At 35.5% G+C, this 124441-nt stretch overlaps 5 protein-coding genes and 1 pseudogene across 7 annotated transcripts; 3 read left to right on the top strand and 3 right to left on the bottom strand.

The window, feature by feature from the left end:
* Window positions 1–5446: 5446 nt before the first annotated feature.
* LOC104893153 (heat shock cognate 70 kDa protein-like) lies at window positions 5447–7195 on the bottom strand (annotated as a pseudogene).
* Window positions 7196–11734: 4539 nt separating this feature from the next.
* Window positions 11735–21532, bottom strand: LOC104893161 (auxilin-related protein 1). The gene is made up of 8 exons (XM_010679250.4): window positions 20501–21532; window positions 19816–20086; window positions 19578–19686; window positions 19383–19480; window positions 18321–18386; window positions 18153–18242; window positions 16062–16238; window positions 11735–12047 (listed from the first exon to the last, which is right to left on the bottom strand). Exons 1-8 carry the CDS (start codon window positions 21139–21141, stop codon window positions 12009–12011), a joined length of 1491 nt encoding a protein of 496 aa, XP_010677552.1. The 5' UTR covers window positions 21142–21532; the 3' UTR covers window positions 11735–12008.
* An 18989-nt stretch (window positions 21533–40521) lies between these two features.
* Window positions 40522–41055, top strand: LOC125492442 (uncharacterized mitochondrial protein AtMg00810-like). The gene has a single exon (XM_048634924.1). It carries the CDS (start codon window positions 40522–40524, stop codon window positions 41053–41055), a length of 534 nt encoding a protein of 177 aa, XP_048490881.1.
* A 2396-nt stretch (window positions 41056–43451) lies between these two features.
* On the bottom strand, window positions 43452–44044 carry LOC125499642 (uncharacterized). The gene has a single exon (XM_048648689.2). It carries the CDS (start codon window positions 44008–44010, stop codon window positions 43786–43788), a length of 225 nt encoding a protein of 74 aa, XP_048504646.1. The 5' UTR covers window positions 44011–44044; the 3' UTR covers window positions 43452–43785.
* A 15261-nt stretch (window positions 44045–59305) lies between these two features.
* LOC104893173 (protein translocase subunit SECA2, chloroplastic) lies at window positions 59306–77783 on the top strand. 2 transcript variants are annotated; one of them, XM_010679268.4, is made up of 32 exons: window positions 59306–59726; window positions 59826–59960; window positions 60527–60596; window positions 60691–60755; window positions 60863–60983; window positions 61291–61382; window positions 61540–61605; window positions 61798–61862; window positions 61944–62031; window positions 62146–62211; window positions 62299–62414; window positions 62981–63071; window positions 64403–64486; window positions 64564–64656; window positions 64751–64846; window positions 64955–65040; window positions 67280–67358; window positions 67475–67588; window positions 68763–68858; window positions 68934–68997; window positions 69097–69386; window positions 71621–71676; window positions 72678–72795; window positions 72879–72959; window positions 73462–73541; window positions 74604–74658; window positions 74955–75024; window positions 75128–75317; window positions 75411–75534; window positions 76661–76735; window positions 76813–76985; window positions 77183–77783. In XM_010679268.4, the coding sequence occupies exons 1-31, from the start codon at window positions 59529–59531 to the stop codon at window positions 76975–76977; spliced, it is 3189 nt and encodes a 1062-aa protein (XP_010677570.1). In that variant the 5' UTR covers window positions 59306–59528; the 3' UTR covers window positions 76978–76985; window positions 77183–77783. The 2 variants fall into 2 exon arrangements, with proteins under 2 accessions (XP_010677570.1, XP_010677562.1); XM_010679260.3 differs by having other exon boundaries at window positions 59307–59726; window positions 76813–76998.
* Window positions 77784–104190: 26407 nt separating this feature from the next.
* On the top strand, window positions 104191–111457 carry LOC104893186 (putative inactive cadmium/zinc-transporting ATPase HMA3). Of its 2 annotated transcripts, XM_010679281.4 has the most exons (10): window positions 104191–104545; window positions 104852–105029; window positions 107131–107388; window positions 107789–107886; window positions 108003–108258; window positions 108538–108675; window positions 108774–109101; window positions 109197–109390; window positions 109483–109685; window positions 110443–111457. In XM_010679281.4, exons 1-10 carry the CDS (start codon window positions 104465–104467, stop codon window positions 111205–111207), a joined length of 2499 nt encoding a protein of 832 aa, XP_010677583.1. In that variant the 5' UTR covers window positions 104191–104464; the 3' UTR covers window positions 111208–111457. The 2 variants fall into 2 exon arrangements, with proteins under 2 accessions (XP_010677583.1, XP_048498932.1); XM_048642975.2 differs by lacking the exon at window positions 104852–105029 and having other exon boundaries at window positions 104192–104545.
* Window positions 111458–124441: the final 12984 nt, after the last annotated feature.

The raw sequence follows: 124441 nt of genomic DNA, 5'->3' as shown, positions 1-124441 counted from the left end.
AAATATGCGCGTTATTTTGCCCAATAGTAACAAAATCTAATTTAATTATATGGAGAAAAAACTAAGATGCATCATCTGAAAGAAATAAAGACAAAAATGTAAGAGCTTCTAACAGATGAAGCAAGTCTCAATCAAAAGTTAAACACTTTGATCAAGCACTAGCAACATTAAAAAATTGAAATCATTTGATATAAATACCTCGCTTTTTTTGTTTGGATAGCATAATTACAACATAATTAAACATTTTTTTTATCCCTTGTGGAGTATATATAAAAAATGTAAAATTCACTTTTTCATTTGTTTTCTCTTTCCTATAATGATCTCTTGCACAGAAAAAATAAGCATGAACTCTTCCTCAATAAATTTTATAATACTTTTTCATGTTTTCTCTCTTAAATGACATTTTCATTCATATGAATTTTACTATTATTATCTTTAATAAAGTACATATTAAAAGAAGAGTATAAGAAAGTAAATAAAAAAAAATAGTTTGATATCCACAAATTCACTTTTTGCAAAAATTGGGTGATGTTTTTGCCAGAAAAATTACATTGATTTGAGTGCGATCTTTTACATGCATTTTAGAGGAAGATAGTAAATAAAAGCAGAAAATTAGTGTGGATTCTGTAATTCTGGTGACTCGTATATCAATTGTATGTCGTATTCGCTTTTTTGAATCCATATTTAGGGTCTGTTCTCCCCAACTTATTTTCAGTTTAGTTCAGTTCAACTCCATTCTTTTATAACCATTTTGTTAAATATTATTATTATGTTGGTATAATTTATTTTACTAGCTAATTACTCTTATTATTATTATTATTATTATTATTATTGTTATTATTATTATTTATTTATTTTTATATCATTACTATTAAGTATTATTAAGTATTATTATTTTTCTAGTTGACAATTGCATTTAAAATGTCAATTTCTCGGATTTAAATTTAGGAGATAAGTAGACTACTCCTCATACATATTTTTGCCAATTAGTAGTGTTCAATAGCTCTACTGTCACATGGTACAAAAAATATATAAGTGTAATGTAAACATCACACCTTTTTCATTTTTCTCTCTCCTAACATTAACTCAAGCCAAAAAAAATTACACACCATTTATTATTTGAAAAGTTTGTCCTCCCAATTTCACCAATATTGCAATTTAAGTCCACTTATTTCTAATTAATTTCGTCGACTCCTTATATTTTGTTCAATTTTCAATATTATCCTCCCCCTAATATTTTATGACTTTTCAAAAGTATTTATATTTTTTTGTTATATTATAAAAAGTAATTTGTTTCGGTTATATAATTGTAATACATTTTAAAACTTCTTTTTTACTAGTGTGTGTATATATACATATATATATATATATACATATATATATATATACATATATATATATATACACATATATATATATATATATATATATACATATATATATATATATATATATACATATATATATATATATATATATAATGTGCACAATCCATTTTATTGATGTTTCTACTAATAATCCAAAATAGTATTTTCTTGATTTATAATTTTATTACTTCACCATCCTAAATGTAAAAAGATTTGATGAAGAAAACGTATATTTCAAAGGATATTGATGATAATAAAAAAATCTTAAGAACCCACTTCAAACCCATATTTGACTCAAGACCTGCTGGAGAATTAGTTGATGTCTTGAACTACTCCCTCTGTTTCATTTTATAGTTCATGTTTTACTTTGGGCACGAGAATTAAGGAAACAATCATTATTATGTACTTGCATGGTAGTTGTTGTATTTTCTGGAATTATTGTATTAAAAAATGAAAAAGAATTAAAACATTAAATGGGCGGGCATGTGAAAAGAGGAGAGAGAAAGTAAGAAAAAATTATATCCAACCAATGAGATTGAATGAATATTAAATAAGGGTGTCAAAAACCCTTGTGAAAAGGTGGAGAGAGAGTAAAAAGTAATGTTAAAAAATGAAAATAATAGAAATGCGAAAAATATTTTAGAACACTCAAAATAGAATATGAGAATATAAAATGGGATGGAGGGAGTAATAAACCATTACACTGGTAAAATAACATGGGGACACCTAGGGATGGGAATGAGCCAAGCCTACTCTTGAACTATTCGAGTTCGTCTCGGTCAAAGCTCGTCTCGAGTGGGCTCGACTCGAGTTCGGGTTCGGCTCAAGACCTAACGATACGATCCACGAGCTAGGCTAAGCTCAGCTCGAAAAGCTTGCGAATGGCTCGGGTTGTTTTTTTTATTAGAAAAGTATAAAAATTAGTATTATTATTCATTAGTAAAGAAAAGGCAAAACATTTAAAACGTATATTGAAAAAAAAAAGAAAAAACACAAAAAAAAAAAAAAGTGAATATTGGTTCCTACTTCCTAGTTCATACATCCACTTCCCACGCACATTCCTTATTCAGCTTCAAAAAACTCATTTGTCAAAATTCAAAAACTCGCAAAACCCCAAGTCCCTAACTCGTAAAGCTACTCATGCGGGCCTGCGGCAGGCCTCAGATATCACGCCTCACCGCCACTCCTACCTTGCCTCACCGCCGCTACATTGTCGCCTCACTGTCGCTCGTAGCATCTCTCGAATCTCACATAGTCCATCTCTCGCTAGTCACTCACCATCGTCGCATATCTGGCTTTCACTCACCACCATCACCACCTGCTAGAACAACCATGGCCGGCGACCCACCAATAGGTATTCAGTCCCCTGTCCTCCCTACCTCTTAGGTGTTAGCTTTCCTCCCTTGTAGCTTTTCTAATGTCATCCCTTGCCTTTTATCCCTCGTATGAATTTGATCAGTTGTAAGTACATCTATCGAGTAAAGTATTGTTCTTTTGATTAGTAATGAATGTATGAATCGGGCCACTTGAACTAAAGCAACACCAAAACATATTTTGGTTTTTAAATACCAATTCAATGAAACTAGTATGCCAATTCAATGATTTTTTTTGTTTTTGAGATTTCGAACCATTTTTTTTGAGCTTATGCCTCAAGCCTGAAACGAGCTCAAGCCTCGAGCCTCAAACGAGCCCGAACCTAAAACAAGCCCGAGCCGCGAGCCTGAAACGAGCCTGAGCCCCGAGCCTCAAATGAGCTCGAGCCGAGCCTCATATTCCATGACACGAGCTCGAGCCGAGCTCCATTTTTGAGGCTCGACGAGCCTAGTTTTTGAAACTCGAGCTCAAGCCGAGCCTGGCACTATTCCGGCTCGGCTCGGCTCATTCCCACCCCTAGGGACACCATAAAGTAAAGTAAAAATAAACCATTACACTGGTAAAATAACATGGGTTATAATCCATGACAAACTTTTGTAAGATGAGAGAGAAAGTTGATGAGAGAAAGGGATGATATGTTTTTTCTAGAGCATGAATGGTCATGCTTAGACCTTCAAAATAATTATTTTTTAAAAAATGGATGCCATCGAGCTTCTTTTTATGGCCACAAATTTCGACAAGCCGGTCAAAATGACTATGTTTATGATAATTTTTGAACATGACTTTCCATGCCATATCACATGGGCAATGTTGACTTTTGAAACGACTTTTTTTAGAAAAAACAGACGCTAACAAAATGTCTATTTTTCCAAAAAAAAAAAAAGATATTTTGAAGAACAAAATTGTTTGAAAAAATACCATATTGATAGTCGTTTTGACTGGCTTATCGAAATTCATGTCTAGTAAGGCGCTCCGTGGCGTCAATTTTTTAAAGTTATTTTACGGTCAAAATCGGTCGTTTAATATCGTCTTAAAACTCGTGCAAAAAATTAACTAACATAGGATACACAACTGACAGATATTTAACGGAATACACTAACTAAGACATCGGAATTAACATATATAATAATTAGGGCTAACAAAGAAAAAAAATTAAAAAAAATACCAAAGAGAAAGTTAAAAGTTGGAATTAATTTTTTTTCATTTCAAAAAAACCAAAGAAAATCGTTTATGAATTGAGTTCAATCTCCTAGAGCAATACAATTCATTACAAATTTGTTTGTTCATTTTTTCAAATTAAAACAATTTAAATACTATGATTAAAGTATTGAAAGTAATACTGATTTTAAACCCTAAATCTAATTTTTCTCTCTAGCCGTCTTCCTTTTTCCCCTTTTCTTTCATCAGTTAGGGGCTACCATGGATGATCTCATCCATGATAAGCCCCTTTTCCTTTCTTGTTTTCACTTTCTAATTTGTCCATTTGTTTTATTGAATAAGTTAGTCTCTCTTTATGAGAGTTTCACGTGTCCTGATATGGGAAGACTAGTCTTCTCTGTTGTAGAGGTCTCCTTCTCCCTTATGGGAGTTGTGAGTCTAGTTTTTTTATTTGTAGGTATGAGAAATTGTTCTCATTGGTTGAAGTTCAAAACTATCAACATGAAGGTATTGGAAGCTCGGATGCAGTCAATATGGATAGATCAAGAATGTTCTTCTCCAAACTATGTCAAAATGATAGACGGTTCCATTAATAGTTGCTTGGGACAACAAATACAAGGGACTTGCGCCACAATATTCGATCTGGTTCATTGTAGTTTCATCGAAGACGAAATTGATCTGATCTTGTTTAATTGTATCATGTTTTTCTTTATGACTTATTATAGATGTCGTTTGGCCTTCAATTAATGAAATTTTTCTTCCAAAAAAAATATTGAAAGTACTGAAATTAAGATTCTAAAGCTTGTTGCCAATTCAATTAGATTTATTGGCAGGTTTTATTTAAAAATTAAAGATAGAAAAGGCAAAAGAATATATTATTTAATGTTGGAGTTTACTGCAAGCAAGAGCTTCAGCTTGATCGTAATATAACGACATTTTTAGTACATAAGGTCAGTATCAAACTATTAGTAAAAAACTATTTGTTGCAATATAAATACCCCAAACTAGTTTAATATCTATATCAGTAACCATTTACAATCAAAATTTTGTAATTTTGACCAGAGTTCGCAAAGTTAAAGTATCTATATAAATATATTAAAATGCGTGTGAAAACAAGAAATTGTGCCACATGGCGCTCTCCCTATGTAGTTTTAGTTCATGTAATCCATGTACAATAAAAAATTAAGAAATTACATGATATAGGGTTTGATCCCAAGAACTCAAGTACATATACTATCATAAAGTATTATATTAATAAATGCACTAGGCCAAGTTGTATTTAGTGTTATTATCATAAAGTATTATATTAATATATGCAATTTTTTCTTATCCGGGGCATAGCCCGGACCTAATAATTAGTTACTATATAAAGATAGGGAGGTAGTAGTTAGTACCCTAAAAAAAAGAGATAGGGAGGTAGTGTACGTGGAATAACTTGACCACCGCTTCAATACCAAAGTGTGTAGTGCTTACCTATTACCTTGGCTATTTTTTCCCATAGGCACCAACAAACATGGACAATACTTAAAAGTCTAGAATATAATGAACCAAATGAGCATAACTTAAAAATATGGAAATTTAAAGACATGAATGAACCTATTTGTAAACACACGAAGCTAAGGCCTAAAGGTAAATTTAAAGTCTAGTATCAATGAACTTATTAGCACATCTTAAAAGAATTATGTTGATAAACGCTTTGCAACTCTTTCAACTTTTCTTCAAACTAAGAAGTTTCGGCAACATGAGAATTCTCTTCTTCAAGCCATTGAAATGTTTGCTCGATACCTCATTTACCTTCTTCTCATTACCATTACCATTACCATTCACTGCTTCCCGCTTGTTGTTGGCATAATTCTCAAGTGCATTCTTGGCTTCTATCATCTTCCTAATTTTCTCATCTTCAGCCTTATATATTTCAGCCTCTTTTATCATCCTATCTATGTCTGCCTCTCGAAGCCGACCTTGGTGATTAAGAATGCTGATTGCATTCTTTTTTCCGGTGCTTGTTTCCACTGCCGATACATTAAGAATTCCATCATCATCAATACTGAAACACACATCAAATTTGATCTCACCTTTCGGTGCTGGAGGAAATCCTGAAACTCTAAACTCTCCCAAAAAATTGTTTTCTTTAGTCATAACTCTCTCACCCTCAAACACTCTGAAAGGTGCGGTCACCTGATTATCTACTGCAGTAACAAACCTCTCATGCATCTTCGCTGGAATACTTGTATTCCTTGGAATCACAATACACATACTACCATCAAATACCTTAATACCAAGAGATAAAGGTGTTACATCCACAAGAACAATATCCTTAGTATTATTACTGACACCACTTAAGACGGCAGCATGGACAGCTGCACCATAAGCAACAGCTTCATCAGGATTCATACTTTTGCACAGCTCCTTACCATCAAAGAAGGTCTGCAGCAACTGCTGGACCTTTGGTATTCGGATGAACCCCACAAGAACTACATCATCAACATCATGCTTTTCTACCTTGGCATCTTTTAAGCACTTTTCAACATTGTCAATACAATTTCTGAACAAATCAATGTTCAGCTTCTCAAAACGTGCACGAGTTATGGTTGAAGTGAAATCAATGCCCTCAAAAAGACATTCCAACTCAACACTAGTTTGGGAAGTTGACGAAAGTACCCGTTTTGCTCTCTCAGTAGCAGCCCTCAATCTTCCAAGAGCCTTGGGACTCTTACTAATGTCTTTCTTGTGCTTCCTCTTGAATTCCTCAACAAGATCACTTACCAATCTGTTGTCAAAGTCCCCTCCGCCAAGGTGAGTGTCCCCACTTACAGCTTTGACTTCAAATTTACCCTTTGTGATAGCAACCAAGGAAACGTCGAATGTCCCACCACCTAGATCAAATACTAGAATATTTTGTGCAGGCCAATGAACACAAGCAGCGTTCGTGTCAAGACCATAAGCCATGGCAGCAGCTGTTGGCTCGTTGATGATACGAACAACATTAAGCCCCGCAATGGTGCCAGCATCTTTAGTTGCCTGACGCTGGGAATCATTGAAATATGCTGGAACTGTGACAACTGCATTCTTCACTGACATGCTAAGGAAAGCTTCAGCAGTTTCTTTCATCTTCATGAGGACCATTGAAGATATTTCCTCGGGAGTAAATCTCTTTTCCTCACCCTTATACGTGACTATAATCATTGGCTTAGCTTCACTTCCTGAGCTGGTACCAGCTGTAACCTTAAATGGCCACAATTTCATGTCTTCTTGTACTGCTTCATCACTGAATTTCCTACCAATTAGCCTCTTTGCATCTGCGATTGATCAGCATGCATAGAATATTATTGAGTGGGAGTAAAAGACCAGGGCGAAAAAAATTTAATAGAATTCAAACAAGAAAATTCAAACAAATATCCAATATTGTTACCTCTTACCAGCAATATTATCGATTTTCCAAACACTATTACAAATCAAAATTATCGATATGATTTCTCTTGTCAATTAACAAAGATGAAGGTTCATAAAAATCTAATTCTCTAAGCTTCTCGAGTGCGTTATGAATGTCGAAATTGACAGGCTTCTGTTATCTTTGAGAAGTTGAACATTTTAAATAGTTTCCTTCAAACTTTTGAAAATTACAGTAGGTGAAAATATGTACACAAACAAATCAATCAATCTTAAAGTTTCAGTTGCAAGTATCTTAGCCACTAATTAAGTTCTTAATGCATATCAAGCTTTCAATTATCTGTCACGAAATCGATCAGCCACAACTCACAAGGCAGCAAGTGACATTGAAACAGCAATACTATTAATAAAAACCCAATTGAACAGAAGGTGGAACTATCAACTATGTACACAAACGGCAAAAAGCACAAAAACTTGAAGCATGAAACTTATTCTCTTATTCTTTCCTTTACTTGAGTCTTGAAGTATATTTGTATATAGCCCCTAAAAAAAACTTGAACTACATATACTTCCCTAGACTTATTGACTTTTAAGCATAATTATATATCTTATAAACTATCAACTATGCGGCTATGCTTAAACAATAAAAATCATGAAAGATGTCCATCGAAACTAATCTAATAAGATCTCATGGACCATATTATATATCTTATAGTTTAGCGGGAATTGATGATTAAAGGTTTAAACTTTGGCACCATCGAAACTAATCTAATAAGATCTCATGGTCCATATCATATATCTTATAGCTTAGCGGGAATTGATGATCAAAGGTTTAAACTTTGGTAGTAAATAATAAATACAATGAGACAACCTTTTAAGAGACGAAAGGAGTTAGTACTTAGCACAGGAGAACAAAGCAAATAAAAAATATAAGGTCTAGTACTAGTAGAGAGAAGCAAGGAAGAAACCGAAGATAGTATTGGTGGAGTTGAAGGAAGCTTGATTCTTGGCGGCTTCACCAATAAGCCGCTCGGAGTCGGTGAAAGCTACCCAAGACGGTGTTGTCCGATTACCCTGATCGTTGGTTATGATTTCAACACGACCATTACGCCAAACTGCAACACAAGAGTAGGTTGTTCCGAGATCGATTCCGATCACCGGCCATTCAGAGCATCCTACATTACCTCCCATGTTTTCTGCTTCTCAAAGAGTCCAACTGTGTTCAAGATCGCAGGATTTGTACTTTATATATAGAGAGAACTACCAGAAAAAGCCGCCGAAATGAAATATTGGATGGTCGTTATAATGAGCAAAAATAGGCCCCTGATTGTGATAAAAGTTTTAGCATTAGATGTGATGTGAAATATTTTTATCATTGTAGTTCAATTACGCTGTACTTAATATATACTTCATCCGTTCTTTTTCTTTTGCAACAATTGAGATTTTACAAATGCAATATACAACTTTAACTATTAATATCTTTCATTACCTTTTTGATCAAAATTATAAAAATTTATATTTTAAAGTATATATTGAGACGAAACTAACAAAACTACACATGATTATTTTTCTTTACGTCATACTCCCTCCGTTTCATATTAATTTACTCACTTCACTTTGGGGAGAACCAAGTAGGAAGTACAAAAGTATGAGAGAGAAACTGAAAAGGTGGAGAGAGAAACAAAAAAGTGGGTTAAAATATTTAAAAATAAATGACATGGGTGGAAAAAGAGGAGAGAGTAGATGTGATATGTTACCAAATATAGAAAATGCAACATTGTGTAGCTTAAAAAGAAACGGACTAAAAAAGAAAGTGTGTAGATTAGAAAGAAACGGAGGGAGTAATAGATAGTGAAATGATGGTAGGTGAATAATGTAAAAATTCAATTGTTGCAATGGTAAAAGAACAGAGAACGTATCATGCATGAATGTCAAATTTAATTCACAATCCACAAGACAAATAATATACCGATCTTTGCAACAGATTTGTTGCTTGACAAGTAGAAAATGGAGCTTTAATGTTATGACATAACGAAACACTTTCCCTTTCTCTCTCTAAATATTTGCTCTGCCCTCTCTCCTCAAAACCAACTTCCAAAACCCCCTAATCCTAGGAACTTGCCGGAGTTACGGCGTTGCGCAGGTCTCCGGCGAGTTCCTCTTGTTTTTCGCAACTTTTATTTTGTTTTCTCTTAGTGTTATTCCTTAGTTTCCCTAGTCTCCGACGGGTTCGTTCTCCTTCACGTTGTCGTCCACTTTTCCGTTAAAGTCATAGGTCTGTTCTTCTTTTGTCGAGTCTTCTTCTCTCCCTTCCCTTGTTGGTCTTGGGTCTTATTTCCCCATCCCCCCACCTCTAGTCGTGTCGCACTAGCGCTCCGTCGCTGCGGAATTTCCTAGTGTTTTCGTCAATCGTCCCCTATGTTTGAAGTAGTCGGCGAGTTAGTCGCCTGGTTGCGTGCTTGGGCTTCCCCCACCCCTATTTCATGGTCAGTTAGTGTAGGTTTGGGTGTCCCTTCCCCCTTCCCCTGGTTGTCAGTTTGGGCTTCCCCTCCCCTCTCCTCCAATTTTCGTCGATCATAGTTGAAGGGCATCCCCTCCCCCCTCCCCTTTTTATAGTGCTGAATCGGTCAAATTTGTAGGGCATCTCCTCACCCCTCCCCCAAACCCCCCTCTTAGTGTTATGTCAGTCAAAGTTGTAGGGCATCCCCTCCCCCTAGAGCTGGCAAAATATTACCCAACCCTCCAACCCGAACCCAACCCATTAATAACGGGTTGGGTAAAAAATTTGAACCTGTTTAATTAAATGGGTCGACCTGACCCAACCCGTTTAATTAAATGAGTTGGGTCAGGTTGAAAATTCCAACCTGATTTTGACCCACCTAACCATTTATGAAAAAACAAGCTAGAAGAATCCCTAAAAAAATTTGGAGTCCTCTACTACTCTTGCTTATTATGACTTAGTCATTACACTTAAAGTTGAACAATTGCTTACGAAGTTGTAATGATGTTAATTTTGAACATTTGTGTTGATTTTGAACAAAAGTTATGTTGATTTTGAACAATATTATCATATGGTTATGTAATGACTTAATTTTAATTTGCTGTCTACTGTTATTTGCAAATAAATTATGTTGTTTTTATTTTTTTTCTAGAAAAAACACGAAAAAAAATTAAAAGGGTCGACCTTAAGGTTGACCCGTTTATCATAAGGTTGGGTTGGGTTGTAAATTTCAACCCGTTTAAGTTAACAAGTCAGGTTGGGTCAAGGGGCTCTCAACCCGCCAACCCGCCAAACCAATCTCATCTTGACCCAACCCGACCTATTGCCAGCCCTACCTTCCCCACCCCCCCCCCCCTCTTAGGGTTGTGGTAGTGCGTCCTTCTTTTCCCCCTTTTTAGTTTTAGTTATCCGCCTCTCGTTGTTTAGTTCTAGTTGTGCTAGTATCGTTTTTGTCGTTTGTTAGCCTAACTGGCTTGATCATTTTGTTAATTTTTTTGTGGTTAGTTAGGGTTTGCGTGGCAAGTGATTTCATGGATGGGGTTTGTTTTATCCGATTTTGAAAATCGGATAGTTCTTCAAGATCTAATAATGGTTATTTCAATCTCACTTGGTAGTGATTTTCTCGGTCATTGCCTTGACGAAACGATATATGAATACAGTTCTCCAATTTGTCAATTGGGTTTATAGCACGTCAACTCAATTGAGCTTCTCATCAAAAGAGAAGCGTAAAATACCCTTCCAAAAGGGTATTGATTCACAAAGGAATGTGACTCTTACAGGACCCCATGTCATAGAATCACATGTGATAGAAGGTCACGGGGATTGGCCCTATTGCGAGTTCATAATTTCGATGCTACTTTGGTGCCCCGCTTGTGAAATCAACCCTCTCCTCCCATTCCTTTAGTCAAGGTTATGGCGATCGTCATCCACCAGCAAAAGCATTTCACTCCAATTCGCTATCAACCACACCTTCGGATCGGGCAGTTTTATCCTAGTTTAAGTTATTTATGTTTTAGTAATTGTTATATAAGAGTGAGTACCACTCAATTTAATTTATGTCTGTTTGTTTGGTTGTATTAATGTTACAATGTACTTCTAGTTTTAATTAATGCACAATTTCTCCATTGTCAAAACAAACAAAAAAAAATTAGAGACAGCAGAAAACGCTTGAAACAGGATCAACGTGAATAATGCTCAGAAATTAAAATTCCTACTCTGTATCCGCTTGAAACTTATTTACAAGAATAATGTCCACATAAGACTTGGATGAAGCTCTCAATTTAATATTTTCTGGTTCGTAGATAGGTAGCTGTTCGGATTTTCTTTCAGGTAGTGGTTTTATGACTAAGATTGCTCATCTTGAAGCCTACATGGACCGCAAAAATTTAATTTTACAGCATCGCTCAAGAACTAAACAGATTTTAATGAATTAACTATCAAAGAATGGTAAGCAATCAAGCAATTTAAAGACAAATTCATTAACTTACACTTAGATTCATTAACATATGGTTTAAGCTTATGCAACTATTGACAAATGCTACATTGATTCGACACAGATAAACTAGCAACTTCTAAATACAAATAAAATTAGAAAAGGGAAACCTTTACATGCAAAAGGAAAAAGAATAACTCCTCTACATAGTGCATACGAAATTCTCCAGCGATTACGAAGCTCGGTGGGAAAGACCAACAAAAGAAGGAAAGATGTGATAAAAGTTCTATCGAAGCTCCTCAGTATTGAACTTGTTCCAAGCTTCCTGCATAGGGCCAATAACTGGAGGTTCAGAAAGAATCAAAACGAAAAGGGGGAGGGAAGGGGGAGAGATTTTAAAAGCAAGGTATGGAAACTTCAACTGTACAAAAATGCAACCTACAATTTACAAATGCAATACAAAGAATCTTTCTGTCACATAACTTGTGTTGGGACTTGGAATACTCGGCCTAACAAAACTGAATCCGGATTTTTGGAACTTTTCTGAACTCCAAAAGAAATCAACAGTCCATGCCCAATGTACATCCTGAACAATGTCAGTCGAGACCTTACCCCTAATAGTCGTACACCACATAGTCTAACTCGAGATCCACCTATGTGGCTGTGAACTTGAAGTCTGAAGGGTGATGTGATGTATATTTGATTGGAGTCTTTATTAATGATGAATCAATTAGTCAGCACAAGATATAGGAGCTAGTCCTAAAGAAAGCTTTTCAACAGAGTGCATCTTTGAATATGAGCACAGATACGGGTTCGTCCTAGAGGCAAACTTTATCCAGAAATGACAACAGAGCTATGTCAAGGTGAAAATGCCTTATTAGCAGCCATACAGAAGTGTGGTTTGGCTATCTGTCCAGTATGAACATTTCCCTCGTCCAAAGTTGTGTACCATTCCCTTGTATGTTATATCTTCATCTTATGCATCTAATTCCTTTCAAAGCAAATACATGAGGCTTGTCTTAAAGGGAACTGGAAGAGATTTTCCTCAGGAAAAAGGGATTTTCCATCTCATGTTTGCTTATAACAGGAAATAAATTTTTGAAAGCTGATCATGAAACCCTGAAGACTGAATCTGAGACCCTCGACTCTTTTTTTCAAGTGTCTAGGCATAGACTTATCACAGAAAGTCTACATCCCTTTTTCCACCAACTCTGATCCAGATCTCATTAATGATTTGGAGCAATAAATCATATGGATCCAGAGCTTATGACCAGGAAGACTATTTAGGTTACCCCCTCTCCTGGAAGAAGCCTTCAAAAGTAAGTTTGATCTCATCATAAATAATATATATCTTCTAAGCTTGCCTACTGCAAGTTGAATTTCCTATCCAAAGCTGGCAGACTCAATCTCATCAACTCAACGTTGCATAAATGCAGTCCCCGTGTTTTTACACAATGGATCTGTATTCCAAAAAAGATTCTCATTAACCTGCACAACATATCTGCAAAACGAGGAATTTTCAGGAAGAGAAAGGGATTGGCTGTATTTCTTGGGACAGAATGCAGACCGATGAGCCAAGGGGGTTTGAGCATATATATCAAACTAGCATGAATCTAATAGCATGGCCAATCTTCGATAGAAATGGAACATCTCTAATAAGGCCTCCAAATTCATGTTTGAGAGAAACAATAGAAACAAATTGAACATAAAAGGATCTTACATATGCAAGAAATGGATAAGGATTGGAAGCTTTGCAAAGAGAGCCTTCAATGGATAGGTTCTCTTAGAATTGTAATCTAGAAGGCAGTGAACAGCAGTGAGGATGAATCAAGGGTGCAGGACAATTGTTGGAGACAGGTTCTCTTAGAACTTGTCATTAACCTCCCTCTGTACAGAGTCTCTTATTCAGACTAAATCGTTTATTCCTTAATGTTGTTTACTTCTACATGAACCAAAATGGATAAGTTTGACCCAAAGTTGACTAAACCTCACCTTGAAAGAAAACATAAGGCTAGCACTAGCAGTGATGATTTCGACCTAAGATAAGATAGTTTCCTCTCAGATATTTGGTGGGGTGAAATCCTACCCTCCACTTAAAACAGTCTAAAAGAAGTTTCTCTCTTTAATACTCCTCATTCTTTCATCCCAATGACGATAGCGAATTAGCAACAGGCTCTGTGCCAGACCCATGAAATCCAATATCATTTAGGAATCTCTGATACCTCCCCCACCCTCTTGAGGCATGGACTCATAGCAGACCTCACATGTATTTACAACAACCTCGTCACAAAAATGTTTTCTTTGCCTTTAGCCAATGCTTAAATTGGGAAAAGAAAAGTGTCAATCTTGAGGCTGCAAAGCTAGAAACTTAAAAAAAAAAAAAAGCCTTCTTAATCCACAACTAAACCTTACCAGAAAGCTGGCCACGCCACTGCTTTCCCTACCTTATGGAATACTGATGCAAAGTGGTTTGGGACCCAGTGCAAGTATGCAATACACTTCTTGTCAATCGACTAATGGAGAGACTCTAGAAAATGGTATAGTAGATATTTGCAGGAATGAAAAGGTCAGTGGCTGCAAGCATTTGTGATGAAAAGATTCTGGCAAGACTTTTCTGAAGTCCTAAGAATCAGAGAAGCACTCAGAAGTCAGTACGCAAGTCGAGCAAAAGAACACCTCCAAATTGTCTCTGCCTTAATCATGGTAAATCACAAGCTACGAACATAAAGCTTGAATGCAGGAGGCTCTACACCATTTACAAGAATACAAGATCTTAGTTTCACAAAAATTTACCCACTTCAGTTTTTCTATCTTGAGACATGAGCTCCACATCCTTTTACTTTAATACTCACATCAACCTTATAATTCTTTCTAACCCTCTTCCATTTTTCTCACCAATTTTCCCCCATTTCCCTAGTTTTCATGAAAATCAAAGTGGGTAATTAGGATGAAGTATCTAGATACCCCATGTCACCATTAAATCCCCCTTTTTATGTACGTCATGACATTCCCCAACCCTTGCATGACTAACACATAACTGAATTATAAGAACTACCCTGTATACTCTTCCTTGAATTAATACCAAGCTTACCAACACTTGTGGAGCCTTGTCTTACTTGGACTCTTCATTTCCCCATAAGTACCTATGTCAGATCCTCCGCGACTCGAACAGATATTACAGTACTTCATCATAGAAATTTTCGTAAAATACAGGAGTTGGACACTTAACCATATACACGTGTCTGACATCAGTACCCGAGCCCGAGTGAGATAGGTGGGACCTTGCATAAGTAAACTTCATAGGTGGGTTAGGTTATAAGTATATATGCGGCCTTAACCTCCGGTGTGTATGAAAATACTTGATTCTGATGCTTCCGCTGGAAACTCTAGAATATAATCACTCCTATTATGTCATTCACAAACTTAACAACTACCATCCCATATGATATGCATCAACTCACCCGATGCAAAATACTATAGTTGAGATGCAAGGAAAATTACACACAAAAAAATGACACTGAAGATAATCTTTCTTTCACCCACCTGGATAGTTATATCATTTCACAGAACATGTCATACCATGATATAGTAGAATAATTTCGCAAATCAGAAGAGAAGGTACTTAGTAGAAAGATGAAACTAACCTCAAAAAATTGAAACAGAACCAAGGAATGAGCCTACGTTACGGAAAAAGAATATCACACACATACATTCCCTACCTTCCTGGATAATTATCTAATTTCGTAGCAGAGCTCATGCCACGGTACTATAGCAGCAAATTATCAAAAAACAGAATACAGTACATCTAATGCAAGGATGAATCCAAAACCCCCAACGTGGAGAAGACCCCCCTCAAATACCTATATTACAGGATACAGTCGCATACCCCCACGAAAACACATGCACAGTTTCCCCCTCACCCAAACAAGACACACACACAAACAGAGAAAAGGAACAAAGAAAAGTCATTTCCTGGTTACAAATGACTATGTAAAGTTCCATGCGAAAATATGCAAATAATTTAAAGTTGTAATCTCGCAACATGATACTTCATTTGAATCCACAAGTTTCACAAGATACGTGTAAAATACATGCAAGTTGCAAGGGTGTCATAATCTCCAAATCTAATAGTCTTAAGAGATCAACTTCATTTAAATAACGAGCAACATTCATCAAAATATAGATTGAGAATGCACCACAGGCTGGTCCACAGCTGCACAAGAGAATCAGTCCACAGGATGGAAATACAAGCATTATTGCCCTTTTAGGTGTCATGGCAGTAATTAGTGCATGAAAAGACAACTAATATAACTAAAAGAGTAAGTCAAAAAATTTATACCTTCAGCAGATCAAAAACTTTCTCTGCAACATACTTTTGCTGAAGACTAGCACCTTTCTGCTGCACTTTATCTGGGTGGACACACAGTGCAGCCTTTTTGTATACGACTTTAACTTGAGAGGATGTAATCAAGTCTGTTAAAGTAACTTGCCGCCAACCAAGGGCAGGGGGAAGCACCTGCTTATCAGAAAATATACGCACATAGGAGAAGGTATAATTAACAAACATATAATCCTCAGTTCAGAGAAGATACAAAGAAAACCAAAGGGGGGGGCTTAAGAGACCAAAAAGAAGGAAAGATACAACCTTGTCTATGTGATACATGAGAATTGAGAAGCACCTTTAAACCACAAAACAATAAACAATGACAATACCGATGGATCAAGGACATTGACCTGATCCAGGAGCTATATATGATATTCTCTAATCCAGTTAGAGACAAGTAGACACTGCCACATTACAAAATTACAACTAAGTTTATATTATGAAGTCTTAACAGAAGAAATACACACAAGTCAAAATGCTTTTGACCTAAAAGGGGTGCGAGATTCAAGTCCTCTTCTCAAGTCAATTGTCATGCCTACATTTGATGCCATTATTGAAGGTCTACTGAAGAAAGACAAAAGCAATTTGAGGTATCTGCTGCACAGCTAATTAGGTAGGTCAAGTGAAGCATGATTTTACCTTTATAGAATTTGTAAAAATGATGACGAATGTAGTTACAAAACAACGATTTTAGGTGGCAGCAGTCATGATAGAAGGATACAGAAATGCTGCGGTACTACTGCACTACTAGTGTACAAATGGTGAGCTCAACTAAACACACAGATTCTAAAAGTTTGGCCTGTATGATTAAAGAATCTAACCACTTGAGATTTAATGACGATGAAGTATCGATAATGTTTATCTTCTACCCATGAGATTTGATGAAGTAAATAGGTAAGCAATTAGGTAACATATGTTGCTGATGTAAATAGAAAAGATCTAACAGGAGGAGTTGTTAAAGGTCATGAAGCACAGAGTCAATAAGAGGCTAAGAGCCATCTTCAACAAACACATCATTTAATCATGCCAGAAATGGGTACCCTAACTCCTAACATGCAAATCTCATGCATCCATGTCTAGGGTTGATAATAAGCTAGGCCTGCTCGTGAACACTTCAGGCTCGGCTCGGCTCGGTCAAAGCTTGTCAAAGCTTGACTCATGGTAGCTCGGCTCGGATTTGGACTCGCTCGAGAACTTAATGAGCCAAGCCCAACTACGCTATGCTCGGCTCGAAAAACTCGTGAACAACCTCAATCATTATTTTATATAAAAAAAATAACTATTTATAACCAAAAGCACTTAAAAAGTTATTATAGGTTAAGACACTTAAAAGAAGTTATTATAATTTATATGTATCCTTTTATACAATTTTTTACATTGAAAATTTTTGATGTCTTCTCTTTTCGTATCCTTTTAGATCTAGTTTGTCGATTTTTTATGTATATTTGTAAGTAGTTCATTTGGTTAGCAGGTAAAAATGAAGTAAATTATGTTTATTCATGTTACTTTTTGAATTTAGTCTATAGTTCTACATGATCTGTCAACAATTCTTTTAAATATAAATTTTTTGTTTGGTTTAATGTTGTGTTGGTTTATTTTTTAACTTGTCTCATATCGAGCTCAAGCTCAGCTCGAGCCTTGAGAGAAGCTCACGAGCTTGAGCCGAGCTTCACTTATCGAGCTCACGAGCCGAGTTCACTTATCGAGCTCACGAGCCGAGCCCTCTACAGTTCAGGCTCGGTCGTGCGATAAGCACCCCTATCCATGTCCCACTGTTCCTAACCAACATGAGATCAGGTTTCTTCAATGAGGAATAGCCAGAATCCAGGGTTTAATCCTTATAGCAGCATTAGGCACACATTGTAGGTGATATAAGGAACATTACATCCACATGTATGCATACAAGTCAAAGCCCAAAAAATAATGTCCAACAGTCCAAGAATTATCAACTTTACCAAATTGATATGATTTTGAGAATTCAAATAGTGAAGGGTATATGAAAGTTACCTCAAAGCAATAAGATTCACTAATGGGATCAGAAAATACCTGTTGCAAAGATGACAGTAGTGCTCGCAAGTTCCCCTCTTTCCCAGCAGCCCATTGCTTCATCTCCAGATCCATAGCTTCGGCAATCCTCTAAAACGCAAGCATACAAGAATGCATTAGGCACAGCACCAATCTATCTATGACAGTACATTGCAAAGAAATACCCACATATCTCTCTTCCTGCTCCTGTTGAGCCTCATATTCACGTTGATTCAACTGTGCCAATGCTTGTTCCTACACATTAAGCAGAATCGCAGCTAAGTGATGTGCCCAACAACTATGAGCAAAAGCATGTAACCTCAGCACCATAAATATCAGCACAGCAATACATTAATAAAGCATTTGCACAGGGACATCAACCATACAAGATCCAACTTAGATTATTACCTACCGTGTAAACAAACCATGTACAGTACTACCTAGACTATCAACTAAATAAATGCACCAACCACCAATATCTTAGGGGCCTAGGGCTTGTTCTGTTATAATGAACATGAAGTTGGTCACACTTATACTGATTGTGTTTATTTTTGAAAATTAACTAATACTCGAAAATATTTTTCCAGTCCATATTTTGTTTTAAATTATGAAAAACTGAAAACACAAAACCTAAAATGAGAACGGATAGGCCCTTAGTCTAGGGGAGAACCCAAATTTTTCAAAATTCATACTTCCACTCTCCCTTAATATTTTTCACATTTCCTTAATATGGATTTCTGAAGCTGAAGGTCACAGATTCAGATCTTGTCTTCACCAAACTAAATCTTGTCAAAATAATTTGAACTATATTAAGAAGTTTCTTAAGCTAAAAAAAAGCTCTTCTTGTCCCCCAAGATACCTCTATAGACACTGAAGAAATGGAAGGATTAGCCTTAAGCTTTTACAAAGGGATAAAAGAGCAGTCCTTTTCCCTTCTCCCCCTCCCCTCCAGATATTTTTCCTTCATTTTCATAAAATATAACATAAAACATTTAAAACAAGATAACAATCCATTACAAAAAATTGAAATTTAACTAACATGTACTCTCACCCCTCACTGATCAGAGGAGGAGGGATAGATAGCTTAAATATAAACTGTTATTCATCCAAAAAAAGTTCCACTCATAGCCAAATTAGACATATAAAGAGAATGCAAAACCAATCATCATTTACATCACAGAGTGACTTCACTAGCAACCCAAGAAAAGAACTGCTACTGGCAAAGAAAACCAAAAACTCTGCACCACATACCATACGACCCATAGCTTTTTGGTGACGTTCTAATCTTAATCTTCGTCTTTCATCACTTTCTCCTTCAATTTCCTCAAACACTCCAGATGTCGGGACAGCTATCATAAGGTGAAATATATTTGAAATCATCATAAATGATTAACAGAAGATCTGAAGAAAGCTACAAATCAACAAAACTCAGAACAACTGATATACCTCCAAATATCGACGAAAAATCATCAGGAAAATCTCTCGATGACACTTTCTTCTCCATTCCAAATGCGGATTCAGAAAACAGATCTGATACTTCAGTGGATTTTCCATTCTGAAATATGTCAACATGAATTTAGCATCTCAAAAAAAAAAAAAACGAACTAAGGGTAAAATCCTAAATAACAAAAACCCAAACCGCATATCTCCCATTTTCTTTGAGGGGGAGGGAGCGGTATCTTACCATGGATGTGTCTTCAGCTACAGGTACACTCTTTTTAGTGTGTGCACCAAAAAAAGAATCCAAATCAGGTGCTTCTTCTGGAAACATTGGTTCACTGTAACCATTAAAGCTGCCATCTATATCAATGAAGTTCGTCTCCCGTGATTTTTGGTTGGCTGTCTTCTTCTCTTCCTTCTTGACTGAACTTACATTGGTCCTTCCCATTGCAAATTCTTCAAGTTCTTCAAGTGAAGAAGAACCTGAACTCTTCTCTGCTGCAGAAGCCTGAGCTCTTTCAACAGTTTCAGAGCAAACAAGTCCATATTCAGCTAAATACTCTCAGACATAGCAAGGGAATGAAATACTCTGTTCATACAATAATGCATTTCATTGTTCACCCAAATTAAAGAATAATATTTCTTTCAACATGTGAACTCATCAATTTAGAACCCACCATGTTCTCTAGAGTGCTCAGAGTTCAACCATTCCATAAAGTAGGGAAGACCATTAACCCCCATAGTGCTATCAATGTCAAACACTCATATACCTCCTAATACATTAAAATCAAGCTAGTGAGATATACTCTCATTATTCATACCAAATAAACTACCAAAGATACAAATATAGCTCACTAATATTGCAAGAAATACAATATACATTAACATAAACATAGATATTTAGCTGTACAAGAAGCAAAGTTACATACCTATCATTAGAAGCACTGCTTGTCCCGAACCCCGGTATCAAATCATCAGCTATAAACTTATTCCTCTTCAATTCAACCGATTTTGTACCTTTGGAAACTCTTTGATCAGAACCCAAATTTCCCAATTTACCCAAGAAATCATCCACAGGATCAGATGACAACAAGTCATCAGTTTCAACCACCACATTAGTGCTCCCATTCCCAGAAAACCCCCAAATAAGATCATCATCAACATTCGAAGGCGGCTTCGAGTTCGAGTTCGAGTTCAAATTCATTGAACCTTTGAGCATAGATTCAATATCAAAGTCAACCCCACCACCTCCTCCACTAGAGAAACTAGGATTTTTCATTGGCATTTGAAATACATCATCAAAAACATCTGAACTTGAATAATTATTAGAACACTTAACTGAGTTGAACCCGAAAATATCATCATTGTGATCATTGAAAAAAGACCCAGTTCCTGAATTTGAATTATGGGTGTGGGTACCAAAAGATGGATCTAGATTTACAGATTTGTAATTGTGGGTGGTTGTTGTTGTTGTTGTTGTTCTTGGTGCTGTTTTCGATGCAGCCATTGGAGCTGATTTGCCTTGGGGTTTGATACCATAATTTTTCACTAAAACACCAAAATCATCCATTATTTGATGATTTTTCAACTCGGTTATTGCCAAATTTGAATTTAATTCAGCTAAAAGTATAGTAATTTCAAGTGCAAAACTAAAAACTTTTTTTTGTCGGTGCAAAAATTGATGGACCAAAAAAGGAAATGGGGTATGAAATAAGAACGTGCAAAAGAAAAACGCAAGGAAAAAAACAATAAAGTTGCAGAAGAGAAGGAGAATCGGCGCAAATTAGAGGTTGAATTAGGTTATGGCTGCTCAAACCCAAATTCTGGGAAGGAGAACAGTTCTCTCTCCCCTCTCTTTCTGGGTTCTCGGTCGCTCGCTCTGAAATATGGCTGTCGGCTTCGTCGGTCATTCAAAACATATATATTTTTTGTTTTCTGACGAAGGAGATAAATACGACATGGTGAGAATTTTCGAAGAAATTGCAAATTTATTATGGAAATGCATAAACTTTTGTTTTTCTTTCTTTTGTTATGAACAAGCTGTTATGCGTAAATCGTAATAGTGTAGACGAGATTCAATTTGAAGAATTGATTATCATATAGAATAAGATGTCAAAATTTTCGTATTGTACTTAAGAAATACGGCTACTCAGAGTAGTGGTTAATCACAATAAGTCAGCAAACGCAATTAGCGATTCAGGAAAAACAAAACCCCTACACATAGTACCGTTTGACTAAACCTAATCGCTATTCTTAGTAGCAGTTTAAAGTGCTTTCCCAAGACAAGTTGAAGCAGTTCGTGTAGGTAAACCGCTACTGAGAGTAACGGTTCTTTAAACAAGACCGCTACAGAAAGTAGTGGTTTACTTGCAGCCCCAAATTGCACGTAGGCCACCAAATTCTCATTTCACGACATTTCTCTCCAAATTTTTTCCTCCCTCCCTCTCTATCTTACATTGCATTCTCTCTTGCATATCTCACGGCTACCCATCTCCGACCACCGATGCCGCTTGCCCAGCGCCTGCCGTCGATCGTCGCTCGCCGTCCACTACCCGCTGTCAACAATTGCAGCCTACCACTTGTGCAACATCAGTTTCAATCCCCATCTCAATTTTTGTGGTAGTTTATTTTTTTTCATTGAAATTCTTTATTTGAATTTGCTTTGCATATCATATTTGTTACGTATTTAAGTTGGTTAATTTTGTTAGTTGGCAATTGTTTTGTTTGATTAGTTGTTTCAACCATTTTGTGTGCATATAGTTCATGATTAGTTGTTTTTAGTTGCTTTTGCATGAATTAGCATTTTGTGATGGTTGATTTTGCTTGAATTGGAAGTCTAATTATAATAAATGGATAATGCTTGTTGAGCTTATATATTGACTTGATATTGGTTGGTTAATTTGGTTAATAGTTTAATGAATTTAGTTATTTTAGGGAAGTTGCAAAAGCGATTAGTATAGTTGAAGAATGGTGAGTTGATATTGTTTTGATGTGTGGAATAAAAATAACTTGAATATTGTGTTTTTGTATGTAGAATATGGTACAACCAAAAATATCCTTTATACCTTATTTGGGTGGCATGGTGAGCTATCTCAAAATGATGACATTGATATTGTGTATAGAGGTGGACGGAAAAATTGTTCATCAATTCTGGTATGAGGTTTCAAGAGATTTTGTATAGGGTTATGACGTAGTTGGTTGTGATCGTATGTTCGTGGAATTAAAAGTATTTATGAGATATCCAATGTCGGGTAAATATGTGCCAATTGCACTTGAGGATGACGAGTCACTAAGTGTTGTGTGGCTTTCAGTGACATAAATGTCAGTCATGGCAATGGAGGTGTACATTGAACAAGTTCATAAGGAGAGATAAATCTCCAAAGTATTGTGGGTTATGTCCCTCGAATAGAGTGTAGGAGTAGCATGGAAGTACTGACATCAGCTCGTAGTATGGAATTTAGATCATTTACTATCATGTTATCAAATCCAAATTATGTCAACGAGCATATGAATGAGTTTAGTTATCGTGGTTCGTCTCCCCGGCCACATACCATCCACATTACATATGAATACTCTATATCGAAATGATGTGGAATTTTTGGAAAATGAGGAGCAACATGTGGAATCTGATAAAGAGGAGGAGGATGGTGTAAGAGAAGCAGTTGATAAGGCAATAAAGGAGGGTATTCCTTCACAAGATTGACTTAAGATTGACGAAGTTAATCAAAGGTTAATAGATGCATAAATGACTTGAAATGTAATAGCTCATTGATAGTGGCTTATGAATTTGAGATTGGGCAAGAGTTAGCCTCATTGCAACAATTTAAGAATTTTGTGAAAGCATGGTCGATCTCTAGAATTTTGTGCGGGAGTGTACTGGAGGCTGATGAGTCGTTGCCTCCAAATATGGGATGTCAGCTAAATGTGTTGACATTGCGTAACATGAGGGGTGTAATTCCCCGTAAATTTATGAATTTTATAAATATATATTTTTTAATGTATATTTATATATATTTTAGTATACTTTAACATTTATATCATTTATTTCTTAAAAGGTTGACTATTTGAAAGTCAAAAGAATTAATTAATGATTTTAAATAATCAAATATTTTATTTAGTCATGCTTTGAAAAATCATTTTATAAATAAACTAGTAGAGTTGAAGTAAAAGAATTTTAATATTGGGTTAGAGGAGTCTGAACCTTATAAATTTTCCTATCAATATTCTCTTTTAGCTATCCCACCAAAGGCCAACTCATGATTGGATCCCTAGTGGGAGAAACTATAAATACCCTTGTTTACACAAATTCCCACACATTAAACACATTTATTTTCTCTCTTCCTCCCCCTTATTTTCGGCTGTAATCCCTCGTAAATTTATGAATTTTATAAATATATTTTAGTATATATAAATTTATATGTAAATATAATTTAGTTTAAAATAATTTATTTATTAAAAGGTTGACTATTTTGAAAGTAAAAGGAATTATTTTAAGGATTTAAGAAAGTTAAATTATTTTGTTAAGGCATGCTTTGAAAAATATTTAAAATACTATTTGGATTTGAAAAAGGAATTTAAATGGGTTTGAGAAATCCAAATACTAATTGGACTAGGAAAATGGATTTCTAGTGGTGTTAGGAGTTTTACTCATCAATCCTTTTCATCATTCAACTTTACTTAAAACCTAATTGTCTTTTCCTAAGCCCAAAAGGAAAACATACTTATAAATACCTTTAAATCCAAATATTTTACCCACACAAATTTTCTCTCTCTTCCCTCTCTCACCCAAAGAATCGGCCACCCTTTCTTTTCCTCTCCTTCATGTTTTTTCCTCTTTCTTTTCTTTTCTTCTCTTCCAAGAAATACTTTCTTCCTCAACAAGAAATCCCCCAGCTTCATAACACCACCACCGCCGACCACTGGGCTATTGCCGCCGCCGCTGTTTTCACGCCTGCACCTCTTCACTTGTTCTTCTTTCTTGTGTTGGTTTGATTTCTTTTCTTCTTCCTCATATTTTGCTTAAAGATTATGTTTTTATGATTTGTTTTAGTACTAATTATGTTTAGAAGCTTCAATTTACTGTTTTAATGATGAATCTATGATTATATAAATTACGTATTGAAAGAAGAAAAATTCAAATTTAATTATTATGTTTAAATTGGAATTTAATTATCAAAGCATGGATTTTTAGGGAGTTAAAGATTGAAAAATCATAGTAGCATGTTATAAACTATGAAATTGATTGAATTTATGAAGTTAAGCATGTTTAAGTATATTTAAAGGGAGTTTTAATAAATTATAAGCTGTTGGAATTTTAGAAAGGTTGTTATTAATGAAGTTTTATGGATTTCAATGACTAACATAGTAGTACTATGCTAGGGAATATAAGTAATTGAAGTTTTAATGTTGAAAACAACTTTTAAATTAAATATTGTTAAAGGAGATTTAAAGTATTTTAAAGTTGCTGGAATTTATTTGGAGTATTGATTATGAATTTTATTGGTTGTTTTAGGCGGAGATTATTTCTTTCTAGGGGACTTCTAAAGTTGTTAAAGTGGGCTATCAATTTGTCTATACAAGGTACGTACATACCTATGTGTTGTTTGATGTAGTATCATGATTTTAGGAAGCAAAGTTATGTAGTATCATGTATAGGAACTTTAAGAGTTCATATATGATTGTATTATGTTGAATTCTACATGTTTTATATGCTTGTGTGAGAACATGCTAAGTATGATATTTAATTATGAGATTTATCTCATGTTTGTATGGAACATTGATGCAAGCATGTTGGTTGAGAACTTTATGAGTTCATATATGATTGTTATTATGTTGAATTCTACATGTTTTATATGCTTGTGTGAGAACATGCTAAGTATGATAGTTAATTATGAGATTTATCTCATGTTTGTATGGAACATTGATGCAAGCATGTTGGTTGAGAACTTTATTTATTAATTCACATGGGGGAATTAATATATTTATTAGTTGGATCATGATTGAATCATGTGTTCCCTTATATTATTATTTTCACTATTGTATGAGGACTGTGGGCCTTATTTGATAAGTTGATAATTTATACCTTTGAAAGACAAGTTGGTTGTTGGCTAGGTTCAACAAATAAGAAAGATTGAATTAAGGAAGGAATTAATCTTGTGTTGTAGGTTGTATAATCACTTATATAATCCTAAGATAAAAGAAATAAAGTTGTGGATATTTGATTATATATTATTTGTATTGCTTGTGTGTCATAACAAGTAATAATTGATAAATCATGTAAAGTGAAACTTGGATAGTGATAAAATTTAGATTGGTGCATGTCTGAAGTTAGACAATCAGGAGTTGGGGTACATGGTGAGCGTGCCATGACTTTTTCTGGGAATTGGATTGATCACCGTTCCCATTTATATTTAAAAGGTTCCTCGATATCGCAGGTCATTTGGAATACGGAGTCGCACCCGTATTTCGTCTTCCTAGGTGAAGACTGGTTTTTTGTTAGACAACTCGGTCCAATGACAATTCTATTAAAGTAATAAAAAGGTTGTTAAAGTTTAGTTCAGTAAAAGTTATCTGCATATTGTTATGCTGCTATTTATCCCTGCTTAATATTTATTAGTATCATGTTACAAATATTTATTTACTGTTATGTAGTACTCAGCTTTGCTGACTACGTGCTTTGTTTGTATGTGTTGAGCATGGCTTTGCCTTATTGATCATGTGATAACCCATTGGTGATCAGTTTCCTTAGTGCATTGACATCTACAGGGTGTGCAGATGATGCATCATGGGATGTCGGGAATGGAGAGCTTATGTAGCATGTTGATTATTTATTGTTTTATAGTAGATACATTATATTTAAGTTTGGTTTGGGGTTAACGTTAACATTGTTGTTTGGTTTTACAGTTACTTTGTTATTTATTATATTTCAATTATAAAATTAGTTATATGTTTTCCGCTGCAAAATTTTGAATAAGCCGATACACTATCACACGGGCGATAATACTTTGATGATTCTCTAATTTTTTTTTTGAAAAGTATTTTTGGAAAAGAGAGAATTATCGGGGTGTTACATCGACACTCTCCTCTTCTTCTCCCTCGCTCACCCGACTTCTTCCTCCTCCTTCGGTTTCTGGCCAGTCACGACAGCATCCCACCGGCTAGGGGTGTTCACAAAAAACCGAAATACCGTACCAAAAAATCGAGAAATCGGTCAAAATGAGTGGTTACCGGCCCGGAAAATTTGGGATTAAACAGTTCGGTTGCCTAACCGGTAAAAATTGCGGTTAAACGGTATGGTTACGGTTATGATTTTTTATAAAACGTTTAGCCGAAAAACCGGATAAATTTATTTTATGTTATTATTATTTAATTCTTTATGGCGGGAGACTAATAAATGCCTCTGTGCACTCACTGTGAAGTTCATTATCTACTGGAGAACTTATACAAAATAGGATTTGCATGTGCACTTCAGAGGAGGGGGCCTATTAGGATTCAGTGGGGTTTGGTTTGTTCCTTGAAGTAGAAATTTGATATTATTTGTTTTCAAATCTGAATACTAACAGTTTTGGTCGACTGTGTAAGTTTGTGCATTTGCTGCTGCTTTTCTGTTTCGAAGATGACTGTAAGGATGAACTACTCTCTGCCATAGTTTAGAGATGATTGTGAACTACTCTCTGCCATAGTTTAGAGATGATTGTGAACTACTTTCATTATGAACAACTCACTGTGAACTACTAACTTGTAATAGTTTAGAATTTTGTGCTTGTTTTTTCTTGGAACTTTGAGATATGTATTCATTGTATTGTATGGTGTGGAATGTTTTTAAAGATGATTGTCTTTTATAGAGAATCTTGGTATTAATGGTATATAATTTATGTTGAGAAAAATTTGAAATCTAATATATAAAATTAGTAAAATAATTTGATAAAACTCGAGTAATGGTTAACCAGAAAACCGTACCGAAAAACCGATTAACCATTTATGCGGTTACCAGTTTGAACGGTTACAATTACAGTTCGCAAATATGCCAAATCGGTACTTTCGATTACCGTCCCAAAATTTTATTTCGCTATAGTTAACCACCAATGAACACCCCTACCACCGGCAGCAATAGCTGGCGCGCCGCCTCCCTCCTCCCTTGTTGCCGCCGATTCTCGCTCCCCTTCTCTTGTTGGTTATTTCTTCCTCCTCAAGTTATTTTCATACAAAGTTTATATTTTTAAGATTTGTATTAATATGTTTATGTTTAATAGTTATAGTTTGATGATTTAATTATAAATCTAAGATTATATACTTTGTGTATTGAAGAAATCAAAATTCAGATTTACTTATTATGTTTGAATTGGATTTTTAATTATCAAAGCATGGATTTTTAGGGTTTTATAAGTTGGAAAACCATAGTAGTATATTATAGTTTATGAAATTGAGTATTCTTATAATTTTAAGCATGTTTAAGTATGTTTAAAAGAAGTTTTATTATATAATATGTTGCTGGAAATTTAAAAAGAGTATTGGTGATGAATTAGTTATGATTTAAACATGGGTTTTGAGAGTTTTTAACAACTAGTGTAGTAGTACTATACTAGAAGGTTTTACTAATTAAGTTTTAATGATGGGAAAGATTTTTAAACACTTTTCAGAAGGGTTTAAAGTATTTCATTATTGTTGTAAGTTTATGAGGTAATCATTATGGATTTATATTGGTTATTTTAGGCGGAGAATTCTCTTTACGCGACTTTTAAGGTTGTGAAAGTGGCATCTCGATTTATCTACACAAGGTACGTACATACCTGTGTGTTGAATGGATTAGTATCATGTCCTAAGGATGAGATTCATGTAGTACATGTATAGGGAGCTATTTTTAGTTTATATGTGATTTCTATCAAGTTGGATTTGCGTGTTTATGCCGTTGTGTAAAACATGTTGGTTATGATTTTATATTATGTTTAATTTGTATGGAAGATTGATGCAAGCATATGGGATTTGGAACTTTATTTTATTAATTAATATGAGACATTTAATATATATATTGATTTGGATCATGATTGAATCATGTTATTTCCTTTTGATATTTAATTACTTTATGAGGACCGAGAGTCTCATTTGGTAAGTGGATTATTATACCTATGAAAGGTTGGTTGGTTGTTGACTTGGTTCAACAAATTAAGGAAGGTTATGGACTAAAGATGGAATTAATCTTAGGTTGTTAAGTTGTTATTGACCACCTTATCTAATCCTAAGATAAAAATGAAAGTTTATGATTGTTTGATGATTATATTATTTGTACTACTTGTGACTCATAACAAGTGAATAAATTATTAATCATGTAAAGTGAAACGTGAATAGCAATAGCTTTAGACTTGTGCACGTCTGAAGTGTTGGACAAGTATGAGGTGGAGTACATGATGGTATATAGCCCATGGCTTTTCTTGGGACCGGATTGATCACCTTGTCCTATTCTTTATTTTAAAGGTTCGTCGATATCGTAGGTCAAGGGAATACGGACTCTCGCTCGTATTTTGTCTATTAAATTGAAGAATGGTTTTGGTTTGGACAACTAGTTCCGTTGACTATTCCATCTAAAGTAATTAAATTATTGGTTGTAAAGTTTAGTTCAGTAAAAGTAGTCTGCAAGGTTATTGTGTTATTATTTATTAGTATCATGTTAGGATTGTTTATGGCTATGTAGTACTTAGTTTTGCTGGTTACGTGCTTTGTGTCTGTGTGTATGTGTTGATCATGGCTATGCCTTATTGATCCTGTGATGACCCTTTTGGTGAGCAGTCTTTAGGGATCAATAGTGCATTGTCATTTACAGGTTTGAAGATGATGCATCATGTGTTCGATATTGGAGAGCTTGTGTTGACTATTTATTATATTTGATTTTATACTTTTCATAGTTGACTTTGACTTTTAAGTTTGATTTTGACTTTTGTTTGTTTGACTTTTAGAGTTGACTTTCTGATTGACTAAGTTTATTTTATATGCTTTCCGTTGCAAAATTCTGAATAAGTCGATACGTTATCACACGGGCGATAATACTTTATAATTCTCTAAGTTTAATATTAAAAGGTGTTTTGGAAAATAGATAATTGTCGGGGTGTTACAAGGGGGCTCTGTGTTAACGTTGTTAGCCGAGTTAGACATAACCACATCTTACAACTCGTGCCAAATTGTGCAGCTCATACATCGACTTTTATATCTTCTACGCCCGCTGACCATACATCTACCACGACTCATTTGCTTTCGCCTCTAGTATGTGAGAGAACTTATCGACGACGTTCGGACACAGCTCCCATCTTGCTTATTTTAACGTCATTGCGAAGTTTGATGAGTCAATGCCTAGTTCCTCTAGATCTATACTGAACAAGAAAAGGGGGTTTAGCATTTTGTACTTTCTATTTGTATAGTTAGTTAGTAACACAATGTTATATTTCATACTATGTTATTTGGACTATTACTAAGTTATTTGAAATGTTTATGTCATTTTCTTAATTTTGCTTTATCATTAGGTTAGATGAGAATTTGGGTAAATTTGGTGTTGGCTGATTGGAGTTTGTGTTGGAATCCAAGGGAACACTCAAGAAGGGGGAGGGGGGTTGAATTGAGTGGTGAAATCTAATTGATTTTCACAAAAATCCTTTTGTGGCTCAGTGCCTGGCACTGATCCGAACACTCGTAAATCGCTGATTTGACTTTTTGCGAATAATGAACTTAAGAGATATTAGATTTGACACAAGATATAACGTGGTTCAATCTCACCTCTGAGATCTACGTCCACAAGAAACAAAAACTCTTTTATTTCTTTGAATCCTAAAATATCAAACTCTTGATACAATAAGATTCCCCTCACTACTAACCCTAGTAATGACTCCCAACACTTAACTCTAAGTGTTGACACTCTCTATAATATGAAAGTTACAAGAAAAGAACGATCCTTAATGATGTGCTTCGTAGTCAAGCAAATAGAGGACAATTACAATTGTGAAATAGTAACTTAAATCTGACTCGCTCAGTGCTATGCTCATTGCCGGAGGAAATAGTTTTCAGCTTTTGATAAACTCGATTTTTCTCTCTGAAAACGTGAGATTTAAAAGTGAATTCTGATTCCCTTTTATAGACTTGGTTAGGACGAAAATTACTTAAAAATATCTTTATCTTTTAATCCTTGATTTAAGGGATAAAACTTTATCTTTTTCTATCTTTATCTTTTAAACTAAAAAAAGATAAGTTTTTCATATTAGATTTTCTTTTTCAACTCAAATTCTATTTTCTTTTATCAAAAAGATATTTTCCAAAATAAAATCTGATTTTATATTTTCTCAAAACACGTTTTACTAAAACACGTTTTTTCGAAAATTTCTTTTTCTAAAATTCTTTAAAACTCGTTTTTATCAAAATCTGATTTTTGTTAAAATCTTTTCAAAAACTCGTTTTTATCAAAATCTTATTTTTATTAAAATCTTTTCAAAAACTCATTTTTATTAAAATCTTTTAGAAACTCGGTATAATTTTAATATAATTATTTACTTTCTTAACTCAAAGAAAATAATAATTATACTAACTTTATATTTCTATATTTAGCACATAGCATATCACCAAGTTAGAGCATATTACATTTTCATCTAAAGTAACTATTCTAAGAAATTATAAACTAGGACTTCATTCTTGATTCTTCTTTTCTTCAAAGTCTTCGTTTATCAATTTCTTTCTTCATGCATCTGTTGCAGCTGTTACATACTTTCATACTACAACATATTATATTAATTTTCATCATCAAAACATAACATGTGCATAAAACATAACATGTACATGCATGCACAACAAATTCCCCCTTTTTGATGATGACAAACCATGAATATAATATTCTTTTGTTCCCCCTTAAAGTATGCATGTATTCTTTTGTTCCCCCTCAAAGTATGCATGGATTGAATTATCACCCTTTTTAGAATCTATCCGTACATCAAATTAATAGCATTCAATTATTCACTACTTGTCCCCATATGCTCATTTAATTATTTTATTCACATTATCTCAACCTAGGATATCATCAAGATTCTAGTCAATATTATATGCTTTCTTTTCCCCCTTTTGTCATTCTCAAAAAGTAGCATAAAGACAAAAAACATGCACATAGTCAGAATATATCCAAAATAACCCAATAGCTCAACTAAGCGAGCTAGGGATGCTGGTGCTACAACTAGACACCAATTCACAATCAGCCGAAATATCCAAAGAAAACATCCAAAAGTATCAAAACATTTTAACCAGAAACTACAAGTTTATCCAAAAAACTACAAGTCATCGTCAAAAGTACATAGTGGACTAGGATAAAAAGAAGGTGGTTAGGGTTTAGACATAAGCTGGCGGTGACGTTGAGCAGCAAGAGTGTCACTAGCCCGTTGTCTGGCCATTAGCTGCTGCATCTGTTTTTGCATGTCGCGCATATACTCCATCATCTTCAAACATCCTTCACATGCCTCCCTAGGTTGAAACCCCAAAAAATCTTTCTTGAACAACTCACCCTTTAGCACACACAAATCCATACGACTCAGGATACCACCACTCATTACATCACGACACGTTATCCCCTTAGAAGTAGGTAGCAACACATCAAAAGCATGAAAGATCTTGGTGAGCCATAGTCCATACGGATAATAAAGAGGAGTGATGGACAGGTTTTTCATATGGTGAAACATAAGATGAGGGAGGCTAATTGGGGTGCCTTGTGTTAACAACCACATCAACACCTGATCCATAATTAGGCATTCTTCCCTGTTTTCGACCCTGGGAAGAACATTTTTTGTGATGAAATTTCGAAGCAATTTATTTTTGGCAGAAAGCATCGTGGTGGGAAAGATCTGGGCATGGGGCAAAGGCTGATCAGATAATGTGCGACTGATAGTCGCGTTATCTATCCCAGAGATAAAAGGCCAATTTTGGTGAGGTAAATCTGAAAAACCAGCAGTAGGAATGCCAAGAATTTCGGCTAGATTGTCCACAGATAAAGTAATAGAAATTTCATTGACTGTGGTGGATAAAATCATATCATCGGAGATGGAAAGATTTTTATAAAATTGAACAACTTCAGCCTCATACACAACATCATTGAAAGAAACTAAAGAAACCCACCCCTGAGATTGAAGAGATTCCAAGAGAAACTTAAAAGCAGAATTAGCTAACCACTTTGTAGGAAAGATCCGACCAGATAATACTCAGGAGATTTGTCAAACGCCAAAACCCGTGGTCTTTTAGAGGAGGAGGGAGGTCGTCGCAGCAGGGGAAACGCGCCGTTTTCGAGACGGCGGTGTGTCTGAGGTAGTGGCAGCGGAATGGGTCGGAGTTTTGCGAGTGGATCTGCGAGTGGTGGGTTGTGGTACAGAATTTTCCGAGACCGGAGGGTTGTTTTGTGGCGGTTTCGTGGGTGGTCTTTTTGAGGCGAATGTTTTGAACCGGTGTTTGGTGTAAGTAGGTGGTGGAGGGTCATGTTGTGGTGGAGGAGAAGGGGTAGGATTCTTGGAAGGTGAGGGCGGTGGAGACGGCGGGGGTGAAGGTTGTGGTGAAGGGGTCGGAATTTTCATAGGAGAAGTCGGGGGTGTTGGGGTCGGTGAGGGAGTAAGGGGAGGGGCGTTTTTCTTGAGAAACCGCCGCCTAGCCACCATCTTTCTTCCCATGTTCAGAGCTTGAAGGTTAAAGGAGAGAGAAGGTGGAAATTTTTAGGGTTTATGAGTATTTTAGGGAACCGGTTATGAGGAGGTGTTGGTGGTTTGGGTATTTTGAAATGGTGGGGAAGGTGTTTAAGGTTAGGTGTGTTTAGGTTGGAGTCCACTAAGCTCTTTTACTTCAAATGCCTTGCATTATTTTTTCGAAAAAATTTTGTAAAACAATTTTTTAAAATCATTTTAGTTTTATCAAAGCAACATTAATTGAAATTTTCGAAAATGTGATACTTTTGTTGGAGTTTCTCATAGAATGATTTCGGAAGCAACTTAGGTGTCAGTTATCAGGACAACATCAATAGCCTTTTTAGGAGTCTTGAATTAAATCAAACATCTGACTTAGTGTAGGTATAATCTTTCGAACTCTTAAGTTTGCAAAGGGATCAAGGAGCACATAAATTAAATCAACTAGGCACTAGAAATCAACCCCAAGGCTAATCTAAGTTTTTCAAATCTTTCACGAGCAAGGGGTTTAGTAAAAATATCAGCTATTTGGTCTTCAGTACAAATAAATTCAAGGGCTATATTACCTTTTTCTACATGATCACGTAAAAATGATATCTATTTCTATATGCTTTGTACGTGAATGTTGAACAAGATTTTTGAGATGTTTATGGCACTTGTATTATCACACATAATGGGCACATTATCAATCAAAACACCAAAATCTCTAAGTTGTTGTCTTACCCATAATACCTGTGCACAACAAGATGCGGCTGCAACATATTCAGCTTCTGCAGTGGAAAGAGCCACGGAATTTTGCTTTTTGGAAGCCCATGAGATTAAGCAAGGACCTAAGAAGGTGGCTGTTCCAGAGGTACTTTTTCTATCTACTAAAAATCCTGCATAATCTGCGTCAGAAAAACCAATCAAGTCAAAGTTGCCTCCTTTAGGATACCATAGATATAAGTTGTTAGTGCCTCTTAAGTATCTAAGGATTCGTTTGACAGCTTTGAAGTGAGATCCTTTGGACATGATTGAAATCTGGCGCAGAGACATACACTGTGAAGAATATCTGGTCGACTGGAAGTTAAATAAAGAAGAGAACCTATCATACCTCGGTAGATTGTTTCATCTACTTTCTTACCATTTTCGTCCAGATCTAACTTAAGTGCAGTAGGTACAGGTGTAGGATAAGTCTTTAAGTCTTCCATACCATACTTCTTCAATAGTTCCTTCACATATTTCTGTTGATGTATCATGATGCCATTATCCAGTTGCTTGATTTGTAAACCTAGGAAGAAACTTAATTCTCCCATCATAGACATTTCAAATTCACTTTTCATTAGTTCAGCAAAATAATGACATAATAATTCTGTAGTTGCTCCAAAAATAATATCATCAACATAAATTTGAACAACTAGCAATTCTTCCCCCTTACTTTTCAGAAACAATGTCCTATCTACTGAACCTCGTTTAAACCATTTTCCATTAAAAAGATAGATAGGCGTTCATACCAAGCTCTAGGAGCTTGCTTTAAACCATAAAGTGCCTTATCTAGTTTATAAACATGTTTAGGAAAATTTTGATCAATAAAGCCAGGAGGTTGTTCAACATACACTGTTTCTTTTAAGTACCCGTTTAAGAATGCAGTTTTGACATCCATTTGAAAAAGTTTAATATTTTTAAAAGCTGCAAAGGATATCAAAATTCGAATAGCTTCTAAACGGGCTACGGGGCAAAGTCTCATCATAATCAATTCCCTCTTGTTGGTTAAACCTTGGCACACTAGTCTGGCTTTATTTCGAACAATCATCCCACTATCATCCAGTTTGTTTCTAAAAACCCATTTTGTTCCAATTACTGATTGATGAGTGGGACGAGGTTCTAGATGCCAAACTTCATTTCTTTTGAATTGATTTAACTCATCCTGCATAGCCAAAATCCAATCAGGGTCAGTCAATGCAATTTTATAATTAGATGGTTCAATTTCAAATAAAAGCATTGAAAGCACAAAATTATGAAGAGATGAACGAGTTTGGACTCCCTTTGATATGTCTGTGAGTATTAGGTCATAGGATGTGATCCTTGGTGTTTCCACTTCTTCGGAGTGAAAATTTCGTTCTGTGGCTCAGTGCCATGCTCTGAGCGTTCATATGTTGTTTTCGCTTTCTTCAGCTTCTGTTGGTTCTGCCGACACTTCTTCTTCGACAGTTTCAGTTACTCTTCTGCATCTTTTTCATCTCGTCGCATTGTTGTTTGTTCTTCAGACTGTGCCATGCTCTGAGCCTCAGAACTGTTTCAGGTTGATTCTCATTGCTGGTTGTCTCGTGACTCTCTAATCAGTCCAATAGAGAAGTCTTCGTCATCATCTACCTGCACATCTTGTAAGCTTTTATCAGATTCATCAAATATGACATGGACACTCTCCTCCATACGCATTGTTCTTTTTTGTATACTTTATATGCTTTGCTATGAGGAGAGTAACCAATGAACACTGCTTCATCACTTCTTGGATCAAACTTACCCAAATTATCCTTGCCATTGTTGTGAACATAACAAGTACATCCAAAACATCTTAAGTGAGAATATTTGGTTTCCTACCTTTGATAGTTCATATGGAGTTTTATTCAAGATGGATCGTACTTTAGTTCTGTTATATATATAGCATGCAGTACTTACTGCCTCGGCCCAGAAGTTTCTAGGTAAGCCACTATATAGTAGCATGGTTCGAGACATGTCTTCTAAGGTACGATTCATCCTTTCTACAACTCCATTATGTTGAGGTGTTCTTGGTGCAGAAAAGTTATGATCAATTCCATAGTCATTGCAAAATTTTCGAAATCTGTATTTTCAAACTCAGTGCCATGATCAGTACGAACAGACACAATTTACAATTTGTTTGATTTTGAACTTTTCGAATATGAACAAGAAAAACATCAAATGTTTCATCTTTCCCACCAATGAATAATGTCCAAACAAATCTAGAGAAATCATCAACAAGTACCAACACATATTTGCTACCACCTCTACTCCTTACACGCATTGGGCCACAAAGATCCATGTGAATTAGTTCCAAGGGTTTAGAGGTGCTAACAAATGTCTTTGACTTAAAAGATGATCGAACATGTTTGCATCTAGCACATGCATTACAAATTGTTTCCCAATCAAAGTTTATGGATGGTAAACCATCTACTAAATCCATTTTTCTCAATTTGTTAAGCAGTCTAGACTAACATGTCCAAGTCTTTTATGCCAAAGTAGTGGATTATCTTGTAGGCACTCATGCATGAAATTTTCTCATTAGGTAAGGTATCTAGAAGATTATATAGACATTTTTAATCTTTTACCTTCCAAATTACTTCCCTAGTTTTCATATTCAAGATTTGGCACAAATTTGCCTGAAATTCAACAACATTACCTTTATCACACAGTTGTGATATACTTAACAAGTTGTGTTTCAGTCCATTTACCAACATAACATTCTCGATGGAGTGTGTTGAGATTGCCGACTTCCTATTCCAATGATCTCTCCCTTTTTGTTGTCGCCAAATGTAACACACCCTCCATTGTGGGCTACTAGTGAGAGGAATTGTGTTTGTCACCAGTCATATGTCTTGAGCAACCACTGTCGAGATACCATAGGTTGCTTCCTCTCACGTTTACCTGCACAAGAATCACTTGTTAGTTTTAGGAACCCATTTGTTTGGGTCCCTTTTTCTTACGTTGAGCATCTAGAATGTCTTTTCTAACCCAGATTTGAGTAACATGTTTGACATTCTTTGCAATTCGATTTTTCTTTTTGTTACAGTCCTCAATTAGGTGTCCATTATTTCCACAAAATTGCAAATAAGATATTCAGGAAGGCCAACTATTTTCTTTTTCGAAAGTCTCTTTCGAAGGGTCTGGCACTGAGTTGCTGGGCTCAGAATATCCTAATCCGTTTTGTTCTGTTGTTTGTGGTGCAAGTTAGGTAATTTAGAGCATTCTTCCCATTGGTCCATTTTTCGTGCATCTTTCGAGCAATAGAAAGTTGTGATTCCAAATATTCAACTGAGGTTTCAAATCACTACTTCTTTTTCGGGAAATCTCTAAGTCCTTTTTAACCTTATCCAGTTCTTCTTTTTTTTCATCACTAGGTAGCGTAGTGGGACAATTTCAGATTGTTGTCTTGATTTTTAAGTTCATTCAACTCGTGATTTAAATTTTCAATTTGTTCCTCAAGACTAGACTTTTCAGCTTGGAACTCAGTGACTGGCACTGAGTTTTTACGAGATTATCAACTAGAGTCTTTTCTTGTTTTAGTGTGTTTATCTCTAAGTCTTTCTCGTCAATCCTTTTTATTAGAGTTTTGTTTTCTTTCAGCAATTCCTTATATTCTGTTTCTAATCCAATTTTTAGCCTGGTCAAATTTTTTATTTCCTTTTTCATGTTATCAAAATTATCATTCATGTTTTGACAATCATCAATTACGTTTTCAAGCAATATGACAAGCTTATTTTTGGAAAGAAGATGAATTGAAGGTTTTAAAGAAGTTAGACTTACCTCACTGTCTTCTTCCTCTTCAAGAGGGTTCGAACTTTTAGCCATCAAGCATAGATGTGAGTCGTCAGGGCTCAGTGCCGTCTTCAGAGTGGTCTGTACAGCATTCAGACATAATTTTGCTTCGTGGCTCTGAGCTGGCACTGATCTTCGTCAGAATCCGAGTCTCCCCAGACTGCTGCGATCATGGCTTTCTTGTACTCCTTCTTAGACTGCTCTCGTTTTTCTCTAGGCTTTTCTTCATCCCACAGAGGGCATTCTTTAATCCTGTGATCATACTCACCACACTTGAAACAACCAGAGTTAGTAGCACTTTTCTTAGGGTTAAAAGTAGTGCCTTTACCTTTGGAGTTTCCACCTCTCCTGAAGTTGTTATTCCTATTCTTTTTCAAAAGTTTTGAAATTTCTAGTTAGAAAGCTAGTTCTTCATCACTATCACTATCATCCGTTTCTACTTCAGTTTTTAAGGCCAACCCTTATTCTTTGGTTCACTTGATTTAGAGTCTAAAACAAGTTCGTGAGTCATTAAGGAACCAATGAGTTGTTCTAGTGAGAGTTTTGATAAATCCTTAGCCTCTTGAATAGCAGTTATTTTGGAAGCCATTTATTAGTCAAACTTCTTAACACTTTTCTAACTAAATCTTCAGAAGAATAGATTTTTCCTAAAGATCTTAGTTCATTAGTTATTAGTGTAAATCTGGTAAACATATCTTTAATAGATTCGTCCTTATTCATTGTGAACAGTTCATATTGTTGGACTAGTAAATCTATCCTAGACTGTTTTACCTCGTTTGTACCTTCATGTGCCAATTCCAGTGTGTCCCAGATTTCCTTAGTTGTAGTCATGCGAAGATTCTTGAATATTCATCAGGTCCAATTCCAGATTGGAGAATACTCATAGCTTTGTAAATTCTTTTCTGCTTTCCGTAGTCAACAGAATTGTACTATCTTCCTCCTTGTCGAATCAGGTTTCCTTCAGCATCTTTGTTTGAATAGGAAGAGGTCCAGTCTTTATGATTCTCCAGCATTAAATCAGAACCTTGAATGTAATCCTCATCCAGTCTTCCACCATCCATAATCTTTCCCGTTGAAAATGGACACTTGGAATACTTGTCCGAAGTCGTCTGTGTGTTCATGATTTCTATTCTCTAGATGTGAGTCTTACGAGAATAGCCTGCTCTGATACCACTTGTTGAACCAAGGGAACACTCAAGAAGGGGGGGTTGAATTGAGTGGTGAAATCTAATCGATTTTCGCAAAAATCCTTTTACGCTCAGTGCCGGCTCTGACGAACACTCGAAAATTGCTAATTTGCTTTTTGCGAATAATAAACTTAAAAGATATTAGATTTGACACAAGATATAACGTGGTTCAATCTCACCTCTGAGATCTACGTCCACAAGAAACAAAAACTCTTTTATTTCTTTGAATCCTAAAATATCAAACTCTTGATACAATACGATTCCCCTCACTACTAACCCTAGTAATGACTCCCAACACTTAACTCTAAGTGTTGACACTCTCTATAAGTAAAAGTTACAGAAAAAGAACGATCCTAATGATGTGCTTCTTAGTCAAGCAAATAGAGGACAATTACAATTGTGAAATAGTAACTTAAACCTAACCGCTCAGTGCTATGCTCAGTGCCAAGGAAATAGTTTTCAGCTTTTAATAGACTCGATTTTTCTCTCTGAAAACGTGAGATTTAAAAGTGAATTCTGATTCCCTTTTATAGAGCTTGGTTAGGACGAAAATCACTTAAAAATATCTTTATCTTTTAATCCTTGATTTAAGGGATAAAACTTTATCTTTTTCTATCTTTATCTTTTAAACAAAAAAAGATAAGTTTTCCATATAGATTTTCTTTTTCAACTCAAATCTTTTCTTTTATCAAAAAGATATTTTCCAAATAAAACTCTTTTTATATTTTTAAAACACGTTTTACTAAAACACGTTTTTTAAAATCTTTTTTTAAAATCTTTTAAAACTCGTTTTTATCAAACTGATTTTTTTAAAATCTTTTTCAAAAACTCGTTTTTATCAAAACTATTTTTATTAAAATCTTTTTCAAAAACTCATTTTTATTAAATCTTTTAGAAACTCGTATAATTTTAATATAATTATTTACTTTCTTAACTCAAAGAAAATAATAATTATACTAACTTTATATTTCTATATTTAGCACATAGCATATCACCAAGTTAGAGCATATTACATTTTCATCTAAAGTAACTATTCTAAGAAATTATAAACTAGGACTTCATTCTTGATTCTTCTTTTCTTCAAAGTCTTCGTTTATCAATTTCTTTCTTCATGCATCTGTTGCAACTGTTAAATACTTTCATACTACAACATATTATATTAATTTTCATCATCAAAAACATAACATGTGCATAAAACATAACATGTACATGCACAACAAATTCCCCCTTTTTGATGATGACAAACTATGAATATAATATTCTTTTGTTCCCCCTTAAAGTATGCATGTATTCTTTTGTTCCCCCTCAAAGTATGCATGGATTGAATTATCATCCTTTTTAGAATCTATCCGTACATCAAATTAATAGCATTCAATTATTCACTACTTGTCCCGTATATTGACTAGGATATCATCAAGATTCTAGTCAATATTATATGCTTTCTTTTCCCCCTTTTGTCATTCTCAAAAAGTAGCATAAAGACAAAAAACATGCACATAGTCAGAATATATCCAAAATAACCCAATAGCTCAACTAAGCGAGCTAGGGATGCTGGTGCTACAACTAGACACCAATTCACAATCAGCCGAAATATCCAAAGAAAAACATCCAAAAGTATCAAAACATCCTTGTCATACTCCTGTTGATACTAAGCCCAAACTTAGTGCTACTGCTGATACTCTTTATGAGGATCCGACCAAATATCACAGTCTTGCAGGTGCTCTGCAGTATCTTACACACACTCGGCCCGATATTTCCTATGCCGTGCAGCAGATTTGTCTTCATATGCATGCTCCTACTAATGAGCATATGAGTGCTCTCAAGCGTATCATACGCTATCTTCAGGGTACTTTCTCTTTTGATCTTCACTTATACAAATCCAACATTACTCGTCTTATCTCATATACAGATGCCGATTGGGGCGGGTCTCCTGACACTCGTCGTTCTACCTCCGGATATTGTATTTTTCTCGGAGATAATTTGCTCTCTTGGTCTTCAAAACGGCAACCCACCCTTTCTCGTAGTAGTGCTGAGGCCGAGTACAGGGGTAAGAGGAAAAATTCCACAATTTTTACCAACTAAAGCCTAAATGGCATATACTATTCTTTATATTTATTTGTTGTGAAGATAAGTTATTGTTGTACTCTCTTAAATCACTTTCTTCAAAATAACAATTCTACAAGTATCTATAATCTCTTCGACTAACAAAAATTTGTCACAAATATATGTATATAGTCCTCATGGCCCTTACGGGATGGGCCACCTAATCCTTTCTTGTCTTTTTACTTAGACTTTGTTTTTTTTTAACTGAACTAGATTTAATTGAACTAAAATGAACTGGACTGAATTAAATAAAAACTGCATGTGGAAGGAAACTAACTGAGCTAAACTGAATTATCCTGAACTGATTTTGTCTAAATTAAACTGATTTTTCATCAATTCGATCCAAAAGAGCAGAGCCTTAAGGGACAAAAAGCCCCTTCCTACATATAATGTGCGCGTGTGTGAGTCTATCTTTTAGGAATTCTTCATATCTAAGCAAGACTTCTTACCATAAGAACTCCCACACACCTGGTCGGGGAGGACATGACAATTTAATTATCTACTTATATTCGATAAAAATTGAACACTATTTTTTATTTTTCTATATTTTAGGTTGTATATTGAACTATATATTATATTAAAAGAAAAAATTGACCCCATTATTTTAAGTTTTGAATATCTTATTTCAAATTTGTTTTATTTATAAACAACCAAATCAAGGTCCCCATATAAGCAATCATTTTTATAAGCAATCCTTTTTATATAGGTCCCCATATAAAGAATCAAGGTTGATCTAGTTAGTTGGAGACCCTCAGTTCATTTTGTTTGACAAAGATTCGGTTCTTGCCCTTTGCAAAGTGAGATCCCCAATTCTTCCTTTCCCCCCTACTTGTACAAAGGATACTCCATCCTAACTTTAAAAAAAAAGTACCCACGTAAAACTTGATGAATTTAACAAAAGAAAAAAATTCTTGTCGTCTCGAATTGGTCATGGTATGGTTAGATTGACATAAGGAAGACGAGAGACAAATTTAATTTCGAAAGTTGAATTTAATTTTAATTTTGTTTCAATAAATTAAAATATTAATTAGTGATTTAATATACAAAATATGTGATTTAACATTCAATTAAAAGAATGTTAGAAGCAAATATATGTTCCTAACTGATAGAAACTACACAAAGTTGGTTCATGGTCGGTAATAATTGTGACTTTTCGATTTTCCCTTGTACAATGTCTACTATATGTTAAAAATACTTTACTACTATATGTGCTTCGAAAAGATGATAATTTGAGAGTTCAAGTTCGACTAATTAATTTGGTGAACTATACATTTCAATCTATATTTACGAAAAAATATTCGCCTTTTATTTTTCCTTTCTCGAAACTCTCTAGAATTAAAGCGAGTAATATGGTAATTTATTTAATAAAAAGATTGAATTAAAGCTGAGTTTTCAATAATATTTACTTAACGAGTCATGTTTAGGTCAATAGCTTTTTCATTTATTTCAACATGAGTATATAGGTATATATTTAATTCAACTTTAATTAACATCATGTCGGATATTTTTATACCAATTTGTTAATGATCCCGTAGTCTTATGAAGTTTCAACATGTCTAACCAATATAATATTGATATAACACCAATTTATCAAGGAAATCTTTTTTTTATACATTAGATACGCAATCATTGGCGGACCGAGAAGGGTACATGGGGGTACAACTGTACCCCCAGACCCCTTTTTTCCACGCTAGCTCCTTTCTCTATTCTCTTTCTCCATGTTTATCTACACTAAAGAGCTCAACTCTCCTCCACAGCTTTGCTTTTGCTTCTGCTTCACAGTTGTACTGGCCGACTACCGTTTGAGTGTAGTCTTGCAAAACTGCAAACTTTTGACACAGTAGCCACTAATCCATAAGTTCCGTTTCATTTTTTTTATTTTCAATTTTCATACTTTGATGCTTGCTATGTGTTAGCTTAAATTCTTAAATTATTAGAATATTCAGATGTATACTAATCATTAGTGAGCTACTTATTGAAATTGAAATCATATGTAGTTGTTAGGGATTTAGCAATCTAGGATAGATTAAATTGTTCAATTTAAGGATATATTGAATTGTTCAATTTAGTCATGAATGATTTTTGGGTTACTTTATTAAAAAGAACGTATTCCTACAAGTTCCCTATGAAGATACCATTACTCGATTTTCTAATATGAAGAGTCGTAGAATGTAAGTGTAATTTTAGTTTTAACCTTATTGTGTTTTTCTTTGTTATTTGGGTTGTATGACTACGCATATTTTGGATATTTCGATAGTAAAATTTATCGTTGAACAATTTATAAGAACTTATTTCTCCTAATTTTGTGTTTGTTGTCCGTTCGTACCCCTATATTCATATTCCTGGGTCCGCCACTGTCGTAATTCGTAATAATAAATAGCAATGAGCTTAACACGTCAATGATAAACATGCACCAACATTTTCAAATAACTACTCCATATGATGACATATAGTCTTTTACTCGATTAAATTTAAAAGAGAAAACGAGACGACGCCTCACCCACTCTCTCACATTCTCCTTGAAAATCGAAATAACACAACTTCATATGAGTTCTATCAAAATAAATAAAATTAATTAAAAAAGTCACAAAAGAACTCAAGTGAAGAATAAGAGCTTAATCATAAACTTACATACTCTCTGCGCCTCAAATCAAAAGCTTAATTTAAATTAATGTAACAACTAAATTGAGACGGAATAATATGGTCTGACTAACCCCAATACATGTGAAGACTAAGGGCAATCAAGAAGACACAAATAAGGCCAAAGTAGAGGAGGGCGTGGAACAAAATGGAAGCTCCACCAGTACGAAAGTTGCCAAACTCAATGCACTTCTTTCCACCAGGCACTTGAAACAACAATCCAGGTGACAGAAGCAAAAACAACATTGTTGCAATGAACACTGGACCCCAGTCGTGTCCATGGCTGTGTCCCATTTCTTGTTTTTTTAGAGACTATATTATTGTTTGGTTTCGCTTATATTATGTTGTTAGATTTTGGATTGATTATGGCTTGTAGTATGTATGAGTGGCCAGTGGATTTAGTTTAAGTAATGGTATAGAGACGTTGATGAGAAGAAAAGAAGATTACAAATTTAGTATTGAGGAGGTATTATGGAGCAAGTCATCTTGGATTCACTGTAAGTCTGTAACCGCCCCACTTGCTAAATTTGCTTCATTGCTTCATTTTTTTTGATTCAGAGGAGGCAAAGCCAAAGAAATAAAAAACACAACAAAACAAACAAACAAACAAGTAGCAAAAGAAACCACAAAGAAACTACTCTAAGGAGGAACCAAGCGTGGGAAGGCCACGCCTTGGACATCCTCAGCTAAAATTCTAAATAAAGAAGAAGGGGGGTTATTTAAAATGTGGAGGCTACAGTTCTGAACTACGCCATGGTTTGCAAGCCAATCAGCTGCCCGGTTTCCTTCCCGATACACATGTTCGATGCACACTTTCCAAGTTGGGTCTTCAATGAGCTTCTTGCAGCTTTTGATGAGCTGAGCACATTCACCACCTGCCTCTTCCTTGCGTTTAAGAAGTTGCACACAAGCTAAGTTGTCTAACTGAATCAGTAGATTAGAAATTTGTAGATTGCGAGCTAACTGGAGCCCTTTGAGGAGAGCTAACACCTCAGCTCTAAAAGCTGAGCAGATCCCAAAGTTAGCTGACAGGGCTGTAACGAAGGTTCCTAGGTGGTCGCGGATGATGGCTCCTCCTCCCGCCACACCTGGCGTCCCCTTGGCTGCACCATCAGAATTTAAGGCATACCAACCTTCAGATGGAGCAAGCCACTGAATAAAAATCTCTTTATTCTTCTTGAGCCCATTTGTATGACCCATGTTCAGCGCTCTTCGCATTTCGTCGTATCTAATTTGAAGAAAAGCTCCATATTCAACAGGTATATCCGCACCATTCTCGAACACTCTATTGTTTCTCCAACGCCAAAGCCACCAAACCGTGATCCCAAATAATGTTGGCCAAAGTTCAGAAGAACCATGCTCATCAACCTTGAGATTGCTTGTGATCCATTGTTTCAGACTTCCACTCCAGAAAAAGTCCTTAGTGATCGGTCCACCAAGGGTTTGCCAAACCATGATGGCTGCAGGGCATTCACGTAGGATATGATTCGCATTCTCAGTGTGATGTCCGCAAATATAACATTTTGGGTCGTCCGTTAATTTACGTTTGAATCTGTTTAAGTTATCCATGAGTCTATCATGACATGCCATCCACAAAAATGCTCTCTGTCGTTGTTGCACAGGAGCTTTCCATATGAGTTCCCATCATTCTTCATCTAACGCATCGGTCTCATGTCTCATAATATTAATGGCCGCCCGTATTGAAAATTTTCCTCTATTATTACCTTGCCAGTAGATAAGATCACCTTCCTCCATGTCTTCTCGAATTTCATGAGCTTGAATTCGTTTTAGGTGGTCTTGGGTAAGATAGGGAGCAAACAACTCCCATTTCCATCCGAGCATTGGTTCCCACATGTCATGAACCGTAACTCCTGCTACTTCCAAAGGGAGGGGTTGAATAGCTACATCACAAAGAGGTTGATCCAGTACCCATTTATGTTTCCAGAATAGAGTGTTCAAACCATTCCCCACTGCCACCCTTATGCCTTCACCCAAAACCTTAGCATTCTCTGTTATGCCAGCCCACACATTAGACATACCATGTTTTGGAACAAACATGTCTACATCACAACGACCTTGACAATATTTGTGCCGTAAAACCCGTGACCAAAGTGCATTTGGTTCTGTGAGAACCCTCCAACCAAGTTTCGTTAAAAAAGCCGCATTAGCTTGACGAGCTGAATGGATTCCAAGCCCCCCTTGCTTCATTGGTTTTTGTAATACTTCCCATGAGAGAGAGTGAATAGCTCGTTTATCATCACTTCCACCCCAAATGAATCTTCTGGTTTTCTTATCTAGTTCATCACAAATTGTTTTTGGAATTTTTGCCGTTTGCATAGAGTAGTTGGCCAAAGTTGACAGAGTTGATTTGGCTAATGTAATGCGACCCGCAAGAGAAAGGTATTTGGTTTTCCAACCTGAAAGCCGACGATCAATTTTTTCACACAAGTGACTGAAAGTCTCTTTAGTTATTCGGCTCGTGAGAGTTGGCATACCTAAATACATGCCCAAATCATCTGTAGCTTCCATTTGAAGAGCTTCAGATAAAACGGATTTGGTATCCAAATCTACATTCTTCGAAAAATACACACGACTCTTGGCTAAACTGACCTTTTGCCCCGACGCATTACAAAAGCGATCCAAACAATCATGAATAACAGTCGCCTGATCAACTGAAGCCTCTGCAAAGAGTATGATATCGTCTGCGAAAAATAAGTTGGATAGCAAAGGGCCTCCACGACTCGCCCGAATTGGCTTCCACTTATTTTCTATAATGGCAGCTTCAATTGTTTGGAACAGGCGTTCCATACACATGACAAAGAGGTAAGGTGACAATGGATCACCTTGACGCACTCCCCTTGAGGGTTTAAAGGACCTCGAAGGTTCCCCATTCCATAGTACCTTCAACTCTGACGTAGTGATACAATCCATTATAATATCCACTAACAGAATTAGGAGATTCATTTGGGAAAGTGTCTCTCGAATAAAGGACCATTTAATACGGTCGTACGCCTTTTCAAAATCCACTTTGATAGCCATGTAGCCTTTAGACCCTTGTTTGCGTCGCATTGTATGAATGACTTCTTGTACAATCACAATATTATCTGTTATCTGTCTTCCCGGAACAAAACTCGCCTGAGTGTTTGAGATAAGGATGGGCAGGATCGGTTTCAGCCGATTCACTATCACTTTCGTGATGATTTTATAACTCACATTACAAAGACCAATGGGACGAAAGTGGGCCGCAGATTCAGGAGTTTGAATTTTAGGGATCAATGCAATGTGCGTGCTATTAATACCTTGTGGAATTCCTTTCCCTTGTAGTGTTTGTAATACCATTTCATAAACTTTATCTGCTACCAAATCCCAATTTTTTTGATAAAATAAGGCCTGGTATCCATCAGGTCCAGGGGCACGAAGTGCTCCTAATTGAGGGATTACCTCGTCAATTTCTGCTTTGGTGAAAGGTTTAGATAAATGATTCCAATCAGACATTGCGAGTTCCGGGAAAACGTCTTGCGGTATCTCAGCATTTCCCCTGACATGTTCATCCGTAAATAAGTTGTCGAAGTAATTTACTACCTGGTTCTTAACTTCTTCCTTTTCCGTAATCCAGTTGCCTTCATGATTCTTTATGGCAGTTATGTTATTTCTCCAACGTCTCATGATGGTACTTAAATGAAAGAAAGTAGTATTTTTTTCACCATTCTTCAACCATTCAATTCGTGATTTTTGATACCAAAGTGTTTCTTCTTGTTCAAGGATGTCATCCAGTTCACGTCGAAGTTTGGCTTCCAATTTGATGAGCCCTTTATCCACTTTATTCGATAGTGATTTTTGGATTCCTGCTAACCTTGCCATCAAGTGACGTTTTTGATGGAAAATGTTACCAAAAGTCTCTTTGTTCCAGTTCTGTAATTTTTGAGCGAGGTCCTGTAGAGCCAGCCCAAGAGGTTCCTCTTTTCGCCAGTTCTCATTGATAAAGGATTGAAAATTCTCATGAGACATCCACGCTGCTTGGAACTTAAATGGCCGCGCACTGGTTTGTAGGGGGATGAAACCATTGGGAGAGATAATAATGGGGCTGTGATCAGATTGAATCGCTGGAAGGTGTTTCACATGAGCCTTGTCAAAACGAAGACTCCACTCACTATTACACAGTGCACGATCCAATCTTGCACTTTGATAAGTTGTTTCAGAAGAACCTCTAGCCCAAGTATGAGCAGCCCCCGAGAATTCAATTTCAATTAAGTGATATGTCCTGCCATCCTGCATGTTTGGCGATTTGGCATGTTGTATACAAGTGATATGTCCTGCCATCCTGCATGTTTGGCGATTTGGCATGTTCCCATGTAAATATAACCTTATATTCCTTTAAGAAAAATGTAATGTAACCTTATATTTTTGTGAGTTGTGACTATCATTTTACATTAAAGAGACTCTACTTGATTATATTTTTTCTTACATAATTTTGAGAGAAAGATTTTCAAAATTGGTTGATAAATAACGCCTAAATAAAAAATGGTACATGTATTGTGAAACGAAAGAAGTATAACTATGACTTTATGACTTATGCGTATTTGTTGTGAGTTGTGAATTGTGAGTTGTGACTATCATTTTACATTATATGACTATGACTTTGACTTTATGACTTATGCGTATTAGTAGTAATAAAGAATCACAACTTTTATTTATGTAAAAAAAAAAGTTAACTACGAAAATTTTGATAGACACACTTGTATAAAATATATTTTTTTGTCATAAACTATCTTTTAGTACGAAAAGTTGTATGGAACTTAGGGAACTTCAATATATACAGATATATACCAAGATACGCTTGGCTTAGTGGTAAGGAAATATTCTTCCAACCTCAAGGTTGGGGGTTTGATCGCCACTAGGGGAATTTTGGGAGAATGTTTCCCCTTACCCCCCCCCCCCCCCCCCGCGCAAAAGTGCCTTCAAACCCAATTCAAGTTAACCTGCAAGAGGTTACGGTCTGGCAGGACCCTTCATCTTACCATGGGATCCTCAGTGGGGTCCCAAAAATATGTATGCAAATATATTAAAAGATTTTCCTATCAAAAGAACGGTGCCACATGGCCCTCTCTAGTGTATGTGACATGTGTCACTCTTTTCAAGCTTCTACACACACATGTTTATGATTTCATTCAAAAATATTAATTGTGTAGCTATCAAAAATTGAACACATGATCTTTGAATTAATGAAATGTGAGAGTTTAACCATCAATCTACTACAACTTCAATATTTAGTATTTCAAAGTAAACTATAATAAAGTCTTATAATTATATGTAACAATAAAGACATAGATACACTTTTTGATTTCTAACACCTTTTGATTTCTAACACTTTTATTAATGTAATGACATTCCCTTAGCCCAATTTCATTGAAATTGCTATTCTTATCCTCAATTTCTTAGATTTTTTTCAAAAAATAACTTATCATGCCATAACGGTCATTTTTCATTTTCGTACTAGACAAAAATTTACAAAAAGTTAATAAAAGCAATTATGAAATTTATAAATATTTGATAATTGTAACTACCCGAGGCATCATCCAAGCCAAAATACTAGTTTTAATATTATAAAGGTACTACCTATGGATTCTCGCTACAATTTGACCAAGTTGTTGACTTTCTTTATTTTACTTTATTTTCCCTCCCTTTTCGTTTGTTTTTCACTTTTCTTTTGCATTTGAAAATAAAAAACACATACTTATTATCAGGCTTTTGCATTGTTGAAAGGTAGGGTTGTGCACCGGATTGGACCACGACCGAAATCCCAATTTTTGGGACCGATCCGGACATGAAAATTTCGATCCGAGTTTGGAATGAAATGGACATGTTTTTTGTCGCTTTTAACTACAAATTCAGAAAATTAACATGCATAAATATAATATTTCATAGTTAAATTCGAAATTAACATGAATTGCAAGATAATAATTCGAAATTATTGAAAATAAGCATTCAAAAATCAAATTTATAAATAAAGAAGAATTAAAAAAACAGGAATATAATTTGGAAGCTTTTGAACCTTCTTGAATGTTTCTTATTTGTTCCCTACCAACCTCTACTATGTGCTCCATATCATCCAATTTCTCCTCTATGAACCCTTTGCCAGTCACAGTGCCGCCTTATCGGAGTCACCATGCCGCCTTGCCGAGTCGCTGTCGTCGGTGGTGCTGCTGTTGGACGGTGATCCTCATGGTTAATCGTGGATGAGATGAAGGGGATATGAGAAAGAGGGAGAGAAAAGGAGGCTAAAAGAAAAAGAGGCTAAGAGAAAAAGGCGGAAACTTTTAGGATTTCTTGTTCAATAATTTAGTTTGAGGTTGGGCTGGGCTTCAATGCCATCAGCGTTTTAAAAAAAATCACAAAATCTGGATTTTCGGTTCGAAACAAAAAAAATTTGAATTTCATACGGACAAGACAAGAAACCCGGAATCCATGATTTTGGTGGATTGGGGACCGAACCAGAATACACCCGTCTGGACAGGTCTAGTCCAAATTTTGGTCCCAGTCCCCTTTTGCACACCCCTAATTGTAGGCTTGTAGCAATGACTACAATGGTTACTGCAATTGTAATACCCGCGCATAAAGGAAGCCTGCTGAAGAGAATGGACGGAAATGGAAGACCAAGAGCTAAATGTACAAAGGTAAAATAAGAGTATGATCAAGCACAGGTGATCTATAACACCTCGATCATTCTCTCTTTTTCAAAAATACTTTTCAAATATAAAACTAAAGAATCATCAAAGTATTATCACCCGTTTGATAACGTATCGGCTTATTCAAAATTTTGCAGTAGAAAACATATAACTAATTAACTTTAGAATTGAAATATAATAAATAACAAAGTAACTTTAAAACAAAACAACAATATTAACGTTAACCCTAAACCAAACTTAAATATAATGTATCTACTATAAAACAATAAATAATCAACATGCTACATAAGCTCTCCATTCTTGACACCCCGTGATGCATCATCTGCACACCTGTAGATGACGATGCACTAGAGAATCTACTCACCAAGAATGGATCATCACAAGATCAATAAGGCAAAGCCATGATCAAACACAGAAACAAAGCACGTAATCAGCAAAGTTGGGTACTACATAATAAATAAATAAACATTCATAACATGATACTAATAAATAGTAAGCAGGAATAAATAACAATATAATAATAATAATCTGTAGATAACTTTTATTGAACTAAACTCTAACAATATCTTTTAAATGAAATAGTCACTGGATTGAGTTGTTTAACTACAAACCAGCCTTCCCTTTGGAAGACGAAATACGGGCGCGACTTCGTATTCTCATGACCTACGATATCGAGGAACCTTTTAAATAAAAATGAGAACGGTGATCAATCCATAATTCCCAGAAAAAGTCATGGCACGCTCGCCATGTACCGCAACTCCTGATTGTCCAACTTTAGACGTGCACCAGTCTAAAGTTTATCACTATCCAAGTTTCACTTTACATGATTAACCAATTATTCCTTATTATGACACACAACACATATAATATATAATCAAACATCCACAACTTTGTTTCCTTAATCTTAGGATTAAATAAGTGATCATACAACCTACAACCCAAGATTAATTCTTCCTTAATTCAATCCTTCTTATTTGTTGAACCTAGCCAACAACCAACTTACCTTTCAAAGGTATAAATTATAACCTTATCAAATAAAGCCCATAGTCCTCATAGAGTAGTAAAAATAATAATAATACGGAACACATGATTCAATCATGATTCATAACAATAAATATATATTAATTTTCCCTTTCGAATTAATAAAATAGAGTCTCCAACCAACATCCATGCATCAATCTTCCATACAAACATGATAAAAATCTCTTAATTAAATCTCATACTTAACATTTTCGCACATAGGCATAAAACATGCAAAATCCAACATAACATCAATCATATATGAATTCACAAAGTTCCATACATGATACTACATAACTTTCCTTCCTAAAATCATGATACTACATCAATCAACACATAGGTATGTATGTACCTTGTGTAGACAAATTGACAGACCGCTTTAACAACCTTAAAAGTCGCCTAAATTCTCCGCCTAAAACAACCCATAAAAATTTATAATCAATACTCAAATAGATTCTAGCAACTTTAAAATACTTTAAACCTCCTTTTAAAAATATTAAAAGTTATTTCCATCATTAAAACTTCAATTAATACTAATACTTCCTAGCACAGTACTATTATACTAGTCATTAAAATCCATAAAACTCCATCAATAACATCCTTTTAAAATTCCAGTAACATATAATTTATTAATTAAAACCCTCTTTAAACATACTTGAACATATTTAAACTCATAAGTATAATCAATTTCATAGATTATAACATACTACTATGATTTTCCAATCTTTAAAACCCTAAAAATTCATGCTTTGATAATTAAAAATCCAATTTAAACATAATAAGTAAATATAAAATTTTTATTTCTTCAATACATAAATTATATAATCATAGATTCATAATTAGATCATTAAATTAAAGCTTCTAAACATAATTAACACCAAAACAAATCATAAAATATAATCTTTAAATAAAACTTGAGGAGGAAGAAAGATAATCAAACCAACACAGAGGAAAAAGAGGACAAAAGGCGCCGACTGGGTGACGTGACAGCAACAGACGAAAATATCACGGTTTCTTTTTGACGTGGCAGCAGACGAAAATATCCCTAGTGGTGTAAAGTGAAGGAGGAAAGTTTCTTTTTGAGGAAGAATTTTTTTCTTGGAAGAGAAAAAACGTGCGAAACTAGGCCGCCGGTTTTGTGAGAGGGAGAATAGAGAAAGTTTGTGCGTGGGTAAAATTTTGGTCTAATGTATTTATATGTGCATTTTTCTTTTGGGCTTAGAAAAAGGCAATTGGGCTTTAAATAGAGTTTAATGATGAATATGATTGATAATTGAACTCCTAACATCACTAGAAGTCCTTTTCCTAATCTAATTAGTATTTGGATTCCTCAAGTCCATTTAAACTCCTTTTCAAATCCAAAAAGTAATTTAAATTTTTTTCAAAGCATGCCTTAACAAATATTTTAACTTTCTTAAATCCTTAAAATAATTCTTTTGACTTTCAAATAGTCAACCTTTAAATTATTTTCAAACTAAATTATATTTAAATATAAATATATATATATATATATATATTATATATATAATATATATATATATATATATATATATACAAAAATATATTTATAAAATCCATAAATTTACACGGGATTACATGATCGGTAATGCTCGCATTCTGAATTTAATTCGCAATAGATAAAGTAACCATTAAATAATATGCTACTCATATTCCTCTACTAAAAATACAATAAGATATCATCAATTTTGAAATTATTTATTAATAAAATTCAATTTGGAATTAATATGAAAAGATGCACCAAATTTAAAAAAAGAAAATTTTATTTAATTAGTCCCAACTATGGGTGCCCTGACAAAAACAATCCCAACTATCTTTTTTATTGTTCAGTCCCAACTTTAAATAGTATTTACAATATCAGTTGTAGATGTAGTAGAAAAAATTTGGCATTTTTTTATATCTTCTTCCTCCTCGATCCTCCCACCTTCCTTCACTGCTCCCTCCTCCTCCTCCTCTCCCCTGCCACCCAACCCCTTCCCTTTCCACCCACTACTCACCTCCCCTTATAATCACCACTCCCCCACCACCCTCCCCCGTCTCTAAAGCTCCTTTATTACCTCCCCCGCCACCATCTTCCCCCGTCCCCTGTCCCCAAAACCCCTCTCCTGTTCCCGAAATATCAGAACCCGAAACCACTACCTTGCCCCAGCCACACCCTCCTTAGCCCCAAAATTGTATCCCTCTGTCCCAAAACACCTCCCCCACCCTCGAAATCACCCCAAAACACCTCCACCACTTTTAAAACTACCTCCCAAAAACCCTAAAGATGAAGGCGAGAGCAAAAGAGAGAAGATGCAGAGGGATTGGGGGGTCGGAGGATTAGTGGCGGCAGTAGGGGCATTTCTAAGGCTGCGGGATGGGGGGTTGGGAGAAGGTTGTGCGGGGGACTGGGGGTGGGGTAGGGGCATGGGTTGGGGATAAAGGTTGCGGGTGGGATGGGAGGGTGGCGGGTAGGCTTGGGGTTGAGTTGTGGGTTTACGATAAGGGTGGGGGATGCAGGTGGTGACAGTGGTGGAGGGGTGGCAGGGGAAGAGGCAGAAGGAGGGAGGAGAGAGAAAGACTGAAAGAGGCGGTAGACGAAACAGGTGGAAATAAACATAAAAAGGAAAAAAAAAGGTTAATTTACTTTTTAACCAGTTTAGTAAGTCACCAGTCCACTAGGACTACCAGTGTAAGAGCATTCCCAACGGTGATGGGTTTGATCACCAAGTTTTCCTACTTACTCATGTTTTGATCATTTCATGATCAAATGTGTCACCTCCATCCCACTCATGAACAAAAAAACCATCAAACTCCCACTTTATCTCTCCTACATTTCACTACCCCACCTCAACTTTCTCTCTCCTATTTCTCTTTCCTACTTCAATAAATAATATAATTTACATATTAAAAATAAAAATGAATCATCTTATGATTACTTAAAATTATAATAATTAATTACAAAATTAATTATCATTATTAGGTTATTAGTAAAATAATAATTAATTACAAAAATTAATTATTATTACGTATGGCGGGTAAAATAAAATTACTTACGATAATGTAATTATATATTATCGCGTATTAAGTCCTGAAAAATTATTATTATCGGATAATTACTTTCATTAGTCGATGATTAATTACTAGTAATCGAAACGCACAACATCAATCCATTAACAACAATCAAAAGATGATACACAAGCAGAAATGAAAGCATAACTAGAGGCAAATCTGATTAAAGCACAACTAACAACCCCTATGTCCATAGCATTTCCAAATATTTTCAATCAAATCTGATTTTAGAGCTAGGTGAACATGATTTTAGAGCTAAGTAAATCAAAATGATGTATAAATATTTTTAGAGAGAGAAAGGTGAGGAGGAGAAGTTTTTTTTTTTATCTGAAATATATCAATATGGGTATCATTTTATAGAGGGGAAAAAATATGAATTTTGGTTTTTTTTTTTTGAAATACGAATTTTTTGGGAAATTCCGTGGAAATTTCCACGAAATTTCCCAAAAAGAACACAGCAGCAGCCACGTGGCAGCTTGCCACTGGCTGGCTGTGTGTGACTAAGCTCATTTTGTCTTTCATTCACATGGTTCATTTGCTGATGGTTTGCTCACATGGTGATGGATGACAAAACATGTTTTTGGTGATGGGTTTTCTATCACCAATGGGATGCATGTTTTTTTTGTTAAGCCCAAATTTTCTGATTTTGGTGATGAGTTATATCACCATTGGGAGTGCTCTAAAGAAGGGGAGGAGGTGTTAAAGTTGGGACTGAACAATAAAAAACGAGAGTTAGGACTGTTTTCGTCAAGACGCCCATAGTTGAAACTGATTAAATCAAATTTTCCTTTTAAAAATTATGGGGGCAAAAATCTCAAGTACTAAACTTGTCAATAGAGATTACTGGTCAAAGATTAAATGAAAAATGGGTAGATAGATTTGTCAATGTGTAGAATGCACGAGTAAATTGAACAAGCAATAAGGGTTAATTGTATATATTACTTTTATTTGGAAAAAACAAGATGTCACCATATTTGAAGATGACGAGCATGATATGATAAGGTAAAATGTGAACGGACTGTGTACTTGGATAGCACAAAAGTAGGTTGGATTACAAAGTAAAGAACGACTTGAGAGCGACGAATTTAAATAGTTACAATGTATCATAAACAAAATGACCAAAAAGAGAGGACCGGGGAAGCAAAGAATATTAAAGAGTGAGGACATAGTTATAAAGTTTTTGGAGTGAAAGAAAATGAATCTTAAAACAGATATTACCTTTTTTCCTGATGGACTAACAACTAATTAAATTAGGTGTCAAATTTTTTTGGAGAAGATTAGTCTTCTTACTAGTGAGACCTTAGCTTCCTTACTACTTTAAGTGATGATTTGCTTATCAAGCAAGGCTTCCATTTTGACATCCCGGGATGTTGACTAGTTCAATGTATCATCCAACGTCTAATTTTATGAAATCTTTAGTAGGGTGATTGTAAAGGTGATCAAGATTAGCTCGATCCGATTTTGGATGGGTTTTGGGCAAGTTTTTTCGACCCCATGACCGGGGCCGTCCCCACCCGATTTTTTAGGCAAAAGAACTGGGCTACGGGTAACCTATATTTGGAAAAATAGGCCAAATTTTGACCCGACCCGAAAAGCCTGATAGACCCGACCCGAAATACCGGGATTTGCACGTTTTTTTTGGCTCGAACCTTGGCCCGACCTGCGACTTTGGCCCGAAACGGGCCACTTTTTTTTGGCCAAAGCCCGGCCCATGATCACCTCTAGGTGATTGTTGAAATCTTTGACTTTGTCAATCTTTTTATGTGTTAAAACGACATTCTTAAACTGCTACCATGCCACTAATATAGGCTTCTTTAACATCGTCACCTACGTCATCAATCACCTATTCTCTTGATACTTCACCCATGGCTCGGTAGTCAATAAGTGATTTCTTTAATAAATAGGTATAGATAATCCCAAAGGCCACAGACTACTTTGCAAAGGTGAAGTCGTATCATAAGACACGACTTTTGATAAAGATCACCCTGAATATTCTTACTATCGTCCAAAATACGTATAAAATACGGTATTCGGGATCCTTCGCCAAGCGCGTATTCGGTTGCTCATGTATTCTCCTTCTCTTTTTTCACTTTCTATTTCCTCATTTCCCCTTCCCCTTCTTATTTCACACCAACACTGGTGCTGCCACACCACCAGCGGCGTCGTACCGCCACCACCATCACACCCGACCACCACCATTATTCCCCACGACCATTATCACCATACTTTGGGGAAACTCATTGGAGTTCACTCCCTAGTTGCCACCACCACCACCTTCATGCCCATCATCACCACTAGTCCACCACCACCTTCATGCCCCATCACCACCACCAGTCCACCACCACCTTCATGCCCCATCATCACCACCACCACCTTGCTTCCGCCTGTAATATGCTATTTTCAATGACCCACCACCCAAATGCCTCCCTCTTTTTTAAAGAAAAATTGGAAATTAAGCGTCTATTTCTTTGCATATTGTTGCTGTTGTTGGTGGTGGCGCAGCGTATTCCATTGGTTCTTGTGATGGTGGTGGCGGTGCTGATTAAGGATGGCAATGGGTCCAAGACCCTACCCTAAAATTAGGGTATATGTATTAATTTTTTGGACCCATAGTAAGGTAAGGTATGAGTATTGTTACTACCGGGTAAGAGTAGGGTAAGAGTCCACTACTCAAATACCCAGACCCTACCTAGACCTTATCCATGGACCACACCAATTAAAATATATATTTTTATTTTTTAGAAATTTATATATATATATATATATATATATATATATATATATATATATAGGAACAAGATCTTGTGAAAATAACTCTTAATATGAAAATTGAAAACAAGACATCTGGGCTGTTGATTTTGATCGTGCGGCTTATATTCTCAATTCCCTCTATCCCACTCTGACACTCTCCCTCTCTGCTCATAAAACTCCACCCCTCTCTCTCTCTCCTCTAAATATCCAACCCACATTTAACCCTTCCATTTTTTTTCTCTCTCCTCCTTTATCAATGGCAGAAAACACCGAGCACCACCATCATCAACACCTCCATCTTAAACCAAAGATCCAATCATAGTCTACGCTCGTCGGACCTTTCGAGTACGGCCTCCTTCTGATTTCTAAGCTCATTTTCACCGATGGCACCGCAATCCTAGGATCCCTACAAGTGAAGCTTCTTCTTCCGATTCATTCCGAGTCGACTTGTCCGCCATCTCCAACATCCTTCAAATCTCTCCAAAACATTCTAGAGATACTTGTTTCCCGATACCCTAGCTTTTGTTCTTCCTTTCAATTCGGATCCTCTCATAAGGATGTTACTGTTGTTGATTTATATTGATTTTTAAAGTCAGATATGGATAATATGCATTGGGAACATAAGGTAGAGGTTGTTGATAAATTGATGGGTATACTTGAGTTTCATTGCCATTATTGTTGAAACACACAAAGTTTGGCAAAGAAAAAGGAAAGAGGTAGGTTGAGGAAGGAGGTGGCAGTATTGCGAAAAAAGTATCAATAGCTAAAGTTATTAGTTACTCTAATAAAAGTTACTTTTATAATTTCTAAAAGCTAGTTACCGTAAAAAAATTCAAAGCTACTCTTAGTATAAAGTTACCCTTAAGGCCTTAACATAATAAAGTTACCTTTTAAGTGGTAAGAGTTACCCTAAAAGTGGTAATAGTTACTCTTATAATAAATAAAGTTACCTTTGAAATATATAGAACTACCCTTAATATAATAAAGTTATCCCCAAACTGGCAAAAGTTACCCTAAAAGTGTTAAAAGTTACCCTGAAGGGGTTAAAAGTTACCATTGTTTTTAGTTGTTTTCAACGGATCCTACCCTAGCTGCAAATCGCAATCACGTCTGATTTTCACTTTACTCTCACTCTCTCAATCTCTCACTATCACAATATCACTCTCTCATTCTACTCTCACTCTCTTTCTCTACTCTTAGTCTCTCGTTATCACAATGTCAATCTCTTTATTTATATTTTGATGTATGAGACTTTTTGGGATATGCAAAAACTATGTATTGCTATGGAATGTGATGTGATATTATATAAGCTAATTGCAAAATTAATATATATAATTGTGCTTAACGATTATATGTACACGTGAAAATGTAAGTGATTTTTTTTTGTATTGGACCCATTTCAGACCCAAGACCCTACCCATACCCTTTCAAACCCTATGGGTACGAGAAAGGGTCCTAAAATTTTTTACCTTATGGGTACATGTAGGATATGGGTCTACATTCAAAAAGTAGGGTATGTGTACAGGTCTAGCCTTACTCTACCCTCACCCCTACCCATTGTCATCTCTAGCACTGATGGCTCTAGTAGTGGTGGTGGTGGCATCGATGACTCTAATAGTGGTGGTGGTAGGGAAAGGGAAAGGAAAAGGGAAAGAGAGAAAGAGAAGAAAGAAAAATGAAAAGAAATGGAAGTATTGTACACCATGAAAGTATGTATTTACTATTTAGAGGGTGTTTGGTATAAAAAAATTTGATGTAGGAAACGGATGCAAATAAGCGTTTCCATTAGGGATTTACAATCCCCCCCATTTGTTACCCTTATTAAATTAGTGGAAACAAATCACGTTTCCTTCCTCAATCATAAACCTCTCAACTGTTTTCATTCCACTAGGATACCAAATAACTAATAAAAGTAACAATTATTATTTTTATTTTCCTTCCTTATCCAAATCCTTTCCATTCGGTTTCCATTTAATCATACGAAACACTCCCTAGAGCGTTGGAATTTTTTTTTACGGCAGTCTTTAGCAAGACATAAGTAAAGTCATAACTTCCCCTCAAAAAAAGTAAAGTCATAACTCGTAAATTTCAATTTCCAACTATTAGTCAATTAACAAGGTCTTAGCAAGAGGAATAGAAAAATCCGGGGTAAATGGGCGCCATAGTTGGAGAGTGTTGAGTGCAGACTACGATCCTCCTCTGCACTCTTTGCAGCACAAATAGTCAAATAGCTTCTTCAAACACCACTCTACAACACCCAGCAGATAGAAATCCACACCTTTTCTCATGGCGGTGGTGCCATCATCCTTTCTCAGTTCTCCCTATTCTACAAAGCCACCACTTCTCCTTTCAAATACTACCAAGTTCACAATCACCCAACCCATAATTGCATTTCCTAATCTTTCATCGAATTCCTACTTTCTTTCATATTCTCGACGCTCTAGTTTATATCATCGTAGACCAGTAACTTTTGCGTTTCTCAAGGTTTTTTTTTGCCTGCCAACTGTTTGTTAAAATGCTTCAATGAGCTGATTGTTCCCATTTTTTTGATGTTATATTTGTTTTGTTTTTGTTTGTTTATAGGAGGGTTTTGGTCAAGCTAAGAAGAAATGGGATAATGTTACTAGTATGAATTATTGGGTTGTGAGGGATTATTACCGTCTTGTGGATGCTGTTAATGCTCTGGAAAAGCGGATGCAGAGTCTCTCTGATGACCAGGTTTGTGGTTTTTACTCATATTTGAAAGGTTGTATTGTTTTACTGTATTTTATTTGTGGCAACGTTTGGATAATGCAGCGGAGGATCTTAGTTGGGACTGGTAAGGGCGTGGCCTCCGTTAAGTTTTTGGCAATATTATATACTTCCTCAGTTCGTTTTAAATGAAACGTTTGCTTTTTCACGCAACCCAACGCGCTTCTTTAGTCATTAATATCTTTAGTTGTGTACACGTAAAAAATATAAAAATGTTATAATTTGATAGTATGCATCGAGACGAATCTAACAAGATCCCACTTGACTATGTTTTTCTTTATATAATAGCGATAAAATGGAGTTAAAATTGACTAGTGAATAGTGTCATTTCATCCAATGTTTCATTTAAAACAGAACGGAGGAAGTATAATACATACTTTTCTTGTATTGAATTATAAATATATACCAAAATCTTGTAGCGTATTGGTAAAGGATTCAATTTTTAATTTGATGTTTAGGTGATCAAAGCTTGGCGCGGTTAAGTTTTTGGTCCAAAATCCGCCACTTACTAATGTGATTTTTGTTGTATTTAGTTGAAGGCGAAGACGGAGGAGTTTCGACGTCGGTTGGCACTAGGGGAGAGCCTAGCTGATATACAGGCTGGTCAGTGTAGTTTTTGAATGGGGACTATGTTTTACGTCATTTGGTTGTTCGTTTAGTTGTTAGTTCTGATTCTATGTGACATTGGATGTTGTAGAGGGATTTGCTGTTGTTCGTGAAGCAGCAAAACGAACGCTTGGGATGCGTCATTTTGATGTTCAGGTATCCTTTCTCATTTGTGGTTAGATGCCCTGCAAATTGCACTCATTTGATTTTGTTCCCTTGTTGCTTGAAAAGGCCTAGTTTTATGTTCTGTTGCTTGGCTCTAGATCATTGGTGGAGCAGTGCTTCATGATGGATCAATTGCTGAAATGAAGACGGGTGAAGGGAAGACATTGGTTTCCACATTAGCAGCATATCTCAATGCTTTGAGAGGAGAAGGTGTACATGGTATGTTAGTGATTGTGCATTTTTTGTTCTCTGAGTTAAAAATTATCTCTTCCTTACCTGAGAACATAACCTATGCTTTGTGCAAAAAATTCCATAATGAGTTTTAAAATTTCAGCGGTTAAGGATTTATTGCAGCAAACATAGGACACTAGCTTCGTTGTGTGTCTAATCTGGGGAGAATCACCTCCTCTTTTATCCTCCTATTATTAGATGTATTACGAAGGCTTTTCAGAGAATTGTTGCAATTTTTTCCTACAAGCTAGTTTAAAAATGTCATTGCTGATTATGTCAGTTTTACTGTTGACAGTGGTAACTGTCAATGATTATCTTGCTCGCCGTGATGCTGAGTGGATGGGCAGTGTTCATCATTTCCTTGGTCTATCAGTTGGTCTCATTCAGGTAAATTCACGATTTTCAGAAATGCACAAGTCTTCTGGTGTGGTTGTCTTATTTACTTCCTCATATCATAGGTCCTGTTATGTATCTTGGTGATTTCAGATTTTTGTAACTTCCTGCATCATATTTTAAATCTTTGCCCCTCTCTTAATGAGTGTAGAAGGGAATGAAGGCTGGGGAGCGGAGGTTGAATTATAGATGCGATATAACTTACACCAATAATGCAGTAAGTAGCTTTATGCATATTTTGTTTTTCCTTGCTTAGATTTCTGTACATATTTTTTTCCCTTGGAAATCACTTTGCCTGGCGCATCTGTTTATACTCTATTTCTATCCTTAAAATGTAATTCAATCATTTCATGTGCATTGCCTTATTTTGAAATTAAATCATAAGCTATATCTTACATGTGAACTTTAGGAACTTGGTTTTGATTATCTTCGGGATAATCTTGCTGGAACTAGTGGAGAGCTTGTGATGAGATGGTACTTCTCCAAATAATCTTTGTACTTTTATAATTTATCTTTGTTTGCTCTAAGCAAGTTTGATCAGGAAATTGAAAACAGGCCAAAGCCATTTCATTTTGCAATTGTTGATGAGGTCGATTCTGTTCTCATTGACGAAGGAAGAAACCCTTTACTGATAAGTGGGCAGGTAATTTACTTTCTCTGTATGTGGTGTGTTGATAGTAGTATAATTGCCATAAATGGCAATTATAACTATGTGAAGGCATTCCGCTGAAAGTCTTGTCTCATTGTACATGTCTAGGCCAATGAAGATGCTGCTCGCTACCCTGTTGCTGCCAAAGTAGCAGAATTGCTTGTGCGGGGTATTGTGAGTCCTATGCTCTAATTATTAGCAATTGGTAAGGTTAATGGTTACGCCTTTTCTTGAAATCTAAGCTTGTGACTTTTGTGACAGCATTATAATGTTGAGCTCAAGGATAATTCAGTGGAATTGACAGAAGAAGGTATCTCTTTGGCTGAGCTGGCTCTTGAAACCAACGATCTGTGGGATGAGGATGATCCGTGGGCCAGGTGAATATTTATTATGTTCCCCCATGCTTTTAGAGATGAAAGAAACATATTTAAGAAGAGGGCTTAAGCATGATATGATATTTCTGCGTCATGTTCCTCTACAAGCTGTTACGGGCGATATATTTCTTTAATTCAAGTTAATTAGTTCCTGATCAAACGGCTTGTATTTAATATATAGCTTATACCTTACACTGAATATTCTATTCAATGGACTGTTGAAGTCATAGAGCTTGCATTTACATTTTACCTAATCCTGAGTACCTCAACCAGCTGCTTCCTAATATGTACTTTTTTCTTCTGAAAATCAATTCATAAATCTCTGATTATCAATGAAATTTTGTTGGCAACTCTGTAAATATGTGCTTTGGAGTTTGGACTTTGCACTATTCACAACCTAGTTACCAAATTCCAGTTGTGCCTTTCATAAATTTTGATTTGGTTGCTTAATTGTTTATGAGGTTCACCTTAAACTGGAAGCTATGCTGTAGTTCACTATTATCCTTTGGTTCTTCCTGAATCTTCTTTCAAATTGAATGTGCAGTTGTGCACTTATTGTGATCTTGTAGATTTGTTATAAATGGTTTGAAGGCTAAAGAGTTTTATCGACGAGATGTGCAATACATAGTCAGGAATGGAAAGGCTCTTATAATCAATGAGGTAAATTTGTAAATGTTTCTGCTTTTGTTTTTGTCTACTTTCCTTTTTGTTTGTTAATATTTCTAAATGTACTTGTAGCATTACTCTTACATCTTTTAAATGGTGAACAGCAAACAATAAAGGGTGTTGTGGGGTAGTATTGGGAAATGAAGGATTGTACCTCTAATCCAGGTCCTATTTGGGGTTGGATGTTGAAATGGGTATCCCCCCTTTGTTTAGCATCAGTGAAAGACTGCAGGGTATGATGTGAAAAAATAGCATTGGTTCATTGGATAGAATGGTATTGCCTTATTATGCTACCCATGCCACTGCACAATGCATATTTTTGGTGAAGATGATTTCTTGCCATTTTTGAGTTGAGACCCGAAAAAAACTTTAGCAGCTTAAATTTTCACTCTCAGCAGTAGTATATGAAGGAATAGATTAGGCATAATCTATGCATCATGATCATATGGGTTCCAACTTTGGCATGGTTTTGTTTGATTTGCTGCCAATCTTCAGTTACTGAATTAGAGTTCAGAAAATTAGTCGTGTTTGTTTCTTGCAAAAATGATATTGCATTCCTGAATGTCTCTACTTTCTTTCTTGGTATCTTACTTTAGATAAGCACAAGTCAACTCCTTAACTAAATATCTTCCTCTACACTGACCATGGCAATGCACTATTGCTGAACCACACCGCTTGACACATTGGATGCAGTCTTATGCATGAAAATTCCTTTATGTGATAATTCATTGGAAGAGATTGAAGACCAGAGACTTTTTGAATATGGTCGAAGCTTCATAATAATATGAGAGATGCATCTTCTTGGTGGATCAAAACTAAGAAGGAAGCTGCTATTTTACTAGTCATCTAAGATCCTTAAGATTTCCTTTCTCAATGGAAAGGATTTCAGTGTTACCTAAATCGTGGTACAATAATGAGCATAGGAACGCGATTCGCTATCTTGTTAGCTTAGTTAGCCAAAATTTGTACCACTTTTATATGCCAATTCGCCTTTTCCAGATTGCGGTTTTCAAGGGGGGGGGGGGTTAGCAAATTTGGCAAACATTGGATCATTCCTCTGATTAACGATCATAGCAGATACTGAAATTGGCATGAATTTCACTGCTTGCCTTTCGCAGCTTTTGGAATTATGGTGCTAAAAAGGGTTTGGTGAAAGTAATGTATATACGTATAGATTTTGTTTCAGGTATTGTAAATTCTCAGACAAATTTTGTGTCAAACTTACATGATGCTCTTGAAGATGTGATATTTATGGTTTTTACTGGAAAGTACAGGTTTTTTATCTATGATTTGGTAGCTAAGCATTGATTTGTATATGGTTTCAGTTGACAGGTAGAGTTGAAGAAAAGAGGAGATGGTCTGATGGCATTCATCAAGCTGTGGAGGCAAAAGAAGGTGTAAAAATTCAGGTACTTAGTTACTTTTACAGGGGCTGATTCATGCATGTTACTGAAAATGTTATCTTAACCTGATATGTCCTTATTAGGCTGATTCAGTTGTTGTGGCGCAAATCACATACCAATCACTCTTTAAGCTGTACCCAAAACTTTCGGGGATGACTGGAACTGCAAAAACTGAAGTAATACACCATTGTGAAGTTGTAACTCAAACTGAGTATTTTTGTATTATTATAACATAGTTGTTCTTACCTGGTGCAAATGTTCCTATCACAGGAAAAGGAGTTCCTCAAAATGTTCCATACGCCAGTTATCGAGATCCCTACAAACCTTCCTAATATCCGAAATGATCTACCCATCCAGGCTTTTGCTGTAGGATATGACAATCTATAAGCTTTAAAGTTGATCTTTTTTGTCCTCGTCAAAACGATTTTTAACACAGTTGTGTACAATTGCTGTTCCTATCGTATATTATTTCAGACTGCGCGCGGAAAATGGGAGCATGTCACCGAGGAGGTTGAGTCTATGTTCAGATTGGGCAGACCAGTGCTTGTTGGAACAACTAGGTATCTGTGATATCAAGTAGCTATTGTGTGATGGACTGATTTCTGTAGGCCATCTTCATGATAGGGATACATTTCACCCTCTTCAGTTAACTAGTGTCTTTTCGTAGTGTCAATAAAACTATCTTTATGCTATGTTACTTACTCTACCATGCTACTGTACTTTTCTCTGACCGTTGGCATTTGAATATCATACAAATACTGGCATTTGAATGCTCAAAATTACACCAGACAGATGAAAGTTTATACAGAATAAGCAACTCTGACAACAGCCCTGCGGACATTTTGGCAGTAATCCAGTATGCACAACATACGTCATGAACTCATGATCACGCTCAAAGTTGCTGTGCTCTGATTCACTTTCATATTTATCATTCGTACACATGTTGCTATACTTGTGGTAAATTGACAAGGATAATAGGGACGGATGAGGGACATATAGATGTATATTTCCAAAGGACCACATGCCCTCTGGAACTGAAATATGTCGAGGATTCTTTTGAGACTGTACCTGGGGAGGAGAGTATTTCACCATAAAGTTCAGCAAAGGAATATAAATGTCAAGATCCTGAAATTTGAGATTCTCTACCATAATCTTTCTCCAGCATGGAAGCAAAATAATCCAGGGACAGATAGAGCAATTAGCATGATATCAACTATGAGAACGGTGGTTGATGAAGTTTTTAATAGAGTTGTTAATCAGAACTTGCTCTATATTCATGAAACTACTGTTCTTAGTAATTTTTTGCGGATGGAGGACAAGGATAAGGAGGTTCATTGGCCCGGTAGGCCTGGGTCTGCACATTCCTTCTTAAGCTTCATCCTACTATTGTTTCACAGAGTATACATTACTCTTTATATCTCAGATTGAAACTGCTGGGATGGACCAAAATTCAAAGATGTTGAGGAATGAAGTAGAACAAACAGAGTTAGAGAAGTAATAAACATTAAAAAAATTCTAAAATCAATGAACAAGAGGCACACAAGATGTGGTTGGATAAGATTAGGAAAAATATATAGAAAAAATTCACAAGAGGGGGCCCAACTATTACCCATTTTCTTTTATAAGCCCTAACTATAGATTATTCCCTGCAGATCCCAAGTTTACTATCTTGTGATTTTCATAGGTCCTGAAGGTAAGGTTTTTAAATGTTTACCATCTTCGAACACTTTCAACAAGTGACAGAGACCTATAAATTGGGACAAACATATAGAAATCTTACCTTCGAAACTGGTTATTAGTAAGTCAGGACCTATAAAAATCACAAGATGATAAACTTGGGACTTGCAGGAAATGATCCATAGTTGGGACTTATAAAAGAAAATGGGTAATAGTTAGGCCCTCTCTTGTGAATTTTTCCAAATATATATATAGTATATGGATGAAAAAGGACAGCATAAAATTGCATCATCAAATATGTATTCTCCTGTAATGCTTAATAGTATCTTACTTATTTATCTCAAGTCTGAATTATTCTGCAAGCAACCAAAAAAAAAAAAAGAATATTTGTAGACATTCTGTCATTAGTCTGAAGAACATGCAGAAGTTGCTAGGCCTGAAAATGGACTTTAACTCTTGTATGGTCCTAAGCTACATAATCCCTTCCTTACTGGTGCAATATGGAGGTGGCAGAATGTTGAACAATAGACTGTCATGAAGCCCAGAGAACTATGTATGTTTATACTGGTTATTCGAGGTTCTGCTTTCATCTCTTTGTTTGTATTGGTGTTTCTTTCTTGAGGTATTAGAGGTTCGATGTTTGGTAAATTCGAGAAAGTAGGAACTGAATGGTAAGTGGATGAATGATGATGTGGGCAGAAGCTACTGGTAGCTAAAGACAAATTAAATTCTTACTGGCCTAGCTAGAAAGATGTCATACAGAGAAACTTACTGATTGTGTCTTGCATGCTTCTTTCGAACTTACCCCCGTTCTCAAGTAAAATATATCAGTTTCTCTTTTGAAAATTTCGTTAATGAGTTCCACAAGTCCTAACCGCTCTGCATGCATAGCGTCAGTTGATAATATGAGAGAGCTTTTATGTTGTGGATGGTTCATTTTTTTTATTCCTTTTTCTTTGAAGAGATCTATTTTTGTTGTATTAACGGTGTATACTAAGATTAGTAAGATATATCCTCGTGGGTTGTGGGAGTTGAGTACTGATAGTTGATGGTGGTTTTCATGTATGTTTTATAAGAACCATTATGCAATGCTGAATGACTAATCATATCTTCTTTATACAGTGTCGAGAACTCTGAATATTTGTCTGATCTTTTAAAGGAGCAAAACATCCCACACAATGTGCTTAATGCACGACCCAAGGTAATATACTCACGAATGGGGTTTGTTTCTTACTTGCATATTTTCAAATGTGTTTTTCCTTGCTTCATATTCCTCTTCGATATTTTTCAAGTATTTTTTTTTTATTTACCTTCCAGTATGCTGCTAGGGAAGCTGAGATTGTTGCGCAGGCAGGGAGGAAACATGCTATCACCATTTCTACCAATATGGCTGGCAGAGGCACAGACATTATTTTAGGGGGAAATCCAAAAGTAGGTCTTAATTCATTTATAGAGTTCTAGTGTTTTCTCTTCATCTGAATTCCCTGTTCTGCTGATTCGTGTTGAGTTTTGATATTCATGGGCATGTAGAAGTGATGGAAACAAAATATGGCAATCTTTTCAAGATAAGAGTTCAAATTAAGAGTATAATGTGGAGAACTAGTAGTTTATCAAAAGTAAAAGATTAAGGGCCTGTTCTCCCCAGCTTATTTTCAGTTCAGTTCAATTCAGTTCAGTTCAGTTCATACCAGTTCAGTTCAGATCAGTTCAGTTCAGACCAGTTCAGTTCAGTTCAGCTCTTGACAATACTTTTACTCTCACATATCACTATTCATTTCAGTTCAGTTCATTTCAATTCAGTTCAGTTCAGATCAATTCAGTTCAGATCAGTTCAGTTCAGATCAGTTCAGTTCAATTCAGATCAGTTCAGTTCATATCAGTTCAGTTCAGTTCAGCTGTTTTATGCCGAAGAGAAACAAGAAAGCTTGTAACGCTTTTCATTTATGGTCTCAAGCTGAATATTTGAAAGACACCTTGGAATATATAATTATCTAATTAAAGAAAACTCTAAGTGAAGTAAATCTAAAATAGGTAACTACAAATAACATCAAATTAAATACCTTTGTGGATCTTTCCTTTCCAAATACTTTGAATTGTGCGTGAGTAGATCTCTAAATGCTGTGAATATGGGATATTTATTCAGAGGGTAGATTTGAGATAACAATATTTTGAGCAGAAAATGTTAGTAGTAACTATGTAGCCCTCTGACAATCCTCAAACTGAACTGTAAACAATTGATGAATGAATTTTTTCAAAAATTAAGAATTAGCTGCTTTTGATATGGACTTCCAAGAGCCTATCTACTCTTAACACAAATTCTGCCATATATAGTCTAGTTTATTATGTTTGGCATAATAGAGTAAACAACTCATATTTTAATCTAGTTTATTTACCAACAAAAATTTTAGGTTCTGTTCGGGTATCAGGTGCCAATTGTCATACTTCCATTAGCCTAGGGTATCTCTTGATGCTGGTATCATTAATTGTCCAAGGTGACCCTCATAACAAATGGCACAAGGGTTCTGTTCCATATCTTATTTCTTAGAGTGACTATATTGTTTCTGCTGATACTTACCTTATGGCATTTGTTCTTGTCTGAGTTCAGATGCTTGCAAGAGGAATAATAGAGAACAAATTGCGGTCATTGTTATCAAGAGAAGTTCCTGAATTTGAGCTGGACGGTGAATCTACTTTGAGAAAGGTAATGTCTGATGACTCTATGTAAATGAAATTCAACTGAATCTCGTATATCTAATGTGACTTTCCACATTTTCAGGCAATGTCAAAAGTTGAGATTGGTACATCAACATCAGCGTTGCTTGAAAGGGCGTCCTTAATTGGTTGGCGTCTCTTTGACCTTCATCTTTGCAAAATGCATGTATTGCGCTTCAGTTTTTAGTTCAATTATGCCATTTATGAAATATTGCAAAACTGTGCAGCCAAGTATGTTGGGAAGAGTGAGGGAAAGGGTTGGACATATGAGCAGGTCAAGTCCATGATTTCTGAGTCTGTCCAAATGAGTGAGTCAGTCAACTCAGGGGAGCTTCAGAGGCTCGCTGAAGAAGAATCTGAGATGTACCCCCTTGGTCCTTCGCTAGCCCTTGCTTATCAAGCGGTTCTGAATGATTGTGAATTACACTGTTTGAATGAGGGGAGTGAGGTCAAAAGGCTTGGCGGGCTTCATGTTATTGGAACATCTTTGCACGAGTCTCGTAGAATTGATAACCAGGTGAGTGATCATTATTAATTTGTTTTTTTTGAATCTTCAATGTCTAAGGCGTGCATCTTGCGAAATTGTCTTGGTATATGTGAATGATACCAGCACCAAAATTCCTTTTTTCTTGTTACTTCTTTCCCTCCCCTCCAACAACTATTACTCTATGCTAAAGGTAAAAATTGCAAAATTGGAGTCTCCATCGTGAAAGTGAACCGGCTGAAGACCTTTTAGCTCTATGTTAGGATCAGGGGCTCACAAATTGTGCAATTACACAATACACTAGTGCAGAAATCACAGCCTGAAAATAACAAGAACAGTAGACTGAAACAAGAAAATTTAACATGGAAAGTGGAAACCCAAGAATCGGGGGAAAAACTGCTATGAATTAACATAACTTGTGCATCATTAATGGCAGAAAATAAGGAAGAAGAAGAGTATTTGATTAATAAACTGAAAATACAGCAAAATGTAAAGATATTCAAGCTTTCGAGAGGCTTGATTCTCTCCCAATTGAACTCTTAAACGCTCACCCAAATTTTCATCTATTTTCAACCTGCCTTTCTCTCTCTAATTAACCCTATTTATAGAGTAATTTTCTTAACACAACTACCTAGCTTATTCCCCACACTAACTACTCAAGATAATATCTCAATTACCCTTCCCCTAAAATATCAGTTCATAGCAAAAACCACCAACAATGCACGGTCATTTTTGACACGGGCATACAAGGCTTCCAAGATCTCTCAATTTAACCTTATCACCTTAAAAATTGGGGTTCCTGATCATCACACAGGAGTCCCTTGATCCGAATCCTAACCCTTGTATAGCCAAAATACCACATCTTGGCTTCTCCTCCTTCCAGACACACACAAAGGCCAAAGCTATTCCCTCCCATGACTGAAATCTATAGTAATAGGATCAAACATACTCCAATTAGGATTTCGTAAATTTACTCCTCAAATCTGCCTACGTATAATATAATACATGTCAAAGTTTATCTTAGGCCAATCCTGATGTCAAGGCTTGTTGATACCATGCCAATCAATCATCTCTATATCTCAACACTATCGGTCTTGGTGCTCAGTCTTATATATTGAATTTGGTGCACATGAGGACTTACAGTTTGACTGTCCTTTTCACAGCCACCTGCCGATGTATAGGGGAGGGCAAATGTCCGATTTCATCAAATTCAAGAAGAGCCCCTCTTTTCCAACTTTGGCTTATGGGTTATGGTGGGTGTTAATATATACTTGACTGTCCTTCATTCCTTTATGGTGAATTTGTAATCATAGGCAATTGTTTCTTTGCCAGTCAAGAGTAAAACTCAAAAGGAGATAAGCTCTCTACTGTATGACCATGTGGATGTGATCTCCTCCATATCTGTAGGTGGGTTTCGAAGTCTGAGGCCCTAGGATGAGTGGTGGATCAAAATGGAATTATAATAAGCACAAACTTTGTCCATCATTTCCAAATTTCTCCTCTTTTCCCCCCTTCCTTTTTTTCATGCATTTGAAAAGATATGAACTTTATTCATTACTCCCTTCATTCCCATCAAACTTTCTTTTGAGGTTTCGTCATATTATGTTGAACGAAAAGTTCCTAAACTAAAAAAATAAATTTAAATGAGGTTATGATCCTATTAATGCAATTTTTTTGGATAATATTAACGCCACATTGGCCTTGATTTGTTCCATTCGTCATTAACAAGTTGTGACAACGTGACTAATACCATGAACGCGATCCCGTCCGTGATTTGTTTCCTTGCATGTACATTTCCTTCCATTGATTGACTATAATCCTTTTGTCATTTCTTTATTAGTGGAAAGCTCAAGACTCATAAATCTGATGTGCTATGATGGAAGAATCAATAGATATTGAAATACTCAAGAAGCATAACAACGCATACCAAAAAGCATAACAATGGATACCAAAAGTTATATGTAGAAACACCCCTCTCACTATAAGTGGACCCTAATCTACGTGGAAGAACTTTAACTATAGCAAATTTGATCAGTGGGGGACATTTTTCGCTAGATTTATTATTGTCAATCCTGGTTTCCTTAAATTTGGCTTTAGTAATTGCAGTTGTGCTTCATCTGTCTCATGGCATTTTCTGGTGATGGAAGGAACTTTGTAGCAGGACAGGGCATTTGTGTTTAAACTTATTGGTTGTAGATCAATGTTTTTGAAATTGTTTGTTTCAGTCTTTACCATATCTTTCATCTCGTTTTGTTGCCTGTTAACAGCTTCGTGGTAGAGCAGGCAGGCAAGGAGATCCAGGATCAACAAGATTCATGATTAGGTACTTATATGACCTACTTTCTCGTCTTGCTGCTGTCCTATTTTCCTAGCGCTCTTTTTCCTGGTTGGGTGGGGTTGACCGTTGATATATTTTAAGTGATTGGCGAATTTCCTGGAAGTACCTTCTACACTTCAATTAGAGAAGGTAAATTATTTTAATGAGGATATATGCAACACATAATTCAGGCATGACAATACATTTTGATATCTGTTTTAAAATTATTCAACTACACTCTCAGATTTTTTTAAATGTTTGGCATACTATTAGACTTTTCACTCTGACTGGCCACAATGGGAATATAATTGTTGGTTATTGGCATGACCTCACACTTTACGCGACACAGAATATTGGCCTGGCACTTGAGAAAGAGATATGGGACCTCCAGAATTGTCTTATGTCTATATTACCCTATTCATTGGAGGTGTCTAAATTTATGAGCTGTTTTCATATGATGGGTTTCAACTGAAAAATAAAACTTCCTATCCATTCATAGATTAATGAGAGTTTAAAGTTGCCTTACTGAGTCCTGACTCTTGAATACTTTTTTTTTTGGTCTGCCAAATCCCAAACTTTGTGCGTGGAGAATATGTGTATCTTTTCATTCTGTAGTGATATGTCACTGCATTTCTGCTGATGTAGCTATTTAAAGGACAAATCTGAAATCTCACTCTATAATGACATGTCACTGTCGCACTGCAGCTTTCTGCTACTGTAGTTATTCGAAGGGAAATTCTCTTTCTGTAGTGAAAAATTACTGCGCGCTGCAGCTTTCTACAGCTGAATATATTGTGAGGACAGTAGGACACATAATTTAATACTACTTACAGATCACAATGAACTCTAGGTGCAATTAGGTTTTTTTATTCCAAATTAGAGGTGGGCTTCCCGTGTTGATTGTGATTAATTAGATGCAGCTTAATTGTGGATAGTTTGATGCCCTGTTTAGAATTTGGCCCTTTCCTGTTCTGCGATGGCCAACTTATTATTGTTCGATTTTACAGCTTACAGGATGAAATATTTCAGAAGTTCAATTTTGACACTGAGTGGGCTGTTAAACTGATATCAAGAATCACAAATGACGAGGATATACCAATTGAAGGAGATACCATAGTTAAACAGGTTATTACAGGCTAATATATTTCCTCTTTTCTTTATACATGAACCACTATACTGACTTCGTCTAACTTCTGTCATTGATGAAGCTTCTGTCTTTGCAAATAAACGCGGAGAAGTATTTCTTTAACATCAGGAAGAGCCTGGTTGAGTTTGATGAAGTCTTAGAGGTATGCTAAATGACAGTTTTATGCTTGACTTGTTGTCTGCAACTTATAATACTTTCATATACATAATCCAGGGCTTACGCACCAAATGTCCACAACTTACGAATTGTTTATGTTGTGTCAAGGATCATGTTTAGCTATGTAGCTTTTCTGTCCATAGTTAAGTGGATTTGAGTTAGGCCAATCTTATTCAAGAATCATATGCTAGTAATTCTGGAAACAAGGCTGGATTTTGATAATTTAAACCTAGTGTATGAAGCTGATGTCTTTTCTATAGTTCTATGATTCTATCTTCAAATAGCCTCTTTGGTCCTTCCATTGCAACCTTTCACTTGACAGAAGTTGAGAAGAATACGAGTTTTTTTTTTTTTGTTTTTTTCAGAACAAATATATGGATGTTGTTCATTTGTCAACACAGAATGCAGCCATGACTTTGTTGTCTTTAAATCAACTGGGAAAAAGTTAGAGTTGCAGGCCTTAATACGTTCTCTCATTATCTTTACAGGTCCAAAGGAAGCATGTCTATAACCTTAGGCAATTGATTCTGGCTGGTGATGCTGAAAGTTGCTCACAGCACATATTCCAGTGAGTTCATATCAATTGTCACTAGTAGGAAGTATCTTGCATTATCTACTTCATTAATTAATCTGCTTCTTTTGGTTATATCTCTTGCATCAAGTATTGAATTACTCCCGCCGTTTTTGACTGATTATGCGTTCCATTTTTAGATATTCTATTTCGTTTATTATAATTACTCCGTCAAATTTTGTAATAAGCTAAACACTACTAAAAATGGATGCTTCACAATACACCAGCATTTGCATACTTATCTTATTTGGGGTTTGTTTTCTCTCTCCTACCAGATGGGGCCACTTTTTCTGTCTATCTCTCACCACTTTCTTGTTTTTTGTGGAACTCAAAATGTTAAGCTTATTGTGAACTGTGAAGTATAGGGAGTAATAATTTTCTCTAAACATGTTATGTGCTAATTGCTATTCTGTCAATGAATGTACTTATCGGTTCTTTCCACTTTTCTTCATATGCCCGATAAAGTCAATTCTGACAAACACTGAAAAGGATTGAGTACATATGTTCGCTTGATAATGATCTCGTCATTTTGTACTGCTGGCAACCTGAACACTAAAATAATTACTGTTTGGTAATGCAATATTAAGCTAGTAGGATTATATGGCCTGTCAGTGAATCAGCTCTTAATGTACAATTGAGGATAGGTTGTGATTTTTGCATTTTGGTTTAGTTGCTTAAGAAAGTGGAACTCTGGTTTGAAAAAAATCATTGAAGTGCAAGTAGCCTTAAATTCAGGTGATTTATGAAGAAAGTCCTTTCTTGATAGGTTTGTAAGCAACAAATTTGTCAAATAGGTAGAACAGTTCGTCCAAATTTTTTCCAGATTTAACCTTCACTCTGTTCTCTTGTTTATCTTCTTAAGAAACTATCATTTGATTGCAAAAGCTAAAGTTTTCATGCTCCTGTGTTAATTAATATTACCTTTCTGTAACTTATCAGTAGTGTGTTTTAGATTAAATTTGAATTCAATGATTGTTGTTGGTGATCTCACTTTGTTTGAGGTGCCTTCTTGCATGATGTGTCCCTTCTTTATATTTGTGGTGGCAATATTTCTCACAGGTACATGCAAGCTGTGGTAGACGAAATAATACTAGGTACAGTTGATCCTCACAAGGTAATTATTATTTCTTCAATTTTGTCGCACCCCTTTTGTAGTAATAACTGACTACCTTCTCTGCTCAGTTTATTATTTGATTACTTCAAACTCAGATGCTAAACAAAAACTACAAAGTCAGATGCCAAACAAAAACACTTCAACCTCAAATTCAAAACAAAAACACTATAAAATTACCCTTATTTGGGATGAAATGCAATTTGTCATTATATTATTAATGTTTGAAGCTCTTTGATGGAATGAGGAGCAAGACTGAGAAATTTAATATATCTATATATTTTTCTTGAATTCTACAGCACCCCTGTGACTGGAAATTGAGAAAGATCTTGAAGGAGTTTGCCAATGTGGGGGGAAAGCTGTTGAATGGTAAATCTTCTTTTTTATTATACTTTTGTTCTTTTGGGCTATGGTTCTCGTATACCATCATGTTGTCATGACATTAAGCTTTTAAGTCCTGGGATTTCCTTAGATTCATTTGCAGGTATAACAGAGGTTGTCCTATTGGAGTCCCTCTCTCAATTAGACACATCATCTCCTGTAGATTTCAATGGCCTTTTGCCTATAGATTTGCCAAGACCTCCTAATGCCTTCAGAGGAATTCGAAAGAAGACTTCCTCCTTCAAGCGATGGCTTACCATATGTGCAGATGACTCAATAACGTGAGTACAACCACAGGGTGTTGTATGATATTAGTATATCGCTTTTTTTCTTTTAGTCTGAGTTTGATATCTTGTTCTGACACGGTGAAGCAGGGATGGGAGATATCGAGTGATCATCAATTTCTTACGGCATTACCTTGGAGATTTTTTGATTGCTTCATATCTTAATGCCATAGAAGAATCTGGTTTCGACGATATGTATGTCAAGGAAATTGAGGTATATTTTTATATCTTCTGTTTCCTGTGGCTTTACTATTTCAGTTCCTGTGTGGTAGTTGAATAAGCCTTTATCCAAATTAGATATCTGGTCAGCACCATTTTGCTTGTGTATCTGGTTATGTTTATATGATAGTATTTGTTTTCTGGATCTCTCTCCTCTTGGTCATTTATGAACTACCTGCGCACATAGTAGTCTATCTTCTAGGTTACTGACCATTTTACTATATGCATTAATATATTCTCTGGACGTCATACACAATAGAAGTTCTGTAGCAAGATGTCCTTTTCTGTGATCAGTAGCCTTTTTTCCCCTTTTATTTCTGTTCAAATTATTGGATAGTTTAAATTTAAAAATAGGCTTTAATCTTTTCATCTTGAAAGAAAAAAGAGGAAAATTCGATTCATTTAAAGGACAATAAGTTCAGATAAGGGCTACCAAGTTCCTATTGCAACTAAAAAGATGTTTAGGTTTGTTCATTTAAGGGCCCATGTATCGAGATTAATAATGAGTGCCCAAGTGATTATATTGGAGTTCTGTTTTCCGATTTGCACTGTGCCCTTGTCAAAGTGGTAAATGTGGCTAGTTGCAATGTTCAATCTTGAAATTAGACCTAGTTAAATGTCTGGCTAACTGCTCTGTCTACTTGCTTGTTTTAATTGGCAGCCCACTTTGTTATAATTCGAGGGATTCGAGGGAGTCTAATATAGTCTGTCTTCTATGCAACACAGCCTTAGCCCTGTGATTCAGAGAAACGGCTTACCGTTGATTTGATTATTATTTTTTTTTTCCTGAACTGTCAGCATTTTTCTCTTTAGATAGTATAGTTGACCCTGTTAAGAGTTTCTTTCTTATTTGTATGTAGACGCCGTAGAGTATTAGTTTTGAATGAATTAATCATCATGTGAAAGGTTTTTCCAATTTGACATAAAGAGTTCTCAATTGGTTTTAGTTACCTGGCTGTTCATTTCTGCTCCTTTATAAAGATCTAGGTGTTAATTTACGGGATACAAATATTCGAAGAGCCTTGTCATGCATGTAGTCTCTTTTCTTGCTAGAATTACCAGTGAAAAAGGTAAATGTCTTATTGGACTTTGATCCATGGTTGTATTTTTATGATTTGCAGAGGGCAGTTCTAATCAAGACTTTAGATTGTTTCTGGAGGGATCATCTTGTCAACATGAACAGGCTTAGTTCAGCGGTACCCATATTTGCATATCCTGTTTGTTATGTGTTTTTCTTACTGCTAGAGAAAAGGCTCATACATACAACATGCAGGTGAACGTGAGGAGTTTCGGGCACAGAAACCCACTAGAGGAATACAAAATAGATGGTTGTAGATTCTTCATCTCTATGCTCAGTGCATCCAGGAGGTTAACCATAGAATCGTTATTTCGCTATTGGGCATCCCCAATGGAGTCTCAAGAATTACTATTATCATAAAAGGACAAGTAAAGATCTGCTGTATGTGTCACCTTCTTTTTCCTTTTATTATGGGAAATATATATTGAATTTTATGTTTATGGATAAAGATTGTGAATGTACTGGTAAACATATCTTGTTTCTGTTGTACTGATCTTGCGTACATGAATTAGCTTCAGTTTAGATGATGATCATTGAAATTTTCTACGTTCTTTTGACTGAACAGGACACGGTGAGGAGTCAGAATGACGACAATAACAGTAGAGCTGCCCCCTTTCAGGTAGGGTGTTGAAATGGGCCTCAATCCTACTAGCTGACGCTAGATAAGATTGAACCGTCGTATATCAGAATATTATGGCCATTGTGTTATATACACTTGCATGATCCTTATTAAAGGAGATCCTATAGCCTATGTTAGTATCCAAGAAAGAAAGGCGTGTTGTGGTTCTTAAAACAGATGGTCCTGAAAAGTGAAGGGTGCGGAGCAGACCCAGTTAAGATTGTCCAGAAAAGTGAAGAAATTTGCATAGCAGAGCTAGTGGAGAAAGATTAATATATGGATGATTCTTGCTTGTATATATATAAGCAGACCCAAATTTGGTATTTGCCGACCACATGTATTTATGCAACTTTAAAATTCCAAAAGAAATCATGGTTCCCAAACAACACATTATAGAAAGAAGTAGGAGCAAATTGATGTTTAGCTTTGAGGAAAGAATAGAGATAAATATTAGAAATAAGAATGTAATGCAAGCACTTCAACGGTAAGGTAGACTTCTCCTCTCGACAATTTAGTAAATCATTAAATTTTTTTCTTTTTAGCATTACTCGAAGACTGCTTTAAAGCAACAAGTATCCATGAACTTTTGTGCCACGTGACATCTTCAATCGAATTAGTAGGTTTGAGTAGAGGTGTCAATCTGGGTCACTGGCTGGGTTTGGGTTGACCCAAGCTGGGTCGGAATGATTTGGGTCGGAATAATCTGGGTGACACCGTGTCATGGGTCGGAACTGGGTGGGTCGGGTGAACTTGGGTCGGGTGAAACTGGGTGAGAGGATCTCGGAACTGGGTCGGAAATGGGTCGGGTGAGACTGGGTCGGGTGTATCTGGGTTGGGTGAATTTGGGTCGGAATGGAATAAGGTGAAGTCGGTCCAAATCGGCTTTCGGAATGACTTGGGTCGGAAGAAATCGGCTTTCGGAATAACTTGGGTCGGAAGAAATCGGCTTTCGGAATGACTTGGGTCGGAAGAAATCGGGTTTCGGAATTACTTGGGTCGGAAGAAACCGGCTTTCGGGTTACTTGGGTCGGAAGAAATCGATATCGGAATAACTTGGGTCGGAATAATTCGGCTTTTGGAATTACTTGGGTCGGAAGAAATCGGTTTTCGGGTCACGTGGGTCGGAAAAAATCGAAATCGGAATAACTTGGATCGAAAGAAATCGGGTTTCGGAATTACTTGGGTCGGAAGAAATCGGCTTTCGGGTTACTTAAGTCGGAAAAAATCGATATCGGAATAACTTGGGTTGGAATAATACGGCTTTCGGAATTACTTGGGTCGGAATAAATCGGCTTTCGGGCTACTTGGGTCGAAAGAAATCGATATCGGAATAACTTGGGTCGGAATTACTTGGAACGACTAAATATCGAACCGCGGCTTCGTGGCGTATTGATTTGGGTCGAGATTGTTATAAACTTATAACATGTGGATGTGGTATTGACGTATTGTGATATTGTGGTATAGATTATAGTCATTATACTTTATACTTATAGTGGTATATTATAGTAATCTGTAATTATACTGATATTTGTGAATTGTGATTGAGTCATTGTTGTGAATTTTTTAATATACATTGAATCATTAATAGTTTGATACTTATATTACTAATTTGAAATGTTACTAAAGTAAGACTTATAACTTATAAGTTATACTTATAATCTTATATTATTGGGCCATTCACCATTATTAGCTATTGGTAATTGGTCTATTGCCTAAGTTACTAAGTATCACTCATTAGTTATTTACTTATTTAGTTATTCTCATTCATGATTGCATATGTATTCAAGTAATAAGTAACAACTAACATCTAACAAGTAAGTGAGTAACAACTAACAACTAACTACCATAAGGATTATTTATTATAGACTTATAGTGTTAGGGTTAATAGACTATTAAACTTAAATATTTTGTTATTAGTTAGTGACTTACTCACTCTCAAGTCTGAATCAGTTACTATTAGTTATTCACTTATTTAGTTATTCTTATTGATGATTGCATAAGTATTCAAGTAACAAGTAACAACTAACATCTAACAAGTAACAACTAACAATTAACAATGATCAACGTTAATCACTTATCACTTAATCGAATATGTCAATATATCATATGAAAATGATACATAATCAAACACTATGTTAGTAGAGGATGAACATGATCGAATTTCATGTAAATGTGACTATGTTTTTTTAAGTTAATCGTCTCTAAGTTAATCGTATAACTCAGTAGATTGGTTCAATATAACAATGTTTCATTTAAGTTAATCGTCTTTAAGTTAAATTCATATTGAAACTCAAAACATCTAATTTGAATTGAAACAAGTTAATATTGGATTAGATCGATGTATCGATGTAAGTCGATTAGCTAATTCAAGACGGCGTAAGTTGTTAATTGTTACTAAGTATAAAAATACTAATTAATTGATAATCGATAAAGTGATAACATATAGTGATATTACAAAGTTAACACAGTAGCACGCAAGTATCAACAATAAGACATAATTTAAATTGTAAATGCAATAATTAAGACATTAAGTCCTAAATCATACTATCGAGCCATCGGCAATAATCGACTAATTGTTACCTGTTACGTCTTACATGTTAACATTAAATTAATCCCTAATTACCGCATATAACATGTTCACATATTTTTAAATTATAAATTTAGATAAATAATTTCTTAAAAATCAATAATACTAATTTAGTTTCGAATGTTTCTAATTTATAGTAATACTAGTAATTTCTAAAGTTAGTAAACTAATAATATTAGAACTAGAAATTAGAATACTCAAATCATAATAATATCAAAATACAATACTAATTTATTAGTACTTTAGGCTATTTATTTTTGTTTGAGGGAAATACCATTGATTTTAAAAAGATGAAAATCCAACCATTGATTAAGTTAGCAATCCATGTGATTGACCACTCTCAATTCTCATTGGTTAAAAAATAATGTCAAAGATTATGAATTAGGACCATTGATTTGAGAAAGATCAAAATCCAACCATTGAATCAAATTCCTTTCTAACCCTAAACCCTCCCCCTTCCTTCCCATCCTCATTCCTCAGCCTCCCTCACTCTCACTTCTCCCTCAACCGACTCATACTCCTCCCTCTCATGGTAGATCTCCTTCGACTTTCTCTCTCATGCATCTCTCATGGTAAATCTCCTTCAAGCTTCGTTCGCGGTTGCGGTCGTTCAAGCTTCGCACGCAACTCTCGCACACACGCACCACAACCTTCGAACATCGTCGCCCAGCCCCCAGCAGCGTCGACTTAACGCTCGTCGCACAAGCCCTCGCAGAAATCACTAGCACAAACCTTTGACCAGCCTTCGCACCCCCGCACACACCACACACACGCTCGCCCAGCCTCGTCGCGCGAACCGCTCGCCCAGCCCTCATCGCACGAATCGCAAGGTTGGGTTCGCGATTGCGGTCGTTCAAGCACCGTTTCATCCATTACTTTTCCTCTTCTTTTCCTTTTTTTTTTTTGTCTTAGATCTTCACTTCTTCGATTCTTGTTAATATATTTTTTCTTCTTCTTTGCTCTTCTCTTCATCTTGTTTAATATTCTATTTTTCTTCTTCGATTAAGATGTTTGTAAAATTAACTGAACTTTTTTTTTCTTTTTGTAACTTTTAGATCTTGTTATATTTTTGCAATGAACTAATGTAATTGTGAAGTAATTGGATTTTACCCAGATTTATACATTTATTTAATGAAGTTCGAATGTGATATTTTTTTTATTTGCTTTGATATTTGTAGATTTATGCTTGGTTTGTCTATATTTTCCTTAGAATACCTGAAATTGGTTCAGATTTTGGTGTGTATTTTTGTTATTTTCTATGTATTTTTTTTTTGTAATTTAGTTGTTAATTTTTATTTTAATATTCAAATTTCTTTTGTATTTCATGTTAATTTCTTTGTAATTTTTGTGATGTTATTTTCTTTGGTTTTTTATCATTGTTTTTATGTAATTTTGATATTTAGTTAGTTAATTCAAGTGATACTTGTTGGTTAATTTAAGTAAGATTTATGAATTTAAGTAATTATTTTGGTTTGATTTAATTTGATAGTGATAATTCTAATAGGTTTAGTATTTGCTTGTCAATAATGCGAGGAGTGAAAGAAAAATAACTTGCCCTCTTTAATACTATATCAATTATATAATATTTAGTTTTTAAAACGTATAAAATATCATGTTATTAAAAAATATAGTTTATTAATTTAATGTTGTTTATTATTTTTTTTTATGACAATGTTGTTTATTTGCTTAACATTAAATTGTAAATACTTGAAATTAGCAACTATGTGTATATTCTATTTTTTTTTTATTTTTTTAATAATATTTGCGATTCCAAAAACAAATAAATGGTGTAGGGTCGAGTTTACTTCGGTCGGAATGGCATTGGGTCGGGTTTAGTTGGGTCGGGTGCTAACAGGGTTGGGTCGAAATTGGGTCGGTGATAGCAGGGTTGGGTCACAACTGGGTCGGTGATAGCTGGTTGGGTCACAACTGGGTTGGTGATAGCTGGGTTGGGTCACAACTGGGGGTGGTAACTGGGTTGGGTGGTAACTGGGTTGGGTGATAACTGGGTGGGTTTAACTGGGTCATTGGCGGGTGAAGTTGGGTCGGGTTATTTTGGGTCGGAAACAGGTTGGGTCAGGTCGTTATTCACGGGTGCAACGGTACGGGTAAAACTGGGTCGGCCCAACTCAGGTTGGGTTACTAATTCCACGGGTTAAACTGGGCACGGGTGAATGCTGGGTCGGAATGGGTCGGCTTTCCAACCGACCACTCTCGGCTCGGAACAGGTTGGGTCTGGGTCGCATGCGGGTTCACCCGTGGGTCGGCCCAGTTTTTGACACCTCTAGGTTTGAGGACTAGTAAAATCATGCCGCATGGTATTTTTCTTTTTGGAAAAATCGTTAAGAATAAGCTAATTTTTGTACGATATGTTTTAATTAAGTCATACTTTTAATGAATTTAGAATAAGTAAAACTTTTTAAGGTATCTGCTTCTAATAGATTTAATCGGTAAACAACTTGTTATTGTAGGTAATATGTTCACTTACTTTCATTTTATTTTTATCAGTTTAGGGTCCTGGTATTTAGTGGTTGGGGTCTTGTGGTGGTGATTGGTGAAGTTAGAGAGGAGGGAGAAAAAGGGTTTAGAGGAGAGAGATTAAATATAAGGAAAAAATTTAATAAAATTTTACCTATTGTTTTGGTCACTGGTCACCTGAACCTATTACAAACAAATCCCCAAAAAACTTCACTTATTTTGAGTTAATCCAAAGTATGACTTATTTCAAGTAGACTGTCTAAAAATTAATTTATTCTTGACAATTTTTCACTTCTTTTTTTTTTTTTTTACCAATTTAGTTGGTCAAATGTTGAAAACCATTTTCAAATATTTCTTAAAGTTGTATGAGATGATTTCAAATTAGGTGATTAAAACCATTTAAATGATCAGATCAACAATTATTGTAATTGGTGGTGTCGATATTTTCTTTACAAATTAAATATCACCCATGTTTCTCACTATAACTCTTGTTCCTTGGATTGTTACTTTATTTGTGTGGAAATGTGAAGTGTGAGAACAAAAAGAGATGGAGGTAGATAGTAGTTTGAATGTGTGGACTAAACATATATTACTCCCTCTCTTTCTTACTAGTTGTTGCACTTTTACTTTTATGTTTGTTACTATAATTTTGACCATTTCATTTTTATTATCTATCTAATACGTGGCCTTTGAAATTAAAAATGAGAACTTAACCAGAAGTCCAATATAACTTTATTGTTTAATATTTTAAAATAAAATATAATATCTCATTAAAAGATTTACACAACTGGTTAAATCTCTAAATAATTTTATTGATAAAATGCAAGTATTATTACCAAAGCACATTAGAAATAACCAAATACAACCTACACCTACATCACATAGGACATTATACAGACACCAACTACAAAACAAACACCATCAACACAAAATCAAACCCTATTACAAAAGCTATCAACCAATTTCTATCAGTTGCACTCCATTTTTCAGAGACTTTACTCCTTACTCTAATACACACATCTGCCTTAATTTGCTTGATTACAAACTCTGGCCTTCACATTGCCTCCTGCCAAAAAGATTGATTTCGTGCTCCTCATATATAATAAACAGTTGCTACTAAGCTAGCATAACAAACCTGTTGTTGCTTTCTTGAACTATATCTCGTGCCGCACTTTTTCCACCATGTATACAAACATTCTTGTTGACTATAAGAAATTTGCAATGATGCCATAATATTCTTGCATATTCTATCACTTTACGTACATTTGAAAATTAAGTGAGGATTAGAATCAATCCCATCATGACACAATAAACATGTTGTGTGATGCAAACTCCAGCTTTTTGCAATATTTCCCTTGTTCTTAGCTTCCCTAGTGCTGCTAACCAAGAAATAAATGCATGGTTAGGTATATTGGCCTTGCTCCAACCCAATGATACCAACTCACGTTTACTTGCTCTCCTATAAGCCATTTGTAGGCCTCACTAATTGTGTAGCTCTTTGACCCATCTAGCCATTGATTCTGAACACAAGTACTCTTGAACTGGTTCTTCACAGCACATATCCTCTTCTTTACCCAACTAGCATTACTTGGAGCTTCATACTCTCACAAACCAATATCTTTAATGTAGATATTGTGAACCATTTAATCCAAAGCATATCCTCCTTCTAAGCTATCTACCATACATACTTATCTATAGTTGCTTTATACCGTAGCAAGCAACCCCTCACTCCTAGCCACCCTTCTTCTTAGGTTTACAAACACAATCCCAAGTAACATTAAGTGGTTTATGAATATGAGTTTTACACCCCCCATAAAAAAGCTCTACATATTTGCACAGTTTTTTCAACCACTTTTTTAGGTAAAAGGAAAACACGTGCCCAATATGTATTAGGGGTGAAAGTCATTCGGATAAAATCCAAAATCCAATTCGAATTAGTAATTCGGATCGGATTTGAAATGTGTTCGAATTGGATTCGGACTAAAAGTTTTTGAAAATTTGGATTTTCGGATCGGATTGGATTGAGGGTAATTGGATCCAAAAATCCAATATAACCAAATAGTAATATGTCTTGTATTATGCATCTTGATTGGGCTTAAGTGCTTAACTATTTTTTTTTTAAAAAAGAAGCATAGTCCATAGCCTAGTAGCCAGTAGGGGTAGAACTTCCACCCTTCCCCTAGAACCCTAACAACACTTAATTCCTCATTTCCTAAATCTACTAGGCTGCCGTTGTGCTTGATTTATTTCATCGAGAAATTAAACTAGAGTTTAAAAAATCGAATTTTTGGATCAGATCCAATTTAAAGTATGAAAATTCGGATTGGATTGGATCAGATTCTAACTCTAATTGGTTTGGATTCGGATTGGAAAAATAAAATCAAATTTTGTTCGGATCGGATTGGATTAGGCCCCAATCCAAACCGTACACCGAACTTTCACTCCTAATATGTATGAATATAAGCAGAATTGAATGCACAAGGACATGCCTAGCTGCATGGGAAAGGTGTCTGGAAGACCAATACAACACTCTCCTAATGATTCTATTCACCGATAAATCACAATCTGCACTAGTAAGTCTCCTAGCAGATATTGGGACACCAAGGTAGCTAAAAGGAAATGTACCCTTAACAAAACCAGATTACTACAACATTCTATGATGAACTTCTTCCTTAACCTTTCCAAAATAAATTATTGTCTTCTCATTATTGGCCTGCAAACCAGAAGCTTGGGAGAAGGCTCTCAAAGCTCTCATTATAAGCATAATAGAGCTGGCACCTCCTTTACAAAATAACATCAAATTTTCCGCAAACACAAAATGTGTCAACTGAACAGGAGCACACCTATGATGGAAATCAAACCCTGATTTTTTTTTTACTCATTTAATCCAAAATTCTAGTCAAATATTCCATAACCACCACAAATAGCAGAGGGGATATTGGATCCCCTTGTCTCATCCCTTTCTTACCTTTAAAGAAACTACACGTGTTACCATTAATAATGATAGAGAATGATGGAGTGGAAATGCAAGCCATTATCCACTTGATGAATTGAATTGGAAAATTCAATTTCTTTAACAAATCTTCAATGAGTCCCCAAGGAACAAAATCATATGCCTTTCTTAAATCTATCTTCATAGTACACCTCGTGGGCACACTTTTACTTCTGTATTGTTTCATCATGTCCTGGCAGAGGAGGACAATATGCATAATCAGCCAGTTCTCTACAAATGCACTTTGAACTTGATCCACAATGCAAGGCGAACCCACCTTTAGTCTGGAGCACATCAAATTTGAAATCACTTTATAGATAACATTGCAACATGCAATGGGCCTGAATTGAGTAACAATTTATGGCTAATCACACTTGGGAATTAAGCAAAGAGTAGTGCAATTTATTTGCTACAACATTTTCCTAGTTTGAAAGGAATAAAGCACAGTTCTAATGACATCATGTACCAACACAAGGACAAGCTCTCTTAAAAAAGCCACTAGAGTACCCATCTAGCCTAGCAGCCTTTGATAAAGCAATATCAAACAAAGCCCTTTTCACATCCTTACTAGTAAAAGGAGCACACAACTCAGTATGTTGATCATCAGACACCATAACACCTTCTCTAACAATACTTGAACTGACTTGACTTATAATGTTATCATCCACTCCTAATAGGCCTTCATAATACTAAATGAAAGCATTTTCAATATTTTTTACTCTTTCTTTCCATTCCCCAGCAACATTCTTCACCCTATACATCTGATTATTCAATCTTCTTTTCCTAATACAAGCATGGAAATATGTTGTTCATCTCCACCTTTGAGCCAATCACTTTTAACCTTCCGTCTCAAAAAACATATTGTAGCTGTGTTTAATCTGTTATATTCCTGCATAGCAAGATGCTCCCATCTATGAAAGCCTTCATTCAAAGGCTGCAAGTGAATCTTCCTCTGAGCTTCAGTGAAATTTGATAAAGCTAACATTGTTTCATTCTCAATGTTAGAGAATTTCTCTTTATTTAACCTTTTCAATCCTCCCTTCAGATTCTTCATCTTAGTAGTAAGCTTGTACATGGGAACTCCCTGAATATTCTGACTCCAACAGTCTTGCACAATATTCATAAATTCCTCTGCTAACCTCCACATATTACAATACTTAAAAGGTCTAAGCTTTGTTCAATGTATTATCAAGCTTAATCATACCAGGACTATGATCTGATATAGTCTATGTAAGAAAAGTAGCACTAGAAGCTTTCAAAGGTGTCAGTCGATTCATCATTGCATAATAGCCTGTCAATCTTTGAAAAAAACCCTATTATCACCATCTTGCTTGTTTGACTATGTAAAGAACGAACCACTCATCCCCGTATCATGTATGTTACGATCCCTAACACATTGTCTAAAATTTGCAACTTCCTCCAATGTAATAGATTATCCTATTCTATCTTCTAAATGAAGCACATTGTTGAAGTCCCCCATAACTAGCCAAGAACCTTGAATTTTTTTGCTGATAACCACCAACTCTCTTCACAAAGAATCTCTCACATCAGGATCATGAAAGCTGTATACAATGGTAACTGCAAAGCTCTTCCTAGCAGCCTTGTGAACAACATCACAACGTATGAGTTGGGCAGAACAAGCACCTACATTCACAATAAACACAGTAGCATCCCATATCATCCAAATCCTTCCTCCGTGATGATATAATTTGTGAAAATTGAACAACCTGAATATATTTAGGGAAGATTTTAGGAAAATTGACAACCTTCACCCTAGTCTCTAATTAAAACCGCAAATAACAATAGATTATATTGAAATAAAAAATATTTGATCTCAATGTGTTTATGCGGGCTATTTAGGCCTCTAATATTCCACATACCAATGCTATCCATGAGGCAACACAATCACCTCACCCCCTTGCACTTCCTTCTCATGTTCATGAACCTTCTCAATCACCCGATCCACATTTTGCACTTCCTTGTTACTCTTTTCCATCTTTTCAACTAAAAATCAGATTACTGCCCTTCCTTCTTATAAAGATCATCCTTATCTTGCTGGTTACTACCATCTGTAACACCAACTTCATGATTTTACTGCACCACATTTTGATCCTGCTGTTTTTGCTTTTCTTCTCCACTTAGCAACCCATACTTGCCTAGGTTTCACCTTAGCAAGGGCTACTTCATATTTCTTTTACCTACATTCCTCACTAGTATGGCCAATACCCTTATAGTCTCCACATTTCATTCGTTTACATTCATACACAATCTGCCGAGACATACTCCATTCTCATTCAAAAAATATACTTTAATAGGTGATCTTGTTTCACACTAACCTCAACTAGCACTCTAGCATATTCGATCTAGAATATCCTTTTGTGCTGTAGCCTGATCTGTTCTAATCAGTTTTCCAACCATCCCTGCTATCTTATTCAAGGCATTCTGGCCCCAGTATTTCAAAGGAAGCCCAGAAATTTTAATCCATGTAGGAACTATGTGAACAGATTCAGCCAACAAATCAATCTCTGGATTCTAGATTTTTATAATAACTAGCTTGTTATCATACATAATTGTCCCGATATCCAGAGCTTTCTGTTACCCTCATTAGCTCGAACTCGCACCACAAGCACTCCATTAGCATTCATAACCACCCTATCAATCCCAAATTTCCCCCATACTCTACGCACAAAACCATTAATGATTCTATAAGGAGGTTTTACTCCAAGCACATAACATACATAAGAAGATTCCCAAAAATCAATTTCATCTTTCACATCTTAATTGGTAATACTTACTTCAGCATTCAAATCATTCAAACTCTCCTTACTATTGGATTTAGTTAAGTCTATCCCTCTCGTCCACTATACTTTCGAGCAGATTGTGTCTTGATATGTCGTATTTTTATATAGGTTTTAGTTTCATTTATCCAGGTTGCATTCTAGGAGCATTTAGGTGCATTGTAGTTCATAATTGCATGCTATTACTCAAGCTGCGAAACATTACTCCTCTTGTGCGTTTTCTGTATTCTTTGATGAATTTCAGGTATTGAGAACATAATTGGAGCATTATTGGATGAGCTTGAGTACTTAGGAGCAATTGGAAGTAAGCTACATTGATAAGGATCATTTTGGATGTATTTGAGTGCAAAATGGAGCTAAATTGGAGTTGGAATTCATTGATTGAATTGTGGAAATCGAGTCATGTTCACTATTTTATCCATAAGTTCTGACTTGATGCTTTTATTGGGTCTATTCTAGCGGCATTGGAAAGAGTCTTGAAGAGCTTTCCAACGATAGTTGCACGACCCAAGTCGAGTTGTATTTTGAGAGATATGCGCTTTGAAAATTGGCCCAGTCTGCTAGAAACTTCTTACGCGCACGCGGTTTTGATGATTTCGGCCATTTAAAATTTATTTGGCTTCCTTATCTTGTAATTTGGTTCTCTACTAGTATTAGGAGTTATAACTATATATTAGAGGTTTTCTAATTAGACAAGGACATCTATTACTCACTTTTAAATATCACGTTATTTATCCTCTCTAGTTTCCTCTCTAGTTTATGCCCTAGTTTATTTTCTATTGCTACTTTGGAGATTCAAGATTCAAGCTTTCATATTCATCTTCAATTAAATCAAATTTTATTCTCTCATCTTCTCTTTATTATTATTTTAATTATGTTTTCCATCATGTTTAATGCTTTTATTGCTACGATTAGTGAGTAGTCTTTTTATGTAGGATTGAGTTGAGCCTTAGTATGGATTGATCATGTAAATTCTTCTCTGATTCCCATGTTATTGAATTATATGTTTAAGGTTTGACAAAATTGTTGTTATTGTCAATTGTGCATCTTGATTAGCCCTAGTTTTATATTATCAACGAAAGTTGGAGTTGGAATTAGGAAAATTTGTTCGATGCTAAATTATTATTTTATTAATTGAGCTTCATCAACAAAAGTTGCTTAATTTAGATAATCTTATTATTGATTTGAATTCTCCCATGAAAATAGGTGAGAACTGGAATTGGGAATCATTTGACATTGGTTTTGAATGCTTCTAATTATGTGTGTAAGCCATGAAAATAGGAGACATGCATGTTAGTTAGGCCTTTTGCTATCACAAAAGTGAGTTCTAGGTATTGAGGAATGACCGAGTATTTAGTTTCGATTTGCAGCTGTGCTTTATTACCGAGTCATAAGGGAATGTAATCTCGCCTAAGCTTTAATTGAATATCTGGGATGCGAGTATTATTTTGATCAATTCATATTAGCGGTGACACTTAATTCTAGTGTTTTAATTATCATATTCATATAGTTTGGTATATATCGTCATTAGTTTAGCCTTTAGTTTACAGACTATTCTTCATATTTTTGGATTGTGTGACTATTTTGTATTCTAAAATCAAGTAATATTTAATCTTGCACCTCCCTGAGTTCGACCCGTATGTGCTACAACACCGTACACTTGCTGTATTAAAATAAAATCCTAACATGTCTCCAATTCAAATTGGCGAGGCCTAAGTCATATCAGCTTTCGCGCAAATTAAATCAATGTTGTACTACACAAACGTAGTATATGGTAGCAAGGTTCGATCCACAGAGAAGTAGGGTTTGGTATGATTAAACGTGCATTGTGGTAACAATGGGGGGGGGGGGTTTCACTCAAAAGTATAACTAAGAAGGACTAAGCAAACGGTAATCAAATAATAGACAAGTACTTGGCAATTAATCTTAACAACAATCTTAACAACCAATTCAAACTTTGATCATAGAACAACTCAATTCCTATAGTTACTTGAATGACCTATTGCGAATCAACAGATTCAATCTCATCTAACTTAGTGGTAAGATTAAGCAAGCGCTCTAATCCCATCCTTAATGGTTTAACAACCTAGTCCAAGCGTTCTAGATTCAATTAAACAATTAAATAACAACTAAGGAGATGTCAATAGGATAAACTTGCATTCACACAAGCGGTCAAACACAAGTTTATGAGATGATTCCTCTCATGCACAACTATCCAAAAGCATGTGATAATTGGGCACAAAACTACAAATTCTTGGTAATCTCAAAGCAGACACACTACAAAAAAAAGCTTATATAGCGACGGATTTTTGGAGACGGATATATATCCGTTTCTAATTTAGAGACGGAATATTGATAATCCGTCTCTAACTTTAGGGACGGATTTTAAAAATCCGTCCCTAAATTAGAGACGGATTTTAAAAATCCGTCTCGAAATAAATTTAGAGACGGATTTTGAAAATCCGTCTCTAACTTAGGGACGGATATTGATAATCCGTCCCTAAAGTTAGAGACGGATTTAAATATCCATCTCTAAAGTTAGAGACGGATTTGAAAAATCCGTTTCTAAATTTACATATGAATATTTATTGCACGTATTTAATTTAGAGACGGATTTAAATATCCGTCTCTAAAGTTAGAGACGGATTTTCAAAATCCGTCTCTAATTTAGGGACGGATATTTAGAATCCGTCTCTGATTTAGGGACGGATTTTTAGAATCCGTCTCTAATTTAGGGACGGATTTTTAAAATCCGTCTCTAAATTTAGAGACGCATTCTAAAAATCCGTCTCTAAATTCAAATATGAATATTTTATTGCGCTTCTTTAATTTAGGGACGGATTTTAAAAATCCGTCTCTAAGTTAGAGACGGATTTTAGAAATCCGTCTCTAATTTAGAGACGGATTCAAAAATCCGTCTCTAAGATTCAAAAATCCGTCTCTAATTTAGGGACGGATTTGAAAATCCGTCTCTAAATTAGGGACGGATTTTTGAATCCGTCTCTAATATTTTTTCTACATATTACCAATATTATGTAGAGAAGTATACAAGTTGTATTTGGTGTAGTTGGTTGGAGCTTCTTTTCGTTTCTTTGAGGTTACAAGTTCGATTCCTACGAACAGCGATTCTTGCGACTGTGGAGTCTCCTTATCCTTTCCCTTGTAGAGCTGAACCGGGTTTACTTAAGGGATATTCCTTAATGGTAATGAGATCAACTTGAACTAGGTAGGTAATAATAGGTGATTAAATATAATCATGATAATATTAGGAACTATCGTGTTGTCAATTTCGTTTATATATTTTTAATATTTTCAGCGAATTTAGAGACGGATTTCCAAAATCCGTCTCTAAGTTTAGAGACGGATTTTCAAAATCCGTCTCTAAGAGGGACAATATCCGTCTCTAAGCCCATATAGCGACGGATTTGACCTATTTAGGGACGGATTTTGTCCGTCTCTAAATGGACTTTTTTTTGTAGTGACAATTATCTAGATAGCAATGATTGTAAAGAAACCACAAGTTAAATGATCAGATTAACTCAAAGTACAAAACAATCTAGCATGAAAATTATGAAGAATCATCAAACATTCAAGAAAACAAAAGGTAAAGATTGAACTCACAAAGTGGATGAAGAGGTTTCTCTAATTGATTAACCAAGTTAGAAAATTAGTTCCTCATAATCTAAAATAAAAACTACAATTTTTCTTTGAATTGTTATCTCCCAAAAAACAGATGAAGAAACGAACCCTCAACACAAAAGACGAAATGTTCTTTTAATCAGCAAAACAGGGGAAAATGAAAAGTCGTTTCCTCGCTACAGGGGTCCGCTCCCGCGGAGTAAAGCACCGCTCCCGCGGAGTAAAGCACCGCTCCCGCGGAGTAAAGCACCGCGCCCGCGGAATGGATCCGCGACCGCGGTGAAGTCGCGAAGAAGCTCTCGGCGTTTTTCTTCAATAATTCGCCACGCCCGCGTTGAAATCTCTTGCGACCGCGGAGGCTTGACCGTACAGCTTCTCATCTCCCTTCTTGAAAATGACTTGCTCATACCAAAAATACTCAAGAAGCACGCATCTCACTTCCTTGCTTCACGATGATAACTCTTCAAAGAGTTTCTTCGACTTGCTAACTTTCCAGCTTGAACTTTCTCCAACACAAATGAGCTCAAATGATTCAAAAGAGCAAAGTACAACATAATATAGAAAAAGATCAATATCATTACAAAACTTGTGTCAAATCTCGTTAGTAAGCAGTGAAAAAGTGTCAAGAATGCCATATAAACATGGCATATCACAAATTACCAGTATTATTAGCTAGCAATTGCATAAGGTGAGGAGATGGGTTCAACTAATTTAGAGTCGATTACCTAGATGGAGTTCTTATGGAAGCAATCCAACTAGCAACTTGAGAACGAGCTGCTTCAAAATTCAATCTATCCATATTCGACGCATGGCATTCAATTCATCATCTTCCTTCTCCTCTGACGTGCAACTGGACGCCGCCACTTCATCGATTTCATTGACATTCTTGATGTTTCTTTGCAGCTATGGTTTAAGATTTCTTCGCCAACTTAACCTGTTGTTGCTCGCCTTTCGCCCCCTGTTACCCTTTTTTGATCCCTTCCGCATGGTTCAACAAAGTTGGGGATTAAACAAAGGCAATGGAACAATGCTCTACTCTAGAGAGAAGGCAGATAATCTCTCTCTTTAATTACATAAAAATCTCTAAGTATTTTATGTTAATAACAAGAGACGAAATTGTAGACCTATTCCTATATGTCAATTTCTTGAAGAAAGTGAAGTTATTGCTTTCATCTTCAAACTTTTAAGAATTTACTTTTAAATATCATGCAATCACTTATGATATGTCATGCATCGATGTTTCTTCATTAGATACAAAATATAAAAAGTAACGACCCGGGACATTGCCTTGAACACTCACTAGTTTCATATGAAAAGTTGATTCATTGATAATACACATTGAGAATTAGAATGAAAAAACATATTACCTAAGATTATATCAAGTAATAGTTAGGTATGGTTAAAGTGGAATATGACATATACTAAAAATTATAAGATTGTCATAATAAATGTGATTGTGAGAAATCTAATGATCTAGAATAATTTAAGAATTAAATATGCTGCCCTATAATTATTATACACAATTCTTCCCATAGTTATATCACATATGTATTAATATATTAGTATATATTTCCTAATTTTTCTATTCTACTATTATTGCAATATCACCCTTTAGTATACCTTCGAAGTTAGATTATCCTACTTTTACGCAATTTTTGTAAGAAACTTATGTGATAAGATAAGTAGATAGAGTAGATAAAATGTAGAACCTATAATACAAATTAATATACTATAGAAGATATTAATAAGGAAAATAAATCTCTTTATTTTTTTAGTTGCACCATTTAATTTATGCAGTGGCGGATCCCAGGGGGGCCTACCCGGGCCATGACCCCCCTATACCTGAAAATTAATTTAAGTAATTAATATTTGCATAACTAAGCACAATAGCACACGTAGCTCAGCTGGTCTTTCCTTCGGAATCTTATGCATCGCCGGCTCGAATATGTTTGCAGCATAATAATTTTATTCTTCAACGCACAATTCACTTACATGTTACTATTGCAATTCTTATTATTTTCGTATATTGGTTGATGTTTAATATAATCATATTTTTTTTATATTTTTTGTATGAATTCTATAAAAGAGATACATATTGTTCCAGGATGGAATAAGTGGTAGGGTGTGAACCAGTATTCTCTGCGTATGTAAGCCGGTTTGATGTCCTGCAAAATAGAATACGTAAACTAAAATCGGAGGTTGATTCGAGGAACGCCCCTCCGATGCCTAAGTCAGTACTGGTAAACCGGAAGCTCTCAAGTGGAGTATGATAATGATTGTGGACATACCTTATGACTCATATCAACGGGGTATTTATAGGGGCCTACAGGAGTCCTTGTTAGAATGGGACTCTGCTCCTATTGGTTGGATACAATTCTTATCCTTTTTTGATACTTATCTTTAGGCCCATAGGCGCATTAGACAGTAACTGGGTCAGGCCCGGGCCTATATGAGAATAGCCGAGGGTAGGAGTACCGCTAAGGTATCCTGATAAAATCGGTACGACGCGGTCAATGGTTCTTTAACAAATGTATTGACCATGGCGATTCTTATCGGTCTATGAGGATCGGTATGGAACTTAGAGCCGTTAGGTAACAAGCCCTGGCTGACTCTTGATTTCCCTTGATTTTCTCCGGCTTTCCCTTGTTTAATGTGTAAATCATCATCAAGTGATAGGTGGACCCTACTGCCTGCGCATCATGGATCAACGGTCGCCCAATGATGGCGTTGTAGGCAGTCGGGACGTCAATAACAAGGAATTCCACCATCATGTCTCTAGACTGGGATCCCTCCCCGATCTTTACCGTTAGCTGGATAGTTCATTCTGGGACGACAGATGCCCCTGTGAACCCGATCACTGGGTATGAGACCGGCTTCAGACATGCTACTTCTAGCCCCACCTTTTCGAACGTGTTCTTATATAAGATGTTGGTGGAACTACCTCCATCTACAAGTATGCGATGGACCATCGCTGTCGAGTTTTGTAGAGATACTACCAATGGATCATCGTAAGGATAGATAATTCCCTTAGTGTCCTCTGACGTGAAGGCCACAGACGACATGCTCGGGGGTGCTGACCATTGTCCGGTGTTGTGATAATTCACTTGGTGCCTGACCTCCTTCAGTCTAGCCTTGGCACCATGTATGCGTCCTCCATGTGCCGATCCTCCTGAGATGACATGGATTTCAGTAATCCGGTCTTTCACAGACTTCCTGTTGCCATTTTCATCTTCTGTCGACGGGGATATCCGATCTATTCTTGCTTGGTACTGCATAAAGTAACCCCTTCGCACCAAGTCTTCTACCCGTCTTTCAGGTCCTTACAGTCATCCGTGACATGACCGTAATCCCTATGGAATTCGCACCACTTCAATTTATCCCGAGTAAATCTTTATCGTCCTTCTTGTGGAGCTCATAGATTTCTGCCCGGGACATAGTCAAGGGTGTGTAATTGCAGTAACGGTCAAATCGCCTTCACAGACCCTTCTTTACCGAATTATTTTCTTCCCTTCTACCTGAATTGTCCGGCTTCTCGTCCTTCCGATACTTGTCTTTCTGCTTCTCCTTTTCATCCCCTTCCAGCCGTTTAGCAGTTGCCGCTTTGTCGAACTCTTCTCCTCGGATGAAGTCATTTGCCTTCCCCAAGACTTCTGTCAAGCTTGTTAGTTTTTTGCGACCCAAGTAGCTTCTGAAGGCAATCCTTTCTTTTAGACCCGTCATCAGGGCTAAGACCGCTACCTCTTGCTGCAGACTAGGGATGGTGATGGCTTATGCATTGAAGCGCCCCACATAGTCCCTCAAGCTCTCTAAGTCTCCTTGCTTGATGAACATCAACTCGCCGGTAGTTTTCTCCTTGCGCTTGTTACAGACGAAATGCGTAACAAACATGGAAGTGAGCTAGCGGGAATCGAAGACAGTTGCCGCTGGTATGCTCTCGAACCATGTCTGACCCAGCCTAGTCAATATGGAAGGAAATACCTTACACCATACCGAGTCGGTATCAGTGTACAGTAGCATATGACCTTCTATCCTTAGGGTTTGTCCTGCCGTCATATTTGCATGTCGGCATTTTGATCTTCTCCATGGGTTCCTGGAGGATGGCAATGGAGAAAGGAGAGTTTCTCAGAGATACCGGTGCCCTTCGCTGGTACTCGCTGCCTCTTCGGGGCTGAGTTGACCTTTGGATCTCTGTCTCTTAAGCCTCTTCTTCGTCCTCTCCTCCCACCTGCTCAGTGGGGGTCTTGGAGTTTGCCGGCCACCTGATCCTGGTCATTCCGGCCTTGTTCACCCTGGCGACCCATCGCTAGTGAGCGCATCTTTCTCATTGGATTATGGGGTCTGCTTGGGGGACGCTTGCCGGTTTGACCGGTCGGGAGTGTCTGGCTGGCCATGGCCTGAAAAACCTCTGCTGCACTCCGGAGTTGTTTAGGGGTGAATATGTGTTGGAGTGCCTCAAAGATATTTGGCGGAGGGGTATTATTAGTAACTCTCTTCCCCTTATCAGTTGGTGGTTTAGACGATCCTACCACCGGTAGCGGAGTTGAAAAACCTGGTGGTGCTTTCCCAGTGGGACATTGTTCTCATCAGTTTCTGGCATCCTGAAATTCTGATTAGGATCCATGAGAGTGGTTAAGCTACTGGCAAAGTTATGGCTTGAGACTCAAAAGTATAGTTCACCCCTCCTTCTAGCGCCAATTGTTCCGGTATGGAATAAGTGATAGGGTGTACCGGTATCCTCTGCGTATGTAAGTCGGTTTGATATCCTGTAAAATAGACCACGTAAACTAACCTTAGGGGTTGATCCGAGGAATGCCCCTCTGATGCCTAAGTCAGTAATGGTAAACCGGAAGCTTTCAAGTGGAGTATGATAATGATTGTGAACGTACCTTATGACTCAGATCAACAGGGTATTTATAGGGGCCGATAGGAGTCCTTGTTAGAATGGGACTCTGCTCCTATTGGTTGGATACACTTCTTATCCTCTTTTGATACTTATCTTTAGGCTCATAGGTGCATTAGACCGTAACTGGGTCAGGCCCAGGCCTATATGAGAATAGCCCATTGTAAGAGTACCACTAAGGTATCCTGATAAAACGGTACGACTCGATCAATGGTTCTTTAACAAATGTATTGACCATGACGATTATTCTTATCGGTCTATGAAGATCGATATGGAACTTAGTCAGCCCCCATACACATATCACCCACAAAAGATATTTTAGGTTTTTCCAAAGGTTAGGAACCTAACTCTTTTCCACATAAAAGAAAAACTATGATGAGCTTTACACTTTTTTCCGGTTAAGGTAATTTTGACCTCCTATTTATAGAGAGCAAAGTGAACTACGTTCCTCAATCTCAAGTGGAGACTACAAAATGCCCTTTGGAAACCAATTAAAGGCACATAACTTTACTTCTAAAAATGATAGAATTTTTTTCCGTAAATTACGTATTAATTTATTGTTTTAAAGACTATTACATTGGTGAGAAGAAATTAAGATTTTTAAATTTTCTAAGTCTAATAGTAATTACCCCTAAAAAAAAGTCTAATAGTAATTCATGCATTTTCAGTTCAAAACATGAAGTATATACTTGGCCCACCTAATAATTAATTTCTAGATCCGCCATTAAATTTATGTACTATTTAATTCAATCAACTTTGACTATATTCACTCACATTATATAAGCAAAAAAAAAAAATTAAGTAAAATCTTGTTAAATTCATCTCCATGCGAGGATCTTATATATCAAAATTCTATAACTTTTACCAGTAAAAAATAATGGCCTAAATAAAAAAAAATACAAAGATGAAGTATAAGTTAGAGGTGGTAATAAGTATTTATAGTAAACCAGTAAAACAAGAACAGCTAATAACAATGTTGTATAATTAAAACCTAGCCTCTCCTCTCCTTTTCTCTCTCTAAAACTCTAGCCTCCCTTACCCCTTCTTCATCAATTAGGGGGCTGCCATGGATGTTTTTATCCATGGTAAGCCCCTTTTTCTCTTTTATTTTCAGTTTTTAGTTCATTTTCTTATTTTGTTCAATAAACTAGTATCTCTTTATGAGATTTTCTCAAACCCTTTTATGGGGTTTTTAGTTTCTGTTTTGGAAATCTCCTTCTCCCCCATGGGAGTTGTGAGTATGGTTCTTTTGTTTTTAGGTATGAGAAATTATTCTCATTCGTTGAAGTTCGAGACTCAATATGAAGAATTAGGGTTTCACAACTTCTGTAAAATTATGGAAGACTATTGGAGTACGTTCATCCCAAAATTTCCGCATCTGCAGATCGTATGCCGAACCAGAGCGAACTCACAGATTGCATTGCTTCAGATGAAGATTTTTATTAAGGCAAAATTAAGTCAAATTTGCGATGTTTACATTTCTAGGGTGATATGTATTTCTATTAGAATTTTATGTTTTTCAGAAATGACTTGTAAGTGCCGTTTGGCAAAATATTAATGAAATCCCTTTTCTTTCAAATAAAAAAAAAAAGAACAGCTAATAAAAAAATCCAACCGAAATGGGAGGAAAAAAAAAAAAACAAAGATGTGACTTATGATTCTAAGAATGGACTTTCTTATGCAACAAAAGCAAAGTGATTGTATATATGCTGACAATAAAAGCTAGAGTTCAGTTGACTTACAGTTGAAAGTAGTATGAAATGCATTGACTATCCGATTCTTGTTGGTGCATGGAAGCACACAAAGAACACGTAACAGAAGTGCATGAAAGTGTGCATGGATTGTTGTTTCCACGTGCATATTGTGAATAACAGACTCATCCCATAAGCTCACCAATTCCTCTGGCCCACGTACCACTTGACAGTAAAGTGAATGGCATGTAAAAGAAAACATTAAAACTTGAGTTTTTATCAGCCCTAATTTTTACACCTTGAAACATTCTGAATCACATACTTCAACATTAAAGTTAACACAATATCTCAACCAACAAGGACATCACTGAATATAACAAGCAATCTTCCAGATTTTCCTAATATTCTTTTCAAGTATTATAAATAAGGTCAATGAATAAACATAATTTCTCAACATCTTCTACTCATCATCAGTGTTTATTTACGTCTATTATTTGTTCTTGCTTGAATAATTTGTATTCAAAAAAGGATATATGTCTATCTTTGTTGAAGAGCTTGGTCTTATTACCATCAATGGTGATCAGACTAAGCTAAGCGTCCCTATGATGTCTTGCCACGAGAACGACGACGACGATGATGATGGCGATGATGTGGCACCAGCAGCTTAATCTATACTTGCTGCATTCTACAGGGGTTCTCATTATATTTAAGTAAATCTAATTTTATGGATTATATGATGAGTTAAGAAATATTGTAGATGGCTAGCTTTGATTTGGTAGTTACTACTATATTTAGGTACTAGTAATTAGTAAAGATAGTATATGCAGTTTTGAATTTTGATTGTCGTCCTACACTCCTACCCTTGTGCTTAGCTATCTAGCTAGTCTACTACTTCATAGAATATGCTCACTTGTTACATGAGTTAGTACTATATATTTATAAATGATACTTATGTAGTTCTATCATAATTCTAGCGCAAGCTTGATTCCTTGTTTATTTTTTTGCTCTTTCATAGTATACTTTATATAGGCTCTGATTGATTGAGAGTAATATTACTGATATCCTTCAATTTGCTTGATTTGAATTTAGTGTTTCATATATTAAGAAAGAAGATTTTAGCTTGAATTTCCGAAATCCATGGAAAATCTTGTCCCTCATCTTACAAGGAACACTTGACATACACACCCCTTTCTCTTTATCAACGGCTAAATGATGTGATTCTCCCAAACTAAAAATAATTAATTCTCTCGTTTTAAATCTTTTATCATTATTTCAATATGCTACACACTTTCTTTCTCTCTTCTAGATAAAACTAGGGTTTTTCAATCAACCAAGTAAAAATAATTTATTTATAATTGTATTTTCTTGGAACATATTTTCAAGACGAATCATTTTAGTTGAAAATGTTTCCAATCCAAGCGAATAAAGCTTTTATACTCGGCTTAGATATCTTCTCTTTCTTTGTCATGAGGCAAAACTGCCTTGAACTTGGTACTTGTAAAATTTTGCACGCATTATTATTATTATTTTTGACCGTGAAGTGTACGCATTATTAATGGTGTTTGATGAATGATGATGACAATTGTTGTAGGACAGGTTAATTAGTTGTTTCTCAGCTTTCTACATTAATTGATGAAGTACTTCTTGGCAAATTGATTGACTTCTTCTGTTCTAATTCGTGCAAAATCAACCGTAGGTCCATCAGTACTACTTAAGGTAAATGCACTTACTCTCGCTTCTAATTCTTTTTTGGGGGAAGAATGAAGTGCGTTACGGCCTTATGGGTGTAGCCGTACGTTTAGTAACTTTGTATACACGAGTTCTATATGCTTCATGATGATGCGATTTAATCTCTTTTATATATAGCTCTAAGCTCTGTGACTTTTCCCTGTTGGAGGACAATTCTGGGCTTAGCTCCAACCTACGCTCTTGAATACAGATGATTTTAGTTCTTTTATTTTCATTCGTATTTAATTTATTATTTGGTTGTTTGATATACAAGGGAACTAGTTGTTGCCCCAGGCGAAGCCCCGGGTCATTTCGTATAATTTGTTTATTATTTTTTAATGAAATTAATTAAATTACATGTCCCATATCGACGTATACATTTAGATTACATGTGACGACCTCCAATACTTCATAACTTTCAATTAGTATTGAGTATTGGGTTCATAATAAATTAATTGTTATATCGTTTACTTTTTGCAAAATAGGTCACTCTTTTAAGTCAAAATGAGTCATTTTCAAACAAAGAATAATTGTTTACCTTAAATGAATCATGTATATAAGTAAAAGTGACCTATTTAGAACAGATGTTAGTCAGGTCTAAAGGGTAAGTATTAAATAAATCACTCTTATATAAGTTTATAATAAGTGTCTATATATTTAAGAATAGTTATCCGTTGCATAAACTCGCATCATACAATGGATTGATCCTTCAAATAGTTAATTCGACAAGACAAAGTTTGTAATATCATTGTTCAAGTCATAAAAACACGTTCCATTTTCATTCCTACCTATAATTATTGATTGAAATTAACTACAATATATTATTCTCAAATTTCTCATTCAAATAGGTAATACTCTGTATTTTATTTTGTAAAAGGCTAAGCATAAATAAGGTGTTGGTGGGCCAATTAGAAATTTTTATAATGAAGCAAATTCGATTTGATATTTTATTATCACAAATATGGTAAACAAGAACTTAATAGGTGAAGCAAATTCGATTTGATATTTTATTATCACAAATATGGTAAACAGAAACTGAATAGGTAATATAACGTGTAACACGAGGATATATTAATCATTTACTTGGTAGGTCAATTAATCTAGGAGTTCAATTTGTATGTCAACTTAAGAAGCATAATTACTTATACTTGCAATTAAAAAAAAATCAATATGAGCATGTAGATTAGTTGGTTAGTATATTTATAACTTAAAGGAGAGGTTGTGGGTTCGAGTCTTAACGCACACATTTTAATTATTTAATTTGTCTCAAATGCTTGAGAGAGGGGAGAACATGTGTCAGCACAAAATTTGTTTGCTTTGTTTGTTTATATATATATATATATATATAGATTTAATTCTCATTGGAAGTTTCATTTCCTAGAAAGTTATTTCCTTTATGTAATTCCTAGGAAATTGATTAATGTGTTTGGTAAACATCAAGGAATTTGTACTTCCCATGAATTGATATCAAAATTTTGAATGATCAACGGGGGTGGGAAATAAATTCCCGTATTTTGTGAAAATTTTAATTTCCCATGAATTTTCATTGCATCTATTTTTTCCACTTCATCTCAACCAAAGAATAAGGTTCAAAGTTCGAGGAAAAGAAAACAATATGCAAAGTGAAATAAATGTGATTGTTGGATCGAAAAGATTCAAAGAAAAAGAAAAGAAAGATTGAAAAAGTGAACAAAAGGTTAAAAATTCTTTCCTTCACAATCGCTTGCAAAGAAAAATGCATAACACTACTTCAAGGATCGGTTTATTGAAAATTTTGTTGATTCATAGAGTTGGGACATTGGTTGTGTTTTAGTTGATGCGCTTCTAGTGACTTTTGCTCCCTCATTCTTGATTTTTCCACCACATTTCCTATACATTTTCCCTACCCTTACCTAGTCCTCATTACAACCCTAAAAAAGGTCCTCTTGAGCTTGTGTTTACATTGTTTATTGGACTAATGTGGAGTCAGTTTGTCAAGGTTAAAAAGTACGTTCGCTACTTGAGTCGACATGATTAGGATGAGTGGTATTATTACCTTTCTAAAGACATGAGAGTGTGAGTGGGAAGGGTTGTTATGGTTGGGATGGTGAGTGTTCAGGCACATTTATTACCTGCCACAAAAATGTTGAGAGGAGTGACACCCTAGTGAGTGCCTTTTCGAGATTTGCATGTCATAAGGCAGCCGCATTTTATTGCTTGCTTCGGCGATTGGTGGATAGAGTAATATGAACAGCTGAACTTGAATTTTGTCTGCTTGAATGGTTCTTAGTCATGAAAATATTTTGAAATGTGATTTTTTTTATCTGAGGGGGTACGGTGAGGCAATTATTTCCATGTTCATGTCTTGTTTGCTTGAGGACAAGCAAAGGTTTAACTTGGGGGAGTCTGATATGTCAAATTTATATATAGTTTTTAGATGCATTTTGATTGCATTTAGAACTCCTTTTAAATCATTTAGGTGCATAATGGCATGAATTACGTAATTTGTACTCTACTACTCCCCATTTGCGTGTTTCAATGATTTTCAAGTTATTTTGATGCAAATTGATTATGATTATCTAATATCGAGCATAATAATAATTGAAGATGAAGATAGCTTGCACAAGGATCACAGTGCATCTGTTCGGGACAATTTTCAGTTAGAATGAAGCAAATAGTTAGTGAAAGAAGCGCCAAAACTGACACCTATTCACTATTTTGATCATAACTTTTGATACAAAATTTATAATCAAAAAATTCCAGTTGGATTGGAAACTATACTTCAATAACTTTCTAATGATAGGTCACACGACCCAATCAGACTTCTGGTTTGAGAGATACAGCCTTCACAAGTTGACACAAAATTACAGTTTTTCGGCCCGGTCGACCGGGCGGTTTTACCCGACCGGGCGAAATGAAATTTTCACCAAAATGCAAGGCATGTTAGCCCGGTCAACCGGGCGAGAAAGGAGCCAAAATCGCTTGCGCGCCCGACCGGGCGGATTTTCCTTTTTGTCGTAGAAGTTGAATCACCGTTGCCCAATCGGACCGTTTTCCGGAACGGTTATTTTTTCCCTTTTTAGCCGGTTTTGTAAAAAGTATAAATAGGTTTTTAGTATTTTCGATTAGACGATTTTTTTTTCTACGTTTTTATGGCTAAACACTTAGTTATTCTCTCTCTAGCTTTGTATGAACTTTTACTTTTGAAGATTATAGAGATCGTTGATTATTTCGTTTTCATTGTTCCTCAATCATTCGGTATTCCTCTTTACTTTGTTTAATTTAATGAATTCCTTTACTTTGATTATGTTTATTGAGTTTATTATTATCATGAGTGCGTAGACTTTTTCTAGGGCTTAGAGAGGAAAACTATGTTTATACCTTTTTGATTGTGGTTTAAAGTTCTTTGTTATTTGGATTGAAATAGAATAATTCCTATTGATTTGTTATGCTTGTTTAATTCATGTAATTGCGCAATATCATGAGTTATGTTTAGCTAATAAGAATTAGAATCGAAAGATCGTATTCATTAGAGGCTTGTTACAATAGGTAGATTTGATTATGTTGAGCGACCGTACTGGCATTTGTTAATTTAAGAGTTGTTAATGCCTGATCAAGGATTAGCGAAATACTCTGTTTATTCGAACCTCAATCCAAGTATTGTTAAACTATATTGTAGTGATTAAATTGGTATAAGCATGGTGGACCGATCGATTGCCCTAGGTTTTTAATTATTTGATAAACTTCCATCTTTTTGTGTTTTAGTTTATTTATTAATTCTTTAATCATTTTCCTCTCTTGAAGTAGTTAGATAATTGAGGATAAATCTATAGAACTCCTCTCCCTGTGGATCGACCCATATTTGCCAGTTTCTGCTAAACAGACACAGTGCACTTGCGATATATTTTAAAACCCATCACTTCTCCCTTCAAAGGGTTGGCAATCCTAAGGATTACTCGAATATTATCTTAGTTTTAATTAGTTTTTTCTAATTAATTTGAATTAATTGAATAATTTATTTAATATGCCTAATAGGTCATATGAGTAGATCGGTTAAAATTAAGTTTTCAATTCGATTACTAAATGGATAAATTTTGGGTCCAAAAAAATTAACGAAACTATTTAATTTATTATCGAATCCAACACAAACCCAACCTGTTTGCCTATCCCACGCAATCTAGACGACCCATATCTACTGAGTTAGGATGATTTATTTTCCAAAGTAGAGAATCAATTAATTTTATAAAGAATGAAAGAACAGATAATGTAAAATATCCAAGTCAACTCAGCAAATGATGTGGGAGAGTTTTTATGTTGGAAGGACCACGAATCTAGAAATCCCACATATAACATATTGATCAAATCAGCAGATTACAGAAGAGGGTTTCTCCAAATTATTTTGCAGCCAAAAAAAAGTCAACGTACTGAAAATAATCATGTCAACTGATCTGGAGCAGCCTTTGATACACACCAACTATCCAAGCAATCAAAACAATGGAACTTCAAACTTGCAAGATGTAATCTTTCCATTTCTCTCTTCTTTTTTTCTTGCTAATTTTACTCAAAATGTCATGGTGATCCATTTTAATCTTTTCTGTAGTATAATTTTTTTCTTTCCTGTTTCCTGGAGTCCTTTAACAAGTAAAAAAAACAGACCCTAATAATGAGATCTCATCAAATAAGCTAGTTGACATTTATAAACACGTGTTTTTATGTGTAACTTGATTAATTTTTTTTTTGGACCCAGAAATTAGATTAGCAGTTTCTTGACTCAACTTTAAATTGATGAAAAAATTGGATGGAATTATGAAAATTTACAACAGGTTGTGAAATGGGAGAAGAGCTACTTTGAAATAATGGGTTTGTGCTGCTCATCAGAAGTTCCACTTATTGAAGGAATTTTAAAGCCATTAAAAGGAGTCCATGAGATTTCAGTTGTTGTTCCAACCAAGACCTTGATGGTTGTGCATGATATTGAAACCATTTCTACTTCTCAAATTGGTAATTTCTTTTGTCATATCTTCCTTTGCAAGGCTAAAGAATGTTGAATTTGATTATTAATTTTGCAAATAGTCGATTGCATATTGAAACTTTGTTATGGTCAATTGATAATGAATTTACTAGTAATACTTATATTAGAAAAGTATTTATGTTTCCAAACAATTGGTAGATGGTGAATTCGTGTCTACCATTCTACCATTAGAATAGTGATGGTCACTGGTGCGGGTTGGGCGGGCCGGGCCGGGGGCTATAGCGGGCTCGACTGAGATTTCATGGCCCAGGACCGGACAGTGAAATTCATGGGTTGGGCGGGCTGAAAAATATTGGCCCACACTGGTCTGTGGCAGGTTTTCACGGTTTTGGGAAGCGGTGGTGTGGTGGACCGACATGAGAATTTTTTTTTCAAATTGTTACATAAAATATTTAAAATGAATTAAAATATATACAATTATTAATATTAATGAATAATTTCATTATTTTTAAATTTGATTGAATTATAATGTATGCAATTTGATTAAAATATATACAATTTGATTAAAATATACACAATTTGGTTCAATATTTACTTGGACTGGGCTGGTCCGGTTCATGGGTCGGACTGCACCAATTTCGTGGTCCGGGCTGGACGGTTTTAGTAGCGGGCATTAGTGGGCTGAGCTAAAAAATCTGGCCCACGGCCCACCCACCAATTTCACAGATTCGAGCTTGGCTGGACCGCACTTTTTACGGGCCCGGCCCACGAGGTGGGCTGGGAGAATATTTATAGTACACCTGGGGTGTACCATGCTCATGGTACACCCAAGGCTATTTTCTTCAAATGAGCAAAATGAGCGAATGAGCAAATGAGCAAAATGAACAAATGAGCAAATGAGTAAAAATTTTTACTCATTTAAGAAAATGAGCAAACACTTTTATTACAAAATGAGCAAAATGAGCAAATGAGTAAATGAGCAAAATGCCCATATGAGCAAATGTGGTGTCAAATGAGCACCTGAAGTTCTAATTTATTACAAAAATACCCCTGGGTGTACCATGCTCACGGTACACCCGGGTGTACCATGAGTGAACTCGGTGGGCTGGCTGGATTGACCCGCACTGTTGCCCATCTCTACATTAGAATGGTAGACACGGCCAAAACGCAGCCAGAAAAACGTAAAACGCGTGAAACTAATGTACATCAACTGTTCTCCAATGAACATGTGAAACTAATGTACATCAACTGTTCTCCAATGAACATCAATCTCGACGATTCTCCTTTGTCGATATTTATCTTTATGTTTTTTAGTTTGTTTATTGCAGATATTTCTTTGTTCATTGTGTTTTCTCTGTCTGTTCATTAGGTTGAGTGGTTGTTCATCAGATATTTCCTCTTATGTTCATCTTTTTTCTTGTTGTTCATTGCTGATTCAGATGTTTATTGAGTCTCGTGTGTTGTTCTTTTGTTATACTTTCATCTTCTTGTTGCTTAGTTTGTTCATTGTATTATAATGCGAAACGACGCCGTATGCAATGGTGCGCACTATTTAGATGGTAGACTCGTTTAGATTTCGAAAGGACAAATGTTCATTCATATATACCCAAGCTCAATATTAGAGGAGGAAGTAAAGTGTATTATTTTGATAATAATACTGCTAGTAATAATACCCTTTTGTTTCTTTCTGTTCTTTATTGTTTCTCTTTGTTTCCAATGCACAAATTGATCATCAATATCTTTAATTGCGTATTAGTAAAAATTATGAAAAATCAATTTTCAAATGTTCATGTTGAGACAAATCTAACAACAAACCACATGACTATGTTTTTTCTTGAACGTTGGTAGAAATTCAGGGTCAAAGTTTTGGTTCTACCATTGAGACATTATGTCCTTTAGCACAAAAAGGAACGTAGGGAGTAATTATTGTAAGAGCTGGTTTTAGTCCAAAGAATTTGAAGATATGTTTGTATTTATAACATGGATTTATAAGATGCTTTTTTTTTTTATCTTGACAAATTACCCTAAAAATTATAGCAAGTTCCTTTAATTAGCCACATTGTTGTGAAATGTGATAATTCACTGATTTTCTTTAGATCTTAAAGTTTTTCCTGGTGTTGTATGCTTCAGTTCAAGCATTAAATAAAGCACGGCTAGAAGCAAGTGTTCGACCTCGAGGGGAAGGTAACTACACAAAAAAATGGCCAGGGAAGTGGGATATAGCTTGTGGTCTATTGCTTCTGTTGTCTTTCTTGAAATTTGTTTACCATCCGATGCAATGGTTAGCCGTTGTGGTTGTCTTCATTGGAGTTCCAAACATCATATGGAGAAGCATTGCATCTATCAGAAACCTCACGTTGAATGTCAATGTCATAGTTCTCGTCGCAGGTAATCAACTCAATTTTCACTTGATGTAGATTATATCATTTGTACTTCTCCTTTTGTAGATCTTATCGTTTTACTTCTTGAAATACGTTTACCATCCGATGCAATGGTTATTTCTTACCTGCTCAAGCAATGCTTGATGATTTACAGAACCATATGATATAATACCTTATTGTAGATCATATCATTTGTAGATCTCTTTTCGTTTCCCCTAAAGGCTTGTATTCTAAATAACTAATGGGACTTATTGTTGTACTGATTAAAACAAGTTCTAACGATGCGCTCCTCTAATCATCTTTGGAGGTCATCACTGAGAACTTTGTTTCAATTAACATAAGCTTGAAATGTGTTGCATCACATTTTATTTTTAACCAAAAACTTCGTACCTTTTGACATCCTGTAGTTGGAGGAACATTAGCTTTGCAAGATTACACAGATGCTGCAATAATTGTCTTCCTTTATAATATAGCGCAGTGGCTTGAATCAAGAGCGAGTTACAAGGTATGGTTTCTTTTCCTAATACGAAATTTCATTAGTAGCTTGTATATGATTTCAGCTGTTAACTCCCTAAGAAACTCAATATATACTCCTAGAATGTTCTGGTTGCAATTATATAGGCTATGTCTGTCATGTCATCTCTTACAAGTATGACACCTCTGAAAGCAACACTTGCTGAAACTGGAAAACAAGTTGATGTCACAAGCGTGAATCTAGGAACCATTATCGCAGTGAAAGCAGGTGAAGTTATTCCTATCGATGGAGTCGTCGTGGAGGGAAAGTGTGAAGTGGATGAGAAAGCACTGACTGGAGAATCTTTTCCTGGCATCAAAGAATTTGGCTCTACTGTTTGGGCTGGAACAATCAACTTAAACGGTTAGTTAACAATGTGTTTGGTAATAATCGAGTCCACAGTTTTAAGTGTTTTAAGTGTGAGAATTTAAGATGCTTAGGCATTGTTTTCACCTGAAAAAAAAAACTCATTTCAAAACTTATTTGAACTTGTTTTTAATTAAACTTGGCTAGCTCTTACTGAACTAATTTTCCTGAAACTTGTTTTGTTAAAGTGTCAAGACAAAACCCTTAACATCTGCAATAGTCATGAAGTCAATGATGAGAATATAGTTCAGGCATCTCATGGTGAAAAATTTCCAGGTTATATCAGTGTAAGAACTACTATGTTAGCTGAAAACTGCTTAGTAGCCAGGATGGTGAATCTTGTAGAAGAGGCACAGAGTAGGAAAGCTAAAATCCAGACATTCATTGAGAATGTTGCAAAGTGGTATATTCCTGGTACGTCAAAAATCAAATCTAAGATCAACTGTGCTTTGTGTCTGTATAACCAATTTTATTTCTCCTTTTTGTATCACTTCCTACTGCATCTTTTGCAGTCGTAGTTCTGATATCAGCCGGTGTTGCTGTTATTCCTATTGCTCTACAAATTGGTGATAAAACGCGTTGGTTCCATCTTGCCTTAGTTGTGTTGGTGAGTGCATGCCCTTGTGCATTAGTCATTTCCACACCAGTCACAATTTTCTGTGCACTTTCAAAAGCTGCAACTACAGGGCTTCTCTTTAAAGGTGGAGATTACCTTGAACTTCTTGCTAAAGTAAAGACTGTTGCTTTTGATAAAACTGGGACTATCACAACGGGAGAATTTGTTGTCACGCACTTTCACTCCCTACATGAAACAATTAGCATCGAGACATTACTCTTCTGGTCAGTTTTCGGTCAAAAGCATGGAGTACTAACAAATTCATATTTTCTTGAGTCACTTTTTGCCTTTCATTGCTGATAGACTTCTACATTGTCAGGGTTTCAAGCATTGAGAGTAAATCAAGCCATCCAATGGCAGCTGCACTTATCAACTATGCTGCTTCGTTTTCCATCGAACCAATGCCTGAAGAGGTGGAGGAATTTCAGAACTATCCAGGAGAAGGGATATATGGGAAAATTGAGGGTGCTCATATCTACATTGGGAATTATAGAATCTCTTTGAGAGCAGGATGTAAGGAAAAAGTAAACACACTATAGTGTTCTTTATATAGAAACTCGAAATTACTACAAATTTTTTTGTTCATTATCGATTTTTTTTTCCAGCTCATGCCAATGAATTGCATAAGATGGAAGAGAAAGCGAGTGGATTCATTTACATGGGAGCTACTCTTGTTGGAACCTTTGGTCTTTCTGACAACTGTCGATCAGGGGCCATGGAAGCAATGAAGGAGCTAAAAAAATCAGGCATTAGGACAGTTATGCTAACTGGTGATAATCATATTGCAGCTCAACAGGTGCAACATCAGGTATTTACGAGGACACAACTTTAATCTAGTCATTATATGTTCTTACATTACAAGTTTGCCTTTATGATCTTCATTTGAATTAGTTTAATGTTTGATTACAAAATAGTATCAGGCTTCATATGGATCCAAGGATTCGACTCGATGAACAATACTGAATTTGATCCTAGTAAATACTTTCAAAAAAACCAGCAGCCAGTTCCCATTCTTGTGATAGAAAATATCAGGGATTTTGTTCGACAATGCAAAATCTAGTATACTTTTCGGAAACAAATTGTTCTGAGATAATAATAAAAAGAGTTGTTTCAAAATTCACAAGATACCTCTAAACTACAACCCAATTCGCAGAATTACCCTTGAATGCTCTATTATGTTCTTTTCCAATTTTTCACAGATATGTTGCTATTCAGATTTTTCTTATTTGAATATTCAAGAATAGAATAGTTAGCCACACTACCTACCTGCCTACTACCAATCCGGCCATCATATATGGACAAAAGAAGGGGTAAATTCTAACATGTTAGCATATGAAAGAACTATTATGTGTGTTAAAGTTCAGAGGTCTCTTTATAGATGAAACATTGAAGGTACCTTGTGAACTACGTTCAAGCATGAAGTGATCGGGTAAAAATTTCATCTTTTAATTACTTAAGAACTATTTGATAACCAAATCTGATTTTGCAAAGACAAACAGGTAACCTTTTAGAACCTTTCGAGTCACCAAATCTTCAATTGACAGTGATTAATTGATTGTATTCAGCTAGAGGAAGCACTCGACATAGTTCATGCACAGCTTCTACCAGAAGATAAAGCTAGAATCATTGAGGAACTGAAAAATGATGGAGTAGTAGCAATGGTCGGAGATGGAATAAATGATGCACTCGCTTTAGCAACAACTGATATTGGGATATCGATGGGGATATCTGGTTCTGCACTAGCTATGGAGACAGGACATGTAATTCTCATGTCCAATGACATCAGAAAAATCCCACAAGCCATTCAAATTTCCAAGAAAGCCTCGAGGAAAATTATCGAGAATGTGGTCATATCATTTTTTACAAAGGGTATAGTTCTTGCATTAGCCATTGCTGGCTACTCAATGCTCTTAGTTGCTGTTGTAACAGACGTTGGAACATGTCTGCTTGTAATATTAAACAGCATGCTACTTCTACAAGGGACTGAGGAATACAAGACAAGTACTAGAGCTGTTCAAAACAAGGCTTGTTGTGAAAAAACTTGCAAGGAAGAAGTCAAGTGTCAAAGTTCAATTAGCAAAAATGCAAATCAATCAAGGACTGAGAAGGCAGAGGAACCAACAAAAGGATGTTGTGCTGCTAAAAAATCCAGTTGTACCAAGTTAGAAGGGTCATTGGAGAAAAAAGATTGTGAAATTTCATGTGGGAAAAGTGTGTTTGATGTTGGGTGCTGTAAGAGAGTTTCAAATTGTAGGACTGGGAAATGCAGATCTTCCAGTACGTGCTCAAAGTTTGGAGGAACTACATCACTTGATGTGGTGATTGCATAATTAGATGCTGACTTTGTGTAAGCACACAAGCTGGCGTGACAGTTGAAAATCAGAGTTGTATAATTTTTAAGTGGAGTGTCATGTTTTAGGTTACATGAACAGTGTAATGCTTTACGACGCGCATTTGTCGGGCGATAAATAGTGGCAATAGTATTGAATTTAGTTATATTTGCAACAAAATTTCATGTTTATATCCATGATAGTATTGAATTTTAGTTATATTTGCAACAAAATTTCATGTTTATATCCATGGTAATGGAACTTGTCTCAAAACATTTGGTTTTTCTTCACAAATTTTATTACTATTTAGCACCATCTTCTTTGGTGTTGTAATGTATGATAATAGTACTATGTTAGGAAGAAAATAGACCTTTTGAAATAAGGTAGCATTATATTTAATATTGACATGAGAATCTCCTTACACTCAAATTTAGTACTATTACAGTTATAAAAGACCACTAACTAAACGAAATGTGAATATAAAGCTCGTAGGTTTAGCCTATGAAATTCTTACATCTTATATAATTATAATTTTAATAGTATTGCATTGTATTTGATTGTGATTTTGTAAGGAAATTATTATGTTAATATTCATGGTAATGCTATCTTATCCCAAAAATATAACCATCATTTGAATAAAAAAACTAATATGATAGTGTATATTGATATGATATAGTGTATGTTAAAATGATATAGTATATGTTAATTATAAAATGATATAGTGTATGTTAAAAATGATATAATATATGTTAAAATGATATAGTATATGTTAAAATGATTAGTGTATGTTAAAATGATATAGTGTACCTATGTATAATATAGTATATCTATTTTTCATATAGTGTATCTATTTTTGATATAGTGTATGTTTCTGTAATGCGTTTAAGTAAATATTTTCCGATAGGATATAGTGTACCTAGTTATGATATAGTATTCCTATAGGATATAGTGTACCTAGTTATAGTGTACCTCTGTATGATATAGTATACGACTGTACGTAGTTATGATATAGTGTATCTATTTTTGATATAGTGTACCTATGTATCATATAGTGTATCTATTTTTTTGATAAAGTGTATCTATTTTTGATATAGTGTATCTATTTTTGATATAGTGTATAAGTGAGTGCTTCTTAACCGGTCACGTGCCTGGGCTTGGTCCACACTATTTTTAGTGTGAATCGGGTCCATGCAAGACGGATTGTCATTTGAATTGCTACTCTTTCAGTCCTTTAGAATTAAGTAGGGGTTATACCTACTTGGCAACTTACCTTACCTTATATTATCTCCATTCCTTTTTAATAGTTACATTTATTACTTTTAATACGATTTACAAATTTTCCTTTAACTATCATTTGTGATTTATGGTAAAGAGGAAATATAGTCATGTGGGGTCTTGTTTGATTCGTCTCGATATATACTTTTAGAATATCGTTTTTTTTTTAACAATTACAATATTTTGGAGATATAAAGACCCAAAATAGTGCATCGGCATGTGTAAAAAGTGTAGGTGTAACTATTAAAAAGAAATTGAGGCAGTACATAGAGAAGAGGATAGTGGTCACTAGTCAACCAAGTCTTGGATATATATGGTCCCCGAAAAATGTCAGCAAATGATCTGAAATCCTAAGGCGGAATCCAGGATGGAGTTTGGGACGCTCAAGTCATTAAGGTGAGTTTATCCCTCAAACTCAACTCCAACCTTCAAACTATGCCACAATCAATTATTTACTATTTTTTAGTTATACAGACTCACTTCAGACTCATTCTAGTTTTATACATTATCCTTCATTTTTTCTCCAGGCTCACTCCACATCTTTAACATTATATTGTGAACACAATTCGTTCAATAAAACTGAAAAGTTAATAATTTGAATATTAAATTATAAATAATTAGTTCAATAAAAAAAACTTTATTTAGTTATTATTTATAAATTTTAAACTAACAATTAATGTTATAATTTTTTTTTTGGATCCGCTGAAAATAAAATAGATGGATGTATATTGTAAGAGGTAAAATGATAAAGACCAGATTCCAATTTCAAGATCTAGGATTAAATCGATAGACAAAGCATTTGTTGTATAATATGAGCACTATAAGAGGGGGGGGTGAATTATAGTGAGAGAATAAGTACTACTTTTTGCGGAATTAAAAGTAAACTTGGGAACAAACAATGGGAACACGAGAGATTTTACGAGGAAAAACTTCCTAGGCCTAGTAGGAAGAAACAACCTCGACCACAAGGGATTTTAAACAACTTTCCACTATAATAGGCCAAAACAACTCTGATTACAACCTATTACTTTTCTCTCGATTCTCAACTTAAGTCACTCAACTCAAGTTCCCAACGACAGTTCCCAACAACTGACGTTTTCTCTCAAACTTCACTCGAAGTTCCTTCTCTTCTCTTCTCTTTCTCTTTCTCTTGCTTCACTCAAAGCTTTCTCACACTTACAAGAGTTCACTCAAACCCTTTTTCTCAAAAATACACTTTGTAAAACAATGGAAGAGTAATAAAAACTCGATTAATGTAAGTATGAATTCTCTTAAGGAAAGGCACTGACACTTTAGATAACTTAGGACAAATTAACTAAGTCAGACACAATTTTCTCAAATGAATTAGGCGCCTATTTATAGACAATTAAGACAAGACATGATTTCCACTAACTTAGACCATTATCACATGTTCTCCATGATGTTTAATTAATTAATTAAATTAAATTAATTATTCCATGTCATGTAAAGCATCCACTAATCCACTACTTCATTCATAGAAGCAGTAACATATTACGTGGTTTTGCAAACTTGAGAATAATTAATCTTATTTAATTTAATTAAATACTTGGAGGATATTAACTTAAGCCACTAAATCCACTAACTACATAAACATGTAGCAGTAAATCTTTAGGCGTGTAATCTAGAATTTAGGAAATAAATAAATAAAATACTTTAGCTAGTTTTTAGGAAAAATATCTTTTTCAAAATCTTTTATAAAACCGGAAAACAGTTTTTGTATTTCAAAAATCCGAAACATTTTGAAAACCGGAAATAATATATTTTCGAAAACTAAATCTTTTAAATAAAATATAAAAGATAAATATATATATTTTAAAAAGATAATATTTGAAAATCATTTTTTAAAATCAGAAAATCTATTTAAAATCTTTTCCTAACAAACTTAAACTAACTTCCTAAAATTATGGATCTTAGTCAAATTATCCCTAAAAACTCTAACAACTATATTGGGCACACAATTATCTTAGGCGCACAATATTAGTCACTTAGAAGTTCCTAAATTAGTTTTAAGTCTTGTTCCCTAATTATTAAGTCTTGTTCCTAAGCCTTGTTCCTATAGTGCCAGGTCTGTTCCTTTCATGGGAACAGAACCAAGTTCCTTTGAGAATTCACCACGAACTTAATAAAGCATTTACTCAACCTTAACAAGAAGATTAATAAATACCCTAATGTATTCTAATCTTCATTCCATGCTTGATTCTTCATTTCTCGAACATCTTTACTTCGATCTTGATTAATTCTCCGCTTTAATCTTCAATCAAGTATTCTCTTAGCTCGAGCATGAATATTATTCACTAAACACATCACACCATCAAACTTGTAAGAATTAAGTTGGTTAGTATAAGCAAATAAAGCATTCAACTCTCAAAAACCGCAATCCAAGAATATTAGCCATTCATTTAGACGCACACATGCAAAAAGATCAAACTTAGAATTAAGCAAACCAATAAGTTCCATTGTAGCATGATTAAAAGGAGAAGGATAGAAAAGACAAATATTAAGCAAAGTTCATGTTCCCACACAAAATAAAACAAGTTAAACGAGAAAAGTTTATGATTTAGGAGAGGGAGGTTGTTCAACTTCTTCCACCACATCATGAAGCTTTGCCATCACTTCTTGATGATTTTCGGCCAATGTATCATTTCCCTTGAGCACATTGTCTTCCAACTTCAACAATCTCGAGTTCATAGCTTGAATGGAGGAAGAAAGTTCACCAAGCCGAGCCATAATTTCTTGTTGTCCATCCAAGGCTTTGTCAACTTTGCTCATAACCCCTTTTACCAACCCATTTAAATCCTTAGCTTCCGTAGCAAACTCCATCATTGCTTCCGAATGACCCATAACCAAGGAAAACAAAGAATCCAACCTTCTAGCATGAGCTAGAGTATACGTAGAACCAATGGTAGGATTTTGAGAAGACGAGGGAGCTTGAGAAGGCTTGGGGTTTGCGGTTTGTTCCTTAGGTTTGGGAAACGTTGTTCCTCTAGAATGGGAACACCACCTGTTTCCTTAGCTTTAGGAACAGAATAGGAGGGTTTTGAGGTAGAGGGAGGGATAGGATCATCTTGTGGTGCTTGGGTAGAGGGTGAGGTAGATTTTTGTGGAGATGGAGGAAAAGGAGGATTGGTTTCCATGGGAACAGGAGTCGGTTGCCTAGAAGGAGGTAGGTTAGATTCATAATCTTCCCTATCAATCACCTTTACTTCATCTTCCTCACAACTTTCTTCGGCATCAAGTATAGGAAAATTAAGCACTTTCATATTTTGAACCTTTGACTAGCTCTAGTGCTCTTCATAACCGGTTTCACCACTCATCAACCACCTTCTTCCCTTTCTTCTTAGTTTCTTCTTTTTCTTTTTCAATTTTCTTTTCTTTTTGATTTTTCTTTTCTTTTTCTTTTTCGGCCTTTTCATTTTTCTTCTCTTCAACTTCTTTTTCTTCTTCTTCTTCTTCTTCTTCCACTTCATCATCCACATCATCATCCTCATCATCATCAAGATTAGCACGTCCCTTAATAACTCTCCATTCACAACACAAACATTTAAGTTATTCAAGGCACGCACATTCAACATATTTCCCGTAGATACTCCAATGGACTGAGTTCCCGAAATTTTCACTTTAAACTTAAGTAGAATTTCGGTTACTAAGGCTCCATATCCAACAACAAAACCATTTTCAATGCAATGACTCAAATGTTGAATCATTAAAGAGGGAAAGTTTATGTGTTTGTGAGAAGCTAGACAATGAATGTAAATTAAATCCAACATGCTAACTTGAGCACGTTTGGAAAGACGAGGCAATAAAGCTTTCTTGAGGATGTGAAACAAATTTTGTGATAAGGGGAAAGAAGATTATGATCAAGAAATGTTTTTCCCTTTTGACCACCATACTTAACAATCAATTGATCAAAGGAAATGTCCGAAAATGGATATGAACCACGTTGTTTTTTGAAATAAACGTCTGTTCCTCTCACGGGAACACCAAGCAGTTTACCCAAAATTTTTGCATTAAAATCTATTTGAGTTCCTTTCACCAAGGTGGAACAATTTCCTTCTTCATCCATGGAAAAGTTTTCACAAAATTCGTCCATCAATTTAGGAATCAAACTATTTCCATAACATTTCACAAAAAGATTTTCCCAACCTTGAAACTTAATCATATTAAGCAATTGACGAAAGTTTACTTTTTGCACCAATCAAAAAAGTCCATGCACATACCTAGTTGCCGTGGAATTTTTTCGAACAACCCGAGTTGCTCCTCTCTCGGAACATCTGATTCCCCCTCACTAGTTGCATGAGCTTCTTCAACCTCCATTTCAACCGATTCTTCTTGTTTCTTCCTTTTCCTTAGAATTCTTGATGAAGAATTGGGAGAAATAGCCATGGGTGTTGGTGATTCAATTTTAGAGGATGAAGGAGAGGGTTTTTCGGCTTTGTGGGAGGAGAGAGAGTGATAAGTGTTTTTGGTAGTCATGTTTTGTGGAGAAATTTTCGGTTTTATGAGAAGGAAGGAAAAAAATTTGTTTTGTTTTAAGGAAAGAATAATATAAAACCGTGTATTTACACGTTTTTAAGAAAAAAATCTTCTAAAAAATATCTTCAACTAACTTGAGAGATATAAGGAAAAATCAGATTTTTAGGAAATAAAATCTGAACAGAATATTTTTTGGTTTTTCGAATTTTGAAAAGAAAAAAAATCTAACTCTAATACGCTGGGAATTGGGAACATCGTTTGGGAACAGTGAATGGAAACAATAAAATTTTGCTACTTTGGAACTCCATTAATTCTTTTAATCCTTTGTCATCACTTAAGGCATAGAATTGTCCTATGAACAATAAGGGGAATATTATTGGACATTGGTGAGTAGTTTTCAGACATTTTTACTTATACATATGAAATAATCATATAAGAATTGTGATGTATTTAAGCAGATAAAAACATCAAAAATGCACATCCAGACATAATGCCAAAGAATTAACACAAAGGGGAATAATGTAGCAATCATTTCAATTTAATTAAGCCAAGTTCAAGTCTCAATTTCTCAAACCTATCTCTATTTAAGGGTTTTGTCAAGATGTCTGCAATTTGACGTTCAGTCTCACAGAATTCCATTTTAATAAGACCCTTTTCAACATTATCTTTCAGAAAGTGATGCCTAATATGGATGTGTTTGACTCTTGAATGGTACGGGATCTTTAGAAATACTAATAGCACTAGTATTATCACAATAGATGGGAACACATTCAAAGTAGATTCCATAGTCACGTAGTTGTTGTTTTATCCATAGCATTTGGGAACAATATGCTGCTGCGGCAACATATTCAGCCTCTGCTGTAGATAAAGCAATTGTGTTTTGCTTCTTGGTGCTCCAAGAAACTAAACTATGACTAAGGAACTGAACCATACCTGATGTACTCTTCCTATTGACCAGATCTCCTGCATAGTCAGCATCCGCAAATCCTTTCAATTCAAAGGTATCACTCCTCGAATAGAATAGGCTTAAATCATCTGTTCCCTTGAGGTATCTTAGGATTCTCTTCACAGCTGTGAGATGAGATTCCTTTGGATTGGCTTGAAACCTTGCACATAACCCTACATTGAAAGCAATATCAGGACGACTTGCAGTTAGATATAGTAATGAGTCAATCATACCTCGATACTTGGTTTGATCCATACTTATTCCTATAGAATCTTCATCCAATCTGGTTGAGATTCCCATAGGTGTATGATTAACTTTGGATGCTTCCAATCCATACTTTTTCAACAGTTCCTTTATGTACTTTTGTTGATGGATGTAAATTCCTTCTTCTGTTTGCTTGATTTGCAACCCCAAGAAGAAGTTGAGCTCACCATCATACTCATTTCAAATTCTTTACTCATGAGATTAGCAAAGTCCTTGCACAAAGATTCATTAGTGGCACCAATATAATATCATCAACATATATTTGAACAACTAATAAATGTTTACCTTTTGATTTTAAAAACAAGGTTCGATCCAATTTTCCTCTTTTAAACTCATTTTCAAGAAGGAACTTAGAAAGTCTTTCATACCATGCTCTTGGAGCTTGCTTTAACCCATAAAGAGCTTTGTCAAGCTTAAAGACATGATTAGGAAATTCTTTATTTTCAAAACCTGGAGGTTGTTCTACAAATACCTCTCATTAAGATAACCATTTAGAAAAGCACATTTTACATCCATTTGATACAATTTGAAACCCATGAAGGCAGCAAAAGCTATGAAGATTCTAATTGCTTCCAGTCTTGCAACTCGAGCGAAAGTTTCTTCATAATCAATGCCTTCTTGTTGATTGTATCCTTTCACAACTAACCTGGCCTTGTTTCTTATGATAGTTCCGAATTCATCTAATTTGTTTCGAAACACCCACTTTAAACCAATAACCTTGTTATGTTTAGGCTTAGGTTCAAGGTGCCAAACTTTGTTTCTTTCAAATTGATGAAGTTCATCCTGCATTGCTACGATCCAATCAGCATCAGTGAGAGCTTCTTCATGATTCCTAGGTTCCAACATAGAAAGAAAAGCATGAAAAGCACAAAAGTTTTTCAATTGAGATCTCGTTTGAGTTCCCTTATTTATGTCACTGATTATTAGTTCCACAGGATGGGAACGATGAGTTTTCCAAGGCTTTGGTTGGAAATCCTGGATGGAAACTTGGGTTGCTTGATCATCTTCATTTCCCTGTACTTGGGAACCAGGTTCAACAATAGTGGATTCATTCACTAGTGCATCATCACTTAGTTCCTCTTCTTCCTCATTGGGAACAGGAACAGGATGTTGTTCCCTTGGCTTTGTTCCATGACTTCGTCTTCCAAAGTCTCATCAATAAGACTTAAGTCTTTTGTCAATCCTATTTCGAAGTCATCTTCAACCTGTGTGCTTGCATCAAATTTATCTGTTTCATCAAAAATTGTTGACCCTTGAGTTTTGAAGATGACCTAACCACAAAAGACATAGTATATTTTATTTATGTTGTTGCAAGGTAATTCATGCTCGAGTTAAGAGAATACTTGATTGAAGATTAAAGCGGAGAATTAATCAAGATGAAGTAAAGATGTTCGAGAAATGAAGAATCAAGCATGGAATGAAGATTAGAATACATTAGGGTATTTATTAATCTTCTTGTTAAGGTTGAGTAATAGCTTTATTAAGTTCGTGGTGAATTCTCAAAGGAACTTGGTTCTGTTCCCATGAAAGGAACAGACCTGGCACTATAGGAACAAGGCTTAGGAACAAGACTTAATAATTAGGGAACAAGACTTTAAAACTAATTTAGGAACTTAAGTGACTAATATTGTGCGCCTAAGGTATTTGTGTGCCCAATATAGTTGTTAGAGTTTTTAGGGATAATTTGACTAAGATCCATTATTTTAGGAAGTTAGTTTAAGTTTGTTAGGAAAAGATTTTAAATAGATTTTTTGATTTTAAAATCTCTGATTTTCAAATCTTATCTTTTTAAAATATATATTTTATCTTTTATATTTTATTTAAATTTATTTCGAAAAATTTATTTCCGGTTTTTAAATGTTTCGGATTTTTCGAAATAAAAATCTGTTTTCCGGTTTTTGTATAAAGATTTTGAAAAAGATTTTTTCTCTAAAAACTAGCTAAAGTTTTTATTTATTTATTTCCTAAATTCTAGTTCACGCCTAAATGATTTACTGCTTCAAGTTATGAGTTAGTGGATTTAGTGGCTAAGTTAATTATCCTCCAAGTATTTAATTAAATTAAATAAGATTAATTATTCTCCAAGTTTGCAAAACCACGTATTGTTACTGCTTCTATGAATGAAGTAATGGATTAGTGGTGATGCCATGACTTAGAATAATAATTTAATTTAATTAATTAATTGAAATCATGGAGAACATGTGATAATGGTCTAAGTTAGTGGAAATCATGTCTTGTCTTAATAGTCTATAAATAGGCGCCTAATTCACTTGAGAAAATTGTGTCTGACTTAGTTAATTTGTCTTAAGTTATCTAAAGTGTCAGTGCCTTTCCTTAAGAGAATTCATACTTACATTAATCGAGTTTTATTACTCTTCCATTGTTTTACAAAGTGTATTTTTGAGAAAAAGGGTTTGAGTGAACTCTTGTAAGTGTGAAAAGCTTTGAGTGAAGCAAGAGAAAGAGAAAGAGAAAGAGAAAGGAACTTCGAGTGAAGTTTGAGAGAAAACGTCAGTTGTTGGGAACTGTCGTTGGGAACTTGAGTTGAGTGACTTAAGTTGAGAATCGAGAGAAAAGTAATAGGTTGTAATCAGAGTTGTTTTGGCCTATTATAGTGGAAAGTTGTTTAAAATCCCTTGTGGTCGAGGTTGTTTCTTCCTACTAGGCCTAGGAAGTTTTTCCTCGTAAAATCTCTCGTGTTCCCATTGTTTGTTCCCAAGTTTACTTTTAATTCCGCAAAAAGTAGTACTTATTCTCTCACTATAATTCACCCCCCTCTTATAGTGCTCATATTATACAACAATTGGTATCAGAGCGGGAACTCTAATATTCAGGAAACCCTGTTGAGTTCAAGATCTTGAAAAATATGAATACTAGAGAGAAACTGGAAGAAGGGTACTCTACGCAGAGGCCACCAATGTTCAATGGTAAGTTTTACACTTACTGGAAGAACAGAATGGAGATCTTTATCAAAGCCGACAATTACCAGGTATGGAGAGTCATAGAGGTAGGTGATTTTGAAGTCACTACCACTAATGACAAGAATGAGGTAATTCCTAAATCTATATCTGATTTTGATAAAGCTGATTTCGAAAAGATGGAAATTAATGCTCTTGCTATAAAATTGCTTCATTGTGGTCTTGGTCCTCATGAACACAATCGTGTCATGGGATGTAAAACCGCAAAACAAATTTGGGATCTTCTTGAAGTCACTCATGAAGGTACGAGTGAAGTTAAGAGATCAAAAATAGATCTTTTGATGAACCAATATGAACTTTTTCAAATGAAATCAAAAGAGTCTATCCAAGAATGTTTACACGCTTTACTAATATTTAATGAGCTAACATCTCTTGGTAAAGTGATTACATCTGAGGAACAGGTACGAAAGGTCCTAAGGAGCCTTCCTAGGGATCGTTGGATGGCTAAGGTAACTGCCTTACAGGAAACTAAGGACTTTACTAAGTTCAATTTGGAACAACTTGCTGGTTCCCTCATGACTCATGAGTTGCAATTGGACAATGAGAATGGAGAATGTCCAAGCAAAAGTCGATTGCCTTAAAAGCTGATGAAAGTGAAGCTCAGAAACAGATGAAGAAGAATCTGCTCTCATGGTCCGAAAATTCAAAAGAATGTTTAGGAACATGAAGAAGTGATTACAAAGGTAAGAATAAGAAATATTCTAACAAACTTGTTTGTCATAAGTGTGGCAGTTCTGAGCACTTCATCAAGGATTGTCCCCAATGGGAACAAGAAAAAGGCAAAGGAAGGGAACAGAGCAGAGATAGGAACAAGGAATTCAAAAACTCCTATACTCGATCTGACATGAAGAAAGCTATGGTTGCTGCATGGGGAGACTCTGACTCGAGAAGAAGATGATCCTCAACCAAATGAGGAGACTGCAAACTTCTGTCTTATGGCTCTTACAATTCCGAATCTGATGAAGAGATTGAATCTCTTGAGGCAAGTCTAGACACCATCAAAACTCGTCTTAATTCTTTAAGTAAAGAAAATTATTTGAGTTTATTGTTGACGCTGAATATAGCAAAGATGAACCATTAAACTAAAACAATGTCAAATGCTTTAAGTGTAGCAAAGGAACATACCTCTTGGCTTAAAGTGTTCGATTGATATTGAGAAAAGATTTTTCGAATTGTTTGACAAAAATCTTAAATTAAAAGAGGATTTCGAAAATCTTAAAAATGAGAACTACTTGTTAAGCTTGAGTTTCACAACTAAAAGAGTTTGTTCCTGAAGTAAGTTCATTTGACATTAAGTCAGTTCCCTTGCAAAGTTTCAAATCTGAAATAAACGAATTGAAAAATCATGTTTCATTTTTGGAAATTGAAAATAAGAACTTGAGGGGAACTGCACCAAATGAGAAATGAAAAGAAAATGCTACCTATTCCAAACTGGATTAAGAACCCTCAAACAAAACGAACTGAAGGTCTTGGTTTTAATCACAAAAAGAAATTTGAAAAACCTAAAAAGAGAGTTGATTTACCAAGTGATAAAGTTTGTATGTTTTGTGGGAACACTGGTCATTTTAGGAACTCTTGTCCTAAAAGACTTGGTCGAAAATGAGAACTTGGAAACAAGTAAGTAATTTGGAAAAAGAAATCTATTGTTCCTGAAGGAAAGGAACCCAAGAAAGATTGGGTTCCTAACTCTAACAATTAGTTTTCTTGCAGGTTGGAGTGAGGGGGAACAACACATGGTACCTAGACAGTGGTTGTTCTAAGCATATGACTGGAGATAAATCAAGATTTCTCTCACTCTCAGCCTACAATGGTGGAAGTGTGACTTTTGGTGACAACAAGAAAGGTAACATAGTTGCCATGGGCAAAGTTGGTAAGTCATCGTCACATTCCATAGAAAGTGTTTCTAGTTGATGGATTAAAGCATAACTTGTTAAGTATTTCCCAATTCTGTGATAGAGGGAACTGTGTGAAGTTTAATAGTGAAAAATGTTTGATGTCAACAATAGCACAAAGGATATCATTTTGGAAGGAACAAGGAAAGGGAACACATATGTTGTGGATCTCAACCTTGTTCCCAAAAACAAATTCACATGCCTTAGTGTTATTGATGATGATTCATTCTTATGGCACAAGCGTCTAGGTCATGCTAGCTTTTCCTTGCTTGACAAACTGCGTTCTAAAGAACTAGTTTTAGGTTTACCCTCTACTAAGTTTCATTTAGATCATGTTGTGATGCATGCGCAAAAGACAAGCATGTTAGGTCCTCTTTCAAGTCCAAAAGTGTGGTAAGTACCACAAGACCTTTAGAGTTAATACATATGGATTTATGTGGACCTATGAGGATACAAAGTAGAGTGGAAAGAAATATGTGTTAGTAATTGTAGATGACTTCTCTAGATTTACTTGGGTTATTTTTCTTTCTAGCAAGGACGAGACTTATGATGAGTTCCTTGTCTTTGCAAAGAAAGTACAAAATTTGAGTGGTCATAAGTTACTTCACCTTAGATCCGACCATGGTAAAGAGTTTGAAAATTTAAGTTCGATGACTTTAGCAGAGACAATGGATTAGATCACAATTTCTCAGCCCCTAGAACACCTCAACAAAATGGTGTTGTTGAAAGGAAGAATAGAACACTAGAAGAGATGGCTAGGACTATGTTGATAGCTAGTGGATTTCCTAAAAACTTTTGGGCAGAAGCTGTGAATACTGCTTGTCACATTATAAATCGAGCCATGGTAAGACCTTTATTAAATAAAAGCCCTATGAGCTGTATTTTGGTAAAAACCCAATATTACATATTTCAGAACATTTGGATGTAAATGTTTTGTTCATAATAATGGGAAACAAAATATTGGAAAATTTGATGCTAGAAGTGAAGAAGCTGTATTCTTAGGATATTCTTCTAGTAGCAAGGCTTATAGAGTGTATAATAAAAGGTCTATGTGTGTAGAAGAAAGTGTGCATGTTATTTTTGATGAAACAGATAAATTTGATGCAAGCACACAGGTTGAAGATGACTTCGAAATAGGATTGAAAAAGACTAAGTCTTATTGATGAGACTTTGGAAGACGAAGTCATGGGAACAAAGCCAAGGGAACAACATCCTTTCCTGTTCCCAATGAGGAAGAAGAGGAACTAATGATGATGCACTAGTGAATGAATCCACTATTGTTGAACCTGGTTCCCAAGTACAGGGAAATGAAGATGATCAAGGAAACCAAGTTTCCATCCAGGATTTCCAACCAAAGCCTTGGAAAACTCATCGTTCCCATCCTG

Source organism: Beta vulgaris, chromosome 1 (genome assembly GCF_026745355.1).
Source record: "Beta vulgaris subsp. vulgaris cultivar EL10 chromosome 1, EL10.2, whole genome shotgun sequence".
NCBI lineage: Eukaryota > Viridiplantae > Streptophyta > Magnoliopsida > Caryophyllales > Amaranthaceae > Beta > Beta vulgaris.
Note: the sequence above shows the minus strand (reverse complement) of the source record. Positions and strands in the feature narration are given on the sequence as shown.

Bases quoted from the DNA above. Each gene is read 5' to 3' on its own strand.
- LOC125499642 (XM_048648689.2), bottom strand. From the start codon at position 44,010: ATGGGACACAGCCATGGACACGACTGGGGTCCAGTGTTCATTGCAACA.
- LOC104893186 (XM_010679281.4), top strand. From the start codon at position 104,465: ATGTCAACTGATCTGGAGCAGCCTTTGATACACACCAACTATCCAAGC. The intron at 107,389-107,788 runs GTAATCAACTCA...GACATCCTGTAG, and splicing joins TGTCATAGTTCTCGTCGCAG to TTGGAGGAACATTAGCTTTG. The intron at 108,259-108,537 runs GTTAGTTAACAA...AAAAATTTCCAG, and splicing joins TGGAACAATCAACTTAAACG to GTTATATCAGTGTAAGAACT.
- LOC104893161 (XM_010679250.4), bottom strand. From the start codon at position 21,141: ATGGATGATTTTGGTGTTTTAGTGAAAAATTATGGTATCAAACCCCAA. The intron at 18,387-19,382 runs GTATGTGGTGCA...CTTAATGTGTAG, and splicing joins AAAAAGCTATGGGTCGTATG to GAACAAGCATTGGCACAGTT. The intron at 16,239-18,152 runs GTATTTTCTGAT...TCTGATAAGCAG, and splicing joins TACTGTCATCTTTGCAACAG to GTGCTTCCCCCTGCCCTTGG.
- LOC104893173 (XM_010679268.4), top strand. From the start codon at position 59,529: ATGGCGGTGGTGCCATCATCCTTTCTCAGTTCTCCCTATTCTACAAAG. The intron at 73,542-74,603 runs GTGAGTTCATAT...TATTTCTCACAG, and splicing joins TGCTCACAGCACATATTCCA to GTACATGCAAGCTGTGGTAG. The intron at 74,659-74,954 runs GTAATTATTATT...TGAATTCTACAG, and splicing joins GTACAGTTGATCCTCACAAG to CACCCCTGTGACTGGAAATT.
- LOC125492442 (XM_048634924.1), top strand. From the start codon at position 40,522: ATGCTGGTGCTACAACTAGACACCAATTCACAATCAGCCGAAATATCC.